Below are 130,702 nucleotides of genomic sequence, written 5' to 3' on the forward strand. Positions count from 1 at the left end.
GGTACCTTCAAGGTTAAAAAATAACAAAAAAAGACTTATTCTTTATGAGTCATTATCTTAAATTTCAACTGCACAAATGACAGACAAATTTGGGTGAGTGAAAACATTTCTTAAATACAGGCAGATATGTAATTATGAAACCTTTTAAAAATTTTTAAAGCAGTTGGAGAGCTATTTAGTCTGTATCTTAACATAAAAACTCCTAAATTGGGGGCTGGGGATATGGCTTAAGCAGTAGTGCGCTTGCCTTGCATGCGTGTGGCCCAGGTTCAATCCTCAGCATCACAAACAAAACAAAGATGTTGTGTCCACCCAAAAACTAAAAAAAAAAAAATATTAAATCTCTCTCTCTCTCTCTCTCTCTCTCTCTCTCTCTCTCTCTCTGTGTGTGTGTGTGTGTCTCTCTCTCTGTCTCTCTCTCTCTCTTTAAAAAAAAACTCCTAAATTGGTATTTTTTTCAGTGATTAAACTAAATTTCTTCATTCAGAAAACAAATGCTGAACATCTATCAGATGCTAGGATTTGCTGTAACTAGTTTTGTCATAAATGTCATCATTTAATTTTAGAGTCAGATAACATTGTGTTTTAAATCAAAATAGGAGTTCACACCCCACATACCAAAGCTTTGGAAAACAGCAGACTTCATATAAACAGAGGTCCTGTAAGTCTGTATTTCTTGGCATTGCGAGAGATCTGAAGTGTGTGGGTGTTCACACCCATGATAACTGCATGTTTTTTTGAGTTACTGCATGTTCTTTTGAAGTATATCTGAAGTTAAATATGGTTACCTTTAAATTGATTTTTCCTAGAAAACAAAAATGTATTTTTATGTTCTGGCCCTTTGTATACTGTTTTAGTATCCTAATGAAAATTCCATATTCTCTGAAGCTTTTCTAGTTTAACACTTTTAATTTCTTCTTTAATCTTGTCTAAAACAAACATAATTGAAAGTAGATCGTACAGAAAAGGAATTTTGAAATAATTTGGTAAATTTACAAGTTTAAGGTGATTTTTTTGCCCTCTCTTAGATCCTCCCCAGTTAAAAAGATAATTTCAAGTCAAATAAGTTTTAAAGACTTATTGTTTATATACAAATTTATGAATTAAGTAGTAATAGATTTATCTTCATAAAATGTGTCGGGTATACCTATAACTGGGTTACAGAGTAAAAGCATATTCAGAAATTCTTCTTTCAGTATGTATCTTTTGGGGCTGGGGCTGAAGCTCAGCAGTACAGTGCTTGCCTAGCATGAGTGAGGTGCTGGGTTCAATCCTTAGCACCATATATAAATAAAATAAAGATGTAAGAAATTTATCTTTTGTATTACTATAACCCCAAACTGGGATAAGAAATCTAAAACCTGTTATACAGTTTTTATGTTTCTTTTATGGTAATACTTTCAGCTTACCTTGGTGATCACTATGTACTTTACAAACAACTTAATATCCACTTTTGAACAAGAAAGGACCTAGTATTTCATCTAATAATGAAGACTAATATCCTTCAACAGATGAATGAAGAATATGTCTGTGTGTGTACACACACACACACACACACACACACACACACTATAGTATTAGCCATAACAATATATAGTCTATTGTCATGTACACCTAAAAAACATAAAAAAGTATATGTCCATTCAATATAGAAATCTGAACAAATTTAATTTATGAACAAGAGTGAATTTGAATAAAATAACTTATAATCAGTTTCCATTTCATTGTTTAATGAATGTTATTGTTGAAAGTATAGCTGAGGGTCTAGCTCAGCACTAGCATATCACATTACCACAAAACCCTGGTTTGTTCCCAAGCATCAGAATAAAATCTATGAATGTATAAAAACATGTTTTAGGGCAGTGAAAAATGCCTCATTGGTGGAATACAAACTTTCTTGAGAGCAACTTATAAATCCTGAAATCTTTTTAAAGTTTCCCAACTTTAACCAAATAACTCTATATTAAATTTTTTTTCAAAAGTAAACAGAAATATAGAAAATTATTTTTTCTTTTGTTCTCATTCCCATCTTTGGTACCAGGAATTGAACCCGCAGAAGCTAAATCACATACCAATATCTCAAAGCCTTTTTCATTTTATTTTTAGTTGAAGACAGGGTCTCACTTATTTTCTAAGGAGCTTGTTAAGTTGATGACACTTGCTTTAAACTTTTGATCCTTTTGTCTCTGTCTCCTAAGCTGCTGGAATTATAGGCACATGCCATGGTATCTGAGTAGAAAATGAATTTTTTCTAAATTTCTTGAAACATTAATTGTTTCAAGAAATTTTTTGAAACATTAATTGTAATAAAAAGTTAAAATATAAACAAATAACAATCCCATATTCTGTTTGTTAAATCAGTAGGTTTCTAACAGACGGGGTTCCATGGAGCCATTAAAATTGTGATGGGGAAAAATAAGCACTTAGTTTTTAGTAATCACATTTAATAATATGTTATTATATTTGTAAGAATTTTATAATTTATTCAAATTTTCTCCCTTGCAAAGTGCTAACAGATAAGTCAGCAGTTAAAAAATATCTCCTTTTTTCTATTGGTATACAGGAAAGATTCCACCCATTCTTTCAATGAAGTATATAATACCCCAAATTGTGGAGTTGTTTTAATTCTATATTTTCTTGCTTAAACTCTGATACCCTTGTTTTTAAGCTCACAAATCTCATTTTCCAGTTGTGCATTTTTTTAACATGTAGTGAACACTGTGTGCAGTGACTTTTTTGTGTTTTATTATTTTTTGAAGTAAAGAAACTGCTTTCTGGGTTTTTGACCGGCTAACAAAATCTGTCAGAAATAAAAAAAGATAGAAGTAAAATACTTGACTAATTTACATATATGAATGCTATATGTTTCACATGCATTATTTATACACTAAACCAATGAGTGCATAAAACATGTGACACAATATGGTGTACTGCCGCAGTCCCTGGGTGGGCACAAATCATGAGCCACTCACAGCTTGTAGATTCAAACAGCAATTCTTTATTCCCGAACTCACACCAGCCATCTACAAACACGTTCTGGGGAAATCCACATTCTCTGCCCAAATCCACAGTCTGCCCAAATCCACTACTCCTGGGCTTCTGTCTCCCAAAAATACTGTCTGACCCTAAGAACTCAAGAGGAACTCAGCAGCAGGATACGCCCTATTCTAAAGGGGGAACACCCTAATCTCCTATTATGCTAAACCGCCCTATTCTAAAGGGGGAACACCCTAATCTCCTATTATGCTAAACCGCCCTATTCTAAAGGGGGAACACCCTAAACACGGATCCGCCCTGGTCCTTGAGCAAGGTCACCTTACATGCAATGTCCTGCAAAATGTCCTATTTGCATGAGTCCTTCCACTAAAGAAACATGGGGGTACGCTGGCAAGGAAATTGTCATACCTACTTGGCTGATGGCTCCCAGCAGTGTACTCTGCACATATAGCAGATGAGATTAGTCCCCTTTTATTATTTAGCTTAAAGTCTAATGGAGAAGACAGACACATAAAAAAGATCATTATAATTTCAGACAGATGATTTTAGATAAGAGGTTTCTGATCTAATAGAGGAATCTGAGCTACAGAAAAGATTCCCTGAAGAAAATGAGAATACACTGAGAAATGAATAGAAAACAAGTAGAATATAAAGAAGAGTACTCTTTCAAACATAAAAATTCAAGTTTTCCAACTTCCCTTTGGTCTCTGCATGTATTGTATAGAAATGAAGGGGACACTCCCTCTATAACCTGCTGCAGGACTTTGGTCTTAAGATAGACAACTCCTTATCTTTCTTGATTTTTCATTATTCCCTGTTTATTAGGTTCATTTCTTTTTAGTTCTCTCTCAGAGCAACATGTTGTTTACTCTACCCAGATTCTGTGTGCTGCTTTCTGTTAGAGTCTATAAACAAGTCAGGATGGCGCCTGGCAAATGTTAGAGTCTGTAAACAAGTCAGGATGGCGCCTGGCAAATGTTAGAGTCTGTAAACAAGTCTGGATGGCGCCTGGCATTTTGCCAGAGGGAGTGGCTTGCGAAGTAATGCCAGCAAGCCATTAAGTGTGAAGATTCCTTATTGGTTGACCGCTGTATCGAGTTTATGTTAATTAGACAAGCTATGTGGAATGTATAAATACCTCTATTGTCCTACAATAAACGGCTTCCACTCCTGCTGTATCAATCTACACAAGTTGCTCGTCACCCCCCAGTTCTTTTGCTGCAGCTGGACATTCTTGAGAAATATAATTAATATTATGTTGCATTACATGTTTTAAACAATAGACCTACAGAATTCTTTAGTGTCAAAATATGAAACTTGGTTTGATAAGAGAGTTGGAATTATATGATGTTTAGCAGGAACAAACCCTTGGTGGGCTTACTTCATTTTGATCATCACAGTCTCACAGGATCTAAAGATCTTTTAGTAATTGTTTAACTGAGAGGAAATTCAGTTTAATAAAATGACAATGTAGGGTGAAGAAATGTTTTTATCATACAGTTAGACAGCAGCACACAGAATTTGGGTAGAGTAAACAACATTTTGCTCCAAGAGAGAACTAAAAAGTACACCAGTGAAGAAAGATGACAGCAAAAAAAAAAAAAATGTACAGCACTTCCTGACTATTTTTCAGAGCTTGAGTCATATTGGCTCATGTGTGTTTTCTGGATGAAAAACAGGATCTGTGGGGGTGGACCTGGAGCAGCACTGTAGAGAGCCTCAGACCAAATGAAACCCAGAATTTTGGCTTTTAAAATTGTAAATGAATTTATGGGATGTAACCAGCCATCCATGGGCTTTCTGTGTGAGCTATGCACATTGGAATATATGAGGAAAACTGGTCTGAAATTGCTGCCTGATTGGGCTCTGCAATGTGTGTGTGTGTCTTTTCACTCTCCCTGCCTGTGATCCTCACACAGCACCTGAGATGGGTGTGATTTTCCAAGATTTCAAATGCTGACCAACACATCACCAAGCAAGACCTCACACTCTGCAACCTGACCCCTTGCCTTATTTGGGTGAAATATTCTATAACTGGCTTCTCCCCAATAAATAGGTGGATTTCAGGCATGCTCTCTTTTGCATGCCTCTCTTAATTTTGTCTGGCTCCCTTTTATGAGCTGAGGTTGACGAGGAGCCATCCTGACACTCATAGAAAAGTATTTTCTGTGTCTGTGTAGTTATTTAGTGCCAGGACAATTCACCTTAAGTGATAATAATTCTGTCACATGTCAGGACAATAGGAGAAATATTCTGATGCAGTGTTAGAGGAAAATTCCATGGTGTAAACAAAGGAAATCTCTTCTCTACTAACCTGAGAAGAAGAATTCTACCAACCCCATTAATTATTAGAGGATACAGTAAACACTTACTCACCTACATTGTTGGTGAGTCTGAAAATAAGAACTTCCACTCTGGAAAGCAGTGTGGAGTTTCCTCAAGATATCTAGGAATATAACCACCTCAACCCCAAGTCATACTAAACCGTGATATTTATCATGAGGAACTAAAAATCAGTTTATAAGTAATTTAGACACATCAACATCACTGTTTTTAGCAGTGCAATTTACAGTACACAAGTTATACAACAAGCCCAGTGAAATGAATGGACTAAAAATTTCTGCTAGCAGCATCAGGGTGCTGGAAAGAAGCCATATTTTCTCAGGGTCATTTTTCTAGTTATTTATCATAGGAGATAAAAATCCCCAGAATTTTTTAAAAATATTTTCAAGATTTTACTGTATCATTAATTCAGTGGCTTTGGAGGCATATCCCAACACTATTCTGATTGGTTTTTAGAGAGAAAATGAGAGGCAGAGACACTGAAAGCTCTGGGCAGCCACAGCATGTCTTGTGGTCTATGGAAGAACTAGAAAAACCCAGGGCACTTTCATTCTGATGTAGGTGTTTGCAGTTATGTGAAACATTCAGGAATGGATGTTTCTGGTATAAAACTCACACCATGCATCACCATATATGTGAGCAGATATCCCAGGTAAAGTCAACCCACCATGATCAGTGGCTTTTGGAATATTTGCTCCCATTTCTGCCACAGAGGTGGTTCTAAGCTCTTCCCTTAAAAGAAAAGAGTGATTGCAATAGACTCATGTGGTCCACCTCCTTTTGGAAGTATCTCTCTGTGTGAAACATCAAAAAGAACTGCGTGTCTTGTTTCACTGAGAGGAAATCCAGTTTAATAAAAATGACAAAGTAGGGTGAAGAAATGTTTCTATCATTATATTAGAAAGCAGCACACAGAATCCAGGTAAAGTTCTCCTCACAGGATGGCAGCTCTTCTACCTGATACTAGGGGTTTATGACAGAGACTGAAGGGAATGTGCTGAATACTCTCACTAGCAAGAGGTTTGTTGTGCCAACTAGACAATCTATACAATAGAGGCCAACAGGGACACTGCACATTTCAAATAGGTACTTTGAGAATAGTGGTTGTGAGGTACAAAACCTGTGTAGTAATTCAAGAGACAGAAGGATCCAGGAGACCTGGGGCAAGTTCTGGTGAGAAGATAGTTTCTTGCATTTTCCAGAACAAAGCACAGATTCCATCAACAAACCTCATATATCATGCTCAAAGAAAATGTCAGAAAACCCCTCAAGACACTGGGAATCTTGCATACCCCTGAGATAACTGACTGCAGGAGTCTCCAGCTGGGGTATGACAGGCCAGTCCCCTGACACCATGGTGAAAGGGTTTATCAGAGAGACATACTCCATCTCTGAGTGAAAAAAAAAGTACTGAGGGTGGGTTTTCATCTGCACTGGAAATCTTTCCTAAGAGCCCTCTGCAAGTATCTGGGCATAACCGAGAAAAGATCAGCTTGTGTACTTCACCATCACATCACTACCAGATTAGGTGTGTTTCAGCTGGAAAGACCAGGAAAGAGTTGGCCTACATCTGCCTTGAAGCAATCACACCATGGTTTTGGTTTCTATAATTGAAGATTCTGAACAGAAATTCCCCAATTTTATTAACAAGGAAAATTTTATGCTTTTCTTGCTGGTCTGTCATTGTGTAAGGGGTTTTCTCATTATTTCTTTCTTCATGTTCCATCTCATTTTCTAAGATTTTGTATTATTTCTTGTATGTTTTCCCCTAAATCACCTCTTCTTGTCACTTCAAATTCAATACTTTCTCAGTTTTGTTTCTTTTTCTCCTTGTTTCCTCCTATAGATATTTTTAGTGACATCAGTTTTATTCTTTTTTCTTATTGAATTGCACCCAAATAATTTTATGAACACTATTGCCTATTTTTTTCATCCAGGTGTATACTGCTATTTTGCACCATAACTCACCAATTTGTGGACTTATAAAGATCACTTTTAAACAAGCAATTTCTTAATAAGTGATGTATGTTCTGTTTTAAATTGTCATTCTTACTGGAGCATATTCTCTACTCTTAGAAAGGTCCTGGTGGGAAAAACTAGCAACTCAGTCATGTCAAGTTGGGTAGTTGATCCTGAGATATCACCCCTGCCCAGGGTGCTTTCCAAAGGGAAAGCTTTGCATTAAAGGACACACAAATATACTAGGAAGAGAAATACATGACAATGCATAAAATACCTTGACCTTACTAACACAGACAACATAAAAAATGCAAAAAAAAACACATCAAATTTCTTAATTCTCCAATAACAGCATTCAAAAACTTCTTTTCCTATCCTTCACTAAAGAAGTTGGATAAAAATGTTTAATAATATTGACTGCTTTATGGTATGGAAAGAAAAAAAAATTAGGGAGTTCCTCCTGTTACCCAAAAGCAATGGTTCATTCTGGGAGAATTTAATTTCCTTAATGGGCCATTGTGTATCTTATTTGAGGGTACTATTTGAATTGAAAGAAACACTGATATTTAGGCTATATGAAAATCTTTCACTTTGGAATGAAAACTTGTTCATATTTAACTAAAACTGAGCCACTGGGAGGAATCATCTTTACCATAAATGCATTGAATTACAATCACCACTATATATGTTCATTAATTAAAATCGGTATTCACAGAGCTGGGGATGTGGCTCAAGCGGTAGCGTGCTCGCCTGGCATGCATGTGGCCCGGGTTCGATCCTCAGCACCACATACAGACAAAGATGTTGTGTCTGCCAAAAGCTAAAAAATAAATATTGAAAAAAAATTCTCTCTCTCTCTCTCTCTCTCTCTCTCTCCCTCCCTCCCTCCCTGTCTCTCTCACTCTCTCTTTAAAAAAAATTTTAAAAAAAGGGTATTCACAAATCCACCTAACTTTAACTTCTTTATCATTTAAGGGGGTTAGAAAAATGGAAGTCCAAACAATATTCAGAAAAAAATTCTGCCTCAATCACAAGGATAATGTATACCTACATATTATGCTGAATTCTAATGCCATTTTCAGATACATAATCAGTTAAAAATTTTTAGGCTTGAAAATTATCTTTAGATTTCAAAACACTGTTATGAAAGATAATTGAATTTGCTTGTATTTACTTACTTAAAACAAGGAATACAGGGGGAAATCAGAAATTTAAATATATGTATAAACACACCTGTGGCTGATTATTTTTGGTGTCATCAAGACCTTCCTTCTCTTCTTCAGATGATGGGAACCAAAGAGGTTCAGCTGTAAAGTGTATGTAGATTTACTTAAACTACTTAGAACATTTAGAGAGAATGATTGTCTATCAAAAATAAAAAGTAATAATCAGCTTGAATTTTAGGTGATATTAGTTTTTAACTCTATTGGTGAGGTATACTTGTGTGTACTCAGTGATTTAACCTCAGAATATTGCAACATTGGCAAATGCTCTTCCAAAGTTTTATATTTATTTATTTTTGGACTGTTACACAAGGTTTCAAATGACATTTTCAAAGTGTTTGTACTGGCATGAGACTTTCCATGCTCTTGTCTCAGTCTCCCAGGTAGCTGTGTTTGTGACCCACTGTACCAAGCAGATACTGAGTATTTCAGGGAATGATTTTAGTGATATAAAACTTTAACAGTTTACTTGCGGGGGGGGGGGGAACACTACATATCACCAGGTTTAAGACACAAAAATATCTCAAAGTTATGTGTCCATCTTATAAAATGCTGCAACTCATAAACATCAAACCTGCTGCTGTTTGCAACAATCCTGGTCTCCTGAGTACCTGGCCAGCACCTTGACCTCTGCATGACCTGCCTCCTCTGTGTGACTGAGGAGTGAACAGACAGGTTCCATTATTTAAAATAGTAACCTGTTATATTTTTTGTTCACCGTATGGTCTATTCATGCATCATCTCTATATACATAAACCAAGGGTACACCTATTTTTATCCCCAAACTCTAAATGATAGGGATTCAAAACATGCTTCCAGAAATTGTGGAAGAAATACGCATGTCACCTGCTCTATGTATTCCTTTCATCACATCATCTTCTGGACACAAAATGCAAAACTGACACTTATCTTATTCTTCTACCAAAGCCTCATTTTAATGAGAGCATGAATTACTAAAATCATCTATGTCTGCGTTGCCTATTGTTTTCAAATCTCAATCCTATGGTGAGTATACACTTGTTTCTTTCGAGGATAGTGTGTTCATCCACCCCCCTGTTGAAAATATCCCTGATCTTATCACTCATTTTGTACTTTGCCTCTTCTCCTAACATCCTTATTGATATCTATTTCTCCAAGTGCCTTGTTGTGACTGACTCTTCATGTGTGCCTACATTCCCATTTACACTTTAATAGAAATTCACTGGATTGCAGAAAGGGCCTTTGGTCCAAATCCTAAACTCACTCTTTTTCCTTACCCTACACTGGAATCCTGCCTGCTATCTCTATTTCACTGCAAGTTCTCTTTTACATTCAGTAGTCCCAGGTACAAGATCTTAGGCCATTGTCTATGGATTTAGAGGATTCATCTCTGCAGAACATAATTCAAAACTATGTATCCAAATCAAGGGCCCAACAAACTTGTGTGCTTCAGATTTTACCTAGTTTTCTATTTTCATACTTACATTTCACCTTACATTTGTATAAATATCCCAGTTGCCTAATACCCGTATTCATCCAGCAGAATGACTCCTAACCCAAATCGAACATGATATGGCCCTTAACCATACTCTGTTCCCTCAATCTATTTTCACATAACAGCAGGTCCTGAGTTGATCTTGCCATACAGGTATGTAGGGAATCCTCCAGCTGCTGAGAAGCTCAAGGGTAGATGCAGAAATGATCCCTGGAGCAAATGTAGGCAGCTAGGTAGGACCTGTGAGGTCTAAAGTCATCTTCCATGGCCAACAACCCAGTCAGGACGAAGGGATGAGGCTGAATCAGCCTCTCTCTTCTCAATGCAGGGAAGCTGGGCACAATCAGGTCTGTGTGGATTGCTGATCCCGGGCTCCTAGGATATATAGACCTTTATGTCTTGTGAAAATGTCACAGGAAGGTGGGGCAGCCTCCATCTCATGGGACCCTTGGAAACAACTGTTAGGACAAAGTGGTTGCCAAGGCAGTGACCTCATTCACTTCCCTGAAGGAAGTGACCTCACCTCACTTCCTTGGTGATGGAACTCTCTGAACTTGGGATCCAGGAGGTGAGGCATCCAGAGGCAGTTCAACTCCCAGTGGGATCACTTGTTTGTCTGTACCAAGGCCAGAGTCATTCTTTGTTGGTACCTAGTGATGTGTGAATAGCCAAATGCCTTGAATGGTCTGAACAGGGGCCTTTTCTTAGAAAGAAGTGTTGGCTCATTGCTGGCTCCTGACAACTACACAGAAATGGCCAAGGAGAACAGAGCTGAGACAGGACAGGCCACTGCTGGGGAACATATTTTCACCCATCAGTCAGAGGACAGGGTGGATACAAGCAGACCAAATACAGGGGTGGTTTGTGTGTCTCAGTGGGTGTGTGTTTCAATTTGTCGTTTTTTTCTCATGTTTTGAGAACATGAAGGAAAATCTTTTTTGTTGTTGTTGGTTTGAAATGGACTGTTAACTAATGAGTCTTTTTATGTCAGTGGATCCCACTAGGTTTGTGGTTAAAGAGAGTAGAGAGAAGAATGCAGCCGTTAATGTGTCCTGTCTAGTGGAAATCTTTGCAGGACTCCTCATGGCCAATTTATGAATGGACTGCTGCTTGCCTTGCAGATGGGCAACACCTACCAAGATCCTAAGTTCCTGTATTCTTTCTGAATTTTGGCCACTCTCTGAAGGGGTTCCTGGCTTTGTGTCCAAGATGTGTACCACATTCAAGCTCTGTGACATGGCCATGGACTGGATTGCTGAAGGGAATGCCAAGCATCTCAGAAAACTCAAAAATTAGCATGACTGGTAAGGATCTCTCTGGAGAATACCTGCTTGGATAGATAGCAACCCAAGTTGCATGATTAGGAGCTGACAATGGCACAGTGTTCAGTTAAAGAAAAGTTTTTCTCCAGGCTTCTTTCTTCCCTATTGTTCTGTTCCCCTGAATGTCAGGGAGGTGTTTGCCTTAGGGCACTCCTTTGGGACTCCTCAAGAAAACAGTTTCAAATGGAAATGAAGAGGCCTAATCTGTGCCTTTGAAGTAAAGTGCTTTGTAAAAGCTGTGTCTGAATCAGACTCTTGGCCCTGTGTGTGGCTGTGAATTACATTCTCAGCACCCCAGGAAACTCAAGAAAAATCCCATGTGTCCATCCAAATCCAAAAGGATGAAAAAGAAGTGTACTATTGGATGAAGTCTCTTGCCTTCCTCTGGTCAGTCTCCTGACCCCTATGAAGTCAGAACAGGGATCTTCTGGGTCAACTGAGTTGTTGCAAGCCCTCCAGTAACTAGCACGGGCTGGGGGTGGGGGGTGGGGTGGGGGCTGCCTGGGAAGAATGTGGCCTCAGTTTAAAGGCAGGAGTTAGGTCTCTTTGGCATTGGTTTCAGAGGGCTCACACACACCTTGGAATTGAAAGCAAAAATCAGTGTATGTGTGTGTGTATTTCTCTAGAATCCACAGTTGCTCACTAAATTCTCAGGTGATTCTCTGATGCCCCGAAGGTGATGTTGCACTTGATATGCAGCTTCACAGATCTTCCAGAGTTTCTCCGCTTGGTGATGATGCACTTGTTGCCAGCTACTCTGGCCTCCTTTGTGATCCTCAAGCACACCAAAGCCATTCAGGCTCAGGGTCTTTGCATGTTTGTCTCCTGTGCCTGGAATGCATCCTTCCCAGAAGCCCCAGTGGCTGTCTTTTTTTTTTAATCTCAGGTTTCAGTTTCCATGTCACCTTCTCAGAGAAGCCTGCCCTGATTCCACAATTATAGGATTCCATCACCTGTCAGCATGTTCCCCTGTGCTACAGTTTTCACCTGCACTGTCCCCCAGAGGTCTTTGTGTTGAAGGCTTGATTTTCATGCAGCATGGTGTTAATGGGAGGTGGTGGAGCCTTTAAGAGGTGGAGCCTAGGGGGAGGAAATTAGGTCATTGTGAGTGAAGGAGATGGTGGGACCCCATCCCTTTCTTTTCTGTTTGCTAGCCACCATAAGGTGAATAGTTCTCCTCTTTCACATGTTCCTGCCATAATATACTGCACTATCACAGGCCCAAAGCAACAAGACATACTTGTTCAAGTGACCATGAACTGAAACCTCTGACACTGTGAGCCAAAATAAACTTTACCTCCTTGTAAGTTGATTTACCTCAGGCATTTGTTACAGTAACAGAAAGCTGACTAATACACCCTGTTTCATTTCTAACATGGCACTTTGACCATCTTGTCTGTCTTTGCTATGCATCTTCGTCCAGTAGTGTGTAAGCACCATGAAAACAAGAACCATTCTGCCTTTTTCACCATGCTATTCCCACTGCCTACAAGAGTGTCTGGCACATGGCAAATACTCAAAATATTTACTTTAATACATGAATAAGTGCTTGTCTTCTCTACCCATTGCAAAATATTTTCCCTTACATATCCCTCTTACGTCTTCTTTATAGCCTTATAAAATGTAGACAATGCAAACATACAAAAATGTTCAGACAATGATCTATGTACTTGCCTCTAAGATGAAACAGAGGTTAAAATTTTGCTTCAGTAACTTCAGATTTATCCTATGTTTCTTTTATATTTTGAGTAAAATTTCATACCCTGTGTTTAGCTCTGTCCTTTCCTTTCAGTGGTAGCTGCTATCTTGAAGGTAAAGAATGCCATTTTAAAATATGTTTTAATAGTTTAATGATATGTTTGTGTTCATAAAACATAAAGGTGATTTTTCTTTGTTCTGAGCTTTTGGATAAATTGTTGCATGCATTATCTTTTGGTCATTTGGTCTCGGGTATTGAACAGTGCTGCTGAACCACAGAATTAAACAATGCTGGAACCAACCTACCTACTTACAGTTATAGGACATAATAAAGCTACTTATTATTTCAACCACGGAATTGGATTTGCCGTTATGTATAGCTGGAAGCCTCCTAACTGTGATAGTCTCACTCTACTAACATTTCCCAGGGTTGAGTCCTTAAGCTGTAGCCAGGCTAGCGGTTTTGATTTGACTGTGGGTCTACCCAGGCATAGACAATTTTCTTTTCTCTTCTTCCACATTTCCCAGTTCAGAAGCTTTTGTATTTGTAATTGGTTGCTGTGTGCTATAATCTGACAGTTTGTGACCCTTTACGTGTTGAAGTGGTTTTAATGAGATGGCAGGAGGAGGTGGAGATTTGGGGAAGTGATTAGGTCATGAAGGTGGAGCCCTCATGAGTGGGATTAGTGCCCTTATAAGGAATTGTCTTGTTCCATTTGGACTGATAGAACAAACACACCTTAGCCTGGGTAGTTTTTAAACAATAGAAAAAATTTGTTGTTCAAAGAGCTGAAGGCTGGGAAGTTGATGATCAAAGTGCCAATAGGCTCATGGCCTGGTGGGGCCCACTCTCTGCTGAGAAAGTGAACAAGCCCCCTCGGCTCTTTTGAGAGGGCACCAATCCATTCAGGAAGGCTCTGCTCTCAAGACCTCATCATGCGCAAAGACCCCAGCTCTTTGTACCACCACCACATTGGAAATTAGATTTCAACCTAAGAAACCTAATTTAGGAGGAAACAAACACTCAGATCATAACAGGGGTTGAAGAGATCAGACTTCCTCCCTTCTGCTGCGTGAGGAAATACCTAGAGGGGACCAGCCATGAACCAGATGTAAGCACTCATCAAACACTAAATCTTGATGTTGGCCTTCCTAGCCTTTGGGACTGTAAGAAACAAATTTCTGTTGTTTATAAGTCAACCTATTTATGGTATTTTGTTTTTGCAACCTAATGGACTAAGACACTGTGTAACAAATTTTAGCGGCATAAAATAAAGTGGATGATCTCACCCAGTTTCTGAGGATCAGGAATCTAGGAGCATCATAGCTGCATGGTTCTGGCTAGGCAATCTCTCATGAAGTATGTTGCTGGCTAGAGCCATGGCACATGGTCATTCATGTGACAGCTTTCAGGAGAGTTCTGTTCCTTTCCATAGGGCAGCTCACATAATGTGGCAGCTGGCTTTCCCCAGAGCATGTCACTGTGCACCCGCCCACACCCATGTGGCCATCACACTGGGAGGTATTTGACACTCACTGTCATGTTCCACAGTGCCCCTTAGATCAAGTCACTTCTCCCCACCCTATTGAATGGAGGATGCAGAGGAGGCTCATTCCCCAATACAATCTGGACCCACCACTGTCTTCCCCTCAGATTGCTTCTCATGGCCTTTAGAATAAAGTTACTGTTTTCAAGGTTTGCATATATCACTAGCCCATCTCCAGAACATGTTCTATTCTAATTCTTTATTCTCTACTCTCTTCACTTTGTTGTTCTTTTTAGGTCTGAAGTTCAATGTCTCTTTTTTTAGGGAAGCTTTTCTGACCCTCACATCCTGTTACCACCTTCCAGAATGTTCTCTCCTCTCTTGTGTTACTTGTCACATTTGCTTGATGTATAATTCCCATCCAATCTGTAAGTCTGCAAGGTAAGGGATCATGTAGATTGTATTCAGAGCCCTATCCCCTGGACCTGAAATGATGCACACAGTAGGCATGCAGTAAATTATACTAAGTGAAGATGAATAATGTTTACTTGATTAAGTTTTTCTCAGTGTCCTTTACTTCCTTCCATAGATAGAGAAGAGTTGCTTTATTTCCAAACCCTTCTTACTCCATTGAACCAGACATTCAATGTGAGATCTCCTCAGGGGATTTTCTGGATCCTGGGCAGCTTCCAATTGGAACAGGCCTCTCAGTTTCGTCCTCAAGTAAATTCCCCCCTCTGCCTCTGGACATCCAGCTGGAAGCATAAATTCTGAGGCAATATATATTTTAAATGTACATTTGCCTCAAATCAATATAGAAACATAACCTAACTTAATTTACAGTATCTATTAATTTTGACCAACTACTTGAAGGGAGGGTATTTTTGAAAACCCCAAGATAAGATGTGCATAGATAACAGTAATAGTCAACATTGATGGAGCTCCTCCTGTAAATACCAGCCTCATTTTAATCTTTTCACCGAAATGATAAGGTGGCTACTATCCTTTTTATGGATGATGAACTGGGACCCAGGGGGCCAGTGAATTTGCCTGAGTCCACATGTCCAGTAGGGAGTAGAGCCCTGATCCATACTGGGTCTGGGACTACAGGGTCCTTTATTGTATCACCATGCCCACCCCCGCAGGATTGCCTTCTCTGGGAATTAGTTTATTTTTTATTTCCTTCCTTCCTCCTGGTTTTAACTCTTGGGCTTGCCACTTGGATCATGAACAAACTTTTTGCCAGTGTTATTTATAAAACTGTGCAGTTCAGTTGCATAACAGATAGTTTTTTAAAAAAAAAATGAAGTTCATAAATATCCATATGAAAGCCAAGACCAGGTTTCCCCTGGTGATTCAGGAGCACATTTACTGTGAAGCATAGAAGCTCACCGACTTTTAGCAATTTGCATGAAGAATGACACACAGTCATAAGAATGTGGTCAGAGAAAGAACCACAGACGTCCTTACCCCTTTGCATGGTTCCAAAGTGGAAAGAGAACGGAGCTGACCCAGACCTGGAGGCTGAACATGGTTGCCTGTTGTGTAGGTCAACAGCCGGAATTCATTAGGGCTGGAGACTACCTCCGTGGGGCCAGCTAGGGCAAGCTGTGGTGGAAGGGCCACAGCCCTTCTGTCTTTTTCACAGTGCCACCCTTCTCTGTCCCTGGCCCTGCCTGACTTGAGCTTTGTGTTTTGTGCTGTTGGTGAAAACCGAACTTAATTACCAGACGTCTGGGACGACGCTCAGTTCGCAGACCCCTCTACCCAGACTCTTGCTTCTGGCTCTTCCAGTGTGCGGTTGCTGCTAGCTGCTGATCTGCAGAAGTTACAGCTTGGGAACCGTTGGCATCCACAAAGACTGCCTTCTCTGTTGTTCTCCCTGTGAAGCCACATGCTACCAGCCTCCCTGGTGGCAATGGAAAAGAGGACAGATTTTGTCAAAGAGTCTCATCCTTTCAAGTGAAAATTAGTGCATATTATAGCTTGAATTAATGGGTGTCCTGACTCCATCGACTGCAGAAATTGTTGGTTTCTAGTTGCTGATAGTAAGGGATAATTCTTAATTCCAGGTATCAGTCTCTACTTCCCAGTATGCTTCTTAGCCTTTCCCACCCATAGGCTTTCATGTGATTCACTCTTCCCTGGAGTGTTTGTAGGAGGTAAAGGGAGGAGGAGGAGACCAGCATCAGGGAAACAGCTAACATTTATTGAATATCTATTCTATTTTAGGCACTGTTCTGAGCTCTTTACTCCAACCTTATACAGGCAGGTACCCTTATTTTTTTCCACTTAGCAAATGCAAAAACTAAGTCCATCATAGGTGAAATAACATGCCCAGGTGTTCGTAAGTGGTAAGGGGTCTATCTGGATTCAGAACTAGCTAGCATGTGCTAACTCAGCATTCGGGAGTGTCCTGCAAGTGTGCACGGTGCAGGTTATAGCTTAGAGCCAACAACTGTACGTATGTACAAAATCACTTTCCCCAAATCTAAGAAATACTTGGTCAATTTTTCAATTTTATCTTATGACAATGAATGAATCTAAAAGAGTTGGGAGTTTGGAGGTGAGACTTCGAACAAGGCTAGGGGATGCCTCTGACTCCACAAACTGTAGGCAAAAATGTTGCACATAATTTTGAGAAGTTCAAAGTCCCTCTAAAGTACCTGTTCTAAGGGACCCCATGGAACTCCCAGATTAAGAAACTGTGACTTGGAGCAATATTAAACTTGATCAATATGAGAAACTAACTTGATATAATAGCAACAGAGGAAGCTAAACTCAGGTAGGAAAATAGAAATTTGTGTAGGATTATATGGCCTCAGGTGGACTTTCCTGTTTCAGATAATAGCTTCCCTGACCTTCTCCCAGCTCAGGGATTATTGTGGATTTCCACAAAGTAATAGTAGTTTATTGCTTTGAGTTCTTTGAAGAGATGAGTTCACTCCTTTGTAGAGTATCTTTCTGACAGTTTCCAGGTTACCTAACCCTAGAAAATTTGCAAACTCAAATTAGTGACACAAATAGCAAGCAGACTCCTGCGGAGATTCTAGGAACACAGGAAGGGCCTGTTTTTAGGTCTCTGAACCTGGGACTTTCTTAGCCAATCAGCTTTGTAGGGGAGGAAAAAAAATCTTTAAACATCTGAGGTTTACTGGAATCCTGTAAATTAGACTAGCAAAAGACAGATTAACAAGAGAAAAAAAACGAAAGACATTAATTTAGAGAAATACAAAGACTTTTATGCATGGGAACAAGTACTGATGAATAACTTAAAAGGGTGGTGAGGATTTGGGGTAGCATCTTAGCTTAACAATAGCATCTTAACAAAAGAACAACATTTGTAGAGAAGTGGTAAGAGAAGGAAAAGGATTTTGAACTTCCTGACAAATATATGGAAAACTCTTGGAAAATAAGGATTGCTGTGTAGATTCTTCGTGGGCTGATAAAAGTCCCCAAAGGCTCACATGTGAGACAATGCAAGAAGGTTCAGAGGAGAAATGATTGGGTTGTAAGAGTCTTAACCCAATTAGTGAATTAATTCCCTGACAGGGATTCACTGGTAACTGAAGTGATAGGGTGTGGCTGGAGGAAATGGGAATTGGAGCATGGCTTTGGAGTATATATTTGTATCTGGTGAGTGGTCTCTCTCAGCTTACTGATCATGATGTGAGCTGCTTCCCTCTGCCACTCTCTTCCACCATGATGTCCTGCCTCAACTCGAGTCCAGAGGAATGGAGCCTGTTGTTTATGTATTGAGACTTCTGCAATTGTGAGTCCCTAAACTTTTCTTCCCCTAAAATTACTCTGGTTGGTTCCATTAGTCTTAGCAGTGAAATAGCTGACTAAAACAGTGAGGGTTTTCTCTGGGCATCCTTAGGACAGATAATACAGATGATAGTTAATATTTATTGTGATGGCACATGCCACAATCCCAGGGACTCAAGAGACTGAGGTAGGAGGATTGCAAGTTTGAGCTGAGTCTTGGTAATATATCAAGATTCTGTTTGAAAATAAGAAATAAAAATGGCTGGGGATCTAGCTCTGTGGTAGAGTAGCCCTGGGTTCAGTCTCCAGTAGTGGGAAAAAAATTGTGCAGCTAGAATGTGCTAGGCACTGTGCTACAGGTCTTCCATGCATAAACTCATTTAACCCTTCCAGTGGCCAAGAAAGTGGGTTTGATTATTATTTCCATTTTGTAGAGAAGAACACAGATTCAGAGATTTAGTTAGCTTGCTTGAAGTCAAGCAGTCAGAAAGTCACGACTGAAGGATTTGAACCCAGGGCTCTGAGTGCTGAGTGCTCGCTTCTGGTCACTTCATTGCAAGGTGCTCCTAGCAGGACTGGGAGTTTAGAAACTCCTCTTTAATGAAGCCATTCATGTCAGGGTTCCCACCTTTCCAAACCTGCCCAGAGCCCTGGGCTTTCACCCTCCCTCAGGTTTTTCTCACTTTCTTTTCCCTTCCACTTCAAATGCTTACTCTTTACTTCTGACCTTCAACAATAGTTGAGGATCACTTACCTTCTTGTGGGGCTTGCTTTGGGCTCAGCACCCTCCAGTACCAAATCATCAGCACGCTCCAACAACTTAAAGAATAAAATTGAAACACTCTGGTGGCACTCAGAATCTTTGCTACATTCAAACTCTACATCCATTTGTCTCTAATCTTCAGTTGGCTTTTCTATGGTTGGTTTTGTTCTGTATGCCTCTACATAACTATCTTCTATCATCTATCTGTCTCCTCTATTTATCAAAATTGCTTAAAAGGCATTTTAGTGGTAGGTCTTGCCATGGATCTTTTGGGGGAAAGTACAAATGCAAATTATGACCTACAATATAAACACCCACCATTTCCTATGGCATCAGCCAAGTTCCTAGATAGTCCTTTTTATACTCCCCTCTCTGGCTTGTGATAGGTCTTTCTTAGACTTCAGGCCAAGCCTCTTTGCTCCAGGAAGCTTTCTTACTAGTCCTGGCTTGAAATGGTCACCTGTTTCTCCTGATTTTGGCTTTTAAATCTGGTAGTACAAACTGGGACCAGCTATGGTCCAAGGCCCAATTCCACATTAGACCTGGGCATATCTTGCTTTGCCATGTCCAGCTGAGTGATATTGAGCAGGTTAGTTAATCCTCTGAGTCTCCATTTCTGCATCCATATTATGTAGATAATACCACCTACTGTACATCATGACTAAATGATTAAATACAATTCTGTAGAGGCAGAAATGTACCTAAAATATTTAAATACAATTTTATAAGGGCAACATTGTAAGAGTCTGTATAGCCTAGTGGCTTGGACAATAGCCTCTGGATCTGGTTGCCCTGCGCGTTCCTATTCTAGCTCTACCCCTTACTGTGTGACCTCACATGTGTTATTGAACTCAGTAGCTCAATTTTCCTACTCTTGTAGGAAACGAAAAGATGGGTTTACTGTGAAAAGACAGAAGGGAAGACACCTGGCACAGAGAAGCTGATAAAAATCAGACATCTTGTAAACCATTCTTTTTACTCACTTCAAGATGTGGTTTGCAGTGCAGGTACCTAAACTGAGCTTCCTCACCGTACAGTGTCTCCAAGCTCCATGACCTGCCTGACATATGCTCAGGAGTCATTTATACCGCTGAACTTACTCACCATCATAAGAAGATGAGCAACTGCCCCCTGCAGCCTACAGATCCAGACTAGGATCTCTTTCCAAACTAGGATTCTTAGAGCAGAGGGAGGGGAAAGAACTTAGAGGTAAGAGTGTTGGGAGGGAAGAGGGGTGGGCGTCTCTTCTCCTCCCATCACCGATTCCCTCTCCCGAGGCCATTGGGTTCCACGTGTGCCATGAAGGCAGCCGCAGCCAACCCGTGTGCCAGGCGTCCACGGTGGTGGGGCAGTGGGGTGAGAAACCACCCCTGCCTCACCTGAGTGGCCCCGTGGCCCCGCCTACCTGGATACCCGTCCAGGTGCTGCGGGACGCACCCTCCACCCAGGTGCGGGATATCTGGAGCCCAGAGGACCCGCAGCGTCCCCGCCCGCCCTGGTCCCCGGCCTCGGGGCACCGCCACACCTTCCCGGGACCCACAAGGGTTAAGGCAGCGGAGAGCAGAGGTTTGGGCTGACGTCGCTCTGGCTGAAGGTGGTTTCCCTGGGATGAGGATGGGAGAGCCCGGCGGCGAGCTGAAACCCGAGCTGCCGCTCAGCCGGAGCTTGGGGAGGTCCCTGGAAGAGCCGCCAGCCCGCGGGCCTCCCGCGTCCCTCCTCTAGCTCCCCCGCAGTCGCTGGGCTCGGCACCACCGCGGGAAAGATGGAGCTGGACCGGTGGACGCAGCTGGGGCTCACGTTCCTGCAGCTCCTTCTCATCTCGTCTTTGCCAAGAGGTACTGTCACCCATAGGGTCCAGGACGCCTCGAGAAGGGGACATTTCCCTCTAGGGGGCTGACCCAGAGCAGGACCGGGAGTCTGGGCGGGGGACTTTCTCTGGTGATAATCTCGGGGCTTTACTGGTGACCCCGGAGGGTCTGTTGCCTTCGCTTAGTAGGGGATACAGTTTTGTCATCCGTAATTGTGAGACTGGACTGCCTCAGGAAGGGGGACGAGCTCCACTATGATCTGCTCAATTTTAGTTTATCTGCTTTAAAACATGAAATTACCTTGGGGAATCAATTCAGAGTGAGTTGCAAGCTTTGATTTGCAAAAGCAAAGTTTCCCCTGGAAAGAGCTCCCGCAGAGGTGAGCTGGAAAGAGAGGGGAATAAAGAGCAGGGCTTGCCTGGGTGTTCCTCCTAGTGAATCTTGCTTAATGCTGTCTTACAACAATGTATCTGAACAGAATTCCAACACAAGAGATTTCTTCATCCAGCATAGACACACTTTCTGATAAGAAAGAGAAAGAAGAGAAAGAAAGCTGGGGTTAAAAGTGAAAGCTGTTTCTGGGATGTTTGTTTTGAAGGAATTTTGGTTTCTTTGTTTTTCACATGCCATTTTTCTGAGCCACAATTCCCAGGTCAAATGGGCTTCCAGGACAAGTGAGGCTGGGACATGACTCAGAGCTCCTGGAAGCCTGTTGACCTAGCAAAGGACAAAAGCCAGGGAGTGGAGGATCTTCTAATGGCTTGCTGCCAGGCAGGGAAGCAGGGGCTTCTTAGGAGCCTCTATCCTTATATGGCTCCAGGGATGAGGTGTCACATCAGGTGAGACTTATGAGGTAAAGGCTTGAGATGTACAGACGTGACAAAATAGGGCAGCTTTGTGCAGGAGCAGGTATTGTGAACCTGGCTGCCTGTTCCCTGTGCTCCATCTCTGCAGGTGGTCCAAGTAACAAACAGAATAAATGGGGTGGTGAGGATGCTGAGTGCTATGGTCTGCGATAGGGAGGGGACACAGCCTAAGATACATCCCTCATCATCAACAAAAAACCTCTCCCCCACTTGGGCTGATCCTTTTCATTTACTTGGAGCCTGCCTGCCCCCAGGTAAATCTTCCTTAGTGATGTATCATCAAAATGGTGAGAGTGTTTCATTTGAATTTTACCTCCAAACTATCTGGAGCAGCCCAAAGACTAATGAAGGACAGAGGAGTTCTTCAGCAGTTGCTGATAACCCATAAGCCTAAACACTTGACCAGGGATAAGTTGAGGACTCCTCCCTCCTCGATCTCCAAACTTCCAGGCTGTGGTAGCCTTCTTTAGACCAACTCCAGAGGACCCTGGTTCTTGTCTGAGTGCCAGGGCTTGGTGGATGAGATTGCTCATTAACAAACAAACAAACAAATAAAATAAAACAAACAAAACAAAGCTCAGCTGCCCACTGATCTGAAAAACCCACTTCTTACCGACCTGAGAATCTCTTTTACCTTTTGCTATGGAAAAGCATTGGGGAGGGTGTGTGATTTGTTGTCAGCCAATCTGTTGATGGAACTGGAGAGCTGTTCCATGTGTTTAACAAGGGTATTTCAGTTGTTCACATTTGGAGGGAAGGCAGAGGAATAGAGTGGAGAAGGAAAATATTTCTTCATGTAGTGAACGAGTCCACTCCCTGTTGGAATTTTGAATCTGGCCCCTGACAAGAAAAGCTTGGAAGCGTGTTTGTTCTAATTCCTTTGCTGAAAAGAATGTTGGATAAAACGTAAACATCCACTGGGATGGAATGGGTGATTGTTGTTGCTCATGAGCATGTGATACATGTTGGAGGATGAGCATCCAGACACTGGGCCAAGTGATAAACCTAACATAAACAGCATGTGAGAAGGGAAACCCAACTCCAGTGACTTCACCAACAGCAGGAGCTCTGCCAGAGTGACTCTGCCTAAGAGGAAAACCTCATTTAAAATATGGGTCTCTTGGGAAATGAAACCTTAATATGGATAACTTCACAAGTGTTACTTCCAACAGACGTTAGCTTGTGGGGAATGAACACAAACGTCAGTGGGGGAGATAATTTGAAGCGCAGATATTCAGTGGGTAGGAGCAGCCCGCTGAGAAGGGGAATGTGGAGAGGAAGCTAGGGAGAAGGAGTGGTAAGAAAAAATGAGATTTTTTTTTTATAATGGGATGTGTTAGCACATTCCAGGGTCAGAGCTAGGAAAACTGAGGAAGAGGGTGTTCATCCCAATATACTCTGAAAGTTTCTGGCACCTCAAAAGGAAAATAATTTTGTGGTGGGATCATGGATTTTTGGAGCTGAGAGTGACTTTAGTGGTCAGTTTAGTTTGGGTCCTTTGTTTTCAAAAGACAAGGAGACTGGACATCTAGCTGACATCTAGTGACATTTATGATCCAAAGGCTTTAGTGCATTAATTATGAGATTTCCCCACTTGATAAAGTAGGTATTATTGCCATCCCTGCTTTACAGATGAAGTTCAAAGAGGTTCTGTGATTGGTTCCAGGATACACATGCATGATTCTTCAAAAAAGTTAAACCTAGAATTGCCATTTGATCTAATGATTCCACTTCTGGGCATATACACAAAAGAATTGAAAGCAGAGACTTGAACAGGTATTTGTAAACTTATGGTCCTAGTATATTACTCCCCAAAGTCAAAAGATGGAAACAACCCAATGTTGGTCGGTGGATAAATAAAATGTGCTATAGGCATAGAATAAGATATCATTCATGTTTAACAATGAAAGAAACTTTGATACATGGTATAACATGGCTGAACCTTGAGAATAATATACTATATGAAAGAAACCAGACACAAAAAAAGACAAACATCACGTGATTACATTTATGTGAGGCACCTAGAATAGTCAAATTCATAGAGACAGTGGGATGGGAGTTGTCAGGAGCAGTGGAGAAGAAGGAACAGATGTTATTGTACAGAATTTCAGATGTAAAAATTCTAGAGATAGATATGGGTGATTGTTGTACAATTGTGTAAATGTATTTTTAAAAAATTTATTTTAGTTGGGTGTAAGACCTTCGTTTCATTTATTTATTTTTATGTAGAGCTGAGGACTGAACCCAGTGCCTTACATAGGCCAGGCAAGCACTCTACCCACTGAGCTACAACCTCAGCCCCTGTGTGAATGTATTTAAGGCTACTAAACTATGTATATAAACTATGTATATAAACATAGTTGGAAAGATGGTTTTATGTTATATACATGTTGCCACAATAAAAAAAAAAATTAAAGTCTACGTAAGCAGATTAGGGGAGCCTATGGTGAACCCCATTGTCCAATGTCTGAGCCCAAGTTTGCCCGTTAGCTGACTGACTTACACTCACACATTTAGCATGTGGGTAGATGGTGCTTATGCACATCTAACCTTGACAAAGTTCCAGGACACACAGGAAGAGGGGAAAAGCCCTTGCTAGCTCCCGTTGCTCTGTCTTGGCTGACTGTGGCAAAGAGGAATGTTTCAGAGCTGAGAACTGCAAACTGGCAAGCTTCAGGTCACATGGCCTGCAGAAGTATTTAGCAGGACACGGTGCTTGGAAATGTGTGAACCTGAATGCCTTGAGGGAGTTTGGGTCCTCTCTATGGCCTAACACTCATCTGCTAGTCTCCACTGGCATTTAAGTTTATGACCTCCATTTCTGAGAGGGATGGGGAGGAAGGCCACATGCTGAATGGGGACATCATGCAAGTTGAATAAAACTGCTTAGGAATAATTGACCAACAGGACTTTTAAAAGCATCTTCTACAGGAGATTTTTATAAGACTGGAATATATTTGAACTTGTGTGTTTCGTGAAATGTAATCTCAGCTCTCTCTGTGACCTCCTATTCAATGCTTTATTCTCATGTATGACTACCAGTGTGACCTTTTGGTGGAAACTGAGGACAAAGCTGGTGCTATTACTGGGCTTCATAAACTGTGAGTCAAGCACTTTTGGACATGGAAGCCCAGAAGCAAAGGTGACTTTGAGCATGTAAGTCCTTTGGAAATAGCCAGAAGTCCTGGGGAGGTCTTTGGAATGTCACTGGCACAGACTATGGGTTTGATTTAATCTTCCCTACATCTAAGTTGCACTGAGGAGTTAGAACTGGCTGAGATAATAATGTCTGAGAGACCTAATGATTGGCCTTGAGTTAGAAAATGATTTCCACCTGCCTCAATGAGGGTGAACAATCCTGATACAGTAGAACACTTCTCCCCTGATCCAAACTCTAGAAATGGCAGTTGATTTGAGGCCTGTGCACATTGGGGAAATTGTCATTTCCATGATAAATGAGGGAAGGTGTGCACCTCCCTTGTCCTCTAAGGGAGAGGGGTGAGCAAAGGAACTGTCACCCTCACCATAGGGATGTTTGAAAGTCACAAGCCCTTCCCTCCTCATTTTAATTTAAAGAGGAGAGAAATACTGTGTTTATACTTTCCAGTTCCTGAATTCCAGGGCAGAGGACCCAGAAGCCAGCTGGAACATTGAATGCTACCAGATCGGTGGCAGAACGTCTACCAGATTCCAAGCCTGGTCTATGTTTAAGGAAATCTGTTTGTCAGCCTTCACAAGATGTAGGCCAAAACCATACATTTAGAACAGAGAGAAAGAAGTAAAAAAATGCAGGACAGATCAGGTTTCATAACTGTGAACAAAATGACTCAAAGAAGGCAGGGGATTAGGAGTTGGCTGGAGATGGTCCACTCTCTGAGGAACTGAGACTTTCTGCCTTCTCCCAGGTTTATTTCTTATATTTTTTTATGTTACAATTACCTGTGTGGCACAGACTCAGTGCCCGTGTGGGTTGAGAGGGACGTAGGTAGGGGTCACACATCAAATTCTTCACATCCATGATACAAATTCCAAGGGTGGAAGCACACCTTAATGATCTAATCCCAAGACTGGTCACACAGATAGTTAGTTGATGGAGTTTGTGATAAGTGCCAAGCATTCTTCTATATGCCTTACATGCATTTACTTGATCCTTACAACAGATCCAGGAGGTAAGTACTGTTATCATGAGCTCCAGGTCACACACAAGAGAACTTAGGTAAAGGTTCAGTACTTATCAGGTCACATGTCAGCTGTTTGTGTATTAAGTCCAGGCAGCCCGACTCCATAAGACATGTCCTGACACCCTGCACAATATTGCTACAGTAAGTGGCTGGACCAATTGTGGCAGATATGCTGGCTGTATTTTGGCTAAATATGACCCCAGTGTAGGGAGAGAAGTTTGATTATCCCTTGGACTTTCCAGGTGCTCAGATTGGCCTATATAAGCTTATGTGTGCCATTATGGGGGGGAGGGTGCTGGTTGATGCTCAGAAGGAACAGAAACAGTAGCCATGGTGGGGCCATATGAATCTTAACAGGAGACATTTGCTTGAGGAAACCAAGATGCTAAGCAGACCCTGAATCCAACCAGTTTCTGGGATAACCGTCCAGTATCATGCATCTCACTCTGATTAAACTCTGGACATGGAAAGTTCTTTGTTCCATGGTCAACTTTTATAATTCAAGTCACGCATCCGTTTCCATAGAAACAGAATTAAGGATGAGACATATTTGAAGTCTGGCCATGACACTACGTATCACTGCTCCTTTATGGATTTGTTCTGTCAAGTTCATCAATGTGTGCACTTTTAAGCCATGGGATTGCGGGGAACAGGTCCGGAATGAATAAGAGAAAACTATCCCCTTCCTTCTTTTTTTGGCATATTGATGGATATTGCAGAGAACAGACTCGATCTCCCTTCATTAGTACTAGGATGGGTTTTAACCAATTCATTTCAACCTTGAATGAGGACCTACTATCTGCAGATACCAATGACCTGGGTCTTATATCAAGTAGGTAAGATCAGTGCCACCCTTGGATGAGTGGTGAGTGAAGATGCCTCTTTTTGCCACCCTTTGGTTTCTGGAGTTGGCTCAATGCCTCAGCTCCTGCAGGCTTGGAGTTGTGATCACCGCCACTCTGAGATTCTGGCTGTCTCAGTGTTGAGTTAGTGGTTTGGCAGCCTGCATCTGGGTAAGTAGCAGTCTGGTCAGTTGTTTTGGTGATTGGAAAACCAGGACTGCTGCTGTCAGAACACAGTGAGGAACACATACTGGCAAGTTGAGCTCATGGGGAGATTGCAATTTTCCTCATAAGCTGAAATTACATTTGGTTTAAAATAAATCCCAGCCATTTTAGCACCAAAACTCTGAATGGTGGGGTGCGTGCGTGTGGGGGGGGATGTTGACTGCATTTACTTCAGATCAAATGAATTGTTTGGGGACTCTGACAAACTAAACTGTCAAATGTTTTCAAACCCAGTTCCCCTTTCATGTACTTGAAAGGATTCCATTGAAAGTTATCAATAAACCCCAGCATCGTGGGATCACTCCTCAGGAGTTGACAGCGATGGTGGAGAACACCTGAAGTGATTTAGGATAAATTTTCTGAGCTGAACTTTTAGTTGGAAACATCTGCTCCCGTGTTTCCCAACTTGGTCGTTGCTCACCTGGATGCTCCTGGCTCACCTGGATGCCCTCAGAAGGAAAGACACTGCTGGTGATCAAAAGGCTTGGTCTGTTTTTCTGCCACTAGGGGGTGAACTGCTTGCTTCCAAATGGTGTTCAGCCTCCTTTATGGCAAGCCTGGCTCCTGGGAAATCCAGTGGTAGGACAGAGTGGGTAGGTCCTGAGTCCTTGTGGAAATTTGCTACAAACTGCAGTAAACAAAAATATCCAGGGGCTGGGGATGTGGCTCAAGTGGTAACGCGCTCGCCTGGCATGCACAGGGCACTGGGTTCAATCCTCAGCACCACATAAAAATAAAATAAAGATGTTATGTCCACCGAAAACTAAAAATATAAATATAAAAAAAATCTCTCTCTCTCTAAAAAAAAAAATCCAGCAATAATGAACCCCAAGGTCTGCTCACTCTGCATACTTGAGACTGAAAAGCCACAGCAAGAGAGGATGCTCACACGTCTCAGTCTTCGTCACAGGTAGCCTTCATCTTGGCTTCACATGCCTCCCAAGTCCATGTCCAGGTATCTACGCAGCAGTATTTACCAAGCACCTGTCAGGTGCTCAGCTTGTTTCCAGGGACTGCACTGCCTTGGTGAAAAGAAGACAAAGTCCTTTTCCTTAAGCGCTTGCAATAAATTGAGAGAATTTAAGGCCCAGCCTGGCATCTCCCTCCCAAAGTGGGCCTTGGGGATTGCTAATCCTGGGAGATTTTAATCAAAAACAAACAGAAAACAGGATATAATGATGAAATAAGTCTGGGAGATGTGGAGATTGACTATACACAACGCATATATAGATCTGCAAAGTTCTGCAACAAAGAAAGCTGTAATTAGCATTTTACAAAGATATTTGATCACAGAGTCTTTCTTTTTCTTTTCTTTCTTACTTTCTTTTTTCTTTTCTTTTCTTTTTTTTTTGACATAAGACTGTACTATCCAATGGAATTAGTGCTCCATGGAACAAGGTTTTACAAACTCTGGTCTCTTTCTCTTAAAGCATTGAAGAATACCTCACAAAGACACAGGACTGGGTAAGAAGGGCATTTGGGAATCTGTAAAACATGAGCTTCTCTTCAGATGTTTGCTGAGAGATGGGCCGGAAGTCTGCTGTCCTTGTCATTCAGTATGTGCTAATATGTTGGAAAGACCATAGAATCGATGGCTTATCCCTGTTGCTGTGCGTGTGCAAGTCCTCGCCAGAATTGACCTGCATGTGTCATTGAGAAGACTCTTTTCGGGGCTGGGGATGTGGCTCACGCGGTAGCGCGCTGGCCTGGCATGCGTGCGGCCCAGGTTCGATCCTCAGCATCACAAACAAACAAAGATGTTGTGTCAGCCGAAAACTAAGAAATAAATGTTAAAATGTTAAAATTCTCTCTCTCTCTCTCTCCTTCTCTCTCTCTCTCTCTCACTGTCTCTTAAAAAAAAAGAGAAGACTCATTTCCTGTATTCAAGTTGCTTAAAGTAACACGATTGGCCTGGGACCATTGGGCAGATGAGGTTGTGACTGATAAAGTGTGCTCATGGTGACATGGCCATTCTAAGGCAAGAGCTGTGTATTGACTTCCACTTAGATGTATCCTCCCTTCAAAAATGAGAATATTTGATCCTCCTTCTAATCTCTGGGGACACTGAGTCCAAGGTCCCTTTATCACCAATTAGCCCCCTCCCCCTACACACAGAGGCTTGACTCTAATCTCTTGTTATTTATTCTGTCAGTTCTGGTGTATCTCAGTCACCATGACCCTGATTTGCCCAACCTAGAAATGGTCTGTATCTCATAGAGGTGTGCATGAGTTTAAGTCGAGGGCTGGGGATGCAGCTCCGTGGCAGTCTGCTTGTCTAGCATGCATGAGGCCCTGGGTTAAATTCCTAGTGCTGCCAAAAAAAAAAGGTGTTTAGTGAGCCCCTGTTTGCTCTCTCTGGGACCCACTTTCTTCCTGCCTTTACTTATATCATTCCATTGTCATGCATCACAGTTTCTCTCTTGGCCATCACATTTGGCCTGCCTTGTCTCTCTGCCCAGTCTTATTTCAGATAGAATGAGTACAGTGACTGTGGGTGAGGAATAAAACCAGCAGTTTCTATGAAGGACGTTCTGACTACGTAGAATATGGGAACCTAAGATCTTCTCTGCAAAGATTCAGCCCTACTTTCCCTATGTGTGGGATCTGTCTTGGATGTGATCTCTTGGTATGGATGTAATTGTGTTTACATGTGCAGGAGAATACAGGTGCAGATGTGAACTTGTACATATTGTGCAGATGTATGAATGTGTGTGTGGACAGGGTATAGAGTACTGGGACAGGCCAGGGTTTGAATCCTACCTGTCTTTTATGGAGAGTTTTCTCGGAGGCAAATTGATTGACCTCTCTAATGTAGCCTTATCACATTCCAATCTGGAGGCTGAGTCGATTCGTGTTTATATCACAGGTTTATTGAAGGCACTAAATGAGGCAATTTATTTAAAATACTTAGCTTGATAGAAAGGGAGTATTCAGGAAATTAAAGTCTCCTACTCTCCTTCCTTCTTCTGTTTTTTCCTACGAGCACGTTTCACGAGGAATTTGAGCAGCAGCAGTACCAGGAGTTTCATCTACAGGAGAATGGACTTGATCTTGAGGCTTACTTCATCAGTCTAGGATCCCATCCTATGACAACCCTCAATATTCACCTTGTGTTTATCCCTCAAGGCTTGGTCCCTTCCCTTGGTTACATCATTCATCTGCCTTCCAGCCTTAGAGGAAATGCTTTCCACATGCTGTGTTTGAGATGGGGCCGCTGGCAGGCTTTTGCAGTCTCCTGTGGGACAGTGGAGGTGGTTCTGGGACAGTGAAGTTGCCGCCTGAACACTGAGGCCCCCTTAAAAGTCTGCAGAGGAGATGTTGTTAATGATGGTGCACTTGTGCTTCAAGGGTGGAGCCAGCAGAAATCTCTGTGAAAGGAAGTTCCCCTTCATCCTGACCTAGCCTGCAGAGCTGGGGGAGGTAATAGTGGGGAAGACTTGCCTGACCTAAGATGCCACCAGTCCAGGGTTTAGGGACCTAACGGACATACCATTGTGAGTGCATAGCCCTTGCTGAGCATTCCTTCACTCTTGACATCTGTTGTGGCCAGCTGCCTTCAGGAGAAGGAGAATCTGGTTTCTGCTTGGCAGAATCTGGATGTGAAAGCAGTGCAAACTCTGGAAGCTCTTGGCAGAAGTTGTCCCTGGTAGACTCAGGCCCCAGTGAAGCCCTGATGTACTCTGACTCAGAGGACATTTGAGTGTGGAAGACTGGGAACATGTGGGATGATCTGCAGACTGCCTGGGCCTGAGAACATCTAGGTTGGGTGTTTAATGTTAAGAGTGGTCTTATTTTTAGTGTAACCATTCTTTGTTTGGTGCAATGTTTGCTGGGTTCTCTTGTCACGTACGTGGAGATGCATTATTCAATTACTTTTTCAGCAGCTAGTGCTGGTAAAAATAAGATCTATTAAGTTCATGTTCTCATATTTGAAATAACTCACAAACAGCTGTTCTTCAAGGATTTTCAGTGCCACAGCTGTCAAAGAAAATAGCCACTGGGGGTTCCTCCATGACACTAGAGTTTGAGTTTTGTTCCCCTTGGCTACTGATGTGGTGTGTGTCTATTTCTGAAGAGAAGCAGCAGGAGGTGAGGTATGTCCTATAAAATGGTGTCAGAAGAGGAAGTGCTAAGGTTTGAGCCCCCTTCCCCAAATATATGTGTTGGAAACTTAACCCCCACATGCACAGTCAGGTGGCAGTGGGACTTTGGAAGGTCATTGGCTCTGCCCTCATGAATGTATTGATCTATTCATGGATTAATAGATTGATGGGTTATGGAGAGAGCAGCTTTGTTTTAAAGGTGAGTTCTCTTTGGCACTCTTATTCTGTCCTGCCTCGTGATGCCCTCCACCACGTCATGCAGCAAGAAGGCCCAGATACTGAGCAGATGCCAAAATCTTGCTCTTGAACTTCCCAGCCTTTAGAACCAGGAGCTCCATAAGTATCCATTCTTTATAAATTACCTGGTCTCAGGTATTTTGTTATAGCAACAGTAAACAGACTAAGATAGGATGGATTAAAGAAAAGAAATTAGAACCCCAAAGAACAAATGGGAAGAAGCCAGAATTTCACCATAGAAACACAAACAGCCTATCTGAAAATTCTCTGGATGTGTGGGCCACTGAGGACACATTATTTATTGCTCATCCCATTTTTTATTTTTTTTTTAGCCATCTGCATCTTAGCCAAAGATGTGATTTAAAAGAAAAAAAAATCTGATGAGAATAATGGTCTCTGCTGAAAATAATGCCTGACAAATAGGAGTCTTTCTTCCAAAGACCTTTTTGGTTATTGTCATATTCAAATGCAGCAGCATCAATGATCTCATCACTGTGTCTCCTTCCTCTTGAGGCTTTGGGGAAATACCACGTCAAGGTGTCTTGTCTATGGTTCTCTGGAAGCATCAGAGAGGGACGGATTCCAATGTGGGTCCAGAGTAGAGCCTAGAAGGTCAGAGTACCTTTCAGAGCCACCAAGAAGGCAGCGAGTTATTAAGTGGGAAGGGAGAACCAATGCAAAGCCCAGCTTCCCAGGGCCTGGAGGGCGGCTGGCTTAACCTGCAGGACAGGACTGTGCTCCTCAAAGGAGGATGCTTGCTTAGAAGGCAGAGACTTAGCCTCCAGCTGCAGGGATTCTAAGTGAATAGGCTCATTAACAAGCATCTCAGGTGGTTTCCATGCAGATGGTGATCTAGAGGAGAACATGGGCTTCTGATGCACACAGTGTCAGCTCTACCCCTTACTGCGCAAATCGATCAAGATACTTGACCTTTCTGTGCCTCAGTTTCTTCAACTACAAAATGCACATTCCTAATGCCATTGTGAATTAAAACGACACCACCACCACCACCACCACGTTGGAACGTATGGGAAACACTTGGCTGGGTGCCAGCTCAGAGCAAGCTCCCAGGGTGTTTATAGATGTTAGTTGCCAATTAGAATTACCAATGATATCCCTGAGAACAAGGCCAGGATGATGGTTAATGCTCTGATTGTGGAAACAGATGGCCTCAATTTGAATCCTGTCTCTACACTTTACTACCTGTGCAGTCTTGGGCATATTTCTTACCTCTCTGTACCTCAGTTTCCTCATCTATAAAATAGAGGCAGGTATTGTCCCTATACTATCGGATTATTGTAAGCTCTTGGGTTCCATGGAGAAGTGCAACTCTAGAGGAGTACCATCAGTGCCCACATTTCCCAGAGGAGGAAACCGAGACAAAGAAATTCAGTGGCTCATCCAAAGTCACATGGTCACTGCTAGAGCCAGGGTTCAAATTCAGGGAATCTGATGCTCAAATATTTTTATTTCATGGGTGCCACTTTCTTCTTACAAGTTGGAAGTGTGAACTCTGGTACATGATACAAGTGCCCTTCCTTGCATTGGTAAGAACAAGGCTTTTGCCCCAGTAAGAGCTGGGTTCTGATCTTTCTTCTTTTACCTGAAAGCTGTGTGACCTGGATTTATTTGTTTTACTCTGTTTCCTCATTAATTAAATGAAGAAAATAATAACCCACTTCCAACTGGTTGTGAGGATCCAATGAGCTGGACACCAATACGGTTAGGACTCAGAGACGGCCCTTGGAGACGGAGGTGGGATCAGGGAGCAGAGGCGCGTGATGCAGAGTCACCCCGCGCAGTGTGCTTGGTAAAGGAGGAAGGAGAAAGGAAGTCACAAATCTATTTCTGTTCCCCTCGCCATCCTCTTTGTACAGGATGTTTAACACCAGATATTTAAGGAATCCAATGACAGTCCTGGTGTCTAAAGTGGGGTGACAAGGTCTTTGCTTTCTAGTTGTCATTATTTTGCTAAAATAATAATTGGCAAGACTGAGATCACCCAGGGGTGAGAACCAGCCAGGCTGGGGCTGAGGGTCTCTTGGTGACAGGATGGCTCTCAAAGTCTCAGTGGGGAGGATGGAGGATGGGCCCCCAGTAAGCATGCCATCACCTCTGACTCAAGTCTTTTTGAGTGTGTCCTGGGCTTTGTGTGTTCATCAGTCCTTCGAGCTGGTGGTGAGACCCTCCAGCAGTGGGGACCACTGTGTGCTGTTGGACATCAATACAGTGAGTTCAGACGGCTCAGGAGGAGGGGTGGGGGGAGCAGGGATGAGTGAGGAGCTCCAGCTGCCTAATTATATATCCCTCTGATTCTTGCCTCTTTTTTTCTCTCCCTCTAGTCTCAGAAAACTTATAAAATGCAAGATAGTTTAAAAAAGAAAAAAATCCCTCAGTAGAAATTCTAATTAAATGAGGTTAAGTGGGAGGGCTGTGGGATTTTGGGTGGATTCAAAAGCAGAGTCTAACATCAAGGAAGAGGATCTGGTACATGATACAAGTGCCCTTCTTTGCCACCCTCAGGGGTGGTCTTGACTTGGGCCTTTGCTCTGGCAAGGGATGTTCCGATCAGGTATGGAAAAGGCTGCCCCTTGTTCTCATAGAGAATCCCGAGTCTTCCAGCTGGACATTACTGGTCATTGTGGCAGTATATTTCTTAATATATAATATTGAAGATCTTGGGCTTGGAGACCATGCTAAGGGGCACAGAGGCACCTCCTGCCCCTGCCTCGGTGAGCCCCCTGTTGGAGGCACTGTCCCTGCATCCTCTGAACAGTTGAAACAGACCAGGGCCAGAAAGCCTTGAAATGAACTGTCTGCATGTCCCCCGGGCAGTTCAACTGTGTGCAAAATAATGACAGTGTCAGCAAAGTACATTCATCAAGTACATGAAACCCGTGCCCATTCGTTGGCATGTCTCCTTGACATGTCTCCTTGACTTGGTATTCTCATTAATAAGACTGGGCTAAGAGGTTAAGTGATTTACATTTTTTTCAAAGTGAATTCTGGAAGAACCAGGACTGGACTGATGTAACTAGATTCCCCATTCTGGATAGAGAGATATCAGGATGGCTGCTCCTGAGCATGGAAGTCAGGGCTTGGGTGAAGAAGCTTATGGTGCCCCAAATGCTCTCGATATTTTGATTACCCTTATTTTAAAAAAAAGTGGGAGAGGGGAGTTTAGGGGAGCCCTCACATGTACAGGGTAATTATGTAGCAATTTAGAATGACTGACTTTTGCCGGCACAATAGTGCACACCTGAAATCCCAGTGGCTCGGGAGGCTGAGACAGGAGGATCAGAAGTTCAAAGCCAGCCTCAGCAAAAGTGAGGTGCTAAGCAACTCCGTGAGACCCTGTTTCTAAATAAAATACAAAATAGGGCTGGGAATGTGGCCCAGTGGCTGAATGCCCCTGAGTTCAATCCCTGGTACCCACCCCTCTCTGCAAAAAAAAAAAAAAAAAAAAAAAGACTTTTGAAAACCTTTCCAATTCAAGAGAAAATAACCTATGATGAAAGTGAAGGGGAAAGAAAAGCTCAATTTCTAAAACAAAACATGTTACCAATTTTGAGAGGCTGGGAGACTCTGGGTTGACACATCCATTGATACTCACAGATAAATATTAAGTCCACTGGAAACAGAAGACTTGAGGTTAGATGGCAAAATGCTATTTTTGTGAATACTTTTTATTTCTTTATTTATGCTTTTTTTCATTTTCCAAAGCTTTCACAAAAAACTCTTTTTTTAATTCTTTCTTCACCTCCTCCTCCTCCTCCTCCTCAAAAGTGCATTGCTTTGGTTGGGTAAGAGGCACAGGCAGAACGCAGAGGATTTCTAAGGCAGTGAATGTATTCTGTGTGATACTGTAACGGTGGACACATGCCACATATTTGTGTCCAATCCCACAGAATGTGCACCTCTGGGGTTGAAGCCTAATATCTGTGACCTTGGGGTGAAAACCCTGTGTGGCTCCAGGTTCATCAATGGTAACAACCACAGCACTGTGGAGGGGGCTGTTGGTAACAGAGGAGGTTGCCCATGGATGGGGACAGAGCGTATATTGGAAGTCTCTCTGCCTTCCACTTAATTTTGTTACAAACCTAAAATGGCTCTGCAAGTGAGGTCTTAGAGTGTTTGATAAAGATGAAATACATATTTTATTCAATGGAGAGGTTGGCAAGGAGTCGATCGTGCCCCACCCAGCACTCCCTCCGTAAGCTTGATTTTGCTACATGATCACAGCATGTGCTCCATGGCCCAGTGCCTCAGTTAATCCCAGGGTGAGGTTCATGGGCTTTTGTGTTTCATTTATGCTTGTATTACTGGAAGCCCTGACAGTAGAAGGCTCACCGGCAGATTTTGTGAGGCTGTTTTATTTTTAATTTTTAATTGATTTTTTTTTAAATACATGACAGCAGAATGCATTACAATTCTTGTTGCACATATACAGCACAATTTTTCATATCTGCTTGTATATAGAGTATGTTGACACCAATTCATGTTTTCATACATGTACTTTGGATAATGATGTCCATCACATTCCACCATCATTTCACCCCATACCCCTTCTTTTCCTCTCCCACCCCTCTGCCCTATCTAGAGTTTGTCTATTTCTCCCATGCTCCCCGTCCCTACCCCACTATGAATCAGCCTCCTTATATCAGAGAGAACATTCAGCAGTTGTTTTTTTTTGTGATTGGCTAACTTCACTTAGCATTATCTTCTCCAACTCCATCCATTTGCCTGAAAATGCCATGATATTATTCTCTTTTATGGCTGAGTAATATTCCATTGTGTATATATGCCACATTTTCTTTATCCATTACTCTACTGAAGGGCATCTGGTTGGTCCCACAGTTTAGCTATTGTGAATTGTGCTGCTATAAGCATTGATGTGGCTGTGTCCCTGTAGTATGCTGTTTTTCAGTCTGTAAGGCTGTTTTTAAATGTGGAAAGCAAGGCAAGTTTACTCGGCTCCTGTGGCTGGCAGAACTGCAGGCTGGTCTAGCCTCTTCCCTGCTAGGAGCAAGCTTGTTCACCTCCCCATATCCCTGGTAATTCTGGGGACCACTTTTTTTTCCCCCTCAGAATTAATTCCCTCAAAAAGATTGGCATTTCTCTTTGCCTCCATTAAAAAAAAAAAGTCCAGCTCTTTTCTACTTAGCTCTTTTCCTCACTGGTAAAGTAAAGGGGTCGGAGTGAATGCTTTTAATGGGGAAGAAAATGTATTACCAACCTCATTGGATCATTTTGAAGATGAAATTGCACAAAGAATACAAAGTACTTTCTGTACCGAAACATTAAAGTGCTTTAGCATACATTTCAGAAAACATTCCATAACTTTTACAGCTGTTGTTGTTTCTCTCCATCTTAGTTTCTGGAACTGGCCCTTAGCACCATATTGAAATTCCCTGAAATTTGTACAGCTGAAGCCAAATGGCCAACGTGCCTTTTCCACAAATGTACTTCTAATAAATGGAACACAGAAAATGATGGTCTGTTATGATAAGGCGACAAGACAGTGAATAGGATGTTATAACAGAGACCATGGGTTGGGGGTGTGCGGTGTGCATTCAGAAGAGAAGGCCAGGGAGGCTCTCTCTGAACAGGTATCATGTATGCTGAGGGCCCAACAGCTGGGACAGAGGCTGTGGCTAAGCAAATGCTTTTGCCTCAGGCAGGCAAAAGCTTGGTGGGTTGAGAAGCTGATAGAAAGTGGGAAACAGTGGCCAAGAGAAGGATGGAGCAGAGGGGAGGGAGCCGGCTCTCCAAACACACACACACACACACACACACACACACACACAGTGCCACCTTATCCATTTTAAGTGTGTAATTCAGTAGCATTAATTATATTCACTCTGTTGTACAAACATCACACCTATTTCCAAAATGTTTCCATCACCCCAAATGGAAACTCTTTATTAAGCAATAATTCTCCCCTTCCTTCTAGCCCCCCAATCTAATACCCCTCTAATATATTTTGTCTCTTTGAATTTGCTTATTATAAATATTTCATATAAATAGAATCGGACAATATTTGGACTTTTGTGTGTGGCTTCTTTCGCTTGGCTGAATGGTTTCAAGGTTCTTCTGTGTTGCAGTGTGTACATACTGCATTCCCTTTTTGTGGCCGAATAATAGTCCATCGGCTACACATACCTTATTTTGTTTCTCCATTTGTTTCTTGGTGAACCCTTGGGTTGTTTTTACCTTTTGACTGTTGTGAATAAATATCAGCATGCTAGTATATTTGAGTCCCTGTTTTCACTGTTTTAGATAAATACCTTGCAGTGGAATTGATGGATCATGTAGTGATTTAACTTTTAATGGAACCACTACGTTGTTTTCCACAGCAATCGGATCATTGACATTTCTATCAGCAATATAGGAGAGTTTTAGTATCTCTATGTCTTTGCCAACACTTAATTTTTTTTTTTTTTTTTTTTTGGATTATAGCCATCGCAGTAAGTATTATCTCATTGTGGCACTGATTTGCATTTCCTAAATGACCTGTTAAGTTTGAACATCTTCTTCTGGGCTGGTTTACCCCTTGTATCTCTGTTCCAGCCACTTGTCCATTTTTAAATTGGTCTCTTTGTGGCTGAGTTGTAAGAGTTGTTTTTTGCAATGTTCTGAATGCTAAACTTATCATATAAATGATCTGCAAATATTTTCTCTCATTCTGTTGTCTGTCTTTTCACTTTCTCAGTAATGTCTTTGATGCTAAAGGGGTTTTAATTTTGATGAAGTTGAATTTATGTAATTTTTTGTTGTTGTTCTTGCTTTCTGTGTCATTTCCAAAAACCCATTGACACATCTAGACTCGTGGGAACTCACATCTGTGTTTTTATTCTGTTTTTCTCTCTTTTAAACATTCAGTTCTTGCTAGATTTTCGAGGTCATCCACTTTGGCAGGTAACAAAGCCTGTAAGCTCAGCTAGTAAGTCCCCTGTGACTACAGGGGACTCTCTGAGGTTGCTCATGGAATGGAGAGGGAAGCAAAATCTCAACAGTGACCAGGCTGTGGTGACCTGTGCCAATCTAAAGCCAGGGTGAGGGTCATTGCTGGTTCAATGATATTTGTCCAAAATGATGAAAGAAAGTAAATTTTTCATAAAACTAGATTCATCCAATTTAAGAAACTGTCCATCATCTGGGTGGTTCCTTTTCATGCTATTAGAATCTTCTTATGACCCGAGACTGAGGATTGATGGTGATAGTTTCTTAAAGTGGTTGCACTTGGCAGACTTAGGAGTGATCAACCTTGGGTCAGAATTCCAAGTTTAGGGGAGGGAAATAGAAAACTAAACTATGGAGTCAAGGGTTTAGAGGTCCCCACAGACACTAGGGTTTGTTTTTATGGGCCTGTGAAGCATCTCAGGGATCTCTGCCTGATCCTTCTGTGGAAGGCTTCACAGGACCTTGCCCACATTCACTATCTTCCCCAAATATCTGACCCCTTTCTGCTTTAATCATCATCTTTGTGCGAGGATGTTTTTTTAAAAATGGAGAGTGGGGAACAAAGCAAATCAAAGCTAGAAGGTTTTTGTCTGACTTCCTCTGCACAACCTCCAACTGATTCCTCTGAAAGATTTTTCCAGATGGTTTTCTTTTTTACTTAAGGTATATAAATATCAAAAAAGAAAATAAAAAACAAGAAAGGAAAAAAAATCCTACCCCAAAGAGAACATTGCTTTCTCACGGGAAAGAATGCTCAGTTGTACTCAGGGAATTGAATGAAGTTGGGTTAATGAGTTCACCCTTGTAAAACATTGAAATTCTCCCAAACATATTAATTAAGGTACTTTTGTCTTTTCTGTTGGTTTTAGCTTTGAAGATACTATAAACTTGGCATGCTGCAAAATGGAAGAGCCAAGTTTGGAAGCAATAACATAGTCTATACTTGGCCATCAGCCTTGCACTTGAACGGCCTCATCTACAAAGTAGTCTCCGAAATTTTTATGATGGCACCATGACTGCGCTGCATCCTATAGTTCTGCAGTTGAATGATTTCCCCTGGAGTTGTTCAGTGCACAATCTACGCAACTATGAAAATACTCCAACAAAAATAGAAACGAGGTGTAGCTCAGTGGGTAGAGAGCTTGCCCAGCATGCATGAGGCCCCAGGTTCCATCCCCAGCACTGGAAAATAGATAAATAAATAAAATGAACACAGACACCTAAGAAATGTGTATGTTTTTGTAAATTGCATGCATGTTCTACTGTCAATATATTTAGATTATATATTGCTGAACATGATTTTTTGAAATAAAAATTCTATAAAAATAAACAGGCATAGTGGCCCACACCTATAATCCCTGCAGATGGGGAGGCTGAGGCAGGAGGATCACAAGTTCAAAGCCAGCTTTAGCAACTCAGTGAGACTCTGTCTTTGAATAAAATACAAAAAAGGGATGGGGATGCGGCTCAGTGTTTGAGTCTCCCTGAGTAAAATCCCCAGTACCCTGTTCCCCCCCATTCTATCAAAATAGTTGATTAGCAGTTATAGCAAGTTTCCTCTGTGTTGAGTGCATGGCTCTGAAGATCCCTGGGGCAGGTGGTCTCACTTCCGAGACTCTGGCCCAGGAAGAATGCCACAGTCTTCTTGCACACAGCACACGGTGGCCTCCTGACAGCCGAGTGTTCCCACGTCTGTCCCTTCCTGCCTGGACCCACTGTCGCACGTTGGTTTTCCATTTCAGAATACACGGTCATCAACGAACCTGCCCTGGAGCAGAGTGGAATATCATGTGTTGCGAATGCTGCGAATCTGACCAGATCGAGTGCGTGTGCCCTGGGAAGAAGGAGGTCATGGGCTACACCATCCCCTGCTGCAGGAACGAGGAGAACGAATGTGACTCCTGCCTCATCCACCCAGGTGAGCGCCCAGCCACGAGCCCAGGCGGCCTTCGGGGTCCTGCAGGCAGCCCTCGGCCCTCGGTGGTGCCAGGATTATTAAAAAGGACACCAGTCAGCCCGTTCTCACTACGGGCAAGGGAGTAGAGGGGTTCATACTCTTCTCAGTGTTAACGTTGTGCATCTGTGAACGCAAGAGCAAGCATGAGGTTTCAGGAATTGCAATTAGCTTGGTCAGCCAGGAGAAACGGTGTGTGATGAGAGATGTGGAGAGAGGGAGAGAGACAGATAACAAGAGGAGAAAGCAATCTGAAGGAAAAATGGGGGACCAGATCCAGAAGGGTTTTGTAAGCCATGCTATGAATTTTAGGCTAAATCCTGAAGATATTTTGCTAGCTTTGGAGGTTTGTGTGTGTTGGGGGGAGGTAACCAGGGATTGAACCTGGGGTGCTTTACCACTGAATTACATGGCCCAAATAATAATAAGAAGAGAAGAGAACATTTTAAAAATTTTAAGATGGGTACTCACTAAGTTGTTGAGATTGGCCTCAAACTCATGATCCTCCTGACTCAGCCTCCTGAGTTGCTGGGATTATAGGCTTGCACCATGCTCCTGACCAGCATTGGAGATCTCTAAGAGAAGAGGTGGGATATGACTTGAGGCAGGAGAGAAATAAGAGGACCTTAATAAAAGTAAAAGTCCAATGGGTAGAGAGAGGCGGAGGGATTTGGGTCATTAGGAAGTGAGCTGACTACATCCTGGGTTGGCTGGGTAGAGAAGGAGAGAGGGGAAGGAAAGAGCAGAAGTCAAGGAGGACGGTCTTAGCTCTGAGTGGGACAGCTGGGAGGTGGTCCAGTCACAAGAGAGTGTCTTTGGATGGGATGGGACCTTCCCAGGCCCTTGTGTATGCCCCCCTGCCCATTTTTTGCCTTTACATAAAGCTGAACCTGACTTTTGTACCACCACTCTCCTGCCCCCACCATAGAGGGGACTGATATGTTCTTTTTGTTTGTTTGTTCTATTTAGATGTACATGACAGTAGAGTGTACTTTGACATATCTGTACATGGAGTATGACTTCCCATTCTTGTGGCAGTACGTGATGTGGAGTTTCACTGGTCGTGTATTCATATGTGAACATAAAAAAGTGACGTCGGATTCATTCTGCTGTCTTTCCTATTCCGTTCCCCTCCCTTCCCTTCATTCCCCTTGAATTTTTATTCCAAGGAACTTCTATTCCCCGCTCTTCTTATTGGCTGTTAGGATCCGCAGTATCAGAGAGAACATTTGGTCTTTGGTTTTTTTGGGGGATTGGCTTATTTTACTTAGCATGACCATCTCCAGTTCCATCCATTTATTGGCAAATGCCATAATTTTAGTTTTCTTTATGGCTGTGTGGTGTTCTTTTTAATGATTGTAGATTTGATAACTGCATTGTAGTTCTCAGCTGGGTAGGGGCCAAGGTGGACTGAACGTATAGTGCATAGTGTTTCTGATGTGATTGGAAACCTCATTGCGCATTTTCCTGATGCTTGAAAAGCAAGGAAGTATTGCTGCCTTATGCTTCTGACACCTCCTGCAGTTTCACCTTTCCCTGTTTAGGCCAGGTCAGAATAAGGACCTTGAGATTTTCTTTTCTATTTTTTTCTTTTTTTAAATTTTAGTTGTATATGGACACAATACCTTTATTTATTTTTATTTTTATGTGGTGCTGGGGATGGAACACAGTGCCTCATGCATGCTGCGCAAGCGCTCCACCACTGAGCCACACCTCGACTTGGACATTGAGATTTTCAAATGAGCTTTCCAAAGGCTGATGAATGCAAGGATACAAAAAAGGGGAGGGGCTTTGGGAATTTCTCTTATTTCTGCATTTCCACTTCTTTCAAAAACAGAGAATGATACCCATTTCTGCCAGGGACTTCGTTTCATGCAAAACCATGGAAGAAGAAAGAAAATGGGGCTCAAGTCTGCAAATGATCCTTCTGAGTCCTTTCTCCTTGGAAGAGAGTCATGCTGGGCTTTATTTTTTTTTCTTTTTTCTTTTTTAATTAATTTTTATTGTAGGTTGTTCAAAACATTACATAGTTCTTGATATATCATATTTCACACTTTGATTCAAGTGGGATATGAACTCCCATTTTTACCCCATATACAGATTGCAGAATCACTTCAGTTGCACAACCATTGATTTACATATTGCCATTCTGGGCTTTAAATTAGGAGTGACTTCACCATAACTTTTGTATATTTGTTTCCAGAAAAGAAATCCACTGCCCCAATTTCCTGATGGGTGAGTGTGGTTTGTAGGGAAATGGTTGAGTAAAGCCTTCCAATTTTCTTGAAAAATTTGAGAGTAAAGCCTGGGTCTCTCTACTAGGTGTCCTTGGCAGTGATATGGGAGTCTTTGAACAATTTTCAAAAGCCTTGTGGTTACTATTGGCTGACCACTAGCATGGACTCTGCTGTTACAAGATGACCTGAGGTCAGCCGTCTGATAGGCAAGAGAACCGCATAGATGGTGCAGCGGGGCTCCTGACCCATCAGGTAGGAGGCACCCAAATCTGCAACCTTGACGCTGGGACTGATCACTGGTTCTAACCAATGAAAGACTATCCAAATAAACCATTTGGTTACCCTGAAAGGAAAGGCAAGATGAAGAAGAAAGGCCGTCTTTTAAAACTAAATTATAGAAGAGTAAGTGTGAATGCCCTCGGCAGTCACCATTGATGAAAGGGGATTCTCTGTGTGTCATTAAGAAATTCTCCATTTTTATTTATATGTGCAATTGAATCATTGTCATTCAGTATCCATTTTAACCCAGGCACCTCCAGTCTTAGGACACTGGGCGCTCCCTCATGTCCTTCTATATGCTTCTGACATGACCACACTTGTGGGCTTCTTTGATTCTCCCAATACAAGGCATTGCAGACTTGTACATTTTCTTCCCAGGTCTGGAATTAGTCATTTCTTCAAGGAACTCTGACCCGAGACCACAGTCTGGAACCTCAGGAGTGTTTCTGATAATTGGATTGTCATTGTTAATAGGTGTTTTTTTTCCCCCAGTGGATGGAGCTAACAAATCTGGTTTTTTTTTAATATTTTTTAGTTGTTGATGGACCTTTTTTTTTTTAATTTATCTGTGTGTGGTGCTGAGAATCGAACCCAGTGTGTCACGCATGCTAGGCAAGCACGTTACCACTGAGCCAGAACCCCAGCCCAGACAAATCTGTTTTTTAAAAAATGGATCTATGTGAGGGGCTGGAGTTGTGGTTCAGTGGCAGAGTGTTTATCCAGTACTGAGTTTGATCCTCAGTGCCACATAAAAATAAAATAAAGATATTCTGTCCACCTAAAACTAGTAAATAAATAAATGAATGAATCTATGTGATATTCAAGATTATTAATGTCTTTAATTTTTTTCTCATTTTAAGTCTTATTTCTTATTGATACTAACCTAATTACTTATTGGCTTTATCTTATGACAATAGAATTGTGCAAAGTTAACAATAGCACTATTAATACTAACAATAGGATCACCGAATGAAGTTATGATTTCTTTATGGTTACTATTGACCTTAGACTATGTCCCATGAAGTATGTGCCATAAAAATACTACATTTAAAAATCTATGTTGGATTTGGGATTTATGCTTGGTGGTGCTTGCCTAGCATGTGCGAGGCCCTGCGTTCAATCTCTAGATGCCCTCCCAATCAAAATCAATTGATGTAGCTAGGCATGGTGGGGCGTGCCTGTAATCCCAGTTACTTGGGAGGCAGAAAAAAGACAATCACAAGTTTGAAGCCAGCCTGGACAACTTAGCAAGATCCTGTCCCATAAAATAAAAAAGGGGCTCAGGGTGTAGCTCAGTGGTAGAGCCTTAGTCTAGCATGCATGAAGCTGTCCTAGCTGTCCTGGATTCAATCTCTAGTATCACCACCTATTTGATGTATAGAGTGGCTTACTGTTTTCCATGTTTGAAAAAACATATATATATATATATATATATATATATATATATATATATTGTGTGTGTGTGTGTGTGTGTGTGTGTATATATATATCTTTCCCCATTTCACACAAAAGATATTTTACCATAAACAATGCTAACTTCCTTTTCTCATGAAAAGCTAGAGATTACTCCATATCAATATAAAGCCATCTTCACTTTTCTTTTCTTTCTTTCTTTCTTTTTCTTTTTTTTTCACAGTTGCTATAACTGCATTATATGGGTGACCATCATTTATGAACTTTTGGGTTGTTCCTAAACTTTTGTTATTATAAGTTGTATATTCCCTTCTCCAAAACCCTTGGGACCAGAAGTATTCTTGATTTGTTTTGATTTTGTAATGCTTGGGTCTACATGATGAGATATCTTGAACATGATTTAAATTTGAACATGAAATTCATTTATGTTTTGTATACACCCTTTACCCAGCCTGAAGGTAATGTTACAAAATATTTTCAGTATGCCCGCATTTTGGCTGCTGCCTGTCACAGGAGGTCAGATGTGGAATTTTCTGCTTGTGGTGCCATGTCAAAGCATAAAACATTTTGGATTTTAGTGCAGTTTGGACCTCAGTTTTCAGATTAGGGATGGTCATTGTATGGGCAGTGAATACACTTTGCACACATCAGTTAGTATTATGTAAGTGTATCTTGGAGGTACACTTACCCCTCTGCTAGCAGTGGGTCCCTTGGGAGTGCATATGTCATTTTCCGGCCTTTGCCAAATAGTTTTCTGTACATTTGGCCTTTACTCCAGCAGTGTGTGAGGGTGCTGTTTTTTTTTTCTTTTTTTTCAAAGCTTTACAACAAAATGTGTCGTTTTGGACTTTTGCCAGTCTCATAGGTGGAACACGGAATCCAGTGTGGCTTTAGTTGGCATTTCTACCATTATGGTAGACAGTGAGCATCTCTCTGCTGCTGGTGGTGGTGCAGGACCATAAAGGTTGAGGGACACCAATGTTAGGGTTGGCATTGTGACATCCAGCAGCATCTAGCAGCACCATGGTCCTCAGTGGGCCGATGTGGTTCTAGGATGGGCAGCCTGCAGCGGGTCCTGTGGCAATCTGTGTGCTACCTCCTGTCTTTGATCATGGCCTTGTTCATGTTAATCACTAGACTGGTTTTTGTGGCTTGTATCTTAAGGACCCTGACTTGCTGTGCCAAGAAATAGTCTTGGCAGAGCCACTGAGGAGGGAGGTTCTGAGTCCATTTACCTCCTCTGTAGCATGGTGAATAGGGATTTAAAGAGGAGCTTGGCACGTGAGGGGGGGGTTGGCTTTTGGAAGGCACAGTGGTACCCATGGGACTCCGTCATGTGCCTTATGACTTACTGGAATTTGATGAATCATATTAGCAATTCGTCTTCTCAAGAAGGAGGGAAAGGAAACTCAGTATAGTGTGGAAAGAGGGCTACAAGTCTCTTCTGTGGAACACACACACACACTTACATACACACATACACCCACACACACACACACACACATTACAGGTCAATAAAAACCTGATTTCAGTTGACAGCAAAGAAGCTCACGGATGCTGAAAGACATGCTGGCTACTGGGAACAGTTCATGAGGCATTCATTTGTTCACTCAGCCACTCAAGTAATATTCATTGAGCACTTGCTAGGTGCCAGCACTGTATTAGGTGCTGAGGATACAATATTGAGCAAGATATGATCTTGATTTGACTCTGTTATAGAAAGACGGGTCACAGGAAGTGAAAATTAAGCTTGACATTGGCCATCACAGGGATAAGCCAGGTGGGGTCACGGGGAAGCAGAATAGTAACGGTCTCACCTTGGGAATTCTTACTGTATGCCAGGTGCTTTACCTGTGCTCATTTACTTTTAAACAATTCTAAGAGGCAGATCCAGTTTTAATCCCAGTTTGACAGAGAGGGCTCTAAGGTCTGAGAACCTTAAAGAATTGGCTCCAGAACCCCAAGCTGGACAATGGAAGACTCAGAAATTAGCTCTGTTTTTGATAAATGGGTAGGAATTATTTATACCTTTCCTCATTATCCCTAGCCACTCAACAGGCCATAATTTTAAAAGATTTATGCCTGGGAATTGCTCAGCCCCTGTGCTGTGGCTTGCTGGTGGGGCTGCCTGGCACTTTTGAGGGTGAGAATTATGTCAGGCCTTGGGGTGTTTCTGGGGGCAAACTCTGGGTATAGAAAGATAGAAGAAAGAGTGTCTAATGGCACAAGAAGACATTTACTATCTGTTATTCAATTAGAAGGGAGTTATAAAAAGAGAATGGACAGTATGTAGTTACAAGTGTAGCTTTTAAAATCATGTATGTGTATGCAGGCAGAGAAAGTATTAGCGGTAGAATTCTCTAGGTCACGGGATATCTGTTTGTGTGTGTGTGTGTGTGTGTGTGTGTGTGTGCGTGCGTGTGGTGTGTGTGTGTGTGTGTGTGTGTGTGTGTGTGTGTGTGTATGTGTTGCTGGGATTAAACCAAGAGGCACTTTACCGCTAAGCTATATCCCTCAGTTCTCTTAGTAATTTTTATTTTTTTGGACTGGGTATTGAACCCAGGGGTGTTTAACCCCTGAGCAACATCTCCAGTCCTTTTAAAAAATATTTTATTTAGACTTTTATTTAGAGGCTTTGAACTCGCCATCCTCCTGCCTCAGCCTCTGGAGCAGCTGGGATTATAAACATGTGCTGCCACCATGCCCGGCTTCCTGAGTCACACTAAATTACTGAGGTTAGCCTTGAACTTGTGATCCTGCTGCCTCAGCCTCCTGAGTTGTTGGGATTATAGGCATGTGCCATTGCACCTGGCTAGATATTAGGATTTTAAGGGTTTTATTATTATTATTATTATTGAATTCTTTTTATTTGTCATAATTTTCTAAATATTTCATAGTAAACGTGAAGTATTTATACAAGGGCGAAAAATAACACTATATTGATTGATTCTCTTTTACTCTAAGCGATTTCATGTTACCTTAAACATCAGCCACTAACTGGGAAGTCGGTTGGGATCACTCCTAAACTCTCTAGTTAAATCCTGATAAACCTGGCATTTTCCAGCTTTTCCTAAGGACTGTGCTACCTTTCTATGTCCCAATGCCCCACTAGAGCCAGTCTCTGAGCAGGTGTATCTCTCATGCGGACCATCAGAACCTGCAAGCATGGAGTCTGAGAATCTTCTTGGAAATGTTTCAGGTTGTACCATTTTTGAAAACTGCAAGAGCTGCCGGAATGGCTCGTGGGGGGCACCCTGGACGACTTCTACGTGAAGGGCTTCTGTGCAGAATGCAGAGCCGGCTGGTATGGAGGAGACTGCATGCGTAAGTAGACCCGGAACCAGCTCTGTCACTAATGCACACGGTTTTACAGTTTCACTGTACAAGGGACTAAAGTTCATCTTGATGGAATCTGAGTTTTGGAAGGTGTGGGGCCAGCGGGCTTTCTAGGCAAGACTATAAAGCAAAGCTATGTTTCCATCTGCTGGGTTGTGGACATCTGTTCATTCCGGATTGTTGACCCTGGGAGGTTTCTCTCTGCCCTTTGAGCTCTCCTCTCTCCTGGATGAAGCCCAGGCCATCCACACACAGCATGACCCATGTCCCTTCCAGAGGCAGTGGTGGTGGCAATGGCCAGCAAATGTGAATAAGCCTTCAAAAATGTTGTTTTTGCTGGGTGCGGTGGTGCATGTCTGTAATCCCAATGGCTTGGGAGGCTGAGGCTGGAAGATTGTGAGTTCAAAGCCAGCCTCAGCAACTATGCAAGGCCCTCAGAAACTAGGGAGACCCTGTCTCAAAGGGCTGGAGATGTGGCTCAGTGCCCTTGCGTTCAATCCCTGGTACCAAAAAAAAAAAATTTATCTGTAATGCATTTTTTTGGAGGGGTATAGAGATCAAACTCATGGGCTCTCAACCTCTGAGAGGTTTTTTGTATTTTATTTAGAGTCAAGAGCTTACTGAGTTGCTTAGAACCTGGCTTTTGCTGAGGCTGGCTTTGAACTTGTGATCCTCCTACTTCAGCCTCCCAAGCCACTTGGATTACAGGCATGCACTATTTTGTCTGGATGTAATGCATTTTATTTTATTTTTTTAAGTTAAGTTGACCTTTTAAAAAGAAATGGCAGTGGAATGCATTACAACTTTTATTACACATATACAACACAAATTTTCATTTCTCTGGTTGTATATGAACTATGTTCACACCAATTTGTGTCTTTATACATGTACTTTGGATGTCCATCACATTCTACCACCCTTGCTAACCCCCTGCCCGCTCCCCCCCCTCCAACCCCTCTGCCCTATCTAGAGTTTGCCTATTCCTCCCACGCTCCCCCTCCCTACCCCATCATGAATCAGCCTCCTTATATCAGAGAGAACATTTGGCATTTAGTTTTTTGAGACTGGCTAACTTCACTTAGCATTATATTCTCCAATGCCATCCATTTACCTGCAAATGCCATGATTTTTTTCTCTTTTATCGCTGAGTAATATTCCATTTTGTGTATATGCCATATTTTTTTAAAATCCATTCATCTACTGAAGGGCATCTAGGTTGGTTTCTCACTTTAGCTATTGTGAATTGTGCTGCTATAAACACTGATGTGGCTGTGTCTCTGTAGTATGATGTTTTTAAGTCCTTTGAGTATAGACCGAGGAGAGGGATGGCTATATGTCTCTCCATTGGTAAATTTTTTGAATCCCAGGCTAAATTCCTGGAATCTACCAACAAATTGCCAGTATAATATTTGTCCTAATAAAGGGATTCTTTCTGGAAGCTACTTCATCTCAAAGAATTACTTAATATTTATTAGAGTTCCCTCTGAGTTTCAATAATTCTTTGAAAATAGATTGGAAAGCTAGCCTCTCTCTCTGTCCAAAATTCCCTCGATGGTGCCCTTTGCTGAACGTCCGTCTAAGAGTCTGTATCTGGAACAATATGCACATTGCTTCCATTGAGTCTGTTTTTTGTGCTACCTATTTGAATTAGAAGCAGATAGGATGGTCTTACCTTTTGAGTAGTTGTACTTCCCGGACTTATATTGCCAGTTTATAGAGATGCTGGTTGGAGTGGGATTGATATTCTTTGCCTGATCCCACCTATAGTAGAATACTATGTGTTTCAAGGTGTCTAGGGCAAATGTTGAAGTATGCCGTCTGTGGCTGAAAAATTCAATCACAGTCAGAAGAAAAGGGCTTAGTCAGAATGTCAGGGTGTATTTGGGAATTCCAGAATATGGGTAACTTTTGAAGTGCTGGTCTCTCAGTCCATACACCAGAATTGAGACTTCCAAGGGAGGCTAAGGACTACCATATGTGAATGTCACAATGAACCCCACTATTTTGCATAATTATAGTGCACAAATAAAAACATAAAAAATTAATTTAAAAAAGTGAAATTCTGAAAAAACAAAACAAAACAAAACAAAAAACCCCAAACCAAAGTGCTATTTAATCTCAGGTGCAGGTTTAAAACTTAGAAGCCATTTTAGGTGGTTTTAGGAAACTTGATTTTGGAGTTGGTAGACAATCTTCCAGGTAGGTTAGCTGTAAGATTTAACCCTAGTCTTCCTCTGCCAGATGCTCTGGGTGTGTATGTAGAACATCCATCAGAGCCCAAGATCTGAATGACACAGACCTGGGCTTAAGTAGTAGCCTTGCCTATACTAAAGGTTACCTTGGTAATAGCAATGTCCTCTCTAAAAACGGGAAATAATAGGGCTGGTTGAAGGATTCAATGAGACAGATGCATGTGAAACATTAGTTGTCTTCCTAGCAATAGGAAAAACTCCATGAATGCAATGTACTTATCATTATTTTCCATATGCTCCTTAGTTATTGAGTTAATAGGAGGTCCAAAATAAAAATACTTTCAAAAGGAGTTTAAGAAAGAGTTCTTATTTTGGCTTTTGATTTTCTGTTGATCTTTGGAGTCTTTAAGAACTTCAGGATTTTCCTTGCTTTGGATCCCATAGAAGACTGCTCTTTGTTTTTGTGCATGAATGGGGTAGGAGGATGTGAAGGAGCTGAGGTGATCAGCAGGGGTCCAATCATACATGGCCTTGTAGGGACAAAAGTTAGGTAAAGAATTTAGATGTTGTTCAGGTGAAGTTGGAAGCCTAGGAAGAGGTGTGAAGGAGGCTTGAATTAAGGGCTCTGAGAAAGTCAGAGAACAATGAGGGGCAGGGAAAGCTCTGGGCTATGCCTTTGCACAGGTGCTGGCAGAAGGGACAATATCCAGATAGAGGGAGCTGCATGGTCAGGGTGTTGAAATGAGTCTTCAGGGAAGCCTGTGATGTCAGGTGTGCCTAGATCTGTGTGGCAGTATGAGGGAGTGGTGGGAAGTGAGACTGGAAAGGTAGGTGAGACAAGATTCAAAGGGCATAGGATGTTGGATGCAGATCTTGGAGCTCATTGTGAGGATGGTGGGTGGTGTGCATTGAATGGTTTGACCTGGAAGTGACATTAGAGCACATAATGAGTTCATGGGGTGGAGTCAAGAGCATGTCAAAGGTGGTGGTTAGCAGTGCTATTTCAGTGGTTCTGGACATGGGGTGTTAGGGGGGCAAGATGTGAGAGAAGCTTAAAGGAAGAAGTAACAGGACTCACTGACATACTGAGAGAAGAGTGGAGCACCTCGATGGGTCATGAGTTTCCTAGTCTGAGCAACTCTGTCAAAGTGGGTGCTGTTGAGTGGGTAATAGAGGAGAAGAAGTGTGTGGGGGAGAGAAGGGGAGTCCCATGTGAGATCAGTGGGAATCTGAGCATCTGTAAGAGACCCCACAGGCATTTAGAAACAGGTTCCTGGAGCTTAAGAGAACCGTGGAGGGTGAAGACACACTCATGGGAATTAGCTGAGATCCCCCAGGGACCCTGGAGCCTCAGACAGCAGAGAGCCATTGACAGAGGAAAGAGAGACCAACGGAAGGGAAATAAGAAGAGGTGAGAAAGAACAGCCAGAAAGGTGGGAGAAGCAAGAGGGAGCCGTATTTTGGAAGCTGGGAGAAGAGTTTCCAAATAAGACAGAAGGAGAGCAGGACATGGATAGGAAAGAGGTTTTTATATTTAACAGCTGGCAGGTGACTGGGGACCTTACCAGTAGTGACTTGGGAAGGGGAGGAAATGGAGGCCAAGGGTAGAGACAGCTTTAAAATAAGTTTTACAATCATTTTTTAAGACTTTTAAAATAAGGGGCTGGGGTTGTGGCTCAGTGGTAGAGTGCTTGCCTAGCATGTGCGAGGCTGTGGGTTCGATTGTCAGTACCATGTATAAGTAAATGAATAAAATAAAGATTCATATCTTAAAAAATTTTTTAAAAAGCAACTTTAAAAATAAATAAGGTAGAGATGGGAGATAAAAAGCCACAGTCATGGTGCTTATGGAAAATTTCCTATGAAGTACTGGGATGGTCACCAAGTAATACGATGAACCCTCAAGGAATGTATAATCCATCCATGGAAACCTAACTAGGTTGACCCGAAGAAGACATCAGTGTGATAAGGTTATGAGGTTCTTATGGGCACTGCCTAAGTATGAGAATTCATAGGAAGATGTTATTCATTTCACTATTTGTTGAATGTCTGCCTGGAGCTGGGCATTGTGGTGCCTTCTGTGTTAAAGACAACTGAGCACGTGGGTGACTCATGGCTCAGTCACAGCAAGGATCACATGGCAGTACAAGCATTTGACCAGTAGATGGCACCCAAGCAATCTTTTCAGGCCTCCCATTATCCTGAAGGAGGAAGATTTATTTTTGTTTAATTTTTAAAAATATTTTTAATTGGTGCATTTTAATTATACATAGCAGTGGGATATAATGTGACATAGTCATAAAGGCACATGACATAATTTGGTCAATTCCATTTCCCAGTAACAAGCAGGTGGGCTCCTTGCTGAGGTCTACCTGTAGGGCACTGACATTTTTTCCCTGAGTACCATTTAGAGCCTCACTTACTAGGAAGGAGGAGCGACAGACAAGGGCCAGAAAGGATCACAAGTTATATTGGAGTTTAGAGCGAGTTCAAGGAAATGGGCAGAGTTCCTGAGGCCAGAGCCCAGCAGAGGACCAATCACATCTTCTCGCCCAGCAAGGGTGGGTTGAGTGATCTCAAAACACCCAGGAGCTAGAGATATTTTATTATCACAAGAAAGAACTGTTTTTTCTTTCCTTTCCAAATTTTTTCATTCGAAAAATTTCCTATCTACAGAGAGATTCCAGGAAGGTATACATCCATATACTCTATCTAGATTCATGAATGATTATCATGTTTTCAAGGTATGGTTTTCTTTTTTACTATACCGTATTTTTCTACGTTTCATCATGTTATCATAAGTTTTTTTTTTTGTCTTGATGTTCAAATTGTCCCAGATTTGGCCAGTGAAGAGCCTCCAAGTTGGCTCAACCACGTCATTCTTTGAGCACATCCCTGTTTTCTTGTTCCCTGGAAATGCAAGTTCATCTTTTCCCCTGTTTCCCAGCTTCTAGAACCAGCCATTTCCTCATGAAATCTGGGTTCCTGAGTCTGTGATCCAAATGTGGCCGTTAGAGGTACCGGTCTCTGAAGTCAAAACCAAGGCTTCCTCTTAGTGCTTCCCAGGCTGGAAAGTTGAGTTCTTAAGTGAACCCCTCTGCTGACCTCCACTGCTGACCCCTGGAGGGGTGTTTATTTAACTTGGCCTTCAGGCTGAGTTCCTTAGCCACAGAAGAGATGGGCAGGGTGAGGCTCCAGGGCCACCCAGGATGCTGCACTCACAGCTGGCATCCCAGTGGTCCCAATCGTTCAGTCCCTGAAGGATGTTGGGGACCTAAGAAGGTTAGGAAAGCAACCCAGATGAGAAGGGATTTAGGGGGAGAGATTACAGGGCCCTTAATACATTTATCTTCTTAGTCGTATTTTGGACAGAGGCAGAGGAGCAAGAGGAATTGGCTGTAAGCCAAGCCCCCAAATGTTTGTGTTGTTAGAATATCAGAGAAGATGATTTGTGCCAGCTGCCACCTGGGGAAGGATGAAGAGCCAATTTGAGAAGGGGAGGGAGGGCTAAAGGCTCAGGGAGTGGTGTGTCACAGACCTAAGGGGCTATCCTCCAGGGAGACTGTGGAGCCACCTGGGTGAAGTCAGGCAGACCGGCTCATGTCACTCCAGCCTTTTGTGACCTGATTTCTAGGAAAAGAATAATACAGAGTTGGGTCCAAATTGAGGATGATAATATGCGGTCCTTGGCTGTTGGGTGTGGAATCATAGGGCCTGCATTTGAATCTCTATGCCTTCTGTGACTCTGGACGAACTTACTAAGTCTTTGTCAGTCTCAACTTCCTCCTTTGCAGGATGGGGATGATCATAGTGGCCCCCACAGAGGGTTTCTGTGAGTTCTAGAAGGAGTGCTGTCTATAAGTCTCCCAGTATGGGGTCTGGTGTGTAGTGAGACTACCTATTAAATAGGCTGAACGAATGGTGAATTCTGTTCTTATTACCAAAACAGAGCTGCTCTTTTGTTGTTGCTGGTGTGAGTTTTATCTCAAGGGGGGGGGGATGGAAAAATTAATATAGGGCTGGATAGGAAAGATAGGAAAAGACAACTACCTAAGCAAGAAAAATTAAATATGAACGTGATGAGGTAGTCTTCCCAGGACAAGTATTATATGGTAAGTGATACCTTGTTTTCTGTCTGAGAAACTCTTTGACTCCAGGGAATTAATTTTGGAGCTTTGTAGATTCTACATTGTCAAAGAATTCCTGGGTCAAAACCCAGTTTCTGGGGAGGACGTAGAGGCATGACAGACCCCTCCTGCTCCAATAGTAAGAAATCACTACATAAACCAAAGAAAACCACAATTTTCTTTAAAACCATCAAATATCTGTGAATATGGAATCAGAAAGAATCTAAAATCCAGGGGTGTGCGTCCTTCCTAGGTGCACGAGGGAGCAAGATGGTTCCTCCCTGCTTAGTTGCTGCGGTTCAGCAGCAGAGCCAGGGAAGGAGGGCACCTCCCGGCAGAGAAGCCAGTGGACTTTCGCTGCCCCTCCAGCCTGGCCTGTGGAACTGAAATCTAGAGAAAACCCACAGCAAAGCCATCCTTTCCACCACGTACTTTCTGAAATGGGATCTTTCTGAGCAGAGGTGGGGGCAAGACTAGAAAGCAGGTCTTAGGTTTGGCATAAAGACTATCTTACAGCTTCAAGAACTTGTGGCCCCACAGAATTACACACTTCTGTAATTGCAAAAGCTCACCGTTTCCCAGTCTTGTGGTCATGGAGTGCAGGAAGTTGCTGAGAGGAGAAGTTGAAAGTTAGAGATGCATTTTTTTTACTGTGAAAAAGCAAGACAATATAATCCACAAATCGCCCAGAGAACAGTCAGTCCAAAGAAATAGACCCTCTGTGACCAAATGTTGGAATTTTCAGACCAAGGCTTTTGGATAACTAAATGTATGAAAGAATCTCTAGGACAAGAGGAATATAATGAATGAAGACACAATGAATTTCAGGAGAGATTTGGAAAGTATTATAAAGAACCAAATGGAAATCCTAGAACTGATAAATATGTGATCTGAGATTTAAAAAAAAATGAAAGGATTAAGAACCTATTGGTTACCAAAGAAGAAAGGATCAGAAAACTAAATACAGGATGATAGAAATCAGCCAAGTTAAAGCCTAGCAAAGAGACTGCAAATAGTCAGCAGACCAGACATTTTGTACCACCCTTGCCCAGACCCTGTCTTTTGAACTTGATTAGCAGAGTTGTCTTAATGTGCATTTGTGTGTGTGTGTGTGTGTGTGTGTTTTTTTTTTTTTTTTGTGTGTGTGTGTACGTGCGAAGACACTTTGGGGAGTAAATACTTTCTGCAGCAGAGTGGTAGACAATATTCTTGGTGGACATTTGTTTCAATTGAATGGATGGATCATTTGACATAGGGAAGAGGGGCTTTAAAAATGGTTCGATTGGCAGTGACCTGAGAGGCTGAGGCAGGAGGATTGCAAATGCAAGGCCAGCCTCTGCCACTTGGTGAGACCCTATCTCAAAGTAAAATAAAAAATAATAATAATAATAAGGACTGGGGATGTAGCTCAGTGGTAAAATGCTTCTGGGTTCAGTTAAAAAAAAAGGTTTGATTGCAGGGAGATCTTTATTTGGTACAGTTATTCATTCAATCAACAATTGAAACATCAGTTTAATGCATACATATATTTGAACAAGACAATGTCCCTGATATCCTAAGAACTGTGTCATGGGGGAGGTAAACAGTTTAATAATCAGTCATTAGAAAGAATCAACTGATTGAGGTTCAGGCCAAGCTTTGAGTGAGCCTTTTACTGTGTCACTCCGGGACCTCTGCTAATTCCCTGCAAGGAACTGGTAAGAGCTGTCACTTGGCGCTCACTGGGAAATGAGCATGGTTCACGTACCTTCCTTCTGACTCATCTAACCCTCCCTGCAACCCCGTCAGAGCCTGTTAACAATGGTGACACTGTGACACTGGGGCTGAGTGACATTCCTGCTGTCACACAGCTTGTAAGCATCAGGGCCGAGGTGCTCATTTAGAGGCTGAGCCCTGGCTCCTCTCTGCCCTCCCAGTGGGACCACCCCTAGGTCACTCGGAGTGCCTGTCTGAGGGCTGGCAGGTCATGGGAGGACGAGCCAAACCATGTGGAAGGGCAGGCTTCCATCCTGCTCCTGGCCCTGTGCAGGGGACAATCCCACGTCATCGTCCAGGCCTTGGCTTCACCAGTACTGTCTGGGCGGTGGGGCCAGATGGGTTTAGGCCTCCAGCCAGAGATGAGGTACAGCTCTGATGGGCCTGGGCAGTGACCATCCCCTTTGATTCCTGTGCCAAAATCGTCCGAGTCTCCGATCAAGATTCAAGAACAATAACAATATTTTTTGTCATTTATTGAGCATTCTGTGGGAAGTGCTTTATATAGAGCATCTTATTTAATCCTTAAGACAAGCAAATAAGGCCACGTGGCAGAGACCTACTGTTATTCTCATTTCCAAATGAAACACCTTTGCTCAAAGAAAAAAAAAATCCCAGTGAACTCATCTAGGGTCACACAGCTAGGAAGCAACGGCCTGAGGTTCAGCCCCTGTCTGGCTTCATAGACTGAATCTGCTTCCTGAGTCATCTTTGAAAGAGGAAAGAAAATGCAAATGGCTCTCCCTTTGAATGGCTTTTTAAAGTCCTTCTTTTCTTTCTAAGAGAGATTAAAGAAAAACAAACCCAAACCACTTCCCAGAAGCATAGGGTACCTCTCTCCTGCCATCCCCTCCCACCCCTGATGCTGGAGATAATGGGATTTGTGTCTGAAGGTGGAGGGGGGGGCTTCATTTTTGTTGGGAACCTTCCAGCTCTCTTATTAGTTTAGAAATTAATGAAGATTATGAAGATTTCCTTTCAACTCTGTAGAAGCAGGCTTCATCTAGCTAGCCCTCCTGTTTGGTCCTGTAGCAAAAGAATAGGAGACTGAGTCCTGGACTTGAGGACCCCGGGGGATGGTCTGGATTGATGGACAGATCCCCTTGTGCATGCACGTGTGTGCGTGTGGACACACACACACACACACACCCACCCACCCACACACAACACACACACACCCCTTTCCCTGTAGCAAGACTGTTTTAGGGAATCCAAGCACATCTTCTGGGCCCTTTGCCTGCTCTCGTCTTTTGACTCAGGACCACCTGCTTGGTTGGCCAGTAGCATTTCCTTGGCAGGGACATTGGGCTGTGTTCACTGTTCTGCCCTGGACAGAGAGGTGCAGTGAGCCTTCTCTGCACCCAGGCCCGCCAATTTCCCGAGTAGAGGCAGGAGTGGAGGGGAGGTGGGGGTCTAAGGAGTCCCTTGATGTGGGGAGCAGGGGGCTGTTCCTCCTCTGTCTTTGGGCCTAATACCCCTTCCTCCAAGCCCATTTCCAAGAAGTGGCCTCTTTGTCCCCATTTAGTTGGAAGTGATTCCCCATCTCAGGGACAACTCAGCCCTCCTCTTCAGACTGAGAAGAAATGATATGATGAAGCACCGAGGTGCAGCCTGTGTTCTAGAATCCTGGCTACTTCTGAAGGGACACGTGGTCCAGCCTTTCACTTGGCCGGCTCCCAGGTGGGGCTGGGGGCTCTGAGCCTTCCAGAGATGGCACAGAACCCTGGAACTGAGCCCAATGAACTTGCCAAGGAGACCTGAATGGATGGCCACCAGCTTCTCTTAGATTTGGGGAGGGACCCAGGGACATGGCTAACTGATTCCAGCTCCCATATGGAGGGAAGAAACCAGAAGCAGACTGGCAGCATTGGCTGCTCGTTCTAACTTGGGGTTCCCAGCAGGAGGTTTGCTTGGGGTGGGGTCTGGAATTTTTTAACACCTTGCCACCAGGGAAGCTGCCAGTCCTGGAGGGGCTGGGGCTGTGCGGGAGGACTTCTTTTTTCGTCTCTCACACCCAGCGTAGCACTTCCATAGCCCTGCATTAGATGGGCAGATGTGGGCGATGAAACGCGTGAGGTGTGCTGGAAGAAGCAGAAGCCGGGAGGGTGCAAGATATCATGTGTCTCTTTTAGAAAGAGGAGGAAAAATCTTCCTGCTTCCCAGTGGAGAGGGAGAGGGCTGGTCAGCAAGTCCCTGAGACAGCTCATCGTACCAGCCAAGACCCAGCATCAGGACCAGACAGAGCAAGGTTCAGCCCCCTGCTCTGCACCCTGTAGCAAAAGCTAACATTTACTGATTTTTCTATAATGGGTTTTTCATGCGTACTCTGATTCAAGCCCTTTGCAAATCATGTGAAAGGAGGTGCCACTTCAATTCACATGTGACTCAGGTGAGATTCTGAGAGGTAGAATAATTTGCCTAAGGCTGCACAGCTAGTGGAGAGAAAGCTGGGCTTCAAACCGAGGGTGGTGTTTTAATAAGCTTGGTTGCTGCTGGGATCAAAAGGAACTGACAAGAACAGTTAGAGGAGGAAAGGTTTATTGGGGAGCTCATGATTTCAGAGGTCGCAGTCCAAAGATGGCTGACTTGATTCCTCGGAGCTTGAGATGAAGCTGAATATCATGGCAGAAGATATCGGGAGGTGGAGGAAAGTGGAGGAAAGTGACTTGCGACATGGCCATCATGAAGCAGAGAGAGAAAGTCTAAGCTTAGCTCACAAAATATAATCTCAAAGGCATGTCCCCCATGACCACTTCCTCTAACCACACCCTACCTGCCTATAGTCACAATGCAGTTAATCCCTATCAGGGGATTAATACATTGATTAGGTTAAGGCTCTCAGAATCCAACATTTCACCACTAAACTTTCTTGCATTGAATCACACGTGAGCTTTCGGGGGACACCTCATATGTAAGCCATAACAGATAGTCAGACTCCAAAGATTCTGTTCTTCACTTTACAACGAGTGCAGCAATTTATAGAATCTTCTGGCTTCTTGGCCATCTGAATTTGGGGAAGTCACCTAACTCCTCTGTCCTTAGTGTTCTGCACCTGGGAAATGGGGAGACCGAATGTTGTTTTCCCAGGTTTCTAAGGAGGATTAAATGAAATGACATTGGTAAAGATTTTAGCCAGTGAATGGCTTATAATAAGATCATCACTCATTCATTTAATAAATATTTATTGAACACCTGTTATATGCCAGGTACCATGCTAGATATACAAGCTAGCTTTACCAAAGGATGCAAGAAAATAGTCTCAAATAATTTCAGCTAGTGATGTGTGTTAAAAAGAAAACACAAGGGGTCAGGAGGGCGACTGTAGAACCTTGAGGACCTACCTCAGCTGGAAGTGGAAGGTCTCATTGAAGAAGTTGTAGTGAGTCCAATTCCCAGAGGGAGGGGAGGTGAAAGAACGTGAGTCTTCTAGTTTAAGGGAAGAGCAAGTTCAAGGCCTGAAGCTGGGACCAGAAAGAAGGCTGGCGTGACGGGAGCAGAGCAAGTAAGCTGGTAGTAGACAGGATTGAGCCCAGCGTGGGTCTGGGTAGCCCATGGGGCAGGGCAGTGGACAGTGTGGGAAGTCCTTTGGAGGACTTGGATCAAGAGAGCATAATGCCACCTGATTCATTTATTTATCTTACATGCAGCTTTTGCTGCTGTGTGGGGAATAGAATTGGGGGGCAAGGATTGACGCCAGGAGATCAGGATTATAGGGAGAGATGGGCAGGCTAGAGCCAGAAGAGAGTAGTAAAACCACACTTCTCTAAATGCACACTTTGGTTTCAGATGGTTTTCTTATTTTTAAAAATTTTAATTAATTTTTTTATTTATATATGACAGCAGAATGCATTACAATTCTTATTACACATATAGAGCACATTTTTTCCTATCTCTAGTTGTATACCAAGTATGTTCACACCAATTCCTGTCTTTATACATGTACTTTGGATAATAATGTCCCTCACATTCCATCATCATTTCTAACCCCATACCCCCTCCCTTCCCCTCCCACCCCCTGCTCTATCTAGAGTTTGTCTATTCCCCCCATTCTCCTGCTCCCTATCCCACTATGAATCGACCTCCTTATATCAGAAAAAACATTCAACATTTGGTTTTTGGGGATTGGCTAACTTCACTTATTATCTTCTCTAACTCCATCATTTACCTGCAAATACCATGATTTTATTCTCTTTTATTGCTGAGTAAAATTCCAATGTGGATATATGCCACATTTAAAAAAATCCATTCATCTATTGAAGGGCATCTAGGTTGGTTCCACAGTTTAGCTATTGTGTTATGCAACCTAGTGGTAGTTTTCACAGAAGTACTAAGCCTTACTCAGGGCTCCAGCTTTCCAAAAGTGAAGTGTAGGCTCTCTGCCTGACACTGTGGGCATGTTTCTTCTGCCATCTTGACATGGAGCAATGTCCACTGATATTAACAGTTTCTTTTTAGCTATGAGATTTTATACCTTTTTGAGGAAGGGTTGGGATATAACTGCATATCTCTATTTTATGACGTCAGTCTGGATTTCTGTATGGAACTGGGATAGATAAACTGTTTTTTGGTAATTGTCTAGATAAAAAAATTATTTTTGTGGGCCTCCTACCTCTTGTCACAAGTACTCAGCTCTGCTGCTGTAAAGCAAAAGCTGCCATAAGCAATGCATGAATGAATGGATATTCTGTATTCCAATAAAACTTTATTTATAAAACATTATTACAAAAACAGGGAGTAGGCCAGATTTGACCCCCTCACGGTTTGCCAACCTCAGTTAAGGAATATAATTTATGCACATGACCCAAATAATTTTTTCCTATAAAATCACTTGAAGACATTTTCCTCACTCTTTTGTAAAAATAGAGTGCATCTTCCATATCTGTGCTTATCTGAAAGGCAGCAGAATATAACAGACACTAGTATGGCAATATGTAAATCAATGGATGTGCAACTGATGTGATTTTGCAATCTGTATATGGGGTAAAAATGGGAGTTCATATCCCACTTGAATCAAAGTGTGAAATATGATATATCTAGAACTATGTAATGTTTTGAACAACCAACAATACAAATTAATTTTTTAAAAAAAAGAAAATCAGTGTTTTTCAAATCTTAAGGATTCTTTTGGAGGTAATTCAAGGAACTAGAGGAAGTGAGGGTGGAGGGCCTAGGGACCCCGCTTCTTCTTAAGCCAGGAGCCCTTCTTTGATCCATGTTTTCAATGTTCATTTTTATAATTGGTATTCTTCAGAAGAGTTTGAGCAAAAGTACTTGGGAGCGAGAAAAACCAACCTGAAAACCATCAATACTGTCCAAGTGGTTGAAGATCATCTCTCCCTCCACATGTTTATTACAGAGGCACTTGTTACATAGATGGTCATAGAGAGGTTCACAGAGATTTTCTAACTGGATGGCAGGGGGCAAGGGAGAGGAGTAGAGGGAGAGTCTGCTTTTTGAAGCGGAGGCAGCTAGGTGGTAGGTCAGGCTCAGTCTTGGAGAGGTGGTACCATACAGTGGCTTGGACTTTATATTCAGTTAGAGTTGAGTTTCCACTCAGTCACCTATAGACTAGAGTAGTGATTGATTTAACTCTCTGATGATCTATTTCCCCAACTGGAGAACTGGGATGATAGCACTTCCCTTCCCAAGCTGTTGGGTGGATTAAATGAATTGATTTGTGCAATTGGCCTCATACATGGATAGATGCTTAAAAAAATATTGGTTTCCCTCTCCCTTCTCCCTCTTTGTTCTGTTCTAAGGGGTGTGGAGTGAGTTCAAAGGCTCCTTCCTCCATCTCTTTTGTGTTGACCCCAATCTCCCCATCCCAATCCTTTTTCTCTTCTCAGGATGTGGCCAGGTTCTTCGAGTCCCAAAGGGTCAGATTTTGTTGGAGAGTTACCCCTTAAATGCTCACTGCGAGTGGACCATTCATGCCAAACCTGGGTTTATCATCCAACTGAGGTAAGGGTTGGGGTCACAATTGAGAAGCATCAAGGAGACCATAGTGGCATGGACCAAGTTCACCATTAACACTTTACTCTTCACACCTGAAAAATACCTTCCTCTTTTCTTCCAGGGTAGCAGAGTGGCTGCATCACCCCTAAGATTTCTACTTAGTTTTTCCCTTCTCTAGTTGTGGTGAGGCCGGAGGTGATTGAGATTCCTGATCCTGTAGGGTACAACTTTCAACAAACATTTTCTGGGGGGATGAATGTACCCTGAGTTCCCGCAGGTCAGCTCTGCCATCCGGGAGGAGCAACATGGTTCCCTGAATTGGAAGGACCCAGCAAAACCTTCTCCATCCTTATCAAAGCAGGCCTTGGTAGCTGGTGTCCCACACCATGAGGACCTGGGGATTGGGAGTGAGCTGATTAATTGGGCTTTCTCAGAGGAGGGCTGGTTCTAGGAGGAACTTAGGGGGTCACAGTCTTCTGCTTAAGGGGCTCAGGACTGGGTCTCCCAGGATGCTAAGGCAGGTGTTAAATGCTGCATATTAACATTTCAGCAGCTGAGAGACCAAGATAGATGTTCTCTCAGAGCCTCTAAAAAGCTTCTCCAAGATCCAGGAGAAGATCCAAAAAGAAATAGCCCCCAAAATAAAATGTTGAAGGATTAAGAAGCACATTACCAGCCCAGGAGAGAGGCCTGATTTCTTTCCATATTTAAACTTGGGCCTTCTGGCCCCAAGTAATGATAATCATGAAAACACTTGGAAGCATATAAACAATATTTAGCTTAAAAGCTCATCAGTCATTCCCTTTCTGTCACCTGCCAGGCTACCACAAAATCTATTTTCTTGCCTGTAAAATAATTTCGGGGCCACCCATCTCCCTCTGTCCCCAGAGCCTCCCTTCTACTCAGACCACGTGTCTCACTGGGATTCTGTCCAGGCTCCTGACTGGGGTTCCTGCTTCTGCTTCTGCCTGCTACCGTCTCCTCCTCTCAGAGTGGCTAGAGTGGTCTTTTAAGGTCCTAAATTCCAACAGCACCTTCGTGTTGAAACCTTCTAGCAGCTTCCTGTTGAGCTTGGAATCAAATCTGAACCCCTCACCAGGCAGCATGCTACTGTCCCCTTCACTCAAGGATGTCCCCTGGCGGTATCCTGAATTCTCCTTCAGTTCTTCATGCCAAGTGCACTCACAGATTCCCCCGCTGGACCACTCTTAGGCAGGACATTTACAGGTCTAGCTTCATCGCATTGCTTCCACTCTACTAGGGTCTACTAAGTCCCTTGGAAAGGTTTTCCTTGACCACAGTGTCAGAGATGAGACTCTCACTTCATGCTCTTATCTGGTTCATTGTATTCATGGCGCTTAGCATTCACTGGATTTGCCTTTTTTGTTTGTTTGTTTGCTTGTTTTTTCTGCTCTCTCATTGCTTATTTTCTGTCTTCCAAAGCAGAGATCCATCTCCATAAGGGCAGGTCTTGAAGAGGCCCCAGGATCTTAGCACTGCCCAGGGCCCACCTGTTTCTTCTGTCATCTTCTCCACCCACAGGTTTGTCATGTTGAGCCTGGAGTTTGACTACATGTGCCAGTACGACGTGGGTCTGGGTAGCCCATGGGGCAGGGCAGTGGACAGTGTGGGAAGTCCTTTGGAGGACAGCCACGACAGCCCCATCATCAAGCGTTTCTGTGGCAACGAGCGGCCGGCTCCCATCAGGAGCATGGGCTCCTCGCTCCATATCCTCTTCCATTCGGATGGCTCCAAGAATTTTGATGGCTTCCATGCCATCTACGAGGAGATCACAGGTAAAGACCACAGAGACAACTGTGTAGCGTTTTATGGTTTGCTCCAGTAAAATCTGCTCCGGGTAAGTCCTTTCTCCCTGCACAGACTTATTAAAACCTAGCATGTTGCATTCTTGGAAGCAACCTACACACTGAGAAAAAAAAAGGGAGAGAGAGAAATGGCAAGGCGTATTTCGGAACCAGAACTAGAAATTTTTATCTTCTTCATATAAATAATGTGGGTAGAGCACAGAGAGACTGTATAATGTGTCCAGGTCACACAGCTATAATGGTGCAATCAGCAATTTGTACGCAAGCAGTTTGACGCTAGAGCTTACGGGGGTGGGGGGTCACTATGGTAAAGAATATTGTCCTTGGATCCTTGGCAGATCAAGCCGTGTGACTTTGGGAAAATTCTTCTCTCTCTCTCTGGGCTTCTGTTTCCTAATTATTGTTAAGGAGATGGTAATAGATGCTGGTCCTTAAGAAGACTCTAGAATAGAGGGAGTGGTTAGCACAGTGTAATGCACAGTAAGCACCAGTAGCTGCCAACCCAAGTGTACCCTTGGCCTCCATTAGCCATCTGTAAAATAGGTCTCGAAAGTCTTAAACTAATCTGGCAAACTTGATGAGGAGCTCAAGCCTGACTTTAAATCCTGCTCTTTTTGGCGTATTTGGAAGTAGGATTTGGCCAAGATGAAGTACTCAGTCCTAAGGAATCAGCCTGGTTCTCATTGTTCTGAGATCAGATTGCAGCAGGTTTTACAAAATAAGCTCAGGCTCAAAGGTTAAGTTTTTAAAAATACTGAATAATAATAAAAACAAACTAGCGATGGCCTTCTCCTCATCATGGCTCCCTTAGGATGAAAGTTCTGATGTGAGTCTTAGGAAAGCGGGGGTGGGTGGGGTGGGGAAGTGGGGTGGTGGTGGAAGGGGGTGGGGTGGGGGGGTAGTGGTAGTGGTGGTAAAGTCAGGGTTGCTGCTGTCCCCTCCATTCATCTGCCTGTCCCTTAGCAGGATGCCCACAGCAGCTCTCAGCAGTTGTTCTTGTCTCCAGTCCATGCCGGGCCCCATGGGGCTGTGCAGGGCCTGGGAGTTCCAGATGATTTGCTGCTGTGGGTGGTCAGTCCTTGTCCCTGATGACACCCTGCTGGTCCCCTGTGAGGTGGTCTGTCAGGCAGAGCCAGCTTTAAGGGAGGTTGGTTGGGGGCAGTGGTGGCTCACCAACCTGTGTGCCTGTGATGGAGGGAGGGTCTCCCTCTTATGAAATGGTCTCCTCAACTCCCTGCTCCCCTAAGAATCTAGGAAACACTGGCCTGCCCTGGCAAAGAGCCAGCACCATTTCTGCTCCTCACATACTCCATTTGTCAGTTTATATCCATTATTGCCTCTGGCTAGGGTCACCTGTCTCAAACCTGCATATCACAACCCATGCTTCAGAATCCCTATCACCTTGTCCATCCTTGGCTAAACCCTTTCTCTTGCTTCAGTGAGCTGTGACTTTGCCCTTTTATGACCACTCTGTAGCACTTTCTGTTCTTTTTTGATAATACACTAACTGCACCATGCTTTGGGTTACAATTGTATATTTTTCTTTACATCACCTTGACCTGGTAAATAGAATCTCCTATTTGTCTTTGTGTCTCTCTGGTACCTTTCACAGAGCAAGCTCTCAGTACAGATTTGTTCCACTGAATCGAGGGATGCATTTCTTCCGTCAATATAGGAATGGTGATAACACACGCATAGGGTTTTTCAATGTCTTTTTGTAGAAAATATAGTCCTTAAGGTGCTCTGTAAAGAGCAGGTTATGAGGTCAGATAAGCTTGGGGAAGACTGAATGTTATGTGCATTCTTAGAACTTCATAATGCATAGGGCATTAAACTGAGAGGTTCTACAGCAAAGCAGTTTGGTTAATTACCATTAATGCCAGGAGCATTTCCCCAGTACATCTGAGGCCAGAACCTTTATTGAGTTGAACTTATATCAACATCACAAGGACTAATGGCTACAGAACATATGTTTGGAGATTCTCAAGTACACCTTTAATGGTGTCATAAAGATTATCTTCCAGTGACTGTCTCTTTTTTTTTTTTTAAGGGTGATCTAAAGCTACCCAAGGATGCTTACCCATCCAAGAGTTGCAAAGCATGATTCTGCTTTCATTTATTTAATGCTCCAGTTTATTTTTTTGGTACCAGGTATTGAACCCAAGAGTGCTTAACCGCTGAGCCCCATCCCCAGTCCCTTTTGGATTTTATCTTGAGACAGGGTCTTGCTAAGTTGCTGAGGCTGGTTTTGAACTTGGGGATCCTCCTGCCTCAGCCTCCTTAGTCACTGGGGTTTGCAGGCTTGAGCCACAGAACCCAGTGCTCCTGTTTATTTTTTGTCTTATGCCCCTCAGACTAGCGTCGCCTTCTGGGGGCCTCAGAAAGATCGAATAATATCAGCAACCTCTGACATGTAACGAGTACCTACGTGTTTTAGGCATTAGCAGGTCAGGGTAACATGAATTCTGTATAAGGAATAGAAAACCACCAAGACGTCAAGAAGCCTGCAGGCCTGGAGAGGAGGCACTTAGGCATGCACAGTGGCACTTAGGATGCCTTATGTCTTACAGCGTGCTCCTCGTCCCCTTGTTTCCATGACGGCACCTGCCTCCCTGACAAAGCTGGATCTTATAAGTGTGCCTGCCTGGCAGGCTACACCGGGCAGCGCTGTGAAAACCGTGAGTATGCCTCCTGGGTGGAGCTGAGGAGCCTCGTAGGTGGGCCTGGGAGGGCTTTGGGGCTCTCGGGGTTGCTGTTTCTTGGTGTCTAGGACTCTCTGTCCAAGATGGCGCAGGGTGTGGATACAACTGAATGGCCTCAGAAGGGCAGGGCTCCTGGAGTACCAACGTTTGCCCCTTGACATTTCTAGCCTAAACCTATTGCAAATACCTCTCAAAAAAGACACAGCAGTCTCACATACTATTCAGAGCTCAGGAACACTGAGGAAACAGTCAGCTGTAGAAAGCCACCGTTGTCAGCTCTCCTGTGGTTCAGGGTTTGAGCTCCCTGTCCATCCTAAGGCCTGGAGTTTTGAATTGTCCTCCAGGGCACCATTCAGGTCCGATGTGGTGTGGGATAGTCTGAAACCCTACATGGAGCATGGTCAATATGTAAGGTGACCACAAGCTCCAGTTTTCTGGGGACAGTCTGTCTCAGTGTGTGCATTTTGTCTAAATATAATAAGATCCTCACTCACACTTAAAGCTTCCTGAATTGGGCGGCAAATAACATGGGTATCCTATAAGGATGAGATGAGGTTTGTTGAGGCACAAACTAATGTTTTCTGAAGGACTGCTGTGCATTGGGAGTGTGGAGAGGCAGGGAAAGAGGACGCCTTGTCTTTCTCTGAAGCAGATTCTCCCGAGTTGGTGAGACCCGTTTCAACCTCCTTTAGTAGTTCTTGGGCAGGCCTGGAAAGAAAGGGGGTGCAGGGGGTGGGACATAAGAGAGGAGGATCCAGCTGGTTATATCCAGGACAGCTCTCCTTGTTCTCAAACATTCAAGCCCTGGCCCAACCTTCTGCCTGAGCCAAATTCACCCCTTCCCTTTCCCCTTCCCCTCCCTTCCTCTTTGTTCTAGGATAAAACCTAGGGTCTCCAGCATACTAAGGATGCAATTTATCACTGACCTATACTCCCAGCTCCTGAGTCATGTCATGACTGTAACATTGAACCACTCAAGTTCTCTAGTCTTATAGCTGTGCAATAATAACCCCCAGTCATCCAAACAGCAAAAACCAACTCAAGAAAATAATTCACTTCCAAAACAGGAAATCAGCATGTGATTTTCCTCCACTATTAGACCCAAGAAGAGAGAAGAGAGACTTGAATGTGCTGAGTGTGAACAAGTCTCTGACAGATCTAATCCTTATCCTTAGGAAGTGTCATGCTGACGGCTGCATGTGGTAGCACCATGAATGACCAGCCCCTCTGTGTGGTGCCAAGGACTGTGACATTTTAACCCAGTAACCAGAAATAATTGGTCAGGGTATCTGATAACTAAAACCGTGTGTGTGTCCTGTGTGCTAATAGAAGTTTGAGACCCAAAATTGGTGTCATGCACTGAAACCATCACCCTGGGATGAGAGGTGCAGAACAAGAAAAGTCAAAATTTGGGGAAGAGCTGAAGGAGTACAGTTTCTACCCTGGGCAGGGTTCCTCCAAGCAGATCCTGAGATGAGAATGAGTGTACAAGTGAGGTTTCAAGGTCAAGCTCCCTAGAGAAGCTCATAAGGGAGGGGACAAGCAATCAGGAAGGGAATGAAGCTAAGTAAGTGTCAGGTTTCAGGTGAAATCCCAGTCCCAGTGTTGAGTGGTAGTGAGACCTGGAATATAAAGGAAGTGCAGGCTAGGAGACTGGGCTGTCCTGTCCACACAACAGTGAGTCATTGACTAAATTTCATGGGGAACTAGGGGACATGAACTGGGCCCGCTGGCTTTCTGTGCAGGTGGATAATGTGGTTCTCATGCCTGTGAGCAGTTCTCTGAAAGTAGCAGGTGCAGACAATATTGCAGAATGGGGAGGGGTCTCTGACTATGCCACTGAGTTCTGCTGAAAGCATCCCTTGCTCTGGAGTGGCACGGTGGGTTTGAGTGGGACTCTGGGAGAGGCTTAGAAAATGATGCTCCGTGGTCCCCACCTCATTTGAGGCTGCTGTGTTGTGTGCAGGCAAATCAAGGAACCAAGGCTTTCTCTTTACATCAAGAAATTGTATGTGGTGTGATTCTTCTCATGGCAGTGCTGGACCTTGACCCTTTAGATTCAAAGGGACATGGTGGCAGCTAGAGTAGCTTAAAGGGAATGCTTAATGAATTCAAGAAACTGACTGCACAATATGAGGGCTTTGATAAACAGGTAAAATTACAAAGAAGTGAAACATCACCAAATAAGACCAGATGCCTTTAAGAAGCTGTTTTAATTCTTCCCAAAGTTATGACTAAAATGTGCCTGGATAGCGTGTGAATCAAATATGGATTTCTCAGCATGATTATTCCACCAAGAAAAAATAAACATCATGAAAAATGAATGTAAAATAAGGCATTTTGTACTGATTTGTAACTTGATTCATACAGTATCTGAAATCACTTTAAAACACCAGCATAGATGGGCAAGAGAATTCTCCCCTGCCAGTTTATATATATATAGTTCAAAAACCATAATTCCTCAGCACGGCGCAGTTACAGCTGGGTGAAGATATTCACAGTGGAAATCTGATATGTCATTTGCTAGCATCCTTATGGGGGTCTGAATGTTTATTATTTTTTATAAGATGCAGGTTTATTTTTTTCCTGTTAGGAAGTTTGGCATGAGTTTTAATGCACTCCGTGGGGGAAACATCACAAAAATTAGCTGTGGCAGTTTACCTTATAATTTTTGAACAGATTTTCGTCATTTTTTTTTTCAGAGCAATCTGTCAATTAGAAAAGCAGAAAAGAGAAAAAATATTAATTCTGTTTTCCTCATGAGGATATTAATGTACTGGAACAATCTCTCTAGAAGGAATTCTTCCAAAGTGAAGAAGAAACCCAAGCACTCTCAGATTCCCCCAAACTCTCAAATGCCCAAATTGGTCTAGGCAATTATTTTTGAAAATTAGTTTTAAGAGCACCGAGCTCAGGATGCACAAGATTTCTGTCTTTGATTTATGTGATATCAAATTTGATAAGAGGAAACCACTTCTAGATGCTGCACTCAAGTCTTTGTGGAAAATTAGATGCTCCTTTTTGCATATGAAAGATTTAAAGCAGAGGATGCAAGATGCCATTCCTCATCAGATGCAAAACCAGAAGTGAGAATTGCACATTTCCCATGTAATTCATCATGTCTCATGGTGGCTCTTGCAGCGTGGCTTGGTAGGACTCCAGGTGATTGAGTGGTGAGCTCTGGTGACAACTGTGTCCCATGATAAAGTCATTTCAATGGTCTTTCCTTCCTGATATGGCTCATCAGTCTCTCTATTTTCAGGAAAGTCCTTGATATAAACTAACTTTATACATGTGCATGTCCTTAAGTAGGGTCCAATAAAAATAGGTTTTCTACTTCCTTGCAGAAGAAACCAAAGGTCAAATAATACAGAGGTGTGTGAAATAAAAAGAGAATACTATTTTCCCTGACCAATCCTGGTTTCCAGGGAAACCACTGGTAGAAACTGTGAACTTCTTTCTATGTTGCTCCAACCTATGATTTCATATATCCTTATTTTAAGCCAGTGGTTCTGAGCCAGGGGTGATTTTGCCCTTCATCTCCACCCCTGGGTGGCACTTGGCAATGCCTTAATCAATGCTGGTGGTTATAATTGTGGGGGTAAAGGAGACAATGCTGGCCTCTTAAAGGTGGAGGCCAGTATGCTGCTAAACATCCTACATGAACCAAGACAGCCCCACCACAGTTATCTAGCCCAGAGCCAGTGGTGCCAAGGTCAAGAGACCATTTTACCAAAGTGCATTCAAGAATACATACAATCATTCAACTCATTTTCAATACCCATGTCATGGATATTTTTTCCAGATGGGTCCATGAAACGATTCCTGAGTATTCATTGTATGCATGAATGCGCTATCAAATATTCATCACATTCTTATGATGGATTGATGGATTTGATATTGTTTAAAATTTTTTTGCTTTTATGATGAGAACTGCAATGGATATCTCTACATGTGAACAAAAAATTTTTGTAAGATAAATTTCTAGATGTTGAACTGTTGGTTCAAAGGGTACATGTATTTATTTATTTGTTCTTTTTAGATATACTTGATAATAGAATGTATTTGACATTATACATACATGAAGTACAATTTTCCATTCTTGTGGTTGTACATAATATGGAGTTACACTGGTCATGTGTTCGAATATGAACATAGGAAAATTATGTCTGATTCATTCTACTTTCATTCCAATTCTCATTTCCTCTTCCTTCCTCCATTCCCCTTTGTCTAATCCTATAAACTTCTATTCTCTCTTCCCACCCTGTTTTATTGTGTGTTAGCATCTGCATATCAGAGTGAACATTTTGGCCTTTGGTTTTGGGGATTGGCTTATTTCACTTAGCATGATAGTTTTCAATTCATTTACCGCAAATGCCATAATTTAATTCTTCTTTATGGTTGAATAATATTTCATTGTGTACATAAACCACACTTTCTTTATCCATTCATCTGGTGAAGGGCACCTAGGTTGGTTCCATAGCTTGGCTATTGTGAATTGAGCTGCTATAAACATTGATGTGGCTGCACCATTATAGTATGCTTCCTTTAAGTCCTTTAGGTATATGCTGAGGAGTGGTATAACTGGGTCGAATGGTGGTTCCATTCCAGGTTTCTGAGAATCTCCATACTGCTTTCCAGAGTGGTTTTACCAATTTGCAGTCCCATCAGCAATGTACGAGTAGGGGTACATGTATTTAAAGATTTGAGAATGATTGCCAAGAAGGTCATGAAAAGGTTTTACCAATCTACGAGATGAGCCATTCATTATAAGCACCAGACCTAGAAATAAGAATTGGCATCTGCATTTCAGAAACAAAGGTCTACTCTTGTCAAAATGGAAATGGGTGTGTTTTTCAGGGTGTTCCACTGGTCTGAGGAGAAAGAGTTCTTGTTCAGACTTTGGGAAGTGGTGGATTAAAAGAGAAACAATCAGCAAGGTTTGGCCTCGTCCCACTGGTCAAGAGGGTGTGAAAGGCCCCACCCCCCAACCTCAGCTTCCCTAAAATGTTTTCCAATGAGGTAAAATTTTCCTCTGCTCTTAAGTGACCTCCTCAGAACCCTGACAAGGGGAGTGGCCCTTCCTCAGCCTTGAGGCCAGACTTACCCCCTGCCAACACCCTCAGTGACCTCCAGCCTCCCTGGGCCACCATGTAAGAAACTGAGACCCCTTCTTTCCTCTGAAGTTTCCTGTTTCTTTGTATGGAACACAACGACAAAATAAGTCCTCAAGAAAATGGTCAGAGTCTTGTTTTGAAAAAGTGGAGAGCAAGGGATTCATCGCCTGCTCCAGTTTCCATGTTGTCTTTGTTCCTCTGGCCCAGTTGACGAGGCCGGGCTTTCCCCTGTGCATCCTAATGAAGGACGATGAAACGGGCTAAATCTTGGGGGCACAATGCTCACACTGCAGGCTCTGACGCGCCTTTGAACAAAACAAACCGGGCTCCACCAATTAAGGGAAAATGGTGAATCTGGATTCATTTGGGTTTGCAGACCCAGAAGGTTTCCCACTGGCCTGTCCCAAGGACTGAGAAGAAAGGAGCCCAGGATGAGAGGCACACTGTCTCCTTGTGCTTCAAAGAGGTGCCCTGCATTTCTCATGGGAATAAGTGTTTGGGAACTTTGAGATTTTCATGGAAACATTAATACTGATGCAAGTGAGATTGTTTGGAGACCCCTAGTGGGTAGCAATCATCTCTTCCCCGACTGACAGGTAAATAAGGTGCTGTGTGCTCACTGGATTAATGCAGACGATTCTGACATTTTTTCCAATAAGGTATTGAAAAACTGCCTTTGTCTCAGGTCCAAAGACCTCTCTTAGCCTCAGTATCTGGAAGACAGGTGCATCTCTGACTTCTGCTAGATGGTGCTTGGAATGTGTAGTCAGAAAGATCTTGGATTGACACTGAATCTGAAATTGACCAGCCATATGGTCTTAAACAAGTCATTTAACTTCCATGAGCCTCAATTTTCCCATTTACAAAGTTTAGCAAAATAATACCAAATACCTCTTAGGGTGTTTGTGGGACCCACAAAAGGCAGAGTTGAGGAATAAGAGCTGTGAATCTTATGACTGCTTCTGGCCCTGTCTTAAAGTTGTTTGAAATTCTGGCAGAAAGCAGAGGAGTCTCCAGATAAGGCATTATGGCAACAACACTAGTTTCTACAAGGTGATGATTATGAAAAAGTGGAGAGCAAGGGATTCATCACCTGCTCCAGTGGTTTAAGAAAATTCCCTAAAGACTTTCTGAGTTTCCTCTTGAGTTGACCTTCACGAGTCATTGCTGGACCCTTAATATTGCTACCACTGCATCAGCCCACAAGCAAGAAAGACCTGGTTTTAAAAGGACAAGTAGATGTTGCTGGTGTTATTGTCATAAGAAATCCTGGGTCCCAGGGGAAAATATGCCCATTGAGTGTGATGACTGGGGAGCCTTTGCCACCAGGATAGCCTGGAGAGGGGATTTTCAGACATGATAAATGCAAGAATGTCATGAAGGAACTGGATTTGGATACTCCGAGGAAGGTCACCCAAAGCATTGTGTTATATGACCAGCCTCTGTTCTCTCATGGGGTTTTGGTAGGCATCATTTAACACACGGTGGGATGTGTGCCTGTCCCTGTGGTTATTTTGGAGACCTGGGTTTTAGAGCATCAGTTTTGTTAGAGGTATGGGGAAGAAAAAGGAAATGAATAACCTGGCATAAGAGGGTATAAGAGTTATGAGTGTAATTCTATGGAGAATGGTCTCAGGGATCCATAGTTATTATTCACAAGCACTTAATGATCCAGAGCCTTGAGACTGGAGGAGCCCCAGGAAGACTATTAGCTGATAGACTGCTGACTTCGTACACAGTATCTGGGGCTCCCACCCACTCATTCTTCCTAACAAGGCAATGAACCTCTGAACTCCTTTTGGTATATTCAGAGGGACACCATCCATTTGGATTTAGATCCAAAACATAAGAACTATTACTGAACACAGTATAAGCTGCCCTTTAACAATTGTCAAGGTGTGTGTGTGTGTGTGTGTGTGTGTGTGTGTGTGTGTGTGTGTAGCTCAGAGGGAAAGTTTTCTTTTTTTGGATCAATGCTTGTTCCTAAGTCTACACAGACCAAGTGACATCTAAGTTATGAACTCTGCTGGGCTGCAGAGACTCTGTGGCCTCTTAACCAAAGCATTGCTGTTGCATGCAGGGTAAGGTGCTTGGGGTTGTCTTGTCAAGGGTGCATTTGGCTAGTCAGTGAGTATTTTAGCATAGCAGCATTTCTCCCAAATAACAAGAAGGCAGGAGAGGCCATGTAAACTGTTCTCTAGCCTGCATGCCTCTCAGAGCATGGGAGGGAGCCCCCTGGAGCATGGAAGGGCCAGAGCCTCCATAATTCTACTCAGTTTTGTGTTCATCTGCTGCTCCTGGTCAAGGCCTTCTTGGCTTTGCTTTAGCAGATGAGGTCACTGAGGCACGGCTTAATGGAGGAGGCCGATTTTATTTGGGTCCCAGGTTAAGAGGTAATCCATTAGAGCTGGGAGGGGCTGTGTGCCCACCTCGGGCTGGGAAGAGGGCACAAGTTACAGATGAAGGATGAGAGCATTGCATAATTAACTTCTGATGGAAACAAACATCCTGCTTTAGTTGTTTTTTGCCACTGTGACTGTAAGACCAAGCCAGCTCAATTGTAGAAGAGAAGAAGTTTATTTGGAGGCTCACAATTTCAGAAGTCTCGGTCCATAGACAGCCAGCTCCATTTCTACAGGCTTGAGGTGAGGCAGAATAACATGGCGGAAGAGTGTGGTGGAAGGAAGCAGCTCACATGATGACCAGAAAGGCGGCGGTGGGGGGGGGAAGAGAGATCACCATTTGTCAATACAAATATATACCCCAAAGCCAAGTCCCAAATACCCCACCTCCTCCAGCCACACCCCACCTGCCTTCAGTCACCGCCCAGTTAATCCCATCAGGTAATTAATTCATGGATTGGGTTATGACTCTCACAACCCAATCATCTCTCCTTTGAACCTTCTTTAATTTCTCTCACACTTGAGCTTTTGGGGGACACCTCACATCCAAACCATAACACATTCCAGTCATCACTGGCCCTGAGATGAACCCCAGCCCTTTGACAGAGGCTAGGGATCCCTCAGTTTTCCTTAAAGGCTCCTGCCTCCTGACTCCTTCACTACTTCTCTCTCTTGCTCTAGAAGATGAAAGCTTCCTCTTCTTTAAGAACAGGATGTTCTTGCTGGTATCCATGTACAAAGAACAGCAATAGTCATTATTCTCTCTATTCCTAATATAGACCAGGCTCCGTGCTTCATGGGACATTGCCTGCTCAGTTTGTCAACTTCCTGCATGGTAGGTACTTCTGTCATCTCCACTGTACAGATGCATCCAGCCAAACACTTCTGAGTGTCCATGAATTGTACCAGGCCCTGGGGAAACATGGCAGAGCTGCATGGCCTATATTTTCTCTGCCTTTGGGCAAAGCCATAAAACTAGCCTAATCTTAGCCCATTTTTAGTAGAGGAAAGGGTCACATGTTGCATAGTTTCTGGCTACAACTTCCTGAAGTGAAGGCCTTTGGTGGTGGCAACAGGGGTGGTGAGGATTACTGAGTGCATCTTGTAAGCCAGACATTCAGAAGAATCTCCTCAGAGGACTTGGATGTGCCCAGCAGCCAAGGAACCTCAAATTGAAACAGACAGAGTTGTGTAGCTCAGGCCATTTTTTTTTCAGTTGTAGATGGACCCAATGCTTTTATTTGTTTATTTATTTTTATGTGGTGATGAAGATTGAACCCAGTGCCTCACGCGTGCCAGGCAAGCGCCCTACCACTGAGCCACAAGCATTTCCATAGCGAACATTTCTTATATTTCAAAACGTTAACTATGATTACCACAGAGGGACATTTCTTCCAGTAGTTTAGAGTTGCCCTCTATCCTGGAGCTGACTCAGAAACCTTCTGAGATTTGAAGAAACCCCAGGATCACTATTATTACCAAGCAGATGTAGTAGGTGGAGAACCACTAGGTTTCTAACACTCAGGTATGTTACCTATCCTACCCATTCACTCTGTCAAACAGGGATGTGCCAGGTTGACTGGGACCAAGGAATAAAATGACTAGAGCTTTCTGAAAAGTTGTCAAAGTTGACCTATCTCTTAGGCACAGGCAGTGTTAGCTATCCAATTAAATAGGCCATCCAAACACCGGAAAAGTAGTGATCAAAAGACACAGTGTACCAGAGGCCCAAGACAATCCTGATTAAGATCAAATAGCTAATTGTAAGCCTCAGCCTCCAAATTGCTGCCGGATGAATAAATAGCAGTGTGTGCAATCCAAGCATAATTTCACATGGGTAGTGTCTCATTCACACCGGCAAAGGGCTGGAAAGCATCACAGAGGCAGGATGCCATTGGCTGGAAAGGGATGAAAAGAGATTTCAGTGCAGACGACATCATCAGTGGGTGTCATTATTCCTCGTTGGTGAAGACCATCTTGTGAGTAAAAAGTATTTGGTTTTGTCTAGATACAATTTGAACTCAAATATAATTTGAACAGGAGAAAGTGAGGAAGAGTTAAAAGGCCATCTGAAGGTTGTCTCTGAGCACTGGCCTCACGTTCAATCAGGTTTCCAGAAAGGACAAAGCCCCAATGAGAAAGTTAATGCCTTTTCCAAACAGAACCAAAATTCTGTCACAAGTGGTTCCCTTGATTTGGGTGATGAGTGAGAATGAATAGATCCCAAGAGTATGCTAAGAATAGAGGTGAATGTCCCTCCATCCCCAGCCCCTGCCACCAGCTCCATCGTGGGGTGATGGGCTCTGTTGACTTTGGCCCTGTTTCCCTAGCTAATTCTCAGATAATCTTACAGCTCCGAACTCAGCTCTTTCTAAAAAAGCAGAATAGGATCCTGACTTACTTTTTCTGCTCAGCTGGTTATCAGGCTGACATAAATATTTCATCAACATACAATTTGCCCACAGAAATGTATGCTTTTTACTCACAGTTTCGTAAATCGCTGCTAAACCATTTCCAAAGTCCAAGAGGACATAAGCAATCATAACTAGGTTAAAATTATTTAGAAGCAGAAATAGGACAATCCCAAAGAGAAGACCAGCAGATGGAATAGAGATTGAAAGAAAGCAAACACAGGCCCCTTTAGAGTTGCAAAGATTGTTAATTTTATTCTGACCTCTCCCTTACTCTCCTGTGTCTAAGGATGAGTACTGGGGAAACGCTGAACATTTCTTTTTTGTAAGTTACAGAAATATCAATATGCTTTGTTACTAGATATTTCTAAAAACTAGATCATTCCCCTTCTCATACAAAAAAAAAAAGTGACTGGTCTTGTTTATGCTCGCACTATTCCAGTGGATGCCAGCTCAACCGGCTCCTGCCCTCATGTTCCTTCAACCCTGCCTGAGACCTTCTCCATCTGGGAAGATCCTCTGGCCTATGGGCATCCTGGAGGCATGTAGAGTTAGTACTTATCCCATCATCCTTCAACAAAGGATTGATGGTGCTCCATAGGTGAGAACTGGTATCTTGCTCCTTGAGTGGGATAACAATGAGGCATGTCCCATTGTTTCCCAGAGTTGCTAAATGGCACTGATTCTCAGTTGCCCCCCAGTGATAACTTGCTTGATAACTTAAGAAATTCACGGTCTTTGTTTTCCCTAGTCCAATGTTGGCCCTTCCTGGGATTGCCACCAAGATAAACTGCTTGTACTCAAAACCTAGTCTCACATGCTACTGCTGGGGGAACTTAACCTCAGACACCTCTCTGAAAGTGTATTTCTTGAAGAGTTAACTTAGTAGAGCCTCGAGAGCTCTGTTAGCCCTGGTTCTCCAGAGAAGTTGAACCAATAGGAGATTCATCTATGTATAGGCTCACCTGATTATGGAGACTGAGAACCCCCATAACCGAGACACAGGAGAGCTAGTAATTTGAAGGCTCTAATGTAGAGAGTCAGTGGTGTAGTTTCCAGTTCAGGCATGAAGGCCTGGGAGTCAGGAGTCCTGAGGACCGAGTGTGGATATCCTGCTCAGCCAGCCAAGCAGAGAGAGAACACAATGTTCCCTTCCTCCATCTCATTCCTTTGTTCTATTCAGGCCCTCAGTGGATTGCATGCTGCCTACCCACATTGGAGAGGGTAAGCCCTGTACTCATTATACCAATTCAAACACTGGTCTCTTCTGGAAACATCTTGGGAGACACGTCCAGATATAATGCTTAGGCAGGTGTTGGGGAGCCCAGGATCTAGTCATGTTCTCCCAGAAGATAAGTGATCACATTCAGCTAAATCACTATTTGGTGGCTTCTCTAAAGTTTTAGATAAATCTTTGATCAATGATGAATAACATAAATGTTAAGGGTTAGCCTTATCTGAAGGTTTCTCAAAATATGAATCATTTGCATTTCTGATTAAAAAAACAGTGTTAGACTCAGGAACTTATTTATAATCTGTGTACACCCCCACCACACACACACACACACACACACACACACACACACACACACACACCTCTTCTCTAGGGTCAGGGAGTGAGTGGAGATACCAGGGATGTTTGGAGAGAAGCCAATAATAAAGATTTGTTTGAATGCTCATTTAGCCCTTTTAGACAGCAATTGGAGCATGGCTGCTTCCATCACGAAGAAGCGTCTCTCTTCTAATTGTCTCATCTTTGGCTTTATGCCCTGATGTACTGACCACACTGCCATAGCTTCACCATGTGCCCTGGTTGAGGGGTGATCTCTGTCTAGTGACTCGGGGAGAACACAAATGTGATAAAAACTGGGAACTCCAATTCCAACAAGGCCCCCGTGGTTAATCTCAGCAGAAGCGTCTAGATTAGAACCTGGTTCCACTTCACCTGGCTTCCTATCTATAGATAAGTGGTTTTCTGTCACACCACACAGCAGGCTCAGACAGTTCAATCAATCACACCCAGGGACATCTTCATTGCAACCAAGGCCACAGTCAAATTTCATGCTTGACTAGTATTTGCTGAGACCCCCCTTACCCTATTTTAATTTATTTAAGGACCCTGTGATCACCTTTATTTTATTCCTTGGTTAGGGTCCTATCTTCTGATGTACTTTTAGAAGCACAGGTAAGAAAGGCACTAGTAAGGATAAATTAATGCTAATGAAAAACATTATGTACATTCCCCACCCCCACCCTGTGGGTTCTCTCTTTTTTGTGTGTGTGTGTCAGAGTGAGTTGAGTCAGCCTGAGGAAATAAAACTGGATTTCTTATAATAACATTTCTTAAAATTCTAATTAAACCATGAGGAATTTATTTGATTAAGATTTGTTTTTTTGGACCAGGGATTGAACCCAGGGTGCTCAACCACTGAGCCACATCCCCAGCCTGTTTTATCTTTTTATTTTAAGACAAGGTCTCACTAAGTTGCTTAGGGCCTCACTAAGTTGCTGAAGCTGACTTTGAATTTGTGATCCTCCTGCCTCAGCCTCCTGAGCTGCTGGGATTACAGGTGTGCACCACCGTACCTGGCTGATTGAGAAAGATTGTCTGGTAAGATTCTGATCTGAGGAATAAGTTGCTGGAAGGAAAGTATCCAACCATTTTTGTCTATAACTGCCTACAGGAGGCCAAGGAAAGGCTGAGATATCTAAAGTACTTTAGTGTAATCATCCTGGACTGATGTCACTTGTATTTCTGGGTTTAAATAAAAAAGTCCTATGTTCAAGATAAAGAAAAACCTCTTCCCATGTCCTGTTCTGTCGGGAATAGAGGAGGTACTCATTAAACATTTCATGTGAAGGCAAAGGGATCAGTCAAATCAATAGGCAGCAGCACCTCCCCAGTCCTTCTCTGAAAGGTGGACCTGTTGGCTTCCAAAAGGCAAAGCAGCAACTGGATTCTTTAGTTCCTAAGAGGTTATAAACAGCTCTTGTCTCCAAATATGATCTTACAGCTTGCAGACCTAAGTAAAAGGAGAAAACAAATATGCCTTGCGGGTGGGGGGCTAGTGTATCATATTAAGATTTTAGATTCATTTAGGAAAATGTATCACTTTTATGGATGGGAATATACTGGTGAACAGAGACATCATGGAAAAAGAGGTCTATTGTCTTTCCACAGCCAGAAGGTGGGTCCACTCCCTGGGTTAGGGATGAAAAATGTGGACTTCCTTTTGTCACATTCAATATTACTTTTCTGACTAGAGGGTACAGAAAAGCTAAATTATTAGTGTGCCCTGAAGAACCACTTTTTCTGAAGACATCTGCATGTTGATCTGACAGGCCTTCTGAGGTCTCCATCGCCATGTCCCCTGCTCACCGACCTCTGGACCTAGCCTTCTCACTTGGTGCCTTTGTAACAGGTATTGCCTCTCACTGTTCCATTCAGGGGAGAAAAAGATAACATTTTATTTGCTTTAAATCATCTTAAATCCAACTCTAAGCCCCATAATTCAGGGACTCATGAGAGATTCAATTTCAATTATTGTTGAATCATCTTTGGTACCCCAGGATTGTGAAAAGAGTCTTGAACATGGACCATGCCAAATCCTCAAGGAGACTCCTCTGATGGTAGATTCTGATCTGCACTGTTTGGTCTGAGGAATCTCATTGCCTCAGATCAACTATTCTCTTCAGGTACAGCAGATTGGCTGCTGTGGGGCTGGGCTGGAGCCCAGGAGGAAGCATGGAAGCTGGGGGCTGTCTTAAGGACCAGCCTGTAGCTGCCTGGCCCAACAGCCTTCTTAAGGCTTCGTCACCACCCAGGAATGCTGAAAGGCATGTAGGCTCCATATTGGGGCTGAGCCCACTGCCTCTCTGGGGCCTCATCACAGACACCTGTGCCATGGAGAAGAAACCTGAGAGGCCCTGATGCCCAGCTAAGAAATTAACAGAGAGGTATTGGGTTAGTTTCTCCCTCAAACATAACCTGAGTCAAGCCTATGGGCCCAGGTGATTCACTAAAGGGATTACTCCTGTGATTAACCAGCAAGGAGTGGAAGAGTCAAGATAAGAAAGAGGAAGACATCAAGCAAGAATATTTTCAAGTAATCTTCTACACAGCCCATCCCCCGTGGGGGTTCTGGGAATGTAAATCAAACCTCAAAGAACAGGGATTAGGTTCTTCTATTTCCACATATTGGCTACAGGTGAGCCTGGGGTGGGCCTGGGAGGAGGACAGAACTCTAGGTATTTTTTTAGTCCCCCCCATCTGGATAAGCAGATGGCCATGCCCAAGGACACCCTCTGAAGGCTGTAGGCCCCAGCTATCACATGTCGAAGGTGAGGGATGGGTGACTTGTGAGTATGAGGGGACTTGGCTGGGACACCAGTAATGGTCATGACAAGAGCCATCACAAAACCTTCACGTAGCAGTCACGTGTGAAATCACGTGGGAAGTGAACTCAGAGAACTTCCTCATTCCGTGGCCCTGGGAAAGAAAAGAGGGAGAGAGAACACTTTCTTGAAATGCTTATTTGAAACAAGACCCCAGAGTAATGTACCTCTGATGACTGCTGTTGTTCATGCAGTGGCATGTGGGGGCATGCTAAACTTAGTGTGTTAATGTCCCCAGGCTGAGTTCCAAAAGTAACAGGGCAATGTGCTATTTATTACTAATCATGCAATCTTTTATTTCACAAAGCAGGAGTTTGGTGCTCCTTCAGGGCCAGGGATGCAGATATTTTAAATTCTCAATTGGCTTTGCCTGAAAATATCCATCCCACTGAGGAGAAATGAAACCTAAAGTCCTTGAAAAATCAAACAGAAAGAATCATGAATCTGTTCAATGGGGAGAGACAAAGGTTTCTAAAAAGAGAACACATAGGGGGAAAAAATCATTTTGAAACCTAACCGCAGGGAGGAGCTCTGATGAGATGCAGATAGTCTATGTACCCACCAGGTAGATGTCAACTGGGAGAGAGAAGGAAGGATGGAGAAAGTTTTAGAATTCTCTTCAAAAAAACATCACAAGGGAGTATGCAAGCTTTGGAAAGTACAGAAAATGAAAGAGAAAAAATAACCCTCGCGGGTTGTTTGATATAGGAACATAATTTTAAGGCTTTATTGTGTAAGATTAAACAAAATAAATGAACAGACACCCTGGTTGGTACCCAGAAGTCTGAATCAACACAGTTTTGGAAGTTCATCACGGGTAAATATTACCAAAAGCCCAGGAAATAGAGCGGAAGGCTGTGTTGTGCTTGAATAGGTCTAATAATGAGCTATTAAGATTTCTCTCTGGAGTGCTCTTTAAGGTGTATTAAATTTGGGGAACTGGCTTTTAAAGACATTGAGTGCTTTGTAAACAAAGGCAAATGAGGGAAAAAGAAACTTTGTGTTATTTCTGTGACTCCTCAAAACCAGCCCAGCCAGGTAAGTGTTATTATTTTATTTTATAGTAAAGAAATCAATGGTTGGGGAGGTTAAATGGTTCCCAGCTCTTAGTTTCTTAAGTACAAGATTGAAAAACTTTCACACTTTGTTCCTTCTACCCCTAACAAATATTTATTAAGTGCCTGCTGTTGTAGACTTTGGGGAACCAGATGAACTCATATCTATCTGATCTTAGAGGCCAGTATTTTTTCTACCAGAATCTAGTTACAAGACTTATTTAAGAGATTTCATGCGAAATTGTATAATGTGATTACACAAAATATTAAAGAGATTTGCATGGACTGAGAGACAGTTGGACCAAAAAACAAGGCATAAAACACTGTATGCTAGATTTAGGTGTTTAATGGACAGCACTCAAAAATATTTTGATTTTTTAAAACAATAATAACCGGGGCTTGGGTTGTGGCTCAGTGGTAGAGTGCTTGCCTAGTATGTGTGAGGCCCTGGGTTCGATCCTCCACATCACCTAAAAATAAACAAATAAATAAATAAATAAATAAATAAATAAATAAATAAATAAATAAAATAAAGGTATTTTGTCCAACTAAAACTAAAAAATAAAATATTTAAAAAATAATAAATACAGAAACAACAACAAAAATAATAAAAAACAAACTTTTATGATTTTACTTTATGATTGTAAAACTTGATAAAAGTATAAAGAAGCAAAATCAGTAAAGATAATGACTACAATTGTTATTTTATTTTAATTTTCACTTTTTTGGGGACTAGAGATTTAACCTAGAGGTGCTTTACCACTGAGCTACATTGCTAGCCACCCCCCCTCTTCCCTTTTTAAAAATTTTGAGACAGGGTCTTGCTAAGTTAGTTTGGGCCTCACTAAGTTGCTGAGCCAATGATCCTCCTGCCTCAGCCTTCTGAGTCTCTGGGATTACACGTGTGTGCCATCATGCCCAGCAATGACTTCAAATATCGGAAAGTATGGTTTTCAAATCCCTTGGTCTGTCTCCACTTTGGTTGCTTTAAAACATTCCCATGTATATATTTTTTCATTTTTGTCTGGTTTGGGGCTTTATGAATCTGTAGGACAAATTCTTCCATGAGTACAGGAAAGTTTTCATCTATTATCTCCTAGCACATTGTTTCTGACCATTGTCATCTCTCTTCCTCCTCCTCCATCATCTTCTTCCTCTTCTCCTTCTTCTCCTTCTCTTCCTCCTCCTCTTCTTCTTTTTCTTCTTCCTCCCTCCTGCTCTCCCTCCCTCCCTCTCCCCCCACCTCCCTCTCCCCCCACCTCCCTCTCCCCCCACCTCCCTTTCCCCCTGACTCCTTTCCTGGAATGTTAATTATGTATTTCTTTACCTTCTCACTGTGTCCTATGAACCTCTTAGATTTTTGAGTACATTTTCACCTTCTTGTCTCTTTCAACTTCATTCTGAAAGTTTTCTTATAAGCTATCTTTCAGTTCTATTTAGTTTGCTGTTAAATCCATCCACTGAGTTCTGTTACTAAATTTTTCAGTTTTTGATTTTTTCTTAGGTTATTTTTTTTTCAGCATTCCTGGTTTTCTACTGAAGTTCTCAATCTTGTCTTTTATTTCTGGAATGTATCAGCGGAGTTATTTATTTTTTACATTTTTAATTCATTTTTTAATTTATATATGACAGCGGAATGCATTACCATTCTTATTACACATATAGAGCACCATTTTTCATATCCCTGGTTGTATACAAAGTATATTCTTAAGTAGTGTCAGATGACCACTTTGCTGGACCCTTTATAAATCTGATTCTGTTGTCTATATTTCCCTTGATTTTCAGCCGTAGTCTTGCCTTCTGTCTTTGTCAGTTGGGGCTGCTACAAGTCAATACCATAGACTGAGTGATTTAAACAACAAACATTTATTTCTCACAGTTCTGGAGGCTGGGAAGTCCAAGATCAAGGCGCTGGAAGATTCACTGTCTGGTGAAGGCTGCTTTCTGGTTCATAGAGGGCTGTCTTCTTGCTGTATCCTCACATGGAGGAGGAGGGAGAGAGAACTCTCTGAGTTGCCTTCAATAAGGGCAAAAATCTCACACACCAGGGCTCAATTTTCACCACCTGATCACTTCCCAAAGACTCCCTCTCCCTAATACCATGATATCGGGGATTAGGATTTTGACATATGAATTTGAGGGGGAAACAAGCATTCAGTCCCCTGAACACTCCATTGGATCCTAACATAGAAGCATTACTTGCTCTATCCTAATGATGACATTCCACAAGCAATAACTTAAAACCAAATAATAGTTGTCATAGTTCTCCATTCTAAGATATTGAATTTAAGTTTTACAGAAATTTCCATGTGAAAACTACACTTATTACCTGATTTCAAAAATGTCAAGTTATAAAATTGTTTGCATTTAAGAATAGCAGATGTTTAGTGGCATCCTTTACCCTTGAACAGAGGTATTTGTATATTCCAAGTTAATTTCTCTTTAAGTCTTCTTTTATAGCCTCCTGAGAAAGAGAAACAAAGGACCTGGATTGTCCTAAATCTTTATCTCCAAGGGCTCAAGAACTTTCCCAAATTCCTAGTATTTAAGCCCACATTAAATACTGTGTGTGTGTGTGTGTTTGTGTGTGTGTGTGTGTGTGTGTGTGTTTCATGAGAACCCTGCTGTGGCAGCCCAGGGCATGAGAGACTAGCAAACCATGGAAGAGCTTCCTTTCAAGGGGAAGACAACCCCACTCTCAGGCTCACCTATCAAAACCATCAGTAGAAAAGATTTATCTTTTGCTGAGGCTGATGTAGCTGTAGTCTCATTCATTTTCTCCCAGTATTCCAGGAATGGCCTTAAATATCACCCAATCTTTTTTGACCACGAGCTGTAGTAAAGCTCAAAACAAACGAGGACCTACGCTTGAACTGCATAAATCATAGCCTCTCAATAGGCAACTGGCCACAGATTCAAACACTTGCCAGAGCCAGGCAGCCTGGTAAAGAATGCAGCTCCCAGGTGAGCAGAGAGCCATTTCTCAGCTCCAGGTGATTGTCGCTCTGGGGGAGGCAGGCTGGGAGACTGAAGATCCAAATTGTGTGAGAACCCAGTGAGACCTATTTTTGTATGAATTCTCCCAAGTTTTATGTTGGCAACTAGTTACATTATTTTAAACATACAGGCAGGATACACTACGTTTTTTATTGTGGTCTCTGAGCTCCAGTGGTCACCCTCTGGGATATATGTTCAGACTGAACGCATCTCCTAAAAGAAGCTGGCGCCATCATGGAGGTGACATGTACTGCTTCCTCTCCCTCCCCCTCCCATCAGAGAGGTATTCCTGAAAATACAAGTACTAGGGTTTTCTGAGACCACTTGAAGCATAAAAAAGCCACATTGCCCTCTTTATACCATTTTAGTATTTTAAACAGTCTTGCTCAGTGAGGTCCCTTTTTTAACACTTAAAAATAAGAGTTTTGGATTCACCCACCAGGGAAATCACTCATATTACATAATCCCCCAAAGCACACAGAGTGTTATTGATCATCTGCCACATGGGCTATGGATAATCCTAGAGGAGACAAACCAGTCAGTTGGCTAATTGCAGCAATCTTGCCAAGTTGCACCCGGTAATGTTGTTTATTTTTAATTCTTGAATGTTTTAAAAGCGCTATTTGAAAGAAGATTCTTTTCTTGCCTGGAGGCAAGCAAGTTAAGTTGCTTGGAAGATAATTGGGACAGTTATGGGAAGAAAAGTACGTCAAATGCATAACTGCATTACCCAAGAACTGTTTTATAGGAATGAGCCTGTGTCTTAGAAGAAATGATTAAAAAGAAACCAGGGAAACTGATAGATTAGTGCCCAAATTCAGTTGAATTCTTTGGAAGACTCATTCTCTTTCCTTTGACAGGTCATATTCAGTATTGTGCCATAATCTGTATGAGAAAAATATGTTACCTATTTAACAGAATTTTTTAAGATTAAATCTAAAATCCTGTTCAGTGCTCAGAATGGCTGGGGATGCCATTTTTACTTTAAGTCATTAAGAATATTAAGAATGTTAAGTATACAGATAAAAAGTAAAATTTGGGCATCAGGGGGAATTTGTAATATTTTTGCAATGATATTGTCCTCTAGTAGTTTTAACTAAAACTTGAAACACTTTTTTTCTTGATATGAAATATAAGATTTAAATTTATTTCATGTATGTATTCTTGTTGTTAAGCAGTTCTACTTTTTTGTATACAACATAAATAGGAAACTGAACAGTCTAATTTAATTGCTCAAGCAATAGGAAATGAGGGAGATAATACAACATTGAAAACTAATAATGCCTGTATCCTGATCATAAAATCTAGGTGAAATATTTTTCTTGTCCAGTCTTGCCCAGCTCCTATAATTTGAAAAAAAAAAGAATGATATCATGTAAGAGTCAGATTTGTGTCAAAGTTGTTTACATTTAGAATGAAATATTTCTCCATCTGAGAATAAATCATTAAAACAAGGAAAGACGTGTCTAATACATGCATTTGCTATTATGAGATTTCTCTTGGTAATTCTTTTGCGCACACTGTTAGCAGGCTTGATATCACTGTATTTTTAATTCAATGAAATAATGAAAAGATTCTATTCTAAAGTTAAATGACTCAGACTTTTAACAGTTCTTCTTTTCTCTTGTTTTTCACTTTTAGTCCTTGAAGAAAGAAACTGCTCAGATCTTGGGGGACCAGTCAATGGGTACAAGAAAATAACAGGAGGTCCTGGACTGCTCAATGGGCGATCTGTAAAAATCGGCACTGTGGTGTCATTCTTTTGTAATAACTCCTATGTTCTTAGTGGCAATGAGAAGAGAACTTGCCAACAGAATGGAGAGTGGTCAGGGAAACAGCCCATCTGCATAAAAGGTAACTTATGGGTATGTCAGGATGCTATAGGGGTAGATGGAGCTACTGTGCTTTTTGATAGCTGTAATACATTCTTTTAAGCCCCTATGTGTGTGTTGGAGTGTGGGGGGTCCCTTCCTCTCTTAAGTTTTCTCCTGAACCACATTATCTCTTAGATTGGAAACCATCCCTAAAAATATTTGCTTCTTTTTTTCTAGACTTAGGGAGGACATGCTTACTGTAATCACAGCATCTTGAGGTGATGGAGGAGAGTGATATAGTTATCAGAACAGTTCAGGAAAAACAATAGGGCTGAGGTTTATATATGCAGATCCAAGGTCAAAACTGAATGGACTCATCTTCCCTGGCTGCCTATGTTGGGAGAAGTGAGACCCATTAAGATGTTTCAAGACTAACATAGTAGATCTTTGAACACTCAACAGACAGCTGTAGGAACTAAACGGATAGTTCAGGAAAAGGAGAGAGGGAGTTTCTTGAAAGAGAGATAATTGCATGAAGCAGGTAGAATTGGGACCTGTCTGGAAGGCTGGGGAGGATTTGAGGATGTGAAGGGGAGTCGGGATGACATTTCAGATGGAAGACAGAAGGAAATTACAGAGGTGTAACTTACCAGGCATTGGAAAATGCAAAGAAAGGCAACCCAGGCAGTATACTGCAAAATGTAAGTTGGAGGCAGAGTAATGAAATGTTATAGAGAGCGGTTGGAACCATTTCTGTTGCAGTGGGGGTGCATAGTTTCTAGCTGCTTCTGGTTAGCGGCACCTCTGTTTTGGGGGACAGTCACAATGATCTGGCTGTTTACTGGGAAGAAAAGCGGGTTCTTGTCCTAGATTATCCAGATAATTGCCTCAGTCCTCTACTTTCCCTTCTGGGTGTTTGTCAACAACCTGAATCATGGGAAAAGGAATGAAAGGGAATGATTTGTGAAAGGAATAAATCACTTTAGACTTTAGCCAGAAACGACTTTCATCCCCACCAGCATAGATTTCTGATGTTTTATTTCATTAAGTATGGAACAGCGTCCTTGAAGATTTTTGTCAACTCTTACAAATTAATACAACTAAAGTACTCTAAGTCACTAATTAGACAAATGTTGGCTGCTCTTGATTGGGAAAGTGAGACAGGAAGGACTCCTTTTCACTTGTGGAAAAAAAAGGAGACTACAGAAAAATTAAACTGAGCTTTGAGTTGTCTCCTAGAGATTTTTTGGGGTCCTTAATAGCAGAGAAAGGACTTGGAAAAAATCAATTACACAAGACTTATCTATGATTGACATTGCTGCCTGGTTTTAAATGAGAATCTTCTCATTCCCAGTATGGGCAATATATTAGGACTCCATTTGAATTTTATTCCATTCTGATCAAGTGTGCTAATGCTAGACGCATAAGCAGATAGTCCTATCTTTTAATCGTCAAGGCCCCAAATCACCTAGGTGGAGGAGTTTTTCAGAGGCATCAGAGTTCTTCAGAGAAAGCTGTCAATTTAGGAGAAAGGCAGCATGCTTTTTTGCTAAACGAACTGTTCGAGCTTGGCTGACATGTCTTGCTTCTGAGTCTGGGGAATGAGCACGTGGTATCCAGAAAGGGGGTTAGGGATAAATCTGAACTGAGCCATGTGAACAGTGAGTCTGAAAACAGATGATGTGACCCTGTCTGTTTTTTTTTTTTTCCCAGCCTGCCGAGAGCCAAAGGTCTCAGACCTGGTGAGAAGGAGAGTTCTTCCAATGCAGGTCCAGTCAAGGTGAGACTCTGTCAGGAAGGGTAATGGAGATTTCCTCTCCTATTCCTTTTCTCTACTTTGTGTTGGGGTTTCTTAGGGACATTTAGTGCTAAATGGTAATGAAAGAATAGGGCTTGTTCCATGGAAGCTCATTAGCCATCTGCCTTTGGCCAAGAGGTAGCAAAGGTTGGAAGATGGGCAAATTTTATTGGATCGTGGGAAAGTAGATGATTGGTGAGAAGCAAGACACTCAGATGGTCTTTGAGGAACTGGGTTGTCATACTTGAGTCTTCCCTAAATTACTATGTATGGATTGTGGCAGCTTCTAGGTGCTGGCATCAGGAAGAACACCTTCCTACACCCCAGCTGGCAGTCAGAGGTTCTTGTAGTGGAGAGAGGAGATGGTGGAGTCCAGAAACTAGAAATGCATGGCCAGTCGCCATCAGGGATGTGAGCTCTGAAGACCACCTTGGGGTGCAGGGGCAGTAGGCCCAGTTCTATTCACCTCTTTTTCACTGTGTCTGCTCCAATAAGGAAGGCTTCCTCTCGCTGTCTCTCCAAGCACAGTTCTGCTGTACAACTTTATTCTTGTGCCTCTTTTGGTCTGGAAACTTCTTCCACAGGATCCCATCGAGGCTTGCTGCCTCCCTTCTTTCAGTTCTCTGCTCAGTTTTTACCTGACAGAGAGGCCTCCCTTGGCTTCCCTTTTAAAACTATCAAGTTTACCACCCCCGGCTGCCCTCCAACTCCTTTACCTGGTGTTCTCTGGCCATGTTCATCTCAGCTCTCGCTCTACTGGTTGTCTTGGTTTACGTGTTCAATTTCTGTCTCCCCATTCCAAATACAGAAGTTACAAGTACAGGAGCATTGTCTGCTTTGTTCTAGTGCCTGAGACAGTGCCTGCCATGTGGAAAACACTCAATAAATATTTACTGAATGAAAACATTGGAGTGACTGACAGTCAAGGGTTCCTGAGCTGGTTCTGCCCCTCTTTAGTTCTATGTATGCCTAGGAAAGTTCCTAAGCTTGCTGAGCCTTTTATTGTTTTTCTTCTCTTGAAATGCAGGAATAATCATAGCAGTCTCTGGGAATTGTTGTAAGGATTAAATCCAACATGAATAGCTAACACTTATTGCATGTTTTCTGTTTACAGCTGCTCTTCTGAGTACTTCACATGTCTAGTCTCATTTAATTCTCACTATAGCCTCTGAGGAAGGCATTATTCTTTTTATTACAGATTTTTATTACCGTTTTATTATATATGGGTAAACTGAGGCTCAGAGAAGTAAAGTAACTTGCCCCAGGTCACACTGCTAGAAGTGGCAAAACCAGGACATAAACTCAGCATCTGGCTCCAGGGTCTGCTCCCTTATGCACTAGACTAACACTTAGCAAAGCACCTTGCACATACAAGCACCTGTTAAAGGCAGCTATTGTCAGGGTTAGTAATAATGAGTTCGAGTGACCAGGCTCGCCCTGGAGTGTTCCTTGGTGAGGATGCCCGTCAGCATCTGACCCTTCCTCTTTCTCTCTCAAGTCTTTTCCTTTTAGGCAAGACATTTCCTTTGAAATGGTGGCAATGGAATTCAAACTCAGCCCTGTCTTCAGGTCTCTGTGATTCCCTGGGCTGGACTCTCCAATAAGTGGAATCCCCCTGTTCTTCCCAAAGAGACATCTCAAGGAGGAACCCCTCTCAAAAAGAACGCAGTTTTTAAGACAATTTTAATGGGAGGTTAGGTGGCAATGTGCCTGCTGTCTCATGTAAATGAGAAGCAAACCTGAAATTCGGTTTTTCAGTATCTTTCTGGAAGGCAGGCTGCTGAAGTGGGGGGTGGGGGTTCTACTTATCTCCAACAGCCAGGCTCACCTGGGGAGCCCCCAAAGGCAGTGTGAACCTTCAGTGGCCTAGAGATAAACTTGTTTGCAAGCGCAGAAGCTCCCAGAATTACAGACCTGGTTAGAACCATGATAGGAATATTTGTTGAGTGAAATCAATATAGGTGGAATATTTGCTCTGATCCAAGTTCTATAGAGATGCATGAAATAATTTCTTACAGTGATATCAAATTGATGTGGTTGTGACACCACATGGAAGTCATGACAGCTAAGCACGGTGGTCTCATGAACCATCTTCCTTTCCTGTGTGCCTGTGAGCACTCTCACTTACCTATCTGGGCTTCCCTTCTCCATTTATCAAATGGGAATGAAGACATTGATTCCTAAAGGAATTTCAGCTTGTCACTCAGTGGGCACCAATATAAAACGAACACAAAGCAGAACAATGTGTGTATATCTCCCCCAAGAACCCCAGAGTGGTCTCTGGGGCCTTCACCTTCAGGGATCATTTAATATCCCTTTCCACATTTACACACAACACTTCATATTTCTCCCAATCAATGTACCCTGAGAGAAATTTCTATTCTCTGAGGTGAACTAATTACATCTGCTAATTGCTAAATCAAGCTACTGTATCAACACAGTTTAGTTCAAGTCAATTCCTAATATTGCCCCATTATGATAATGTTTGGAGGGAAAAAAAAGTACGCCTGCATTCTCTCATTCAAATTAACTCCCTTTTCTATTTAGTTTCGCAATTAAATTTGTGTGTGTGCCTGTGTAGTGTCTTTGCATAGCAGCTATTATGTCAGATGTAGTTCTCTTTGGTTAAAATCCGAGGCAGTTGGAAGCATGCCAGAAATGGAAATGGAGGAATGAAAAGATTGCGGCGTACAAGAGAATTTGCTCAGTGGTAGAGGTGAAGGGTACTGTGTGTGTGTGTGTGTGTGTGTGTGTGTGTGTGTGTGTGTATGAGAGAGAGAGAGAGAAGAGAAAGGAAGCGAAAGAACAGAGACATAGAGACAGAGACAGGACATTTTCCTCTTCTGCTGTAACCACATATCTACATGGGACCTGGCATGGGTGCTAAAGGGACCAGGGTGACAGTCTCTTTCTCTGGCCCCATGTGCTCTGACCCAGGGAGACGCCATTACACCAGCTCTATTCATCGGCCTTCAGCAAGGAGAAGCTGCAGGGTGCCCCTACCAAGAAGCCAGCCCTTCCCTTTGGAGACCTGCCCGCTGGGTACCAGCACCTGCACACCCAGCTCCAGTATGAGTGCCTCTCACCCTTCTACCGCTGCCTGGGCAGCAGCCAGAGGACGTGTCTGAGGACCGGGAAGTGGAGTGGGCAGGCCCCATCTTGCATCCCTAGTGAGTCAAGGCTCATCTTTGAGTGACGGTATCTTTCAGTTTCCAAAGCGGCCTGTGTAAAGCCATTCAACTTGTTGTCTGGGGAGAGTCCCATTGTCCAAAGGAGTGGTCTTGCATGGCTTTCCCTAGTTTGGTGATACCTGGAACCCCTTGGTTAGAAGTGTCTTCCTTTGGCTTGAACTTACTTCCCAGGAGAAGCGGAGTCATGAACTCCTAGGAGCATACTTTCTGTGGATAACTCTATCATGTTTACTGGGAGAAAAGGAAGAGAGCAGGAACTAAACAGCAAGTGGGGAGGGGGTTAGAGGTGCTAGGCAGCCTCTAGTTACGTCATCTTGGCTACCCTAAGCTCCATTTCACAGCCACCCTGCGGTGATTTTAATTAGGTAATTGTTATTAATTAATAAAATATTAATTACCTCCTCTGTTAAGATGGTGATTACTGAGATAATATATGGAAGTGTCTAGAACAAGACCCAGCTCCTTTTTCCATTCTCCCCTTGTGAAAGGAGAACAGCATGGTTTAGATCATGGTGGTCACATTTATCATGACGGTCATGACATTTTTGAGGGTCTGTATACATCATCTCATTCAGTCTTCTGGAACCCTATGAGACTATTATTATTGCTCTATCCATTTTACAGGTGAGGAAACTGAGACTCTAAAAGATTAAGTCACTTGACCCAAGTCCTATTGATAGTAAGTGCCTGGGATCATAATCTGCGTTTCATTTTACTATAAAACCTCCAATTTTAACCTTCGACTTTATAACCAACTGTGTTTAGATCAATATTTAAAGGGAAAAGAAATCCAGGTGAGATGGCTTAGTGGTCATTGGACCCATGGGACCACCTTTCCAGTTGGTGCTCTCCTGGCAGAGAGATGCATTCCCCTTTGGATGGAAATATCTAAGTTGGTATTACTGAACTGGTGCTTTCTCCATAGTCTGTGGGAAAATTGAGAACGTCACTTCTCTGAAGACCCAAGGGACACGCTGGCCATGGTAAGCAGCCGTCTACAGGAAGACCAGTGGGGTGCACGATGGGGGCCTGCACAAGGGCGCATGGTTTCTGGTCTGCAGCGGCGCCCTGGTGAACGAGCGCACCGTGGTGGTGGCCACCCACTGGGTTACTGACCTGGGGAAGGTCACCGTCATCAAGACAGCAGATCTCAAAATCGTCTTGGGGAAGTTTTACTGGGATGATGACCAGAATGAGAAGACCATCCAAAGCTTACGGGTGAGAGAGGAGGGCTCAACTTGGAAACCAGGGCTTTGGCTCAACCAGTTCTAAGCACAGGAGAGCAGGACCATGTCAGCCCTGTCAACTTAGCATGTCAGTACCAGTCCCGGGCCTGGCACATACCAGGGGCATTTAGAAAGGCCATCCTGTCCTTCCCCACTTTGCTTCTTTTAAAAGTAAGAGACAAGCTCCATCTATCATCATGGTTATCAAAAGTCAATTACTGGGCTGGGGATGTGGCTCAGCAGTAGAGGGCTCACCTACCACGTGCGAGGCTCTGAGTTCAATCCTCAGCACCACATAAAAATAAATAAATAAAATAAAGGTATTGTGTCCAATTACAACTAGAAAATAAATATTTAAAAAAAGAATTCAATTACTTCCAAGTAAAATACACATATAATTTGTCTAGTAGCTCATAATAAATTAAAAGTTAGTGAAATTATTTGTTTAATACCTGCTTGGCCTAAAACCATCTTTTCCATAAACATTCTATGTCACGAGACCCTCACAGCCTAGCACAGAATCAAGTTCAAAGTAGATTAACAAATAGTTCGAGGATAAAAGAGAGTTAATCACCCAATGCATTTGGGCACTACCTGGTAGGCTTTGAGGACATAGACAAATCCTATCCAAGACATTCCTCATCAATTTACAGAATGCTTTTCTCTTTCCTGCGTCTCTCCCTGCCTTCTATTCACCCATCTATCTGTCCATTCATCCATCCATCTATCCACCTACCCATCTGTCCACCCATCCATCCATCTCTCGTCCTATCCTTCTATCTGTCCATCCATCTATTTGGGGGATACAACAGTTTGCCCTTCACTGAAACTAGATACAAAAAAGAACAAAGTATGGTTTCCACTCTGAAGAGTCCAGGCTAGTGGGAGAGAGACCCATATATCATGATGAGTGTGACATGAGTTTCTCACGAAAATGTGCTCAAACACAGTTCCAGTAACAGAACATGATGATGCTGATGTATATTTTATTCATTAGTTACTTACCACCATTAAAAAATTAAGATGTTTCAGTTAAAGATCTGGAGTCCATGCTCTGGCAAATGTAGAATGCTGGTCCATTTCTGTACGGCAGCGATCAGCTGGAATGAAGTGGCCTCTGCCCATTTATTTTATTTATTTTTAATTTATTATTCATTTATACATACTGGAGATTGAATTCAGTGATATTTTACCACAAAAATAAATTCTCAGTCCTTTTTATTTTTTATTTTGGGACAGGTCTTGCTAAATGGCTGAGGCTGACCTTGAATTTGCAATCCTCCTGCCTCAGCCTCCTGAGTCACTGGGATCACAGGTCGCTGCACCCAGCTTTCTGTCCACTTTAGATAGGGTGTGTGTGTGCTCCTGTTCTCTGTAGCTTCACCTGAATACTCCACTTATTTAATGTCATCTAACAGACTCCAGTAGTCATTTCAGTTTGCAGTCCTGGAAACAGAGCAATTACTTTTTAAGATTTCTTGAGCAAAGAATGTCAAATAATGGTACCTGGTTTTTGAACAATTTCTCCCAATAATTTTGCCCCCAAACTTGACTGTCCTTGTTCACCATGGAGCTGGATGCTCACCATTGTTATCCATTCCTTGTATTGATAGATTTCTGCCATCATTCTGCATCCCAACTACGACCCCATACTGCTGGACGCTGACATCGCCATCTTGAAGCTCCTGGACAAGGCCCGCATCAGCACCCGTGTCCAGCCCATCTGCCTCGCTGCCACTAGGGACCTCAGCATCTCCTTCCAGGAGTCCCACCTCACTGTGGCTGGCTGGAACATCTTGGCAGATGTGAGGAGCCCTGGCTTCAAGAACGACACGCTGCGCTCTGGGGTGGTCAGGGTGGTGGACTCACTGCTGTGTGAGGAGCAGCATGAAGACCACAGCATCCCCGTGAGTGTCACCCACAACATGTTCTGTGCCAGCCAGGACTCCAGTGCCCCTTCGGACATCTGCACGGCGGAGACCGGGGGCATTGCAGCTATGTTCTTCCCCGGCCGGGCATCACCTGAGCCATACTGGCATCTGGTGGGGCTGGTCAGCTGGAGCTATGATAAATCTTGTAGTCATAGCCTCTCCACAGCATTTACCAAGGTGCTGCCTTTCAAAGACTGGATTGAGAGGAACATGAAGTGAGCCAGCTGCAGGCCTGTCGGGGAGCTTTTCCACGCACCTGTCTGTACCTGGGCTACAGGACTCAGTGTGGATCTGAAGTGTGGATTTTACCCATGAACTTGGCTCTGCCAGGGCTTCTGATTTCATGGACACAACTCAGTGGGGGGTGAGTAGAGCTCAGTTTCTGGTAGCCACTGCCTTCTTCCCGCCTGCTTGGAAACCACTGGGAAGATCCTAGAGCTTTCAAGACCTGAGTTTCTTCAAAGAACACCTTCCGGTTTGACTGACCTGGTGGCCTTCCCCACCTTTCAGTGAGGTGAATGTCATGGTCACCTCTGGTTGAGGGTTGACCTGAGGAGTTCTGGGCTTCACAAAGCCTCTGTGGAGGCTGCAGCCAAACCAAGTTCCAAAGAGCTGCCTGCAGGACGTCTGGCACGGCTGAGTTAGGATGTGGCACATTCTTTGTCCCTTGCCACAGTGCAGTCTGGTCCTTTTCTTTTCCAATCTCCTGTACACATTTCAATAAAACAAGGGTTGGCTTCTGACCTACAAAACAGGTGTGCTGTGCTCTCATTCCTGCATACTGTGTCTCTGGGCTACGTGTGTCAGAGCCATGTCTCCCTATAGTCCTTTAATATAGAACTAAGGGTACCAAATAGTGTGTGTGCCAAAGACCACGCTGTCTTTTCAAGACCAACTCTTGGAGCTTCGTGAGTCATAGATTAGGAGAAAAAAGACAGAGGTGCCATCAGGTGACACAAAAGAAAAACACCAGGGACTAGCTGACTTCCATGTGCCCTTGGTTCTCATGTTCTAGATCCAGTCTAAAACCCTTCTTTGGAAATAAAATAAATCTTTGTCGTATGTTTTAGAGTAGTTGGATTGAAGCCACATGTTCGCTTACATCAGATTTAGGTTTGCCAAGGACCTGTAGCCTCCCTGTTTTCCATAATACATGGGTGTTTCCTCCTCAGCCCCAGACCTGCTTCCCACTGGATAAGGGAGGAAAAAGTTGAATTCAATCCTGTAAATTCTTTATGTGATCCTCCCATTAACACCTTCTTTTTGGGGTGACTTACTCTTTTATCTTTTCTCCTTGTTATGATTTGGATCTTAAATGTCCCCTCAAATGCTCATGTGTTAGAGGCTTGGTCCCCTACATCTGGTGTATTGGGAAGAGGCAGGAACATTTGGATTTGGGGTCTAGTTAGAGAAAACAGGTCACCAGGGTCATGACTTTGAAGAATTTATTTTGTCTCTGGCCCTTTCCTTCCCTTCTCTCCTACTGGCTACCATAAAGTACAAAATTTTACTCCACAATGTCATTCTGCCATGATATTCTGCTTCACCACAGGCCCATAGCCATTGGGTCAGTTGACTATGGACTGAAAACCTGAACCAAAATAAATTTTTCCTCTTTAAGCTAATTTCCTCAGGCTTTTTGTCACAGTAACAGAAAGCTAAGTAACACACTCCTCATTTCCATTTTTCTCTTCTACAAGATGGTGACTTGGAAGCTCAAGTGCCTTTGAGCATTGGGACCATCGAGGGGACTCCTGACTTCATGCTGGTTCCTGGGTGCATGTGGCATGTCTTTCCCATCCTGGGTATTTTGCTGATATTTAGTGCTAGGATCTATAACTAGCTTAACTTGTGCTGTGTTCTCCTGCTTCCATGGGAGCTCAGAGGAGGTGCTGATTGGCTTCCATGGGGGCTCAGAGGAGGTGCTGATTGGCATCTCCTTAGCTCTGTAGGGACTGGCACTCCTGAGATCTGGTGGTGATTCCTATTTGATCCTGGCTTGGATTACTTGGCCTCATGGCCACAGAGATGATTTCTATGGTGATTGCGCAGCTAGACTCTTAGTGACCCTTTCTTCCTCGCTTGGGGGCTTGTGGGAACTTCTCAGTCTTTTCTGTACCACACGAGAATGGGGAACCCAGACTTGTTACACGGCATCTGAGGAGATGTTCTCTGCCTGTAGATCCAAACAGGAATTTTACTGTTCTTTCAACTTGTCTCAGAGAACTTCAGCCTCAAGGACTTTGGCCCCAAGGTTGGAATAGTGGACATATTTGCCTCCCAAACTGCCTCCCTTTCTTTGTTTATACATAACCCCTTCAGTCAGAAAGGAATTACTTCTACTTTGTCTTTTGGTTGGTGTTCCTAGGGCTTTCTCTGAGTCACACTCTCTTCCTTTCACCACCCCCACCTCCATCGTGAAGGCTTCATACAAGAGCAATACATTATCCATTGTTGAGTACAAATTATCCAATACTTAATGGCTTAAAACAAAAAATATTTATCTTCTCACAGTTTTTGTGGAATTAGACAGAGGCTTGATCTGATGTTGCAGTCAAGTGAATCTTTGATTGAGGCAGGGAGATTTGATTCTACGGATATTTATCAGGTCACCCGAAGACTTTGTTCTAAGCCCAGAAGACCTGGTACTTGAAAGGTGTAATGGAAGTTGAATTAAAGAGATCTGAATTCAAATTCCTGTCTATTAACATTTTTTTTTCCTCAGTGATCTTGGGCAAATTGCTTAAGCCTCCCTCCCTGCCCTTCAGCAGGTGTTAAATCGGCATGATAAGGTCCTGGGATTTTATCTTGGTAGCTGCATGATAGGGAGATACTGTAGAAACCAATGGACTCATACATGGAGTTGTGGTTGGGATCCTAAATATCTCCCAAAGGCCCACATGTTAAATGCTTGGCCACCAGCATACGGCACTGTTGGGAGGTGGTGTGGGAGGACCTCAGGTCATTGAAGGCAATATTGGAATCCTAGCCCCTCCTCCCCCCTCTCTGTTTCCCAGCTTTCATACCACTGTGAAGTGAGCAGCTTTCTCTGCCATGTGTTCATGCCATGATGTGCCATATTGTCATGACCAAAGCAACAGGGCCAACTGATCATGACTAAAACCTCTGATACGGGAGCCAAAATAAATCTTTCCTCCTTAGGGGCCATCTGTCTCAGGTATTTTGTCAGAATGATGGAAAACTGACTAACACACATGGCATGTGGTTGGGTTCCCACAATACTGGCAGGGCCTGAGTTATCCAGCTGAGCACAGCACCCCAAAGCCTCCACATCTGCCTCCATGGACACTGCACACATGGGGGTCCATTCTCACATTCTCCTGCCTGACTGTTCTGACTCCCCACCTAACCATCATGCTCCCCACTTTTTTTTGACACCTCCTTCACTTGCATAGCATAATTTTTCCATTCTTGCCTTACCACTCAGTTCTGGTTCGCAGAACTGTCATCTCTGCCATGACTTGGATGTTCTTAGATGCTTCTTCTGGCCCCAAATCCTGGGAATGTGATTAATAGCCCCATAGCCATTTGCTATGACCCCTAGATCTTCCTACCCCAGCCACGAGTATTGTATCTCATAAGACTCAAGTCAGAACAAAACAATCAGATAATGGGCCAGTCCCTTGGCTGTGTCTGGATGCTGTTGGAATGTTCTCCATCTCTCTTTATAACACCCACCTTGCATTCTAGAATAGGACTCACAGCTGGAAATCTGGTGTGGACATCAGCCAGAGGTTTGTCAGTCAACCAGAACTCTTAAGAGTCACAGAGAGTAAGGGATTATACTCACCACATAACACCAGGCACTTGTGGAGAAGATTTTGCTCCTGGTTGGTCCTGAATCCACCAGGCCAGCAGTTGGGAATGAAAACTGGATGTGAACTTGACACAGCAAGGACAAACTAGAACCTGTGAGGACAAACAGAAACCCATGTGTGTCTCTTGCTGCCCCCAACCTCATTGGTGTGAGTGACTTGCAGGAGAAGTTGGTATCCTTAGCATGTGGCCGAATGCTCACCTGATTCAAATTCCTAAAAGCCAGAACAGGATGCTGGAAAAGCTGTGGGTTTTGTTGCTGTCCCATCCCAGCAGAGGGAGTGACATGGAGTGACAATGTGTATGAACTGCCTTGGTGTTGGATGAGCTCTACCAACTTCCAGAGTGTGAAAACAGTGGTTATTTCACTTTCCATTCCAAATCTCATGAGAGTTTTTCTTGTTTTCTCCCCACCCCTAATCCAGAACCATATTGGGGAGGAAATTTTTCAGCATAGGTCCAGTGTCCCTAAGTTGACATGGAAGAAATCTTGCAAGTGCTGGGAAAGTGCTTGACCACTGAGGAGGCCTTTGGGGAGATTCAGAGAATCTGAATAGGTGCCATCAGCAGACACAACAGGAAAATACCAGGGACTAGCTGCTTGTGCTTCATCTAGAAGAGTTTGTTTATAATTCCTCTTGTGGCTGTTTTGTTTGCATATGTACACTTGTGGCCCCTGACCAGTGACATTCTATCAGCTAGGCTCTGGTGTTTAGGTGTCCATGGCAGGCCTCGTTAGGCTGTGGTGTTCTCCTCTTGAAGGTAAATACTTTAGCACATATTAGTATCCATTTGCAAACCTTCATTCATGCCAATATCCCTCTGGGTCATTCTGTGACCGGGATTGATCAAGACATAAAGAATACCACTTTCATATATTGTGTAACCACGATGCAAACTTTACGAATACCAGTTCTCTCCCTTTCCAAGGATTTAACATGAGTCACTGCTCCTTCTCTGTCAATTACAGCTTTGGTCTCAGTCTTCTATTAAGATGGCCAATTCTAGAAGTACCCCTACTTTCTGACAGCTTCCAATCCAGAACTGAGCCCCACTCCTCCTTCAAACCTCCCCCAAATCATTTAGAAGTCAAAATCCTGTAAGTTGTTTCCAAGACACTTTTGATGATATCCCTCTCAGTTCTCTGTGACACACACTGTCCCTCACTGTACGGACTGAGAAGCTCATTCAACCTCAGGAGTTTCTAGTGGTCTTTGGATGGAGGCTGTGTACATATATATGTGCATAAATGTCCTCCCTAAATCATGTAGATTTTACTTATATTTTGTGTCCCATATGATACAATTTAAATGACACCTAAAATTTAGATACACTACAATTTAAGCAAGACCTTCACTTTCCTTGGTAATGGATAGGTTTTATACCTGAGGTGGTCTTTATCTTTAATGGGTAGTAGAGGAACCAACTCGCATTGTATTCATAAATGACAACAGAATCAAGAGGAAGGGACTAAAAAGACAGAATCTTTAGTCCACTTTTTATTTGCAGTGTCTCCCAAAGACTCAACCTGTCACAGTACAGTTAAAACTTCAAATCTCCGGAGGAGTGGCAGACAGAAAGGTAGTGTAAGTAAGGATAAAACTTGGGAAATTAAGCATAAAGGGGACTGTGTTGGATAGGGACTAATCATTCTTCACCATGAAACCTTCATTACAGTGACAGGTCAGGCCTGTCAGTCAAGGCAAGGCCCATGAAAGTGGGAGGCCATTGGTGGTGGATTTCACATGCTAAGATTAATAATGTGGCTTCTTATTGTTCATTTGTGAACATTCAGCTGATGTTGTCAGGACAATGAAAAAATGGAAATGGAATTCTAAAAGGAGTTCAGGAGGACTGTATTGGACATATGGAAGCAATCAGAAAACCCAGCCTGAGCTCAAGTCTAAGCTCTGTCACTACCCCACAGTGTCAATCCCACAGTTGGTCCTCATCTGCAAATGGAGTGCAATGATGTGACACTCCAGCAGGACCATGCACCTGATAGCCAAGCCTGTGAGCAGTACCTGACCCACATACTCTGCTGGCTGCTGTGTGTGGTACTCTCCAGGAGGGGAAGACAAGAGTTCAAGAGCCAGCTATAAGAAATGTTATGAGGAGTAGGGAGAGAAAAGAGAGTTCTAGAATGTTGTTCAGGTCCAAGCCTGTAGAAATAAGCTTGGAGTGCAGTTAGCCATAGGAAAGGATGGGCACAGAAGAATGGGGACCAAGGGATAAAAGAACCAAGAACATTAAGAGCAAGGGTGGATTGTGTGAGAGTCCTCTGGATACACTTCTGAGACAAAGAGACAGGGCCTATGTGACTTTTAAAATACATTTTCCTATCTGCACTTGAGTGGGATGGGGCAAAGGTGGTACAGGTTGAACTTATCAAAAAGGACCAGGCTCAGCTGAACAAGTAGGATATTTGCAGCCTTTAATCCTCCCTCATAGTATGGTATCCATTATACCATGGAGTTGTGAGTTTAGGGTTTGAATATGAATCTTCCCAGTCCTTTGGGATTTAAGGATTTTCATGTTGTCAAATTCATCATCTGCTCAAAACTTAATGACCTTCAACATTGACTTTATGTATCAGAATGTTAGTTGATAAAAACTTCTCCCATCCTGAATTTAACCAAGAATTGTGATTTCATTGACTTTCCACCTGTTTGTCATTCACTCATCAAAAAAATTGAGTGCTTCTGTGCACCAAGGACTGGGGACATTGAAGGTGGCCAACAACATAAGCAGGTGCTTGCAATCAGTCACATAATTCCAGATTTAGTGCTGAGTTAGAAAGCATGGTAAGTACTGGGGAGAAAAGTAGAGTATGCCTAAAGAATGTATCCCAGGGGAATTGACTTAATCTGAAGGGAATGCACATGGTTTGTTCGCTGAAGAGGTGATGGCTGGGTTGGGGAGTTAACTACTAGCAAGGATGTGAAGTGAGGAAGAACATTCCAGACAGAGGGAAGAGCATGTGCAAAGATCTTGAGAAGGAGGGCTCCTGGCATGTCTGAGGATTATCTAGAAAACCAGTATGGCAGGGGCTGGGGTTGTGGCTCAGCAGTAGAGCACTTGCCTAGTGTGCGTGAAGCCCTGGGTTCAATCCTCAGCACCACATAATAATAAATAAATAAATAAATAAATAAATAAATAAATAAATAAATATATAAATAAATAAATAAAACAAAGGTATTGTGTCCAACTACAACTAAAAACTAAATATTCAAAAAAAGAAAGAAAGAAAACTAATAAGGCTGTGGGGTAAAATGTGACCTCCTCAGTGGACTGAGGTTGGAGATGGAGCCACTGGTGAAGAGCCAGGTTTGAAGCTGGGAAAACCAGATGAGAAGGCACTGCTAGGACCAAACTGTGCATATCAAACCCTGTGAATTCCTAGAATGTCACTAGGAATTATTAGTGAGGCCATCAAGTCATCAAGGACAGCCCTTGGCTTTGACCTTGGGTTTTGCTATTTTCTAAACTGGAACATGAATGAAGACCACCAAGACTCCTTGCATCGACCCAAATGCATGTTGTTCTAACAGGGAATTATCTTAAATGAAGCAGAGAGGAGAGACAGGAAGAAAGCCAAGGGTCAATGTCAGATGCAAAGTAAGACACTTATCTTCACTCCTGCCTGCATTTTTTTTCTCCTTCTTTAGGATCCTGTGAAAATTTTGAGTGAAATACTTTGAATCCCTAGGACTTGGGGAAGTTTATCTTTTCAGGGCTGTTGGAAAGATGAGAACATTTTGGAGTGGTTTGGTAGCAATTTGTGGTCTCTCTTTGCTTTTCTTGGCAGCAGGGCTTGCTTTCCCTGGCAGAGCTCTGCCTGGATGTGCAGCGGAGGCCCAGCATTTTAAGAAGACTGTCTCAATGGCTAAGTTTTTAGGGCTCACTTCACGTTTGTATCCCAATTCACTCAGTGTTTATCCAGTGGCTTGGGCTAGGTTTGATGGAGACCTTTGTCAATAAAAAAAAGGAATCAGTAGATAAAATTAGGGAACAGCTTCTCAGGTGAAGAATAAAATAAAAGACTGAATTATTGGGGGACACAAAAACTGCTGTTATATTCCTGCACTTAGGGCTTCTAGAACCAGGTGATTTCACACAAAAGAGAAAGAATGCTATTGATCTTTAAATATGCCCAGTTCAGGAAAAGCTGTTTAATTTCAGTGGAAAGGGAGTCAGAGCATTACAAATAAAATACTGTTCAGGTGCTAATAAATGATACTTTGAAGTGAATTGGGATAAGTTCCTACTTACTGGGATAAATTCCTATTTACATAACTCTTTACTGTAGTTATGTAAATACAAGCTTCAATTCTTCAGCCTTTGATTTAAAAAGAATCTCTGATTCTATAATCTCAATTTAGAACTAAATTGACTGGCTTCTCCCTCTGTTTTTTATTAAAGAAAATAACTTTATAAGGATGATCCTTTTGGGATTGGATACATAATCTCTCTGGATATCACCAAGTCATCTTATAAAGAAGTGAACAGAGAAAGAACAAGGATCATGTCATTGGTTTTTCTGAGGTCAACAGAGCCTGGTTTGGGTCCTTGATTCAGTCTTCTATCCAAATATCCTAGCATTTAACAGTGAGCTATTGTCAAGCAAAGGAATCCCCCCCCAAGATAAACCATCCACCCTTTTGTTCATCATGAGGATGTCACTAACTAATACTGTTATGTTCCGATGGGACAAAGGGAAGAGGAAGGAAGGATGCTTAACCAAAAATGGTTGCTATGATGAGGAGGAAATAGGGGTACTTATTAAAATGCCAGCAACAACACTCATCCCACATTATATAAGAATTAAGCTACTGTAAAAAAGACACTCTAATTCAAAATGCTGTGGTTTTTTTATGGCGGGCTTAAAGAATTTGCGTTAACCCTGACATCAAACCTCAAGCCATCTTGTACTAGAAATGTTGACGAATGGAATGATCGGCTGAGAACTCACAATTCATCTTTTCCCATTGTCTCCTCTCCTCCCTCATCTAAACCGAGTAAATGAAACAAATCCACACTCTATTAGAATTAATCAGCCACTAAGCGTAACAATCGAATGTTTCAACGTTCTGGAGCTCTCTGCTTAATGAAATGGTTTCTGCCTGAAGAGATTATATTTAGACCAATTTCTCAGTCTGAATTGAGATTTCTATGAAGTAACATCTGAATTGAGATTTCTATGAAGTAACATCTCTCTTTTTTTTTCATCACTTAGAAAGTGGGGTAAAAATAGAACATCCTTACTTTTCTTTTGCTAATGCATCTTAACAAGAAAAGAGTGAATGAACTTACCTTATATCTTAAAGCTCCAAACACACATGACATGGATGATTCCCTTTATTCCTATTCAGTGACCACAAGCAGACAAATGGGTACAGGCTGGCTAATGCCTAGCTGTACTATGTGGTTGTGAGCAAAGCAGTGCCACCAGTCATCTGAGAGAAGGTGGTGGTAGCCAGGAAGCTGACATAGTGAAGGTGGTGGTGAGTATCACATGTACCAGGAACTGTGCTAAATGCCTTGGGTGACATTGCCTTATTTAGTTCTTTTAGGATCCCAGTGGATAGGGTCATTACTGTACTCACGGATGCCCAGAGGATCAAATGACGTATTCAAGGTACTTCAAAATGGAAAGAGAGAATGATGAAGTCAGCTTGAATCTCATTGTTCCACACATGGTTACGCTGGTTGTTCTCAGGGTGGTCTAATTCTGAAAATCATATTATAACTTCTGTGTCCACCTGAGCATCCTGAATATGATGATGATGGTGTCACCACTTAAAATTCTCCTACTCATTATCATTCTGAACTCTTTTCTCTTTCTAAATCCTTTTCACTTTCAGCTTAATTTCAGACATATCCAGATTCTCTCTTGCATGCTCTTGGCTTCAGAGCTAATGCTATCTGAGAATAGTTCAGTATCTTTCCTCTAAAACAGCAACACTGTACTATAATTTTCATTCATGTATTTCATGCATCCCAAAATGGTTTCAGATATTTTAAAATTAACATATTTGCGTCAATTGTCTTACATGAAAGGGCTCCTACAGTTCCCTCTGTTAGGGGTGGGGTGGGGAAATGTGTCTAGTTTTGTAGTCCAGGTGACCAGGTGACTTATAGATTCTCAATTATTTGGGAAGGCCAGAGCACAGATCTTTAGTATGCCCAAACTATATGTTAGGTCCCATGATGTCTGCTTCACAGATGTAAGTTTCAAAGCTATAAGAATTATTTCCATTTTACAGAGGAGGGAGTTTAGGATCCATGGGATTTGGTGATCCATTCAATGTCACTTGTGCAGGAGTTGGGATTCAATATTGAACTGCTTAGACTCCAAAGCCCAGGCTTGCTTTACCAGGACACCTGCTGGGATGGAAACTGGGAAAAGACTTAATTTGCTCCCTGGGTGGTTCTGACTTTGCAAAGAAGAACCACAAACATGGATGTCTTAACTAATGAGCTGATGGTGGGTGATTTTCTCATTACTGAGTTCTGGAGAATGACTGTCATCTTGAAGAGCAAGGCAGATGAAACAGTAATTGCAGCTAGAGGGAAAAGTCAAATTTGTATTTCTCAGACATTACAAATGACAGTCCCTTCTGAGCGGGTAACCCTGGGGTCACTTGGCCGTTAACTTCTCTCTCTAGGTCATTTTCTTCTGATAAATTTTGAACATTGAAACATTTCTCCTCTGTTGTCATCACAAGGGGGAAATGGTCTTATTTATCAGCCTTTTATGGGAAAGCAGTGTAGGGCTTTTCCCCCTTGCTATATTAGGAGTCCCTCAAATCCTTCCCCTTTAGAGTTTCAATAACCAATCTCAAGCCATCTGAGGGAGAACCAAGGCAGGGCATGTATTTGAAACAATGGAAGAAGAGAAAGATTTCGTCTCCCTTTTGGTTTAACTAGGTTCCCATAATAATTGGAGAAGAATACTGAGAATTACAGAATTTAGAACTGCAACTTTAGACACCACCTAGTCACTTCTTCCGTGGTCTAAATAAACCCTTTTCTGATCTCTGGTAGGTGTTCTGACCAAGTCTGTTTCTCTGCCAGAGCACCCCATGGTGGAGAGGTTCCTGCATGTTATGGGGCCAACCTCTTCCAACATTATTATCATTGTAGGTTACACAGTGGAGAGGTTAAAAGCAAGGTCCTGAAGGAAGGTGGCCTGCACTTGAACCCTGGTCTCTGCTATTGGCCCTGGAGTCCCCTTCCCACTGTTTCCCATCCTGGTGTATTTGCAGCAAGGGGAGTTTGCAAGGGCTTCCTGTGGATTGTTTCAATGGGTTTTCTGTCCTTCAGCCTCCAGCTGGGTTTGACCAGTAGGGAACCCCAGAGGGCAAAGAACAGGAGGTAACTGGGATTATGGTACTTGCAGGTTCCCTTCCACTGGGTTGCTTTGGCCATAAAAGTCTCAGCTCATGTTATAAGATTTCTGCATGCAGGACCCCTCTGAGTTTCTATAACTTCCCTTCAGGTCCAGGCTGGGTACTGGGGCTCACTGTTAACAAATCAGGAAGTCTGCCCTATCCCGTAGGGTTTCCCCACATCTTTTTCATACTCTTCTAAATGGTCATTTTATTACATTTACCACAATTGAATAGATTATCTTTTCTTATCTGGGATCCTGATTGATAAACCACTATTTGTGTGGCCTTGATCAAATTTCTTAATCTCCCTTGGCCTCAGTTTTCTCCTCTGTAAACTGGGATAATAAGTTTGTTCTCTGTAGGTCACTCTAAGAGTCAAACAGGGTGAAGTATATAAGGTTCATTGTACACATAGGGAGCATTCAGTGAATGTTATAGTAATACTACAAATCCACAAAGTGGCTTACACACTACTTTAGCTCTATAGAACTTCCTCCTCCTCCTCTCTTCCTACCCCCCACCCCCACCCCTTTCTTCTTCTCCTCTCCTTCCTCAGAAATTGAATTCAAAGTTGCTTAACCACTGGGCCACATCCTCAGCCCTTTTTATGATTTATTTTGAGACAGGGTCTCATCACTAAGTTGCTTAGGGCTTCACTAACTTGCTGAGGGTGGCTTTGATCTTATGATCCTCCTGCCTCAGCCTCCCAAGATGCTGGGATTATAGGCATGCACCATCCCTTAGAACTTTTAACTTGGGTTGGGTGTTAAGTCAACAATCAATAAGACAAAAAAGAAAAAGTTCCCTAAGGTCAAAATTCATTTTTAAAATCCTATCAGATTAGAGTATATTGACTTTTTGGTATTCAGTCCTGTGGAGTAGTTCTTATTCAAGCTGATGTTTGAGAACCAGTGAGCTAGATTTAGGTAAATCTGTGTGCAAATGTCAGAACACCTTACCTCTTCCGCTTTTGCCATAAGTGTTCCTAGAGGAGACTAAGAGAGGCTAGAAAGCTCAAAAGCGCAAAGGTGGCCTCTTACTGTTGTCACATCCACTTACTGCTGGCTGGGAGACTCAAAGTTTATTGTGGGGATTGGAAGGAGACAGCAGGGTCATACTTCAGGTAGGCAGGCTAGTGGCTAGATAAGTGGTAGATAAGTTGGGTGCATGCTGCAGTGCCCATGTGTCCAGGGTGGCCTTCATTGAGCACTCTTGTCATGCCAGGCAACATATTAGCTAAACATTTCCCATGTTATTCTGTTAAATCCTCATGACAACAATTGTTATCTTCTCCAGTTTCAGAATGAGGAAGCTGAGAATCTGAAATGCCCAGACTAATGTGACACAGAGTCTAATCCATGGCAGGGGGTGATTTAAGGCAGGTCTGTCTAACCCAGAGCTGAGTCTTACCCAGCGGCTTACCCTTCATGGCTTACCCTTCATGTTCCGTGGGCACGTAAGAAGAAAGGTCTGTGTTGTTTTTATAGAGTTGCATATTAGTTGTCTAGAATAACACACAAGTGTTGGACTGAAAAGATTTTAACAGCTTGTATATGAAGACAAGAAGTTCATCTTGGTAGCATATCTTTCTAAGTTTTCTCTTTTCAAAGGCTAAATACCAACTTGCTCCAACTATTTTTTTGGAGTCCTATTTTTGGACTCTTCTCCAATATACTGAAGGCTTCTAGTCTAACCATTCCTGACTTTAACTGCATCATAGAATTGATCACCTGGGGATATTTTGAAGAACAACCAAGCCAGAATCCCTCTGATGGTGTAGAAATCTCTAACAGGAGGCCTTAGCATTGTTGCATATCTAAAAACTCTCTAAGAATATTTTAATGGGCAGCTAGTTTTGGAAATCACTGCTCCAGTCTGCGTTAAAAATGAGCTGGTGTGAACGATGGCAGGAGCCCTCTGGGACCAAGAAAGAATTTCTTCTTAGCCAGAGTTGTTTGTGGTGTAGTCCATATGATTTAATAAACCAGGTCCCCCAGGGCAGCTGAATGCAAATGTCTCTTCCATGTAGGAGGTGATGTCAGGGTTCCCAAACACTGTCATCTATAGAGAAGGTGGCAAGCTGAAATTTCTACTCCCATCTATATCTGAATTTCCTCAAACATGGAAAATGTAATTGAGTGGGTTTCAACCAGATGTTTTAAAAATTGAAAACAGCTTCAACTTCTTCCTTTTCTGTCCTTTTCCTTACCCGGGGTTTACGTGGCCTTAGGAGCCTTGCTGTAGGCAGGGAGTACTAATGAATGGCACCGCTCTGCCCTTTGCCGATGCAGATACTGAAGGATTACACGGAGTGGCTCACTCAGGCTCAATTTAAAGGGGTGCTGGCCATAGAGTAGTGCTGCTGGGGTCATTAATATCTAGGCCTCCTGGGAGAGATCCTCAGGGCTTTGTTCTCCAGCTGCTACCTCAGCAGAGAGGGAAGGAAAATCCCTAAATGGTGAAGGGAGAATGACAGTGAAACCGCTGTTGACCGGTGACGAGTTCTTGCTTCCCCAATGTTGAAGAATAACACCAGAAAGCACACGCCGAGGCAAGGTCAGAATAGAAATTAGAAGTTTATTAAAGGACAGCAGAAAAGACTTCTCCCGGAGGAAGAAGGGGACCCAAAAGGTGGGAATCCGTGGAAGGGCTGTTCTTTCCCCTTTTTATAGTTCTTTCAGTGATGGAATGTAGATTGGAGGCCTACAGGTGGGCTTAATTATCACCTTTTCGGATGGGCTATCTCCAAGTCTGTTGGGGCTGTTTTCCTGGGCTCCATTAACATTTCTTTGAGGTGGACTTTGGCCTAGGGCCTTTAGGACTTCATTAACATTCCATGAGTTGTCCTGCGTTTTCCCTGAGTCATTCCCAGCATGGCCTCCATTTTAGATTTCACTTGATATTAGACCCGATTTACCTGACTACACTGACTACCTAACTTTAAATCTGGCTTCAACAGGATGCACACGTGACAACTTCAGATACAAAGTCACACATCTATAGGATTTATGGGAAGGCAACTGTCAAGCATAATAACCAAGGTGCAAGAAGCCCTTTTCATTTACAAATTATTTTTAAGAAACACATTGACTAAACAATACCTAAATTCTTTGGGAGAGGAAAGTACCCAAAATTAAATGCTCCAGGATAAAGGATAAAGACGTGGTTAAAGCACTCTTTTCCCCCTTGAAAGACAATGCAGAGTTTGAAGAATTCTGAAAAGTCTGAGAGTGAATGTGATGCAGAAAGAAAAGAGAAGAGGGGAGGAAAGATGGAGGAAGATTTTTGGACCCAGATTATGGGAAGGGAGGTGAAGAAAAGAGGTACATGGAGAGAGAGATTTATTTTTAACTTCTGTAAAGCTTCTCCCCCTCCTTTTCTTGTTATTTCCCTCACTTGTCTATTCATCCTTGGATGTTTTGCCCAAGAAAATGATTCTCCAAGGACCCTTAGAATTCACTGAACATTTTTTTTTTTTTGACGTTTACTGGGCGCCAGGTTCTAGTTTAAAGAGATTTTCGTGTCGCCTACATTTCATTTGGTTAGTTCTCCTGCTCACTGCTAGGCTGGGGATGATCTCCCTATTTTGCAGAAAGGCAGAAGTGAGATCAGGAATTTTTTCCCAGATTACTCGGGGAAGATGAAGATTACTGGGAGATGGTGAAGAACTCAAGCTCTCAGATACCAGCGCCTGACAGTTAACCACCAAACGGTAGTGCAGGGACCCTGTCTTCCCAAACACCCTCTCCAGGGCCCGCTCTGCAAGTTTCCACGTGGTCCTCGGCAGTCCATTTTATAATGGGTTCAGCACAATGGGGTACCAAGGAGTGCCTCCTACCGGCAAGAAGATTAAAAGTGACGGGTGCAGAGGACCGCCACCAGGGCGGTAGAGTTTTGAGGTCTCTTCTGGAGGAGGCTGGCAGGTCCCAAGCGACAGGCTTACTCCGCTCACATCTTCCAAACGCGTTTACACGTTGCAAATCTCTTTTTTCACAGTCTGTTTAATTCTCATGGTGGCCCTGCAAAAGGGGTTATTTTGATTCCCATTGTCCAGCTGAGGAAATTGAGCCTTTGCCTTCCCGCAGGTCACCAGGTGGCAGAGTTGTAGACATGTGCTGTGTCCCTGTCCCAGAGACTGCATGGGTCTCCTCATTATTATGCAAAGCTGGCCAGGAGTCTTGGACCCTCCCTTGAGCGAGCCCATCTGTCTCTGCGCGCCTCCCCCGGGCTCAGAAGCCGACTGAGTGCAGAGTCGAGGGGGTGGAGGCACGTCCCCAACAACTAGCCATGACAATCTCTCCGCACCTTTCTAGCCTGCGCCCCCGAGGCCGACCTCTTTCGGTTAAAACAAACAAACAACAACAGAAACCCTACAGCTTTCCCTTCACCCCGCCCTTCGCCCCCAGGGAGCTGCATTAATATTAATCTTGATGAATAATTAAAGCCCAGAGATTTATGCGGGCCCCAGCCCGGGAGGGCGCGAAGCGGGGCAGTGTTTCGGTTGTGCAGCGTGCGAGTTTGGGCAGTTGGAGTTCTGTGAGGCTCCATACCGCAGACGTGGGAGCATGAGGGTGGGTGTGCTCGCCGGTGGCGGGTGATTTGGGGTTGAGCGTGAGCTGGAACAGAGATGTATCAGGGAGTGAGGGTGAGCATCAAGGCTGCTCCAGGGATTGGGGACGGAGGGGCATCGCGGGTCTCTGTGCTGCCACCTGCGCTTTGCCCACCTTGGGGTGACTTGGGGCCACGAGGACTTGAGGGGAAACAATAGCTACTCCTTAGATTCTGGGCTCCTGCCATGGGCTGCCCAAGCCTTCTGGATGACCGGCGGGCTTCTTTTCTTATTTGGCTAATTTATGACCAGAGGCTAAGGGGCAGAATGGCAGAGGAGGGGACCGCTTCTCGAGATGGGGGCTGGGGATGGCGGTTAAAGGAGTAGCTTGAGGCAGCGGCGCCGTGATGTCAGCTCTAGACGAAAATAGAGAGGGATCGCCTGTAAATCCTCAGCTCCGGCGGGGCTAAACCTTGCAATCCCTCCCCGGCAGGCACCGAGCCAGGGCGCAGAGGCCTCCACCACCTCCCCTGGCACGCACACACCGGCACACGCGCGCACTCACGCACACACTCCCCCGCACAGACATTCACTGTTCTCCCCCCTGCCACCACTCTCGGTGCCTGCCACTCGGCACGCCAGCCTGCCCTGCAGCAAAGCACAGGTGGTAGCAGCAGCGGCGGGGGCGCAGCGTTGTTGCGCGTGCTCCTGTAGCCCCCGGGACAGCGCTGTCTTTGGGAAACCATTCTCCAAACCCTCCAAACACCCCAGCGCCCAGCCAAACGCTACTGCAACCTGCGGCGGGGAGCGCGGGAGGCGCGCAGTGGAGAGCTAGGACGTGGATTAGCGCCCACAGGAGCCTCCAGCGCGCGTTGAGGCTCTAAAGGGCTTACCAGGGAGGGGGCTGGAAGGGCGGAGAGAGGCTCCCCCTTAAATACCGCTCCCCCGCACACACAAGCTCACCCCAGCACCGGCTCGCTCCCTCGCTAGCTGCTGCCGACTGTGCTGAAGAGGAGGGGGCGTTCCCCAGACCAAGGCATCCACTGAAGGGTGAGAGGGCCTTTATCCTGGAAGGGAAGTGGGAGCCGCTAGCGGGGTGGTGCCCCCCTATCAGGGTTGGGGACCGAGAGATATCAGCGCCGGGCCTCTGAGATGGTGGCTGAGCCATGGCTTGGCTGTAGGTGGGATGATGGGGAGGGGGTTGATTTTCTTTCGTGGAGCTTGCTGCTTAATAACGCTTTGAGGAAGCAGGGGACAGAGGGTTGTTTTAATTAACAGGGATAAGATATGATGGAGTGTGAAAAAGTAAGAAGAAAAAAATCTCTTGGGGTTACTTTTGAGATTTAAAAACAATGAGTGGTCGGCCTCCATGTGAGCAGACACTGGCTGGACAGGCAGCGGACGAACGGCACTGGGGAGCGCCACAGGGGTGGAAGGTGGGGACCTGCCGGAATGAATGAGCTGGACTGGGACCAGGGCGGGGCGAGGATCAGCGCGCGGCCTTGAACTCCAGATTTGCAGTCTCGGTGGAGGTGCTGGGACCCCTCGGATCACTCCTTGTCTCTGGATACCGGAATCTCCCTGGCCAGCTCTAAGGAAGAGTGGAAAGATTTGGGTGATTCCCAGGGAAGGCGGGAAAACCTGTGGTTTGGGGCAGAGCAGGAGTCCCCAGACTCTCTCCGGATCAATGTTGGTTATTCTATTCTGCCTGCAGCCCTGGAGTCTCCCCTTGTCTCCTGAGGCTACATGTGCTGGAGGAAGCTTCCAGTGATAAATAAGGGCAGTTGTCTTTCCTGTGAGATAGATGGGGCTGCAAGGGACAGAAGGGCCTGTTAACTACACGTCAAAGGAAGGGTCTTGAATCTTTATCTCCCAGGAAACTTTTGAGGTTTGCTGGAGTCCAAGTGGGAATAAACAGACTAGTTGGGGAACTCAGCCCTTGGATTAATTAAAAAAAATGGTACCAGCCACTTGCAAGAGATCACTGATTCCATATTATGTAAAAAGAAAATATCAGGGGCTCCTTTGGACCCAAGTAGAAAAGACATTGGTGCTGGTCCTTTTCAGAGTTTCTGTAATAAATCTAACCAACTTGACAATCTTATTTTGGGCAATGGATCTCTGAGCAGAAGTGAAAAGCTGGTGTCTGAAGACAGATCTCTAGACTCCAATGAAGAGAAAATATTTCTAAAACTGTCAGTCGGTGTCCAGGGGAAGGAATTCACCCTTTTTCAGTCCTTTGGAGTTCTTCCAAAGGGGTCTGGCATCTTGCATGGCATGGCATTTTTTTCTTTCTTTTTTATCTAAAGGTTTAACAGCATGGATGATTTCTCCTTCTCCTTCTCCTCCTCCTCCTCCTCATTATTATTATTATTGTTGTCATCATCATCATCATTATTATTTTGCTAAAAAGATGCTTTGGAAAGACACCTGTGTACAAGAAGGGTGGATCTTGTGCTAAAACATTTTTCTAGAATTAAATATTAAGAGCCTGTATCATTCAACATCAGTGCCTCCCCATGTTTAATTTAAAAGGTTTTCATATTAGAAAAGCTGTGAAGGCATTTCTGGCTGCCTCCAGGGCCCCTCTAGACTTACCCCTGCTTCTAAAGGTGAGGTTGGAAAATACCTGGAATGATATTGGTAGTAGGTGGGTGATGGTAGTCTTCTGAATCCTGCTCTCTTCTGGTTTTGATGGCCAGATAGAAGAGATAGAGGTTAAGATAACAACAAAGCTCCCCAAACTAAGGGTGATTATCTCACCTATGTCTTAAATGAGAGCTGTCAAATGATTGTACATTAAATATAGAGCAGAAGAGATTTTTAGCCTTAAAAATGATATATAACAAATGTTATCTTTATGTGTTGTATATATTTAAGAAAAGATTCGCTAAAAGTACTTGTATGTAAGAAGTGAAAGAATTGAAATAAAAACGGAAAGGCTGGGAAACAAATGTAGAAAGATCTATGATCCATTGTTATTTAAGAGCAGTAACTGATGGGCAGGAGACATTCTCAAAGTCCTTCTGCTTTACTCTAGGAGCATTTCCTGAGTCCTTCATGTTAGAACATACACCCTAGGATCTCTGGGAGTGGGGGAGGGGGACACAGACATAAACAGACTGGGAGCTGGCTTATAGAAGGTTGGTTCCAGCAGAGAACTTTCAGTACTAAATTGTTCATGAGGAGTGATGCAATTCTTTCCTCCTCCTGATACATTTGGTTAATGTATTTGTAAAGGAAAATTCAGGAAGAATCCCTGGGCTGGTCTCCTTTGTTAGCTTTTGCACCCTAACAATATTAAAGCTGTTTCCTTGAAACACACATTGCTGAGAAGGATGCGAAAATAGCAATATAATTATACGCTTTCAATGTATGTATTTTCAGTTCAACTCTAACCCGGAATGCCTAGGGAATGGGGCAATATGGTAAGCCGACATTTCTGGTTAATGCTTAGGCATTGATGTAGTTGCCATCAACAACATATGTTGATTACTAAATTTGAAAGACTTATTAGAACCAGTGACATCTAATGTTTGTCACTCCACTTTCAAAGATCATTCTTGTACATCATCGGGTTTGATTCCTCTAATAATTCTATGAAGTAGGTAGTCCAAAGAAAATAGAATAAAAGTATAAGGAATATAATGCTATCTTTCCAGGAAGATTCTAGGATGTGGCAGAGCTTTGGAGTTATCATCTGGAATATTATCTTAAAATGTTTTCCTTAAGGAGTGTGTAGGCATGGCTGTGCTTATTATTGGCTTTCTATCAAATCTTTGGCATGCATGTCCTGTGAGTTGACTTTTAGAATGTTCTTTTTATAACTTGCACTTGTCTTTTGGGGAACATCCTCACCACTGTCTGGTAATTCAAGTTTTCTGATTATTTGGAATTGAGATTTTTTTTAGCATCTAGTGTCTATAAAAACTAACAGTGACTCTTTGATGGCACTAAGAAGTACTTTCCTACATAGCATGGTCTAATTTGATAGTTTAACTTTTTTTTTCTCCCTGGGTCCCCTGTCATGGTTAGAATTACTGAGATGGCTTTTAGTTCCCTGACCCAAATTGCAAAGAGATTACAAGTAGTTGGTGGCAGACAGGCTCAAGTCCTTTATTGACTGGGTCACGGTGGAGTGTTCAGAAGCTGAAGAGAAAGGCATTTTAGAAATACATTCTTAGGAGTGGGGGACAGCTAGGTCACTACATATATCAGAGACTCAACGCGATCTGTCTTCTGATCAGCTCCCAGGAGCCAAGGGGTCAGGGCGAAAGACAGTCAGTCATGAGGGCTTGGGTTTCAGTTTGACTCAGAGAGCGAGTGAAACAGAAAACTGCTGATAGCAAAGACCCTGGTGGAAGAGACCCCTGAATTTGTTATTTGGAGCAAAAGAAAACAAAATGTAACAGTTGCTTTCTCCCTTTTTCCTTGGGGAATGAAGTTGAGGTCAGCTGGGGGAAGAGCCCATGGAGTGGGCTTATTTCGGGGGTGAAGGACATGGGGCTTCAGTTCTAGCGGGTTTCCATATTGTATGTCTCAGGCTGCACTGCGATTTCATTTCTCATTTTAGAAATATAGAAATTGGTCTCCTTAGGTAAAACAGATATTAGTAGAGCTATAAGAAAGCCATTTCATGTTTACCAAGACAGTCTCTTGTGAGCAATCGAAAGCTTAATTATCAAGAAATAATTTCTAAATCCAAATGAAACTTGCAAAGTGTAAACACCAGGTTATTAAAAACCAAAACACATGTCTGCACATTAATATCAATGGTTGCTTCTTTTCCTCTTTTATGCAACACAATTAGATGCCTTCCTTTTGGCTTTAGCTTTGAGGGATGTGTAAGACAAGGAGAAGTCCTCTAGAGATGACACTTTGGCTGCAAAAATAAGCAACATTTAACATCTAAGTGTGAGATTTCTGGGTCAGTATGCCATTAATCCTACAGTTCCAGAATTGCAAATCTCTTTCACAGTCTGAAGCTCAACACAGGTTGATTTCAATGAAAATTCCCTTCTGACATTTCCCTCATGGCTGTACCCATACAATGCCCACATGTCTGTTTTCCTCCTTTTACAGGAAAACTAAATTGTTCTCCATATCAAATTTTCTTCCCCAATGGACTGGCTTGCCTCTCAGAATGAACCAAATCTCCTCTTTATTTCAGTAACCTGCTCTAATTATTTTAATCTAATAAAGCACTAATAATTTAAAATCCTCTAGCAATTGTAGACATCATTCTCAAGGTAAAATTTTAGTTTTGTTTGCATTTTAAGAACATGTCCTCACAGTCTGGAAAAATAATTAACAAAAGCCAGACATCATCTTCCTTGCAATTTTTGCTTTCATGCCCTTAACAGCTTGTTGGGGGCAGACAGGATGCTTCATAGAAAGCGTTTTAGAATCCAGATTATGGCAAATCTCTTTATTTACCAGGATTGTAAGCTTGCTCTCCCCTCCCTCTGTCCTCCCCTCACCCTGCAATACTCCAAACGCCAAGTCCTTGGCATGAATTAATTAATTTAAAAATATTAATTAATTCTAATTTAAAAATATCTCATTGCTCCATCTCCATGTGCCCCATCATTGATTGGAGGCAGATGGCTGCATATTCACTAGTAGAATAGAAAAGAACTGGCATTGCATTATAAACCTGTCTGTTTGACTTTAAGTAATGGCAGAAAAGACAATGGATCAACAGTATTAATGGAGAACGAAGGGTAGACATTTAGTCTTTTAAAGAGAAGAACTCGTTTTCTTAATGCTCTGTGTGTGTGTGTGGGGGTGCGTTTTCAAGGTGTTTTTCAACAATGTTGATATTTACTCATTTTTTCTTTCATTTTTTTATTTAAAGTCTCACTTAGATGGGCAGCTGTGACTGGTGCCTGCTGATCCAGTGTCTGGTGTCTCGGTAACCTTGCCAGCTGCTGTGGATTATAGACTTGTTGAGCAAGAACTGTCCTTCGAAAATGGAAGGAAGGAAATGAATGCCATTTTGGCATATAGACTTGATCTGTGTCAATATGGTTCCTGTCTAGGATGGATGAAGGCAAATGTTAAAAACCTTGAATGAAGTCCATGGGGACAGAGATGGAGACATTGTTCCCATACTCCATTGTATATTACGGACTTCATTTAAATTGTGGAGAGTGCTCTCTTCTGTTACATTTGGCCAGGAGGGCCATCTGTCACTGGCTGTTTGCAATTTGGCATTTCCATCAGGTTCTACTGCTACTCCTAATTCTCAGTCACTGTGCTCTAGGGATCCCATTGCTAGAGACAGAGTTGGAAGCCGGGGGGGGGGGCACAGAAACATTCTTTTTTAAACATTTTAATTTAATTTATTTTTTTGGCTTTCAGAGGATTTTGAAATGTTCAGATTTTTTACTAACTTAAAAATATTTTACCTAAAAAGAAATTCTGATTCTGAATTTTCTTAAAAATTGAGACAATTGATGACCAAGAACCTGCCTTTTTGTCTTAGTACCATTTATTGAGTAATTACACAGCCCAGGATCTTTAAAAGTACACTGCATGCATTAATTTATTTAGTCCCAGAAACAGTGTGAAACACTAAGTGCTATTATTAGTCCCATTTACAGGAATAGAAACCAAGGCACAGACTGATTAAGTAGCTTACCCAAGATTTCACAGCCAGTGAGTGGCAAAGTCTGGCCTTTAATTCTGGATGCTGACTGTTGGGGTTATGCTTCTAACCACTGGCTGTGCCTTTTAGTTCCATGGGGCAGCATGTAGCTGAGGCTAAGGAATGGCTGTGTCTGGGGGCAGGGCACATACTTTCCAGGTTGGGCACTGTCATTGGGACCATTCCAGTTGTGTTATTTATTTAACCCACTATTTCTCCAAGGCAGATGTTCTGAGAGCTTGGATTCCATGCTTAGGGTATGCCACTGCCTGGTGGTTTTAGATTGAAGACTTATTCAAAACCCCATTTCTATGTAATGAAAGGTAATTCATTGCAACTGTTTCTTTGTATCATTGTAACCACTTCTTGTTGTTTCCTTTATCTTTGCTGTGGGTTGTTCTTAATAGAGAGTTCTTTCATAATTATTGATTGTCAGGAAGCTAATAGCATTGTCTCATCTTGATGTAGTGTTTTTAAACAGGCCAGGGCCTGACCACATGGGCCAGTCTTTGGAATATTGACTTGTGGGTATGTGTTCTTGGTGGCATATGTGGCTGGGAATACAGCCACCCCTGGAACTTATGCTTTTGCAGTCTTCAAGTGCAGTTCTTTAGGGTTGTGATTTAACTTACCCATCCTTCTGAAACAGCTACTCCTTCTGGGAGTTGGGCTGATATTGTTTGTTTTGTAACAGATGCAAACAGTGATGACCTAAGGATACCTTTTGAATGGAGGAAGAAATCTTTCAGAGGCCATATTTGTCTATTGAAGAGTAGCACAGTTTGCTGACCACCCAACAGGGGGCAGTAAAGGTGGGCACTGGTGGTCTGACATTTTTAGGGAATCCCAGGTTCCACAGCATTTTTTTAAATAATTTTTTTTGTTTTTCACCAAATATGTAATTTGGAAATACTAAGATAATTGCAGTACATCAACAGTGTTCATTAATATCACCATGCACAGATATAAATAGGACCATTTATTTGAACTTATGCCAAGGATATGTGACAATACATATGTGACATCACTCAATTCTTGGAAAACTCCTAGGGGATATTATGCTCATTTTATAGATGGAGAGACTGAAACTTAGAGTCTATGTTTGATTTTGTGCCATCACTGGGTTCTTTACTTTTCTGTGCCATCTAATCCTGTGGTCCTTCATTCATATTGTGTAAATTTTGCAATTTATCCTCATTTCCTGAAACTCTCACAGACCTTTCTTTTATTTTTGTTGTCTTTGCTCCAGTGAGTGCCTCCAATCATTTTGATCAGAGAAGGCAAGGTAGCCTGTCCTTGGTGAGAAAAGGGTATGAGGAATTGAAGAGGTGACATATAAGATGGAAAGCAATGGCTACAGAAGGAAGTTAATCTTTGAACAGAGATGGGCCATTGAAAAGAAAATACCACCAAAAAGAAAATAAAAGAAAAGAAAAAAAGGTGGAGTAAATTTAGGCAGCTGAGAGGGATTGTCATCGCTCAGTTTGTTGACTTCAAATCAGAGAACTTCAGATGGAAGGGTCAGCTGTGCATGAAGGAGAACAAGGAAAAAGAGGACAGATAAAACAAGAGATGCATTCTTCTCTATTAGTGTCAGGGAAAACCCACTGTTACAGACCAACCTGTTTTTTTTTGTTTTCACCTTGGTCTTGACTTAAAAGGACAGTTGGAATCTGACGGCCAGCTTCATTGAGAGAGTAGATGGAACTTAACATGAACTTGCACAGCTGGATATACCTGTGAAATGGATGGGCATTGACTGACAGCACTCACCTTCACACCCCAAAGGGACTGATGGTCCCCAGGGGATTGGTTTAGCTGTTATTTTTTTATACTTATATGCAACCCATATGGCCTAGAAAAAGTGTCAAAAATAAATATTGGTCTAATTTCTAAGAATGGATTAGAGAGTAATGCAATCATAGATGGAATCTATTTCCCCAGTGTCTTTCTGGAAATCAGAGTCATCAATCAGCACAGATTTGTAAAATCATTATGGAATTATAGCACTGAAAGAATCATTGTGTTTTAGATCATGATTAATTGCTAACATTTCAAATGAAGAGCTAATCGTTTGTAGGAGTTTATCCATCTGAGAACACTCAGATTTGGATCCTTTTTTGTAGACATTAATACATTGGGCTTGGGGCATTATGGCTGGTTGGTCCCAGGAAACTTGATTCTGAAATGGAGACTTGTGTGTATGAAGTATCTTGACAGTTTATGCACTCGGCATAAAGTGCTGCGAAGGAGGGAAGGAAGCAGTGGTGGACAGTCGCAGCAAAGGTCACAATCCACCCACAGTAGGACCTGGAGCAAGGATGGTTCTTCAGATGGTGCCTGGTAGAGGAAAAGTGTGTGGCCTTTCTACCCTTGTGTTTACTAGCCATTGGATGCAGCTCTGCTCAGTCAGGGACCATGGCCCAAGTGAGTATAAGGCAAGGATTTGGAGAGAGTGTTCTTAAGAGCTGTCACTTACTAACACTCCCAGCCATGAAGTCAGTGATTCTTTCTGTCATAAGTGTGGAGGTTTGTGGTTCTAGGCAGCCTACCACACCATCCACAGACTCCAAATTCAATGTTTGCAAGACAACAAAATAAGGAATACAGTTGCCTTCCATATGAATAGGAGGCCGCCCCAAAGTTACCATCTGTAACAAGTACTATACCTTATGATTTAGAGGATACAAAATTTCAGTTAGATGGCCTATTGTACAACCAGGGATTATAGTTAATAATAACATGTTATATATTTGAACATGCTAGAGAGTACATTTTAAGTGTTGTTTACACACACACACACACACACAGTATTCAAGGTAATAAATATATTAATTATCTTGATTTGGCTATTCCACTGTATACATATATTGAAACATTGTGTTGTATATCAAAAATACATAGTTCTATACATTAATAATAAATAAGGCTATACCTTAAAATAATGGTGTTGTATGAAAAAAATAAAAAGGGAAGTAAGATTCTTGTAGGCAAGAGGGGAAGAATTAGGGATTACCATCTTCCTCCAGTTTAGTTGTGACTCAAAGAGCAAATAAGGACAGGTGACAGAAGCCCTTCTTTCTGCTTCAGTCCTTCTGAGGATGCCTGGTCTAAAAGAGAAGATGGTTTTAACCTTAGTGAGTAAAGTCAACTCTTGATTTCTATCTGGTGTGGTGAAATTAATGGGAGGGGTCAGAAAGTCCAGGAGATAAATACGAGGAAATCAGACCATAGCTATTATTGATATTTCTGGTGTCCAAAGCACCTGTTTTTGTATTCCAGCTGTATTTATATTCCACTATTATTTTCTGTGGAGTCCTTACCTGGGAGGAATGTGGGCAATGACTGGATGGCCCTTTCTGGAATATCCATTGTATTGTTCTATGATTCGAGAAGTCAGGCATTCTGTCAGCCTCTGGCCAACGGCGCTCTCGCATGTTGACATTTCTCTGCTCTATTTCATTGGTAAATATTAAGGTATGTTCAGAGATGAAAGAACACTTTTGTACCTAATCCAAGGCCTTGTAGATCATACTTCTATATGTTCTTTCACCTCATTTTCTCTTGTCACTTTAGTCTGCTTTCTGAGACCAGGTCACTAGTTACCGTTGTTTGTGTTTTTATTAGCACAATATAATTCAAGAGGCTCAGGTAGAGAAATAGAAGATAAAGCAAGCCAACCAAAGTTTCATTAAAATTTCTTTTATTTCATTTCTTTACCAGTTTTTAATAATTGAAATCTGTTATTGTTTTGGCAGATGAATATTGTGCTTATTTCCAGTATTTGTATAATGATATTACTGATTATTTTCAATTGTATTTAGAAAATACATTTTGCACGTAGAATATAACTGTCAGCCAACTAAAAAACTCTAAAGGATTTGTTATTCACTGGAAAAAAATTGTTAACAAAAGTTTTAACCTTATGTCTTTTAGACCAGTGACTCTTCCCATAACACAAAACATGGCATTTTTAAAAATAAAAATATAAACCTATTACATTATGGAATGGCAGAAAGAAGTAAAAGACTGTCTCCTGCCATACGTAGTAGTGCACACTTGTAATTCCAGTGACTGTGGAAGTGGAGGTGGGAGGATTGCCAGCTCAAGGTCAACTCTGGCAACTAAGCAAGACCCTGTCTCAAAATAAAAAATAAAAACATAGGCTGGAAGTGTAAATCAGTGGTAGAATGTGCCTGAGTTCCATCCCCAGTATCACAGGTACCATGCACACACACAGTCTCCTACCAGATCCTCTTCTGAAATCCTGTTCTTGTTTTGTCTGCACTGTGAAACATTTTGCTATGCACATGTAAACATTGTAATCTCAATATGCAAATTGCATCTTCCAATAGACTACCCTAACAATTTGCCTTTCACTTAATGCTTTTATGTATATAAGCATGTGGCATAAATATGTGCATAAATATTTAAACATATATATTTTATATGTAGAACTTGTAACACCTAAAACATATATGTATGGGTATATTATAATTGATTCAAAGAGTTCGTGATTGACTTAATTAGTCCTTGATTTAAGTTATCACCGAGTCTTCATTATTATAATGATGTTGGGTAGAATATGGATGGAGAGGGGGTGGGGTGCATATGTTCCAAAGATAGCAGCAATAATTTAACTGCAAATTAGTGGTATGAACTAGAGACAGTGACCAACATGCATTACCAGATATCAGGGGTATTAGAAGGACTCAGGGCCCAAGAGCATGTGGGGTGAGGAAGAGGGAGGGAGTAGCACCATCTCACAGGTTGCTGGCTCAAGTAAATAGGGGGTGAGGTGAGTGCAGAAAACTAATTCAGGAGCAAAATGGCACCTTTGAAGAAGAAAGAGATAATGGATTTGGTCCAGTAGGCTGGGTTGGGATTTTTGTGTATGTGGGATAGGAGGTGGAGATGTTCATGTGAGAGGCTGGAATGTTGGTAGAATGGCAGTTATAATTGTAGAAGTAAATGAGCTCACTCAGACAAATCATGAAGGCTGGAAGAAAGAACTGGGCTGAGGGAAGGTTCCAGGGGAGCTCTGTGGCCATGAAGATGAGCAGAGGGAGGTGAGTCAGGATGTGTAGCATGCGGAGACATAAGGAGGAGAGTCAGAACAGAGCAGGTGTCCTGGAGTGGCTGCCAGTACCACATGATATAGAGAGAGTAAAAAATGTCCCTGTTGCAAAATGATCATTGGATTCATCAATTTTAAGGCAATTATTGGCCTTTCTCAGAGCAGGGTCAGCAAAACCGATGGCTTCTGTCACCATGTTGGTATAGATTCAGAAGTGGGTGGAGAGAAAATGAAAATAATTTTTTTTTAAAAAATTAATTTTATTGGTGCATTATAATTGTACATAAAAGTGGGATGCATTATGTCATATTTGTACATGTGCATGTAACCTACATTTCAACTGCCCTCCCCCCAAATCTGAGCCTTAGTGACGGATCCTTGTCTCTTCTGACTGAGCAAAGGATACCCACCCTCTACTCCAGGGAAGCTCCTTGGTCATGATGAAGTTGTGTTATTGAATGCCTTCTCTTGCTCTGATGCTTGGCCACAAGAAGCCCAGAATTCCTTCAGGGAGAAGTCAGTCTCAGCCTGGCCAAAGTGCCCTCTCACTGAGACGGGAGCTTGAGCTGGCCCTACCAACAGGAAACAGGACATTCAGAAATGAAGTAAGTCTTTTCCTCACTGGAAAAGTCCCTTGGGGAGTCCTTAGTTCCCAGAGTTGCATGTACTCGTAGAGACCAATGTCATGAGAAAGGCCATTTCTGTGGAATGTGCCCAACCTAGCAGAACCATCCAGAACTCCCTTGGCCGGGTCTATTCCCAGCAGCTGCCTTACCCATCATAATGTGTGTCACCCACACATTATGTTTGCTTTCTCCCCAATAGTTCCAGGCAGAGATTGAGAGGAAACTTTTGAGACCTTTTTGATTGGGGGAGTTCATCCACAGCTATGCCAGGATCTTCTCAAAATGACAGCCCTCAATGGTTTTTAGCAACTTCATGTCACCCTCACAGTCTTAAGGGTCTGCTACTTTTTATTAATAGTAAAGTATCAATTGATCACCATATTAATAATAATAACATAGTTATTAATTGTCTTAAGTTGGGATTCCTAGAAGCATAGTCTGAGGCAGGATTCCAGTTCAAATAATTTTTTTGAGAGTGTATTTTTTAGGAAGACTTGTGAAGGTATGGGGAATCCGTGCATGGAATGGAGAACATTGAGCAAGCAATCAGCTTTAGAAGAAGTCTGTGCATTTCTCCTCTCAAGGAAACAAAGCTTTTCTCTGAGCACCATTATCAGTCAGACATGGGCTACCAATGGGAGGGAACAGCTGTTAGTGATTAACTGTCAACACAGCAGTTAAGGGAGGAGCGCTCCAGCCTGGAAAGGGGACCCAGGCCGAGCACCAATGGCATCTCCTGATGCTTCATCCCCTACGTGCCTTCCACGTGGCAGGCTCACTCTCATGTACCTCAGTCATTTGGTTATGACCACAACTCTGTAAGGTAGATGCTATCACTTTCCCTATTTTATTCATAAGGAAATTGAGACTCAAAGGGGGAAATGTGCACACCTAGAAAGAAGCTGGCTCAGAGGTCTTTCTAGATTCAATGCTTCCTGGGATTTGTTCTGTTTCCCCAAACAACCTGGTGAGTATAGTGCCGATGCTACCCATTCCTTATAGTGTATGGACCTCTGTGCCGAGTGCAACCCACTTTGATGTCTAATTTGAAGTCCAGTTACACATGACTTCAGGACACTCAAGGAGGACTGGTCTTGCTGGTCATGCCATAGGGTCATATATCACCTATGCAATTGCCTTCCGGAATCATGAAACCCAGGGTTGGTAAAGACGTTGTCTCAAAGGAACCTGGAGTCTCTAGGTGCACCTGTAATAGTTGCCTCCACTAATTCAAGCAAATAGTTCTCTTCCCTAAACCTCTGAAAGTCAATGGGCCAAAGAGTGTAAATCTTGAATGTCAACTCTCATCTACTGAGAGTGAGGAGGATTCTCAGTCACTCTCCAGGATGTCCAGGAAAGAATCTAAATTGATTATCATTGACTGCAAAGGAAGAAGGAAAGAGGAATGATTGACATTTGTCTTACATCTGCCATATTTCATGGTATCAGGATGGGCTGAGTCATGCTGTTGGTGAATGATACAGAAATCTCAGTGACGGCGACAAGATAAGTTTATTATCGGCTCACACCATGGTTCCACTGCAGGTCTGTAGATGGTTCCACTCACTGTCGTTGTTCAGAGACTTTATGTGACAAACTAGCCACTCTCTTTTCTTTTAATGCCTCTTATTTTTTATTAGTATTTATTTTTTATTAGCAAAGAAAAATAATTTGAACTTGCTTATTTAGCCATTTGCATTTTTGTGTTTTGTTCTTCCATGTTTTGATTGGTGCATAATAATTGTATATAATGGTGGGATTTGTTGTTAACTATTCATAGAACATATAACATAATTTGTCCAATATCATTCCCCAGTATTTCCCTTTTCCCTCTTCTCCCTCCCTCCGTCCCTTGACTCTATTGCTCTCCCTTCAAATTTCATGAGATATCCCCCTCACTTTTCTTTTCCTTTTTCCTGTCTACCTTCCACATTTGAGAGAAAACATATGACACTTGACCTCAGAAGAGTTTGGCTTATTTTGCTTAACCTGATGTTCTTGAGTTTCATCCATTTTTCTATAAATGATATATCATTTTTCTTTATGATTGAATAAAACTCCACTGTGCATATATACCACATTTTCTTTAGCCATTCACTCATTGATGGGCACCTGGACTTGTTCCGTAGTTTGTCTATTTTGAACCATGCTACTATAAACATGGGTATGCATGTACCACTATAATGGTGGTTCCATGACCCATCTTTTGAGGAACCTCCATACTGATTTCCATAGAGGTTGTACTAATTTACAATCCCATCAAGAGTGGAGAAGTGTTCGTTTTTCTCCACAACCTCTCTAGCATTTATTTGTTTGTATTCCTGATGGCTGCCATTCTAATGGGTGTGAGATGAAATCTCAGGGTAGTTTTGATTTGCATGTTTCTAATTGCTAATGATGGTGAACATTTTTTCATATATTTGTTGACTATTTGTATTTCTTCTTTTGAAAAGTATCTGTTTATTTCAGTTGCCACCTATTAATTGGGTTAAAGTATTTTAGTTTTTATATATTCTAGATATTAATCCTCTGTCAGAAGAGTAGTTGGCAAAGATTTTTTTTCCCATTCTGGAGATTCTCTCTTCACATTCTTAATTGTTTCCTTTGCTGTGCAGAAGCTTTTATATTTGATGCCATTCCATTTATTAACTCTTGACATAATTTCCTGAGCTTTGGGGATCCTATTGAGAGAGTTGTTTCCAGTGCCTGTGTGTTGGAGTATTGACCCTATGTTTTCTTCTAGGAGTTACATAATTTCTTATCTAATTCCTACGTCTTTGATTTGTTTTGAGTTGATTTTCATGCAGGGTGAGAAATAAGGGTCTAGTCTCATTGTCTACATACAGATAAACAGTTTTTCCAGCTCCATTTGTTAAAAAGGACACTTTCTCCAATGTATGTTTTTGACTCCTTTGTCGAGGACCAGGTGACTATCTCTGTGTGTTTGTCTCTGTGTCTTCTACTCTGTATCATTAGTTTATGTGTCTGTTTTTAGGCCAGCACCATGCAGTTTTTGTTACTATAGCTCTGTAGTATAATTTGAAGTCAGGTAATGCCTCTAGGGTTGCTTTTTTGACCAGTCACTATCTTAAGCAGGCTTTTGTTGCCACACCAGTAGGGAAAAGAGCTCTAGGGAGATCCTCACATGGAGGTTAAATGTCACCCCATCTCATAACCTATTGGCCCAAACTAGCCACGTACTCCCATCTGGCTCCAAGAGAGAATGAAATGTCATACCACCATATTTTCAGAACAGGAAGGGGAGGGGAGATCCAGAAACATTTGGTAAACAGCATAAATACATAACCCTGTTCCACTTCTCTGGTCACCTCATATTTGATACACTCTGTTCCCCACATACAAAATACACTCAGCTCTTTCTGAAGGGAGATACACAAAAGTCTCATCCAGTCATGGCATCAGGTTCAGAATCCAGGATCTCAGTGTGCTGTGCGGAAGTTCCTAGGTATTGTCCAGATATAGATCCCAATGACAGTGGAATCATACAGATGTTCTGCAGCTCTTCCCGTCCGCTCCATCCTAAGCCCACACACTGCCATTTGGAACAGAGATAGCTCAGGCCCTGCAGACACTCCCATCTGTAAATGGACCACTGGAAGACTTACAAGTCACCGTGTTCTTTTCTTTTCAGATGCGGGGAGTTCTCTTTACCCAGTTTGGACTTAAACTCCTGGGCTGAGCCATCCCTTTTCAGAAATCCTGATGGGCAGACATTAGAGGGCCCCTGCACTATAGATAAGGACATTTCCTTGATTAGATCCTGATCTGGCTCCTTGAGAGGGCTTCTCCAGTCCGTTCCCCACCACCCACCCCAGAGCCCTTCATTCTACTTTCTAGAAAGTCATTTTCCACCATACCAACTTGCTGTTGCTCCTTTAGCAACACCCTCTATTTTCTGCTCACCAAAAGTTAGAGTTTAGGGTTTCTTTTAAGTCTTGAACAGGACTGAGGGTATAGCTCTGTGATCGAATTCTTGCCTAACATACTCAAGGTCCTGGGTTTGATCCCTGGAATTGGGTTCAGGGGTGGAAATCTGAACAGTTAAGAATTTCATAAGTAAAGTCTGTGGTTTCCTTGATATAACATCTCTTAAAAATCTCTGCTAGTGATAGTCTAATGCCAGCAGCCTCATATTCCAACAGCCATCGCCTCAGCACTTCAGAAGCAAGCCCCTGTCTCATTACTGTGGGAACTTTGAGCCCAGGCTTATGGCAGAGAACCACATCCTTGCATTTGTTTTTCCTAAGCTATTTTTTAAATGAAAGAATAAACTGGATGCCACATGAATCCATGCAGGGGATTCAGCAATAGAGAGGATGATCAGGCCCTGGAATTGCTTTTGCCCATGAAGCTAAAGTGGTTTTATTGCAAAAAGCATCTATCTTATCTCGGGCTGTTTGAGATTGAGAAGCAGTAGCGTCTTCCAATTCTGTGTTTTTGCACTTGTAGAATCTCCTTTTCCCTCTAGAAGGTAATAGAAACATTGGAGATGAAAACTGTGCCATTAGTCAGTGTCTCTGAGCAACTAAGAGGACAGAGCCGGCCTGGGGCCTGTGATGAGCATTCAGCACCAATGAGCAATAAACCTTGTGTTCCAGGCCACCGGGAGGCTGCAGTTGTGTGAAGTGCAAACAATTGCCTGGCAAATTTATCTTCTGTGGGGACTTTTCAGCTTAGATGTTTCCTCCCTGGTGCAGCCTCATTTGAAAACAAAATAAAATGCTTCTTTTGTACCAGTAGCAAATGATGCCTATGAAAATGATATGTGTTTAATTGTCCCTACTGCAAATTGGTGCAACCACTATGGAAAGCAGTATGGAGATTCCTCAGAAAACATGGAATGGAACTACTGTTTGACCCAGCTCTCCCACTCCTCGGTTTTTTCCCAAAGGACTTAAAATCAGCATACTACAGTGACCAGCCACACCAAAGTTTATAGAGCTCAACTCACAATAGCTAAACTATGGGACCAACCTAAGTGCCCTTCAACAGATGAGTAAATAAAATATATACACAATGGAATATCACTCGGCCTTAAATAAGAATGAAATTATGGCATTTGAAGGTAAATGGATGGAGCTGGAGAATATCACGCTAAGTAAAATAAGCCAATCCTCAAAAACCAAAGGCTGAATATTTTTCTCTGATCTAGTTTCAAATTTTTGTTGCTTTCGTCTCTTCTTCCTTCCAATCTCTGATTTGTTTTATCTTTTAGTCAGTATCTCTTCATTGTCTTTATTTAGAGGCCTGCTTAAGGGCATGGAGGTGAAAGCAATAGTCAATGGCAAAGAGGATATGTTCACCTTCCTCTCTTCAGTGCGGAGTCCAAGAATAGCTATTTGATTTTAAAGAATGAATACGTCACAGAATCTCACTTAGTTTGAAAAATGTAGGCTAAACACCTCCTATGAAAAAAATCAAACTTTCTTCAATAAAAGACTCTTGAGTGTTGGAAACCATGTAGTTTTTCCTTTTAGAAAAAAACACAAGATGAGTGTGAGGCTTCAACCACCTCAGAAACCTTTGACTTTGTGCTTCCATTTTACCCAGAGAGACAACCACAGCTCGTCCCTCCCAGCCTCCCATTTCCCTTGAATTAGAGACTTCTGAGTCCATTTCCTTTTGCCTTTTAATTTTAGCCTTTTAATATTTTCCAATAAGTGCTTTCAACCGGGCAGAATACATGTCATGCTTTCCTCATTATTATTGGTCCATCAATAAATATACAAAAACCAGAGGAAGGATATGCTCTGAAAAATCCAAGTAGCAACAGCAATGATCATTGTACCAACATGAACAATGGGCCAGTCTTTGCTAAATCCACACCGAGGACTTACAACAAGACACACCTAGGACAAAAGCAAATGAACCTGTTATTCTTGTTCTTAAGGATATTTCATTCTTCCAGAGAAGTTGGATATTTCCTCTCTTCTACTGCTCTGCTGTGACATCATTGAGTGAATGTCAACACAAAACTGATTCTTGATGTTATGGGTTTCAATGCAAAACCTTTTGAGAGGTTCTGCTGGAAGAATACAAGTTGACAGGCTAGAACCTGCAAAATGTGGACTTGGAGGTGTCTTTTGCCTCATTTGATTTTTCACCCAGAGCTAATTTAAGGAAAGCCCTTAGGAGACATAAAAGATTGACAATTGCAGGGAAAATTATGCCTTAAGTTCTTGGGTTGCTTTGTGATATAGTTAAATAGTAGCCCCTTACTTTTGTAACAAGGGCCCAGTTTAATTACTTAGTCCAGGCCACCTGGCATGTCATTGGTAGGAATGACATGTGGTCAAATTATGCTTTCAGAGTCATGGCCATTATGTCAAATCATTTCCTACCCCACCTATTTGTTGGAAAATGTCTAGAATGGGCAGGAAATCATCTGTAGCTGTGAGACTTGACTCTCCAATGTGCCCCCAAAAGAATCTGGGGGACAGGTGGAGCCTGGCAGGGCCCTCTTAAAGCTGATCCCAGAGTGGCTTGTTAAAGAGCCTGAGGGAGCCTGTCTGGGTGTGTGGCAGAGCCAAGAAATCCTTTAGAAAAAAGGGGAATTTTTAATACTAGTGGAAATAACAACCCAGAGAAACCTTATGTCGATTTGCTTTCAACTTGAAAAGGAAAATAAAAAAAGAAAACCAGGCATCTGAACATGCAAGTAGCCAAAAACATTCACAGAAGGAGAGAAAGGAGTTTTCATTTTTAAGATTGTAGCCAGAGCAGAGGGAGAAGGTCAGAGCGGGTAGGAAGAGCAACGGTCGGGAAGGAGTGGAAAGTTTGCATCTCTCCTTTAAATACATCCTTCCTGTCAACTCTTTGTACAAACCAGTCCTCATTTTTATGTAGGGAATTTTTTTCCCTCTTCTTCTCCTATTTTTGACTTGAAAAACATTGCCTGTGAAGCACAGCAGTTCAGGCAATGAGCGACTTTTCTGGAAGCCTAAAAAAGGAGAACCCTTACTTGAGAGCATCAACCTTATCGGTTATGAGTAGCCCTTGGAAGTTCCAGGACCAATGGCACATACTGAATGATGAAGAAGTGCCCCAAAGGACTTGCCAAGTTTGAAAAACACAGGACAGAGGATAAAGCCATTATTCTCTTGTTTAGCCATAAACCTGCTTTTCTGATGATAAGATTCCAGTCGTGGGAAACCCTATAAACTTTTGAGGGATTCCCCAGGAACTTAACTCATCCTAGTCAGAAAATGCATGGAGGGGCAGACAAACAAACATGCCATAAAATAGTGGAATAAGATCTATACCACATATCCCCCTCACCAACCTATGCCAATCAGTTGGCCACTGACCATACTTTTTCGTTTATAATCATGAGAGGTCAAAAGGCATTATGATATGTTTTTTTGGAAATCACCACTATGAAATGGGACCCCACAAATGGCAGATGATAAAATGGAATATGATTTCTTAAAGCCCTTCAAGGGTACAGAAAAGTGGCCATTAAAACCCAAAAGCGGCTGAAGCTCTTCTGCTCACAATTCTGACTCCAGAATCTGAGACAAAGCTTCTGAACAGCCCCAGAAATCAAACAGTGCTGCCTTCCTTGATCTGTGAGGTTTGGCTGAGGGATCCTGAGTGGGAGTCCAGGGACTCTGTGATGAGTTTAAGGAGGACCATTCTCAGACTATCCCAATGAGCTCTAGAGACCCAGGTGTTGCTGGTTTTAGAGACAGAAGGATCACAGCACAAAGGGTTAAAATGGAAGAAGTACAGATATTTATTATGTATCAGCTGAAACCCTTTTATGCCTCTGACAAAGTAACCTAAAAAAATCATACTGATCAAAGGACCGCCAGGCTTTAATATTTCAAAAACACAGATAAATAGCTTACTACAGATAAATAGCTTCACCCTTTGGGTGTCTCCCAGAAGCATCTGAAAAATTTCCAGGGGGGTCTGTTTGTTAAAAGGGATGTATAACCAGTATACCCCAAATCCCTAACCTCACTGGAGAACAATGCCCAGGGAAGGGCTGCCGGAGGGACAATATGGGCCCATTCAGATTTTCTCCCAGGGACCAATCCCTCTTAACCCCTGGGAATGTCCTTAGCTGGTGACTGTTAGCTGGGAGATAGGGTATGGAGAAGGTTGGGAATCAGACACATGTATTTGTGGTCTTTGTTAGAAGCCATCTTTAGCACACCCCTGCAGGGTTGAAG

The 130,702-nt window shown here is 42.6% G+C and overlaps 1 pseudogene; it reads left to right on the top strand.

Annotated features, from left to right (window-relative positions):
• The first annotated feature begins 20,796 nt into the window (after nt 1–20,796).
• LOC143388359 (inactive serine protease PAMR1-like) lies at nt 20,797–94,591 on the top strand (annotated as a pseudogene).
• Nucleotides 94,592–130,702: the final 36,111 nt, after the last annotated feature.

Source organism: Callospermophilus lateralis, unplaced genomic scaffold (assembly GCF_048772815.1).
Source record: "Callospermophilus lateralis isolate mCalLat2 unplaced genomic scaffold, mCalLat2.hap1 Scaffold_250, whole genome shotgun sequence".
Taxonomy (NCBI): Eukaryota; Metazoa; Chordata; class Mammalia; order Rodentia; family Sciuridae; genus Callospermophilus; species Callospermophilus lateralis.